General features: G+C 39.0%; 6 protein-coding genes across 8 annotated transcripts; 1 reads left to right on the top strand and 5 right to left on the bottom strand.

Annotated features, from left to right (window-relative positions):
- Positions 1 to 41,077: 41,077 nt before the first annotated feature.
- On the bottom strand, positions 41,078 to 42,040 carry LOC137282778 (uncharacterized). The gene has a single exon (XM_067814569.1). The coding sequence runs from the start codon at positions 42,035 to 42,037 to the stop codon at positions 41,078 to 41,080; it is 960 nt and encodes a 319-aa protein (XP_067670670.1). The 5' UTR covers positions 42,038 to 42,040.
- A 4,740-nt stretch (positions 42,041 to 46,780) lies between these two features.
- LOC137281353 (uncharacterized) lies at positions 46,781 to 55,715 on the top strand. 2 transcript variants are annotated; one of them, XM_067812530.1, is made up of 6 exons: positions 46,781 to 47,111; positions 49,761 to 49,885; positions 50,714 to 50,895; positions 51,913 to 52,033; positions 53,225 to 53,362; positions 54,011 to 55,715. In XM_067812530.1, the coding sequence occupies exons 2-6, from the start codon at positions 49,766 to 49,768 to the stop codon at positions 54,011 to 54,013; spliced, it is 564 nt and encodes a 187-aa protein (XP_067668631.1). In that variant the 5' UTR covers positions 46,781 to 47,111; positions 49,761 to 49,765; the 3' UTR covers positions 54,014 to 55,715. The 2 variants fall into 2 exon arrangements, with proteins under 2 accessions (XP_067668631.1, XP_067668632.1); XM_067812531.1 differs by having other exon boundaries at positions 46,948 to 47,169.
- Positions 55,716 to 62,634: 6,919 nt separating this feature from the next.
- LOC137281352 (tripartite motif-containing protein 55-like) lies at positions 62,635 to 84,546 on the bottom strand. 2 transcript variants are annotated; one of them, XM_067812527.1, is made up of 12 exons: positions 84,450 to 84,546; positions 82,170 to 82,386; positions 79,819 to 79,914; positions 75,119 to 75,185; positions 74,188 to 74,371; positions 71,884 to 72,023; positions 70,100 to 70,162; positions 69,025 to 69,325; positions 68,190 to 68,266; positions 66,944 to 67,048; positions 66,462 to 66,523; positions 62,635 to 65,798 (listed from the first exon to the last, which is right to left on the bottom strand). In XM_067812527.1, coding segments are annotated over exons 1-12 (1,476 nt in total). In that variant the 5' UTR covers positions 84,452 to 84,546; the 3' UTR covers positions 62,635 to 65,636. The 2 variants fall into 2 exon arrangements, with proteins under 2 accessions (XP_067668628.1, XP_067668629.1); XM_067812528.1 differs by having other exon boundaries at positions 68,190 to 68,263; positions 84,450 to 84,542.
- Positions 84,547 to 87,355: 2,809 nt separating this feature from the next.
- Positions 87,356 to 105,631, bottom strand: LOC137281354 (glutathione reductase, mitochondrial-like). The gene is made up of 12 exons (XM_067812532.1): positions 105,418 to 105,631; positions 104,037 to 104,152; positions 101,154 to 101,223; positions 99,850 to 99,982; positions 98,946 to 99,000; positions 97,790 to 97,889; positions 96,354 to 96,440; positions 95,726 to 95,860; positions 90,128 to 90,239; positions 89,558 to 89,689; positions 89,272 to 89,405; positions 87,356 to 88,436 (listed from the first exon to the last, which is right to left on the bottom strand). Exons 1-12 carry the CDS (start codon positions 105,622 to 105,624, stop codon positions 88,287 to 88,289), a joined length of 1,431 nt encoding a protein of 476 aa, XP_067668633.1. The 5' UTR covers positions 105,625 to 105,631; the 3' UTR covers positions 87,356 to 88,286.
- Positions 105,632 to 115,698: 10,067 nt separating this feature from the next.
- Positions 115,699 to 136,965, bottom strand: LOC137281351 (galactoside 2-alpha-L-fucosyltransferase Sec1-like). The gene is made up of 2 exons (XM_067812526.1): positions 136,849 to 136,965; positions 115,699 to 116,760 (listed from the first exon to the last, which is right to left on the bottom strand). The coding sequence occupies exons 1-2, from the start codon at positions 136,866 to 136,868 to the stop codon at positions 115,728 to 115,730; spliced, it is 1,053 nt and encodes a 350-aa protein (XP_067668627.1). The 5' UTR covers positions 136,869 to 136,965; the 3' UTR covers positions 115,699 to 115,727.
- On the bottom strand, positions 122,100 to 125,939 carry LOC137282316 (uncharacterized). Its single transcript, XM_067814059.1, has 4 exons — positions 125,580 to 125,939; positions 124,777 to 125,035; positions 124,074 to 124,186; positions 122,100 to 123,914 (listed from the first exon to the last, which is right to left on the bottom strand). The coding sequence occupies exons 1-4, from the start codon at positions 125,863 to 125,865 to the stop codon at positions 122,707 to 122,709; spliced, it is 1,866 nt and encodes a 621-aa protein (XP_067670160.1). The 5' UTR covers positions 125,866 to 125,939; the 3' UTR covers positions 122,100 to 122,706.
- Positions 136,966 to 144,179: the final 7,214 nt, after the last annotated feature.

Raw genomic sequence — 144,179 nt, 5'->3', positions numbered from 1 at the left:
CTATAAAAACCTGTCGACGAAGGACAGTAAAAGAACGAGAATATCACATTAAAACTAGCGTGGAAAGTTAAAATTAGTATCACTATCTGGACAAAAGAATATTAAAAAAGGCTATAGATCTCCAACAACCGAAGGTAGATCACCATACCAGGGATAGTCTGCATCGGACCATAATTGACACTTTTACATGATTATGATCATTGTTATAAATACTAAATCATTTCTTTGCACTTTTCACCAGTGACAGGATCATTTTTATCTTTTAATAACATCGTTTTTGTTGTTTTGTTTAATTTAAAACGCATTCATTGAAAAATCATTTTCAGTTCCTCACCGAAAATTCCCATTTGGCATAAAAACAAAATATCAGTGAACACTTAACGGATGGCTCATTGAATATTGGGGATATCAACATGTGTCTACACATTCCAGGCACACTGATGATTTTAGAACTTTGCAGAAAAAAGGGGAATCTTATCTATCACCAACTAAAAGAGAATTATGACAGTAATCATTAAGAAAGAAAGCATTAACACGCGTTCAGTAAGGGGTTACATTTTGTCAGTGCAGTGGCAGCTGTCAGAATCGACATTGTCCAATCCGGCACTTGTCATCACCGGCATAAATCTTCGTCCTGTCCGTGACCTGTACATTTATCATCAGCTCTGCAATCCGGCACATTGTCTAAACTGGGTTATTCAGTCCCGATGAGTGCCGGTTTAGACAGCTTCTACTCTATATAACAAACGGTCTTTAGCAACACATGTTTGTCCTAAGATGCATCAAGGGAATTATGAAACTAAAAGGGAATGACGAAACTACAAACTTTATTTTGAATACACAACTCCATTAAGAAAGTATGAAGCAACATACGTTAAATTGGGATTACGCTTTTGCAGTACATAACAGCTGGTCTTCACCAACACTTACTTGTAAGAGGCGACAAACGGGCTCGGGTGCTCAGACACGCTGACTTGACTGACAAGTGTCATCGTATCCCCATGATCAATACGCATGTTCTTGACTGTCTGGTCCAAACTGATTATTTACAGACCGTCGCCATATATTGCTGCCTGCGGCGTTAATCAACAAAACAACCAACATAAAAATGTATATTTTTTTTCTTCACGGAACTGGACCGTATTTACAACGGAATTTGCAGGCATCCACAAGGTAGAGAATACTTCATTAGACGTAAATGCTGATGTACATCTTCATCTTCATCTTCATCTTCATCTAAGCTCCATCATCACACTAAATTACTAAGGATCAGAGGTGACACCATTCCATATGGCAGGAACAATGATGGCACTACATCACACGGAAGAGCTTCGAAAATGCCCATGAGAGTAGTCTTTCATGTTGTGTCTATTTTAAAGCCTTTATGCACCTTAAACCAGAGCATATGCTTGTAGAGTGGTGCGAAATGTCGCAGTAATACATATAGATTGTCGCGCATTAATTACAGGCTTTGAACCACGCTAATGATTATTGCACGGATTTGCCAATATCATTTCAAAGTGTTGAACCTCAATGGAGCGCTAATTTCAAAGTGAACCAATTTCGCTTATCCACCCTCTAGATATAATCAAACAGACGTCATATCTTGACCGAGAAAGTCATACAGTACCTTCCTGTTTTTCATAGAACATGAGTGGTTTTCTCAACGATGAAAGCGTATGATAATTATTATAGCTGTAGTGCATTCGTAACTACTCGCCTCTTTCCGTAACCTGCAAGAAGGCTTTCCGGAATGACCCGAGTAGTTACGAATGAAATGTAGTGCAGTCATGGTCTCCTACTTACGTAAATCGATGCCAATGATATTAATCATTGGATTGTCTGATTCTGACCCAATCCTGTACCTGTAAATCCATTTTACTCCAATCAGTCACAGAAACATAGAGGGCAGAATCAAAACACGTGGGTTCGCTGTGTAGATTTGCATTCATAAGAGATGCCTAAAACTGTCCAGTTCAGGCTTGTCTGATTGTGTTTCTTGTCTTGTCAGCAACAAACAATAACGTTTGTTGGTGTTACCAACATGGTAAAAAGGCCAACCTGTACCGTGATTGATAACTCAAACACTAAACACACGTTAGTATTCATCACATAAGTGTCAACTCAAGATGCGGTTCGTTTTCTCAGTGCCTAATCTGTTTCCTCGTTAGGCCTGAGGCCTGCTGCATCAGGAGTCGTTCGCCACATCAGTTTGAATGATCTAGAAATGACAGATCTTGGGACAATGCTGTGTACTTTTAAGAACGCTTCACGAGCTTTAGTTGCTCGTTGTCAAAATCCAGGACCCTTGAAGACCAGGGTTAGGATTCGTCCTCAGTAATCACCGCAGCAACTGAAGGAATCGGGACAGATGGTGTGGATGATCTATGTCATCGTACCCCAATTGTGTAGCTACCTTCGAATTGGAATTGGGAAAATATGCTTGTCGTAAGAAGGATCGGGCTGTCAGACTCGCTGACTTGGTTGATTCGTGTGATCGGAGCAAATTGCGTAATTCGATGCTCATGCTGTTGATCACTGGACTGGTCTAGACCCAGTTATTTATAGACCGCCGAATGGCTGAAGTATTGCTAAACAACAAACTAAACCAATCCTATTTTGCTACTGTTCGCGAAACGGATTTCAAGGAGCTTTGCTCAGCCTCTGCTGACACTGGCCTCATAGCTGTTCATTCAAGGTTGCCAGATATGGCATAATGGCAGTCTTAGGCAGATTGTTTGTCATCCTTCCGTTGAGCTTTCTTTTTCTCGTTTGTTTACAACATATACTCGCTTGCAACTGAAGGTTCACCGGTTGCTGAAAAAGAAATAAGAAATATTTATTCGATAGTAATGCATTTAGTTCAAGTACCGCAGTCATGTTGTTGCAGTTAGTTTGACGTTTAAATAACATTTGCATTCTTCGAATTTTCAAAACTGTAAACCCTAATATCATCCCACGCCCAAGCCAAAGACTGCCCGTCGGTCAGTTGAAGGAACATATTTTGTTGGTTCTAAAATCAACATGCCGGTCAGTATGCACGATTAAACTCAGACTCTTCATCATTTATATTCTTTCATCCATCCATTACACATTCCTATAAAGACTTGGAACATGAGCCAGGAACTGTGTCACGAATTGTGCTACCATGGCAATTCTAATGGCATTTTTGTCTCGTAAAATCGTCTGGGTGAGTTCTTTGAACTCTGCCTGAAATGTTAATTGTTAGGTCGTTTAGGAGCCTTATTTCTCGCACGGCTGGCATGCTCCAACTAGTATAGGAGAGTCATGTACATGGGTGACACTTCTTCCGTGGCTACAACAGTTGCCGTCCAGTTTAGAGAGGTTAGTGCAATATCTTTCCAGCACCCTGCCGCTATGTTATTTTTCCGTCTCATGTGCAGGTGATGCTCGCATTGTACTCGGCTACATGTACGTTAATATCTGAAATAAATGTATGGTGGTCCCTAAGGGTCAAAATAATCGTAGAGACAAACAATTATGATATGCCCAGAAATGACAACATGGAGGTAAATAATCATTAATATTGGGATACTGTATACTGTATCAAATGTGCATATTTGTGAATTTTTAATAAAGTTTGTCTTTGTGAGATAAGCAATGTAACCAACGGTTTTCTCAAATTTGGCACTGTTAGCATATTGGGGTCAATCTTGGGTAGGATGTAAGCAATTGTTGGTTCTGTCTATGAGAAATTTATGATGTGAGCAATTGTGCTGTCAACCTATTGCACTGTTAGCATTTGTTTTGTCTGTTATTGTACAGTGTGAGTAGTTGTTTTCTGAATCTAGGTTTGTTCACTCTATGGTACGTCATCATTTGCGTTTTCAACTTAGGGCACTGTGAGCAGTCTGTGATAAGATGTATGCAATTGTTACTTCAGTCCGTGGTACAATGTCGGCAATTGTTAATTTAGTCTGTGGTACGATGTAACCAATTGTTAGTTTAGTCTGTTTTAGTGTATTCTGGTACCTTGCAAGCAATTGTTAGTTCAGTTAAAGTAGTCTTTTACGGTACGATGCTGGATCTTCTCAAGCTGTGGCATTGTAAGCAATCGCTGGTTCAATCTAGGAAATGATGTGAGGGATGCGCTTTTAGTATTTTATTTATTTATTTATTTATTTATTTATTTATTTATTTATTTATTTATTTATTTATTTATTTATTTATTTATTTTGGTGTGTTGTTGTTTTGTGATTTTTCTGTTTTGTTTTTTGTTTGGAGCCTCACGGGAATCTGAGTAACAAAAATCGCTGTAGTCTTACCGGATGCTGGGTAATTTGTAAGTTTCTGTTTTCTGGAAACTTGAAGGAAATGTAAAGAAACGGTCCGGAAACCTACCAAAACCTGAAGTTTCCATTTTCTTTGAATTAGGTTTCCGCTGTCAGGAAACCAACTTATTTCTTCTGTGTATATTTGCATTATTCTTATTTTAAGGGGCAAACCATAACAATATATTTAGCTCAGTGTAGTTCAATAGAAAGATTTTAGCACGGTTTATATTCTTGTAGAGTCAAAATTGACAGGAAATCTCTATTTTATTTTACAAAGTAGACTTACGTCAGCAGCTGGACCAGTCCACAATATCAGTCTCAGAGTATCACACAACTGACGAATGCACTTAATGAAAAGCACGTTTTTGTTTCAGTAATATTTCAACTGGCCCTTTGAAGTATTTCAAGGGAAAGTAACGTTTTACATAAATACAAGTAACGTCCTATTGACATTGATTTATAACGAACATTTGTGATGTGCGGTAAAAAAGCTTCTACTTTCATCTAGGTCCAGTAAATCCCTTATTGCGTTGTTAAACGTCTGACGTTTAGGGCGTGCATGTCTGTTTCAGCACTATGCATATGTCACCTAATGCAAAATTCCTTGGAGGAGGCTCTAACAGCTTATTCACATTTACTAAAAGTATTGTTGTTTCACCAATGTTTCTTCCACTCTATGACAAAAAGACATACAGTGATATATATCTACATCATAAGATGTTCACTGGTCACGAGGGGAACATGGGTTGATGTACCCTCCATGTCTGTTTTTTTTTTTCTCTAATCCCAAAAGGCCAGGGAATTCAGAACATATACAAACGACGAGAGTACATCAACCCATGGGCTCCGAGGGACCATTGAACAACGCAATTATCTTACCGAGCACATCAATGTTAATTTTGAACTGTTTGAAGCATGGGTATCGGATTGTACACTTGAGCGAAACTGCGTGAGTCAAACGATACGACTCTTGCATCTTGCATTTTTCCCCTCGGGCATTGTCTTAGTAAAATCGCCGTGATGTAATTCCCTTTCTTAATATTCACAGGGATTACGTTTGAACGTTTTGCCTAAATTTATTTATTGGAATGCGAGGCAAATGTTTTCGTAGCCATTTTCAGTTTTTGCAGACGACACAAAACGATTTGCCTGCGCAAGACATCAGTAATTTCCGTGCATCGTGCGTGATTCAATGTTATTCGAGATAAAGAAGTACTACCACAAAGTTACGGATGAGTTATCACTGTCAGCGGGGTACATTGCAATATACCACGCTTGTAAGCGGGTACACTGAAAATAGCAGATGAGCCCTTAGCCAATTTGAAAAAGACATTCATATGTGAGGTAAGGCAAAAATGTTGGTATACATTAAAAACGACTTAAACGTTAAAAGCGACGATTTTTTAATAAATAAATAAATAAATAAATAAATAAATAAATAAATAAATAAATAAATAAATAAATAAATAAATAAATATGTGCTCAGACCATTTTGTATATGTCTGCGCACGCGCTTCCCAAGGCATGTGTGGCTCTGTGCCCTGCATGATTATGTGTGTGTCCATATAGGTGATGTGTGTGTGTGTCCATATAGTGTTCATAGAGGTGATGTGTTTGTGTGTTCATAGAGGTGGTGAGTGTCTATTTGTCCTTCGAGTTGTTGCGTATAGCCTTTAAGATATTCTGTGTTTACCCTTCGAGGTTTCATATGTGTATACATGTATGTGTGTACCTTTGAGGTGTGCAGTTTAGATCTCTTAAAGTGATGCGTGTGTATGTACCCTTCAAGGCCATGTATGTGTCGTTTGAAGCGGTGTGTTTACCCTGAGTGGTAATCTATGTGTACCCTTTGAGATGCTTGTGTGAGTGAGTGAGTGAGTGAGTTAACATTTAACGTCACATCGGCAGTATCTCAGCCATATCGTGACGAGAACATTTAATTATGAAATGAAATATATAACTATTATAAAACCTGTCAACGAAGGACAGTAAAACAACAAGAATATCACAGATGAGAACATAAAACTATTAACTATACCTAAAACAATTTATCTATAGAGGACAATACAATGTAAAAATGGGCTATAGATTGCTAATCAACTGAAGATAGATCACCATACTAAGGACCATGGGGACTTGAAGTACCTTTGCTACCTACATGGATCCTAGCTGGATTTACATCATCCCCTCAGGCGTCAGCAATTCGGGAAATCTAGCCATTCAGTAAAAAGACACTTATTCTACGATTAAAAACATGGAAAGTTTGAATTTACTTTGAATGTTTGTGGACTTACGTACCCTCTCAGGAGGACAATAGTTTTACGGTACTTCAACCCCCCTTGAGGATACAGCCACTAACAAGCACAGTTACCAATTTAAACTTCCGATCATAAACAAATATCTATTTACAATACATTTAATAAATCTAATTCTTTTAAAAATCCAATAATTAAATGAGAACTGATATTAGTAAAAAGGTCCTTCACACTACGTGGTTTAAAATAGGTATCCCTTGTGATGGAATAATCCACGCAGTCAAGCAAGACATGCTTGACCGTGATTCTTTCATCACAAGGGATACAAAATGGAGGATCCTCACCTTTCAAAAGATATTTATGCGTATATCTGGTGTGACCAATACGACATCGTCGCATAATGACCTCTTTAAATCTGGACTGACAGCCCAAGTAAGTGTAACCAATATACGGTTGTATTTCATGTAATTTATTTATACCTACTTGCGTGTCCCACTTCTTTTGCATCAGATCACGTATATAAGTTCTAATGTTCCCTTTGTAATCTGAGTATGGAATAAGAAGTGGTGTCACAGATTTGGTGAGTGCTGCCTTGGCAGCAAGATCAGCCATTGTGTTCCCTGAAATGCCTACATGGCTGGGTAACCAACAGAAGACGATGTCGTATTGGCCAGTAGCAAGATTATTATACAATTCAATAATTTCTATTAAAAGTGGATGTTTACATGATAAATTTTTAATCGCCTGAAGACAAGAAAAAGAGTCTGAATAGATTGTATATTGTTTACGTTTAGGGTGTCTTTGAATATATTTAAGAGCTGTTAATATGGCGTTAGCTTCTGCTGTAAAAATAGAACTATTATCTGGTAATCTAGAAGATATTGTTCTGGATCCAATGACAGTGGCACAGTGGACCCATCTGTATATAAGGATTTATAATTGTTATATTTATGTTTCAATTGATTATATTCTTGTTTATACTGTAATTCATTCGTTTCTGATTTTTTAAATGTAGTTAATGTTAGGTCAACCAGTGGTCTAACCAACTGCCAAGGGGGAGAGGAAAGAAGACGGAAAGGAGCTATACTGTCCAGCTCAATACCAGCAGCAGTAATAAACGGCTTTATTCTGAGCCCAAGAGGTGGAACAAGAGAAGACTTTTTGCTAAATAAATCCTCATACAGAGGATTGAAGACACAATTAAATGCGGGATTAGACTCATTAGAAGCTAATTTTGTAATATATTGTAAAGATAGTTTGATACGACGTAATTTGAGAGAAGGCTCATCAACTTCGACGTATAGACTGTCGATAGGAGAGGTTCTAAAAGAACCGAGACAAAGTCTTAGGCCTTGGTGGTGCACAGGATCAAGTAGTTTTTGGTTGCTTTGACAAGCTCCACCATATACGATGGAGCCGTAATCAAGTTTAGATCGGATCAGTGATCTATATAAGTGAAGAAGGGTAGATTGATCCCCTCCCCATTTTGAATTTGAAACAACCTTAATATATTTAAGGCTTTAAGGGATTTAATATGCGGCAAAAAGGTCAAATGTGAGTCGAAAATAAGTCCCAAGAACTTGGCCTCCTTGACCACTTTGATAGGACTACCACTGAGATATAGTTCTGGGTCTTTATGGTGTTTGTATTTACCACAGAAGTGTATACAATTGGTTTTCGATTTAGAAAATTTGAAGCCGTTTTCAAGACACCATTTATCTAATTTGTTTAAACACAGCTGCAATTGCCGTTCAACAGTATGCATATTCTTACCACGACAAGAAATATTAAAATCATCCACAAATAAAGATCCATCTATTACATCGTTTAAAACTTTAGATAAACTGTTGATCTGGATGCTAAAAAGAGTGACAGACAAAATACTGCCTTGTGGAACACCCTGATCCTGAGTGTAATGATCAGACAGGGTAGAACCCACACGGACTTGAAATTACCTGTTATTTAAAAATTTGGCTATGAATTCAGGCAAACGACCTCGCAAACCAAAATCATGTAAATCTCTTAAAATGGCATATATGCCTTCTCAAGATCAAAAAAGATACACACAGCATGTTGTTTATTAATCAGTGCATTTTTCACAAATGATTCTAAACGCACTAAGTGATCGACAGTACTTCTGTTTTTCCGGAACCCACATTGTATATCTGTGATAAGGTTATTAGTTTCCAAGTACCAAACTAGTCGATTATTTATCATGCGTTCCATGGTCTTGCAAACACAACTAGTTAGTGATATAGGTCGATAACTGGACGGATCCGTATGATCACGTCCAGGTTTAGGTATTGGTACTACTATAGCGTCACTCCATGAGGGAGGAAAGTTACCCGATGTCCAAATATCATCAAAAATATTTAGAGGAGTTTCTAGGCAGGATTCTGGTAAATGCTTCAGGAGTTGATAATGTATGTTATCAGCTCCTGTAGCAGTATCATGAGCTTGATCAAGAGCAGTATGGAGTTCATGAATAGAAAATGTTTCATTATAATCTTCTCCATTATCTGAGTTGAAATTAATAGTTTTCTTTTCTTGTTGTTTTTGATACTGCTGGAAGTTAGGTAAATAATTTGAAGAGGAAGAGTGTTTAGCGAGGGTTTCATCCAGTTTATTTGCGATATCTGATTTATCTGTAAGTAACTGATCTCTATGTGTAAGATGATGGACAGTAAATTTAGTACCTTTACGTTTAATTTTCTGCACCATGTTCCATACCTTGGACATGGGTGTCCGAGAATTTATTTTAGATACATAAGTTTGCCAAGATTGGCGTTTGTTCTACTTAAAAGTACGCCGTGCTTTAGCATTTAAAATTTTAAATTTATTTAAATTATGCACCATAGGATGGCGACGGAAATAATGTTCTGCTTTTTTCCTTGCCTTCCTAGCTTGTTTGCACTCATCGTTGAACCATGGTTTTCGAATATGTGGAACTGCAGAGGACTTTGGTATACACTCATCAGCTATGGAGTTCAATGCATCAGAAAAGCATTTAATAGCATCAGGAACGTTAATAAAACGTTCGGGTTTAAGTTTTTCAGCACACAGTGTTTCATATAAAGCCCAGTTAGCCTTGATGATGGAGGAACATCAGATGGAGTTACAGCTTTTAATATAGTAGGAAAATGGTCACTTCCACAGAGGTCATCGTGGACTGACCATTCAAATTCATTAAGTAGTTCTGAATTTGTAAGTGACAAGTCGAGAGCAGAATAGGTCCCTGTACCAGGGTGTACATATGTGTTAGAACGGTCATTATATAAGCATAAATCGTTATCTGAACAGAACTCTTCTAATAGTTTACCTTTAGTATTCGTAGTTGTACCGCCCCAGAGTGGGTTATGGCCATTCAAATCTCCCATAATAATACACGGTTTGGGAAGTTGATCGTATAGTGTTTGAAGGTCAGTCTTCTGAAGAGTTGTAGACGGTGAGACATACAAGAACATAATTTAAGGGTAACATGTAAAGTGAGTCGGACGGCAACTGCTTGAAGATTAGAAGTGAGTGTAGTGGGGCTATGGATAACATTCTGTTTGACTAGGATTGAAGATCCTCCAGTGGCTCTGTCACCCGGAGGTGAGAAACAATTATAGGCATTGAAATGACGTAGCTCAAAAAGATCTGTCTGCTTTAAATAAGTCTCCTGCAGACAGACTGCTGACGGCGTACAATCCTGGACCAATAACTGCAACTCATTGTAATTATGCCTTAGTCCTCTGCAATTCCACTGTGCAATATTGTGGGAGTAAACTATCTTTTGGGGGGGTTGATTGGGGATCTACCCCGTACTTTCTTTGAAGGCGACAAGCTATGTGCCCTGGGATGGGTGTTATCACACACTTCCATTTCTTCCATTGAACCATATCTATTATATAATTTTATTTTATTTTCTGACCGCTTCGGAGCTCGATTTGGTTTAGTAGCCTCTGTTTTTGCTTTGGATTTGGATTTGACATTTTGTTTTTCACTTCCTTCAGACTGAGCTCTAGACTGACGAAAAGTAGTCGACTCGATCTGCTGGATAGTACGTGGTGCTATCTGAGTAGAGAGAGGTTCTGGATGCTCCGTATTCACCCATGTCAAGTCTGTCTGACAGGAGTGTGATGAAGTGATCACGGGTGTAGTAGTGCCTTTTGAAGCTGTTTCGGGTGTTTTGGTGATAGAGACATATGTTTCCGTGTGTTCGGAGGACTGTACAATCTTTTTTGCCTCAGCAAAACCGATGTTTTGAGAAAATTTGATCCTGTATATTTCCATATGCTTTTTCCAAACAGGACATTCTTTCGAAAAAACCGAATGACGTCCTTGACAGTTGGCACATTTTTTATAGTTACTATCACAATCTTCTGTTACATGTGTATTCTCAGCACAGTGAGCACATGTAACAGACAATGTGCAGTTAGAAACGCCATATCCGTATTTTTGGCACTTAAAGCAGCGGAGAGGATTTGGAATGTATACATCAACATTCAGATTGCAGTAACCTGCCTTGATTGACTTAGGAGGATTTGGAGCCGAAAATGAAAATAGGTAAGTGCTTGTTTGAACAGTCTCATTATTTCTTCGTGTTGTAAACCTTTTGACACATGTTACTCCTTGGTTCTTCAACTCAGAAACTATATCAAGCTCAGTCATATCTGAAAGGAGGTGGTCACGGTCTCGGACAATGCCCTTGCTAGTGTTCAATGTTCTGTGAGCTGAAATCAGAACAGGTACTCCAATAAACATATCAATTGATAACAAGTTTGTCGCTTGTTGTTTCCTGTTACACTCAATCAACAGTGAACCATTTCTCAAGCGCCTGATGTTATTTTACTTCTCCTGCTATCCCAGAGATTCCTTTAGAAATGGCAAAGGGATTGAGTTTGATAGGAGTCTTATCAAGAGTCTCAATAACTATAAACCGTGGCCAATAATCAACAGATACAGAGGGTCGTTCCTGATCATCATTTTCAAGTGGACGTTTTGTTTTTTTGGTAGGGGTTTGGTATTCCATGGTTGAGATTGAATGGTTCACCACCCGAGCTCCCCACCCACCACGGAGTGTCATAAAGACAGTGCTCATCACAAGTGGGTCTCCGACTTGTAGCACCAGGGATACCCGGATGGTATACTCCAGTAGAAAAAATAAATCATTCTACCAGATTGGCCCATGAGCCACCGCCTTCTGGGTATAGGACTCTAGGCAAAATACAAAAAGAGAAATAATGTCAAATTCAAATAAATATTTTTAAGCCAAGTCATCTCACAAAACTTTTTTCTGAAGTGTCCCAAATTGTGTATCAAAAATGCAAACACAGGGCTTGGCATGACCAGCCGATTGGTTGAACCGGACCCATTCAACCACCAGTCTTGATGAAATTAGGGCCGAAGTGATGTGTTGAGCATAAGGAACAATGGTCCTGCTCCCATGCCCTCAACCACCAGGATCCCCTCCTCCACCGACACAGGGCTGCAACCCGGCAAACGGGTTGGTGGACCAAATATGCCCCCGTGTCCACAACGGGGGTGGCGAGCTCTTGGCGTTACCCAGCACCCACCACGAGGAGGTGGCTCGCCACGGGTGCCAGATGATTGTGTGTGTCTTTTGAGATGCTTGTGTGTGCCTCTTGCAGTACTAGGTGCGTATGTGCGAGTGCCATTCAACGTGTTATGTGCGTCCTTCGAGGTGTTGTGTGTGCCCTTTGCGGTGTCTCATTGTGTTTTACCCTTAGTGGCACGCTGTGTGTACCCTATGCTTGTGTGGGTGGGTTCTTGTATGTGTCGTGTATGTCCTTACTGATAATGTGTTTATGTGCCCATCGAGGTGTTGTGTGTATGTGTCTGTGTATGTGTGTCCTTCAAGGTGATAATGTATGCTCTTCGTGGTGATGTGATAGTCTCCTACGAGGCGCTGCGTATACACATAGTGATGTTGTCTATGCGCTAGTGTGTGTGTGTGTATGCCTCTGTGTGTGTGTGTGTATGTGAGAGAGAGAGAGAAAGAGAGAGAGAGAGAGTTAAGTGATTTTATCTAGCCTCATGTAAGAATGTCGAGTTTTGTGTGTGTGTGTCTGTGTGTGTGTGTCTGTGTGTGTGTGAGAGAGAGAGAGAGAGAGAGAGAGAGAGAGAGAGAGTTAAAGTGAGTTTATCTAGCCTCATGTAAGAATGTCGAGTTTTGATTGGTCCACATGACTCTAATAAAATACCATGTACATCCATCACGATCCGCCAGCGGGAGTATAAAAGTCGTACACTTCCGACGCGAGAAGTGAGAAAAGCGTGCATCGACAAGCCTTTAGTAACGTGCGGTGCATTGAGGTCAAACGATCAGCTGTCAACATGGCAGCAAGTCGATTCGATGCGTGTTGTTTTGTTGTGATTTAGTGAAAACATTCAGCTAGATAAATGCCTTATCACATCGCGTCTCGGGAAATACGGGGTTTTATCAGTCCCTCGTAAGGTTGTATTCCCCGAGCCGGGGGCGCCATGCCACGCCATATAGCTAGTCGAGGGAAACACGAGGTTTTATCAGTCACTCTGGACTCGGGGAATACAACCTTACTCGGGACTGATAAAACCCCGTATTTCCCTCGACACGATGTTATAACTTATAATGTACCTGTTTTTTGTGTCAGTGTCCTGTACTGCTTTCACGGCACCTTGGATGTGACGGTTTTTTTCAAGTTAAATTGAAGGGATGCAAACATAAGTGCACTAACACAGAAACCAGGAAACGGACAAGTAACATCACACCGTTAACTTAAATACATTCTTTCTTCGCCATACTGCCTGTTCATAACATGTTTTTCAAAGTTCAACATCAGTGTAGATAATGATACGTCAACCCCATCCATTTATCTTTTGCAGCGACGTTTCGGCAAAAACGCCTTTGCGTAGTGTGATGGATGACTAATATCATCAGGTGTAGTTCAAGGTCACAGGCAGGTGCGTGTAGGCTTCTACGCTCACGCAAAAGACGCGCGACCTTGCCCTCTGGGACATACACGCGCTTGGCATTGTTTATATGACTTATAGGTGAACCAAATGTGTGTAAAAGGTTAATGACACTTTATCATGCGTATTTCAACATGATTCCACTCGTCATGACACCAACTTTGCACAGAGTGACAGGAGGCTGAGAAAACAGCTTTCTTGGCATATATCCAGGATTTGTTCGGCATTATTCGTACCAGTAACACAATTGTCTATTACATGGACCATATGATCAGGTGACTACTTGACGTGCCTTTACAGGTGCTTCACACGGAGGGAGTTGCACTACCGTAGGATGGACGAGACGGACGGGACAGACATTCAGACGGGAAAAGACGGGAATGACGGACAAAGGGGACGAGAGGGGACGATCGGACACGACGATCTTCAGGCGACGATCGGAAATGAGAGTGGGGACACATCTCTTTCTTGAACATATTATTTTTTCAATTTTAGAACGATTTTAATTCCAGCCACCATCCCTTCATCTCTCATGAAAGTCAAACGGATGATCCCTAATTGTGACAAATGGAAAGTGGAGGCAAGATAAAGCTAAAGCATACGAGTAATGCCAGAAGGGCATGGGTTGGTTGGTTGTTAAACGCCCTTAACAATAGTCCAGTTACATGTGGCGGTCTCTAAAGAATCAAGTCCCGACCAGACAATCCAGTGATTAGCGTCATGAGCATTGATCTACGCAATTGGGATACCATGACTTGTGTCAACCAAGTCAGCGAGTCTGACCATAAGTCCGTCTCTTACGACAAGCAGGATTTACTGAAGACCAATTGTAACCCGCATCTTCACGAGTGAAAAATGAAGGGAAATGTGCCTGTAAAATATACGGACACGGACGAAATTCAAGAACCCTGACGTGCTACATCTGACTGACTTGATTAAAGTGAAATATTCTTATGGGTTTCACATCATTAACAAGTTAGATTACGAAACTCACAATATGGTTATTTAGGTTTGGAAGGTGGAAGTTTCAGGAAAGGCAAATGCCTTTCACACATACACTGACTGGCAAAAGAAACTATACGAAATTTCAGATTCTAGTATTTTGAATATTTGAACTGAATTTTGTTTCCAGATCACATAAATATCAGAAAAATACCACAAACAACAATTTGAGCACGAGTTATGTGAAAATGCACTGGTTCCCGTGAAAATCAGTTTCAGTGATAAAAACTGTTAATGGACGAGCATTGCATGATCGAAATGGTAATGGGTATAACAATAACCCGCATTTAGTATTCCAAGAACATAAATATGATGGTTACTTAAACTGACATGCCGAGATTAACTGCAGAACAGCGTGAGAGGGCGATTGGTATGCTCATGTTGCAATAATCTTTGGCTGCACTCGAACAACAATAACAAGACTGCAGACAAGACTGAGACAAACAGGTAGCACTGCTGACAGGCCAAGGAGCGGCAGACCCCGAGTTACCACTGACAATGAAGACCGGTATCTTCATTTATTGCATCTTCGTAATCGCTTCATCACTGGGACGTCATCAGCAGCGACCTTGGGTACCTTCGGCTTGAAGGTATAACTGAATCATGTGGTCATTCGAAAAACAGTTACAAGACGACTGGACATTATGGTATTCGTGATTATCGATCATTACGTGGGATGACCTTGACCCCTCGTCGTGGACGTGACAGCCTGAGGTGGGCCCGCACTGTGCAGCATTGTCAGAATCGGAATTGGAAACGAATTCTGTTTACTAATGAAAGCCGTTTTCATTTATTCCGTGTAGATGGTCGGGTTCGAGTTTACCGTCGTAGAGGTGAGAGAACAGCAACCTGCTGCATTCAAGAGACGATTCCTTTTGGTGGAGGGTTTGCCATGGTCTGGGCGAGTGAGTTTAGTTTTACCCCGCACTCAGGAATATTTCAGCTATATGGCGGCGGTCTGTAAATACTCTGGATAATAATCGAGTCTGGACCAGACAATCCAGTGGGAAATGGGAACCGATGACATCTCTCAACCAAGTCAACGAGCCTGACCACCCGATCCCGTTAGTTAGTTAGCCTCTTACGACAAGCACAGTTGCCTTTTATGGCAAGCGTGGGTTGCTGAAGGCCTACTCTATCCCGGGATCTTCACGGGTCTGCCATGGTCTGGGACGGCATATGCACAGCTGGTAGTTTTCAATGCAAACGTAACAGCCCAGCGTTACATTGATCTAGTTTTGCGCCCTGTTGTGCTGCCATTCTTACAGCAACATCGGCGTGTCATGTTTCAGCAAGAAAACGCCAGGCGCCATACTGCTGGGATTGTACAAGACTCCAGCATAATAACGTGAATGTTCCGCCAAGGCCAGTTCGATCCCCAGACCTCTCGCCAATTGAACACTTGTGGGATCACCTAGACAAATTCGTTCACGTAATCCACAACCTGCAAATCGTCAAGACTTGGTAAATGCATTGATAGTGGAGTGGCAGGCCATTGGAAACAACGTTATTCGGCGACTGATTAACTCTGTTAGACATCGTGTTCAAGCATGCATCGATGCATATTAAGGACATACCCGTTACTGGCGTTGAATTGTGTCTGATAATGACTCCTCTGGTCTGATCTGATCATTTCAACAAGCTCCAATAAGTCTCTTAACAAACTGCAAATTAACAAATCACACCTTCATTTAAGCTTCTGTACATTTCTAATGTCAACCCCAAACGCTGTAAATTTTATAATGTCCATTGACAAATGATTCTTAGTCCAAGTCCAGTTCAGCATGTTCAGAGAATGTTCTGGAAGAGATTTATAGAATATGAATCAGTTTAGGTTCACGCTGCCTTTAGAAATATTCCAGCAATATCAAGGCTGGGGACACTGGAAATGGACTTCACACATTGTAATCATATGGGAAATTGAATCCGAGTCCTCAGAGAGGCACCATTAGGCTTGAACTACTCTGCTTCCTCGCCGCTCCTAATGTATATGCAGAGGTCACCCCCATGAAGAATCATTGCTAGATTTTGTATTCGTCAACCCATGCTTGTCAAAGAGGCAACTAACTAGATCGGGTGTTATCTTTTGACAATTAATATGAATGGTGCTCATGATATCAATCACTGGATTACATCGTCCAGACACGGTTGTAAGAAGATCGCCTTGATATAATTGGTAAATTAAACAACTTGCAAATGTGCAGATCGATTTCAATGATTTCAATCACTTATTATTGCTGATTGTGGCGATAAACAGCAAATAAACAGTTGTTAATATAATCATCTACATGTGTCCTGCATATTTGATTGACTGGGTTGTGAGGTGGCCTACAAGTAGTAGTTAAAGCTATCGCTCGTCCCGTCGAAGATCCGGATCGATTCCACATGGTACCCTCTCGTGATATTAATGGACTATTCATAAAATTGGCACAACACTAAACTCACTCACCAGTGGCGAAATCGCTTACTACTTAACATAACTCGAGTAAATGATATATGTTCATCTTTATGAGTGTATGCCTCTGTTAAAGGAACTGTTTCGTGGAATAACAGTATTAAGTATCAGTTCCTAAACGTCAGAATCGAATACCGTATTGATTTACTGGAACCATAGGAAAGACGAAAGCCTTTTATCGCACAACACTTTCAGCACATGTTCATTGTAAATTAATGCCAACTTACTTTACTCGCATTTATGTAAAAACGTTACCTTGCCTTGAAATACTTCAAAGATCTTATTGAAAAAAGACTTAAACACGTTTCTTAAAGAAAACCCGTCTTTTGCTGAAATTTACTGAGCCAAATATACATTAAGATTTACATACTTCTTGCCCGTTTCTCTGTTTCAAAAGAGTTTCAGCATCATAATAGAAACTCATCATAAGCTGATGCTTGATTTTGATGCACTGGACCTCATTGTTTGTGCAACACAACTGTTTTGTGACGTTGTTGTCATTTTTTCACAAATAAGATGTTCCCGCTCATTAAGACCACATTCACAGTTGTTCGTAAGAGATATAATTCTATGAAGGAACATAGGATTCGTGAATGTAACTTGCTCTAGAAAGGACATTGCTAGAAGGCAGTATTGCTACATCAAAAGCCCAACCCGATGGATTTAAAAATAAGGCTTACAAAAAGCCCCACCGACCCCGGAACCGAATTTACAAAGAAAAACATGAACAATAACTAATGGGCGTCGATGATGGGAACTAGAAATTGTGTTTTCCATGAGATGTTCGCCCTCAGCGGAAAATCAATAGGAATTCAAAAATCCTTTCATCATATCTGATTAAGACTTCTTCTTTCGTCTCTTTCAACAACGCCGACTGGACAAGACTGGGTTGAATGTCCACTGAGACTTAATTATGACACATATGTCAGTGGACCATCATCTTTCTGATATCCATCACCAGTGCCTTTCAACTCCACTTTGGTATTCTCTGCTAAACACAATAGCCGTGACATTATAAGATATCTGGGTGAATTCTGGTGGTTTCATGTCGTCTTTTTGTGACGCTGATAGGAATGGTACGTTAAAATGCCATTAAACCTCTTTTACTCACAAGAAGGTAATTGTCTTGTCTGAACGGCTATCTAGTTTGGACGCATGGAGCTGTCCAAGTCTTTCATTTCTCCCGTTTGGTATCTGTGATGGCCTTCGTCTGTGTATCGTGCAATGATTCCAAAGAACGAAGTGTTTCCCTTGAAATGTTCGAAATGATCAGGAGCATATTCCCAACAAGGGCCTAGTGACGTAAATACTACTTTGTTGGTATTGAACAACTGCTTTGAAACATTAATGAGGGGTCTTTTGCCATGTTCTTACTTTAATTCCTACATTACTTTTCCTCGTTAGTAAAGGCGTCATTGGGCGTCTATGACTGCGGAAGTAGTGGATCCTGCAAGTCGCACCTAAAGATCCGGATTACTGTTCCTCTTCTCAATTAGATCCTTGTCAAAAACAGTATCGGGTGGTTTGAATTGGTTGATGAAGTAAGTATCAATTGCAAGAGGAAGACGTCTTGCCAACCAGTGAGTGAGTGAGTGAGTTTAGTTTTACGCCGCACTCAGCCATTACCTTATCTTAACCACTGCTGTGTTTCGAACACTTGACCATGCGTTCATCTGCGTGAATCTCCATCCAGTCTCGGTTGAGTGAGTGAGTGAGTGAGTTTAGGTTTACGCCGCACTCAGCAATATTCCAGCCCTATGGCGGTGGTCTGTAAATAATCGAGTCTGGACCATACAATCCAGTGATCAACAACATGAGCATCGGTCTGCGCAATTGGGAACCACTGACATGTGTCAACCAAGTCAGCGAGCCTGACCACCGTTAGTCGCCTGAAAAACCCTAAACACTATCTAAATATTAAAATTTCCAACCTATTGGTCTTACACGAAAGAATTGGCCTGGGCGATGATCACAGTGTTGTCTCATATCTCGTTGGACTGTGAATTACCTGTTTCAGGTGCTGAAGGAAACAAGACATAGTGTCCTGATATTTCCTTGTGTCTCACAAGAATGCATGGCACTATTACCTATTTCAGACAATACCAGAGTCACCATGCCACGAAGAGTGTCTTGGCGGTGACTAGAAACAGTATTTGTAGTTTACTGATGCCGTTTTTCAGCTATGTCGTGAGTAAAACAAGGTATACGTGTTTCATAAACCCATCGACTACGAACAGCAAAGCAAGGAGAATATCACCGATATGTTTAAAACTAGCATGTAATTCTACAGCTATTTCATCATTGAAGACAATACCTTCTCAAAACAGGCTGCAGATCGCCAGCAACTGAAGGAAGATTCCATACCGGGGATTCTGGGACATACGGTACGTTTGTAACATGCACGGACCCTAGCCGGATTTACACAGTAACTTCGTTTGAGATTGTACACTCTATCCATGGCCAAACACCGGTGGATGAGCGAGTTAGGCGGCTGACTTTGTGTGCTGGGGATTAGGTGCCTGACTCTTAGGGTGCTGGTTCGAATCCCGAATGGGACTCAACCAAAAAGTACTACAATTTGTATATTATCGAGAAAGTGAAATCCCAAATATGACTCATGTTGTTGTTTATTGTTTTTAAAAAATCAATAATTGAATAGGAAAACTGACATTAGTGAAAGATTCTTACCTGTTTTGATGAAAACGAAGTTATACCATTCTATTCATATACTATTCTTTGTTCGTTCGTTCGTTCGTTCGCCGAAATTTCTGAGTTCGATTCCCGTCATTGTTATAATGTCTGAAGGCCACTTCCGGTTCCCCAAGCCAGGTTAGTGAGTGGGTGAGAATTTTAAATCCGCACCCCAGAGAAGGAAATGTCCTGAAAGCCGTGCACAGACTGCGTGAACTCATCAACAACACAACAACATAATTAATACAGAGAAAGACGAGTCGTGGTCGATGTTTATCGGACAATAAACCCTGTTGTTCTCTATCCGGTGTTATATTTCACAAATAAATGTACGTGTAGTGTAGCAAAGTGCATTTTTTTTAAAAACCCATTGGTGTCAAAGGACGGGGATACTTTGTGATCTTGAGTTCAGGTGTTTTCTGTCGTTTGAGTTGCCATCAATATTAGCAGACTGCAACATTGCGAGCCATGACATTAATTACACAGGTTGTCTTTACTAAAGTCTTACAGGATGCTAATCAAAACAACGTGCTGGTGACAGGCCATTATGACGTCATCAAAAAAGTGTACTTTATCACAGGATAAACTACAGTCTTTGCCTTTTATCATATAGAGAGGCATCTTTGAATGTGCAATAAACAACGACAGATCACGAGTAGTTTATATCTTACATGAGATATTGTCATTATCTGTAGCTTCTTTAAGTATGTTATAAAAAGCTTTCAAAGCTTTAAAACTATATCCCTAAAGTTTAGCATTTCCGGAGTATTTTCAAAATAATCGTCAGTCGTTACTTGTATTTTATAGACTGTGCGACTTTACGTCCTCCTTGTGGATTTGACCTTTATCTGGGCAGTCCATCGTCATCAGGTGAGCCGTGAAGAACTATCTTATCGCTGGAATTCAGCAACCTTGCTTGTCGTAAAAGGCGACTAACTGGAACAGTTGGTCATATTCGCTGACTTAATGTCATGTCATCGTGTTTATTCCACATACATTGATGCTCATGTCAATCTCGCGATTGTCTGGTCCAAATCAGATTATTTAGACATATACTGGGAATACTGCTAAGGGCGGAGATTCGTATTAACAAATGACGAAGAAACATTTCCGGAGTTCCAATTTCAAACGAATTTCATGAATTTTCTTGTGTAATCTCATCTTCAACACCAAGAAAGCGAGCGAGCTAGAAACAATACACATACGTGTATTTTTTGCATATGTATTTTCAAATTAAGGTTCCATCGCTTGTAAATTACAATATAGATAGAGTCGCTTTTATTCAGAAGATATGGACGATGTAGAGGGACAAAACATCTACCTGACCTCAGTTAAAAACAACATTCACGTTATGACTGTCGCAAAGTTGCTTTAATATATGGTAGTTACGTTCACCCTAGTCCCATGAGTCTTTGTACCCAGGGCCCCTGGGTCTAGATTTTCGAAGCACTGATAGATTTAGATGGTCGTTAGTGCCATATATTAACATTAGCTTACGGTTATTTCAGTGCTCAGTTAGCTTTTAAAACCAAAGCCCTGGTCTTTAATAAGCGTGCAAGAATTAGCTTATTTCCGGATCTCATCTGTACATACATTTTCATAGTTACAGGGTAAAATGATATATATATATATATATATACATGTTCACGCAACCTTTCAGTAGTCAACGTCGGAATGTAAAATGCTAAATTTAGAATGTGCTGGAGACAGAAACACATACCAAATGCCGACAGTCTTAATTTTTTGTTGGTATGACGGCGATATTGTTGTTAGACGCCACACTTCAATATTCCAGCTGTATCGCTGCGATCTTTAAATAATCGAGTCCCGTTAGTCGCCTTGGTGACACACTATGGTCACTGCAAACCAGTTTCAGCCGGCACCGTCGCGGTCCTTATTGTGTCTACTGAAGTGCTGTGATCGTGGGGTCAATGGCAGAGGCCGCGTTGTCGAAAGCTTAAAATTATGCTAGGGTTTCACAGTGCTGCCGGCGGCCACGGCAGCCCCGTTTCCTCGAAACGTATTGCACCGTGAGATTTGGGCCATTTCCCAGCTATGTCAAGTAGTGCTAGGTCCTGCTAATTAAGTTTTTTCACGGTCTATCCTGGAATCCGTGATGAGCAAATGTGGAAAACATCTGCTGATTCCGGAGCCGCAAAGACGGATGGGTCGACAGCGGATGCCATTACGTTTCCTCCAAGCCTGTCGAGTTCTGAAGGCTTCCCTCACGGTTGATCAAGGTTTAGACAGGTTTTGCGGGTTCTGTCAAGACTTTCCCCTGAGGCAGTCCAGCTTTGGAGCACTTTTTCCCACGGTATAAAGGTAAAGACTCACAAGCAATAGCAGCCATGTATCCTGAGACACGCGAGCAGCATAAGACCCGCAAGATGAAGATTTTGTGTTTGCATGTTTGTTGGGTGCATGCATCGAGCCCTTGCCTTATAGCCCTTGCTAGCTTTCCGTGAGAACCGGGACAAAACGAGTAGCAAGGATGACCGTGGCAAAATTAAAACCCCGAACAAACGTAGCCGATTATGACAAAAAGTGAAAGTGTGGTTGGATTGCAGGGAACACACATGCCTCTCGTTTCACTACATATGAAGGTCTCTCCCAGCGGTTGCTTCTGGGGCAGATTGAGATTATGAATTACTAAAAACACTCAAATGTTTATTAACGTTTCACCTGTGTAAATGAAAACGTATCCATTTAACATCATAAGAGTTAAAATAGGGATACACAGCCAATCGCCCAGCGATTATGAGAGGCGATTAAAGACAAGTATGATAGTTTATGATGTTATGTACTTGTATTAAGGTAGACGATATATACACATATTAAGCATGTAGAATATCTTTTCCGTTTGACTAAAATGGAGTAGAAGGTGCTCACAATATAAGAAACAATATCGGTGTACGTAAAATGCGGATAAACTTATCACGATCCGGTAAAACACTAAAATCATCCCACAGATCTTGACACATGGTTAAAAGGTTTTTAATCTTGTACAAGAAAAGACGGGGCAAATTAAACGTGCTCGTAGTTCATCTTCAAGCGTGTTTGTACAATTAAAACAGTTTCTATTTCCCAGGGGCATTTTTTCATAACGTCCAGTTTCGTCCAATCTCTGACGGGATCTGTTTCTCTCAGGAAGTTATATCTTGGTCCAAGTAGACGGATTTCCACGTGGTCAAAAGTTCCTGTATGTTCCGAACTGTTCTCCTGCAGAAACCAAGACATTATGTTGTTCCAGTGCTTCCTTCTTGAGGAATCGGCCCAATCAGAAACGTTTCTGTTTAGTCTCTGTCGTCTCATGTTTTTTAATCCTGCCCACAGTCTTGCAACACTTGAGTATTGTCTAACTACAAGGCCTGTCCATCCAGATTCACCATTAACAGTCAGGTTTGGAGTATACATCCCAACTCCAAGATGAAAATATATAGCCCGGTGGTGAATAGCGTTTATACATGAATATTAACTTGTTTCCCATATTTGCGATCCATATTCCATCACATGCCAGACCATGAAACCACAGAGATGGTGAACACACTAAAGGGGAGACCACCCAAACCTTTGGATTTTGTAATAAGTAGTCCAAGTACTCTGCTCGCAGACTTGGATGCGGCTTATGCCATGTAGCTGAGGTGCTCGGTTAAAAGCACTGTAAAGAACACGATTATTCCGCAGATTGTAATAATGAATTACCTAAGGGTGGATTTCCAGTATATATGCACTGCACTTGGCCCTACGAGAACCAAGATAAGGTCTTGTTGAGGGTACGGGTCATTGCGGTCTGCGTCACGTGTCTCTAATTAATGGAATCTTCGAGACCCTATGGCAAAGAAAGGTGTCTACAACTTTAGTAACTTTATTTTTTTACATTGTCGTTTCGCCGTTTAACCTATTAGTGCAAACCCGTTTTTCTTGATTCATTAACTTATCGATATCTCAACGGTTATTCAGACTACAGAATGAGGTGTTTCAATTATTTATATCTGTTTCCGTTGTTTCGGGGCTCAACGAGTTTGATTTGTTGAAACAGACTGAATGAGATATGCCACACTGTGTTAGGTTACACATGAACTGATATATTCTCTTTCACGCACACTCGCGCACGCACGAACACACACACACACACACACACGACGTTGAAAAAGATTTTTGTCAGCAGTTCAATAAATGCACTACATTGCTATATGTCTTCTCAGTAATTTGAAGCATGATCCTAGTTTAATTCACGTGCACAAGTTTTGTAGTTTGTTCCCCCCAATTAGTACAAAATTATACATGCTCATTTATTCACAACGCCCAAAACATGCATTTGGAGTAAAAGTAAATATTCTTGCACATGTGTCAAATGGGCGAGATTTTAAGAAAATGTTCTGAATTTGCGCAATTAAATGAGTTGAATTTTGTGTCGTGATATTATAAAAATACTTTCATTCATCTTCACCCTCCTTAAACAGGAAAAAAACATGAATTTGTGGTAAAAGTAAATATTCCCACCCATGAGCAAAATGTGCCTTGCCGAGATAATTTAAACCGCTCTAAATTAACTGAATTTGGTCAAAATGAGTTGAAATTGGTGCCAAAATGCTCATAAATGTACTTTCATTCATTTACTTCCTCCAAAACATGAAAAAATGTATTCGGAGTAAAAGTAAGTATTCTCCTCCATGGGCCAAAGTGTTTTTCACCCATGCGAAGTATTTTTAAGTTTCGCTCTCAATTAGCGGAATCAAGTCGATATGAGTTGAGATGTGTGTCATGATACCTATGGACATGCTTTCGTTCATTCACAACCTCCAAAACATTACTTCTGGGCGAAACTAAACATTCTTGCCCGTGGGCCTGCTCATGGGTAACTGTTCGCCGACTTTAATTTTTGAGTCTTTGAAAAAACGCATCAAGTACAATAAAAGAAGTTGTTATCCATAAAGAATCGTACTTTCTTGTGACTCGCCAGACATTCCAAATGCCCATCAATCAGATCTTCTTTCTGTACACAATGAACCTTCAGCGTATCAGCGCATGAACCAGCCAATCGGAGTGCACACCAACCCGCTATGACTGGGTCTCCCGAGGGCTTCGTTTCGAGTAAAGTAAGCTCAAGTACAAAATATTGCACTTTTGAATCGCGATTGTACGCTTATACCTTGTATGTTTGCAATGTATATTACATGTCACGAATAAGTGATAAATGTGTTTTAATTATGTTTGATTTTTGGCTGCATGTGACCTTTAAGTGATTCTATAATATTATACAATGTTACGGCTATAACTGCTACGCAGAACTGTCTAATAAATGAAACTGAAAAACTAATCAACTTTTGAAACTTACATGAAACAACGCGATTCTCTTAACGTGATAAGAACTGAACTATGAAATGAAACCCGCTAGATTCCACTAACTGTCAAACGCCTGACCACTAATGCAAGTTCAACTATGTAACAGCCAATTGAACCTATAAACGTAACAAGGAAATCGTTCAGTCTCAAGGAACGAATAGCAACGAACGAATGGGGCACGAATGACCAGGGCATCCTTGATCACCCCAAACTACTGGTAAACACATATAAGATGATCCACGACCTGACAAATGACCCCAATTTGCATACTTGGGAACGCCCCACAGAACGATCCATTTGAAACAAGAGGGAGACAGGGTGTCTGATAAATATCGAGAGGTTCATTTTCCCCGTGCGTTTCACGCATGAATTGTTATAGCATACTCGATTTGGAAACAGGTACAATCCCAAAGAATTGAATCAACACAATATACTGAGCAAATATCTTTAGGACCACTTATCCATTTCACGAAGCAAATGACATTTTCCTAGGTTTTTTAACAAGATTGTTGAATATCTAAAATGCTTGTCAATGCCCCAATCATCTATTTGTCTTCGTCTTAACTAAAGGTTAGCGTGGAATATCAGTATCTTATGCCTGAAATTGCAGTCTTATCATTCGAAGGAATATGCGGTGTTTAATGGGTAAAGTTGACTTTTTGTCTGCTAAATATTAAATAGATAATAACTACATATAGTTAATTGTGTTTCATTTAACTTTTTAATACGTTAAAAGTTATCTGTTATTGAATGGTGGTGGCTAAATCAGAGTAGCGAGGGGGAAATATTTTTTTTCCCATAATTTTGTTCCTATTTCTCTGTACGGGCTGATTTTCGTCCATAATTCCGCTGGTGATCGACAGGGAATACATGTCTTGGAAATTTATATAAACGGTTCCAGAGAAATTGTTAGTATTCAAACAATATTTCCAAATTTCTGCCATATTTTTATTATGGTCACCAAAATTGTGTACAGAAAACTGAAAATACCTTTTGACAAGTCAGTGGGAAACATCTTTGTACACAAATTTGTCAGTTTGGGGATTACTCAGTACGAGACTCAGTCGATTTATCAGTGGCTAAAAAAATATAAAATACAGACAACTCACCAAAGATTACTCTTTTTTATGACAAAGTATGGGAACAGTAAAAACCTGATATAGTATGTGTCAATCATTATACAAGACACAACAATGCTGGAAAATTAGGCGGACTTACTGATTTATGCTTTAATTATCACTCTCAGAATCAGCCTCGGTGTCTGAATCCTAAGTCATTCACTAGTCTGTCAATTTCCCTTTCTACTGCGATTTCCCGTTGCAAGTAACCATCTTCAATTGTTTTAACACGTTTACAACATTCCGACCATTCTTTTGCACCGATTGCAGTCATCCTTTCATTTATGGCAACTCTTAAGGAACTTTTTGTGAACTGCAAGTTTTGTGAAGCGACATAATTTTTCACATTTGCGCAAATTAACTCAATCGGGTTTAGTTCTGCGAGACGTAGTACATTATGACCATGTTGCTTCAACATCGTGTCTACTCTGTAGACAGGGCCCGATTTGTTGTATTTTGCAAGAAACAATAGTTCGGCTTTAAGCATTTTCTCATCAAATGAGATATTGTGCCTTTGTAGCCACGCTTTTATGTCATCTTTTCTGTTGGCGGTTGTCGGACATATGTCCACTTGCTTGCTATGATATAGTGCATTATCCATAACGATGACAGAGTGCAGTGGAAGGTTTGGGATCAACTTTTCCTGGAGTCATTTGGAAAAATTATCAAAGTTCATCTCGTCATGATAGTCTGCTGATTTGAGTTTGGAATCAGAAACAAGCAAAGCATTTGGAACAAAACCGTTTTCACCCCCTACATGAACCACAATAAGCCGAGGTCCGGTGCCAGACGGAGGCTGAACCCCATTTATTACGACTTCACCCTCAAGTTGCCAACACTTTGGGACAATGTGGTGTACATGCAACCATGTTTCATCGATAAAGATGACTGTTCGATTTTCTTCTCTGCATTTCTTTATTGCACGCAAGTATTGCAAACGCTTGGAAACAATGTCTTTACGTTCCATTAAAAGTTTACGGTTTGACTGCGTTTTTCGCCACCTAAACCTCATGTCTTTGAGATTTTTTCGAAATTTTTTCTTAGAACTCTTGTAGTTCAACTGGCACTTTGTCATATCATACATCGTATCCAGAGTGGGTAGTAGTTGTTTACGCCATATAAACTTTCTACAAATTGACGGACTGCACACCGGTCGAAATCATCAAGTTTGTAACTGCAAGTTTTGAGTTTGCGCAACTTGGTGGGACTGATAAATGTAGGTCCACTCGCACCCCTACCACCTTCCGCCTTCATGCGCTTTAAAGTTGCCGTTGAGAGTCCAGTAGCAAGGCTACTTTGTAAAAGAGAATCTGCTTTGGTTGCACAATTTTTGTCCATATACATGATAAAATTGTATGCTATCCCCCTTGCCTGAGAATGAACTATTTGCCCATGTTTTCCTAACTTGGACATTTTTTACTACAACTGAAATCTGTTTAACAGTACTGAGACAGGTGTAAAACAGTAGCGATTTTGATTTCATGTCACGGTTAGCATGTATTGCACGTGCATAATCGTCAAGCTACCTGTAGCAGCCACGTGTACTCGCCCAATTCGTTGTACCGCCTCTCTTGTCACAAATGCGTTTAGTGAGCAGGATCATCTAATATGTGCCTAGCAGTACTTTGCATTTCACGTGCATTCACCACCAGATTGCACGAGGTGCAGTTTTAAGTGAAAACCCCCAAAATGTCTTCAGAACAATGTTATTTTCATAACATGTAGATGATATTCGAATGTTCAAATTTGTACGTGCTGCGCACGAGTTTGACACGGTGTTTATAACTCGCTTTCGATGGATGGATGTATGAACACACAAGACGGCAAACAAAAGTCGGGCTATAATTGATGTTCAGTAACCCATGCTTGTTGATAGACGTGACAAACGGGATCGTGTGGTCCGACTGGCTGACCTGCTTAACACGTCATCATATCGTTGCTCATCTTGTTGATCACAGGATTGTCTTGCCTAGACTCGATAATTATGAGAGCCGCCATAGGTTGGGTTATTGTAGACAGCGGCGTTAAACAACACTTGATTAAAAGACAAAACGAATGTACAGTGAGGCCGCGTTAATCCGGACACTTGTGTTTTTCATCCAAAACGTTCGGATAGTAAAACGTACGGACTACTGAAACGAACTTTTATGAACACAACTACAGTAGAGTTACTTCCCTTTGACATGGCAATTCAAACACATATATACGAACGTATACAAGTTCCATGCATACCATTTTGCCAACAACGTTACCGTCGGCAACTCACAGAGGCGCACGTAAAATAATACCAATTTTGACTAGGCGATATTAAGCAACTGGCCTTTTGCTTCCTCCGCCTGTCAACGACCTGCCGATTTTAACGGACATTGTTGTAAGTTTGATCTGAGTTCATGCGAAATGATTTCATTCGATGTTCATATACATTCTTTGTGTACGATCTTTAAATAGACTGGTTAATCTTATGCATCCGTTCACACCTCTGGCGCACTGTATGTTGTTGCATGTTGTGTGAAGACATGTGTATAGCTCGTGCTTTCGCGTAATGCAAAAAACACGAGATGGCTCCAAGAGTTTTGTCCCTTGGATCGGTTGTTACTAGGTTTTGTTTGTTGTGTTACGTCCATCTCAGAAACCGTCTCCGGTCGTCATACGGTTACCGTGACTGTAACAACTGGTGTCCTGTTTTACCGATTGTGTTACAGTAGGTTCTCCCTTACCCCATGTGTTACACTAGGTCCTCTCCTACCCAATATATTACACTAGGTCCTCTCCTACCCAATATATTACACTAGGTCCTCTCCTACCCAATATATTACACTAGGTCCTCTCCTACCCAATATATTACACTAGGTCCTCTCCTACCCATGTGTTACGAAAGCGTCTCTCCTATCCATGTTTTTCAACACGCCGTTTTTTCTTCATGTGTTGCAATAGGCCCTTTCTGACCCAAGGTTTACAAAGGATCCCATTGTACACAATGTGTCTTCTCGTACCCATATGTTACAATTGGTCCTCGATTTGACCCAATGTGTGGTATCCTCTTTTACCTAATGTGTTACAACAGGTCCTCTTTTACCGAATGTGGTCTTTCTTACCCCATGTGTTACAATAGGTTCTTTCCTACCCCATGTGTTACTTTAGGTCCTCTTCTACCCCATGTGTTACAATAGGTCCTCTTCTACCACATGTGTTACAGGCACCCGTGGCGAGCCACCTCCTCGTGGCGGGTGCTGGGTAACGCCAAGACCGGTTCAACCAATCGGCTGGTCACGCCAAGCCCTGAGTGTTACATTTTGTAATGTAAACATTTGAAAATTTTATCCTTGTAAGACTTGGCAAATTTTTGGACCCTCATAATTTCAAATATACACTTTCATGTTTTTGCCTAGAGTCCTACGCCCAGAAGGCGGTGGCTCATGGGCCAATCTGGTGGAATGATTAAACTTTAATTTTTCTGCTGGAGTATATCATCCGGGTATCCTTGGTGCTGCAAGCTGGAGATCCGCTTGTTTTTAGCATTGTCCTTGTGATACTCCGTGGTGGGTGGGGAGCTCGGATGATGAACCAAGAAATACTAACCATGGAATACCAAACCCCTACCAAAAAGACAAAACGTCCACTTGACATTGATCTTGATGATACTGAACACAGATCCACTAAAGCATTTGACTACTGGCCACGCTTTATCGTAATTGATACCCTGGATAAGACACCATTGAAATTGAATCCTTTTGCCGTATCCAAGGGAATACAAGGAATTGCGGGTGAAGTCAAAAACATCAGACGCTTGCGTTCAGGTGCTTTACTTGTTGAATGTAGTAAGCGGCAGCAAGCCACGAACCTGATGGCGATTGAATCGCTTGTGAACATTCCTGTGTTGGTCTCAGCACACAGAACCTTTAACACCAGTAAAGGAATAGTGCGAGACCGTGATCACTTGTTTGCTGATATGACAGAATTTGATATCGTGTCAGAAATGAAGGATCAAGGAGTCACTTTTGTTAAGCGATTCAAAACTCGTAGAAATAATGAAACCCTTGAGACAAACACATACCTGTTTTCCTTTTCGTGTCCACTTGCTCCAAAATCAATAAAGGCTGGCTACTGTAACATCAATGTGGATACTTACATTCCTAATCCTTTAAGATGCTTTAAATGCCAAAGATACGGCCATGGTGTCAATACATGTAAATCATCTGTTGCATGTGCTCACTGTAGCGAAAAAACTCACACGACGGATGACTGCAACAGCGCTTTCAAAAAATGTACCAATTGTGAAGGAAATCACTCATCCTTCTCAAAGGAGTGTCCCATTTGGAAACAGCAAATGGAAATCAACAAAATAAAATTTACGCAAGACATTTGTTTTGCTGAAGCCAAAAAACAAGTGCAAAAATCTGAAACTTATGCTTCCGTATCTCCATCACCGTCTGATACAGTCAAAATAACCAAAATGTCTAGTAGTTGTCAAACCAACTGGACATGGATAAATACTGATTCCCCTCAGATTCTGTCACCTGAAATATCCACTCAGACTGCGGAAGTACTTCCAGGCTCATCCCGTATTCAAGATGCATCTATATCTAAGGCATCTAAATCCCACTCGCAATCTAAATCTGATTCTCAAACAAATGTGAAAGACATTGCAAAACACCCGGTGAAATCAAGAAATGTATCTTCATCACAAAAATGTCAAAGTGGCAGAGCCTCGAAAGGTTCAACAAACAAAATCCAGCTGTTTAACAAATTTGGATCGTTGGAGGACATGGATGTGTCCGAAAATATCCCCCACAGGGCACATAGCTTGTCGCCCTCTAGAAAGGCAAGGGGTAGAGCCACAAGTTGACATAACATTAACATCATTTAAAAAATCAGAAACAAATGACTTACAATATAAACAGGAATATCATCAATATAGCAATTACAAACCCTTATTTACAGATGGATCCAAGGACGGTGGCGCAGTGGCTTGTGCCACTGTCATTGGATCCAGAACAATATCTTCTAGATTACCAGATAATAGTTCTATTTTTACAGCAGAAGCTAACGCCATATTAACAGCTCTTAAATATATTCAAAGACACCCGAAACGTAAACAGTATATAATCTATTCAGACTCTCTTTCTTGCCTTCAGGCTATCAAAAATCTTTCTTGTAAACATCCACTTTTAATTGAAATTATTGGACTGTATAATAATCTTGCTACTGGCCAATACGACATCGTCTTCTGTTGGTTACCCAGCCATGTAGGCATGTATTTTAATAATTGGTAGTTTGGATTCGTAACTAGAATTGTTAGTGGCTGTACCCTCAAAGGGGGTTGAAGTATTGTAAAAGTATTGTCCTCCTGAGAGGGTACGTAAGTCCAAAAACATTCATAGTAAATTTAAGTCTACCAGGCTTTTAATCGTAGTATTCCTGTTGTTTTAATTTTGGCTAGCATATTGTACACTCGCCAGCGGCTGAAGGGATGGTGTAAATCCAACTAGGGTCTATGCAGATAGCAAAGGTACTGTAAGTCCCCATGGTCCCTAGTATGGTGATCTACCTTCTGTTGCTGGCGATCTATAGCCTGTTTTTATATTGCATTGTCTGAATATTGATATTAGTTTTAACTTTCCAAGCTAGTTTTAATTCAAATTGTGATACTGTAGTTGTTTTACTGTCCTTTGTCGACAGGTTTTATAACACACATATATTCCTTTTCAGTGGTTTGTTCCCGTCACGATATGGCTGAAATATTGCCGATGTGACGTTAAATATTAACTCACCCACTCACATGTGTTACAATTGGTCCTCTTCTACCACATGTATTACGATGGGCTCTATCCTACCAATGTGTTACGAAAGGTTCTCTTCTATCCGCGTTACAGCGGGTCCTTTCTTACCCCATGTGTGACAATAGGTCCTCGTCTACACCATGTGTAACACTAGGTCCTCGTCTACCCCATGCGTAACAATAGGCCCTCGTCTACCCCATGTGTAACAATAGGCCCTCGTCTACCCCATGTGTAACAATAGGTCCTGGTCTACCCCATGCGTAACAATAGGCCCTCGTCTACCCCATGTGTAACAATAGGTCCTCGTCTACCCCATGCGTAACAATAGGTCCTGGTCTACCCCATGTGTAACAATAGGTCCTCGTCTACCCCATGCGTAACAATAGGCCCTCGTCTACCCCATGTGTAACAATAGGTCCTCGTCTACCCCATGCGTAACAATAGGTCCTCGTCTACCCCATGTGTAACAATAGGTCCTGGTCTACCCCATGTGTAACAATAGGTCCTCGTCTACCCCATATGTAACAATAGGTCCTCGTCTACCCCATGTGTAACACTTGGTCCTCGTCTACCCCATGTGCGACAATAGGTCCTCGTCTGCCCCATGTGCTACAATAGTTTTTCTCTTACCCCATGCTTTACAAGACGTCTTCTTTCCTTCATGTGTTACAAGAGGCCCTTTCTGACCCACGTTTAACAAATGATCCCGTAGTACACAATGTATTACAAGAATAGTTCCCCATTCACACAATCCCGTGGCTATGTCCACGACAGTGTTTGTCTGTGTCTGTGCACAGACGCGATTCAAATAATACCACATATGAAAAACGAAATCATCTAAAACCTAACAAAATTCAAAAGTATATAAAACACCAACCCAGTTTTTAAAAGCCAAAGTACAAAGATCCAAGAAGACCAGTGTAAGCTACATGGGTCTCTCACTCCGGAAACAATATTTAAAGGGCGGCACTAATTGTTGTTCCTTATAACTCATGGGGACGAAAAACAAATGTCATTAGCCATCTATAACACCATTAGCTGCCAAGCCCCCCTTGAGTCATTTTCTATAAAACGAGACTGGTTAATTATTTTCTGGTGCTGACGTTTAATTGCTTATTATCATGTTGATATTTCTATTTTTTTTTATTATTTTGAATATTTATGTTCAGATAAAGTATTATCATACATGAACCTGCCTCCTTCCTCCATCACAAACACTGTAATTGTGGTAGTTATACTGCCTGACGCCAGGTGTCGGTTTGCTAGCGTGTTTTCGCGTGAATATTATGACGCTTGTGACCTATAGTTATGGAGATGCTGACGTTTCACGTGCCGCATTACGTAATTACAATTGTATATAATTAGGATCTGACTCGCTAGGAGTCGGGGCTGCATGTAACATGCATCTTTGTGATAAGAGGTCATCGAAGTAATTGTTTCCATCTTTCAGCCCAAGTCATTAGTCTCGCTGTTACTGATTTCTCTCATTAGGTGGTGATTTCATTTAAACAAGCAAAGCCGTAAAACCGTATGGTGTGTGAAAGTATGTATGGTTGGATGGTGTTATTTATGGCAGCACTCAGCAATATTCCAGGAATGTGTGGCGTATTGTAAATACTCGAGTCTGGACCAGATAATCCAGTGACCAACAGCATGAACATCGATTTCAGCCAAGTCAGCGACTATGACCACCCGATCCCGCTTTAACGCAAGCGTAGGTTGCTCAAGACCAACTTTAACCTGGATCTTTATAGGTAAAAGTATGTATGGTAAAACGATCTGGGTGTTATCTCTCAAGAACAAGACATTAGTATCTCTAAAGAACTGTTCTTTCTTTAATATTCTCTAAACAATCGCCAGCCATTACCTTATCTTAACCACTGCTGTGTTTCGAACACTTGACCATGCGTTCATCTGCGTGAATCTCCATCCAGTCTCGGTTGAGTGAGTGAGTGAGTGAGTTTAGGTTTACGCCGCACTCAGCAATATTCCAGCTATATGGCGGTGGTCTGTAAAATAATCGAGTCTGGACCAGACAATCCAGTGATCAACAACATGAGCATCGATCTGCGCAATTGGGAACCGATGACATTTGTCAACCAACTCAACGAGCCTGACCACTCGATCCCGTTAGTCGCCTCTTACGACAAGCTGAGTCGCCTTTTATGGCAAGCATGGGTTGCTGAAGGCCTACTCTATCCCGGGATCTTCACGGGTCAGTCTCGGTTGAACTCAGTAATCCATGAATGTCGTAAAGGGCAACTAACGGGGTCGGGTGGTCAGGCATACTTGACACGTGTCGTTCAGACTCGATTAGTTACAGATCTATATAGCTGTAATATCGTTATGTGCAGCATGAAATACAAAACAAAGGCACAAACATGACAGAGGGGTACACAAGCACGTGATCTACACTACCAGTTGTCTGTTTCGGTGGAAACCAAGGTGGCTGAAACGTTTCGTCCTTTTTGGCTCTCGTGACTAGGGGCCTCAGTCATAGAACATGGGTTGTAATCTCGGACGGGACTTATCACCAAAATACACAGGAATCTATATTTGCAGAAAGTATTATCCGACACATAACCTTAGGTAAATCTGTATTCGTGAGGAATGTAGGCCTACAACCCGTGGCCAGGCTGCATGTAATGTACATGACATATAATAATATGCGTTTCTTGGGCTGCGTGTAGAGGTGGCAAGGACCCTTAGCTGACGATGAACCTTACCAGCCTGACTCTACCAGGATCACCCGAAACCCTCTACAACGTTAACCTTTGTCCCATCCGGGATTCGAACTCACAACCTCGCAGCCAGGCACCTAATATCCAGCACACACCCGCTCAACTTAACAAACGTACTAGAACCTGTATATTAATATGTAAGTGTCATATGCACTATGAAGGAAAGTACAACTTCTAGTACGACTGCTGTAAAGACAGGCGTGGTGGACGAGTTGTCTAAGGTGCCAGGCTAGTGATTCAGCGAAATTGAGGTGCCTTGATCGAGACGCTTACCTGTTTGTGAGCTTCCAACTCAGATATCTGTGACAGCAGTGTTTTTGTTTCAATCTAGTGGAGTTTACAGCAGGTGCATCAAAACCCAACTGTTCCAGGCACTGGACCTAAGTCTGCAGGCTGCACGTCGGAAGGTGGTCAACACGCGACAAGCTCTCAGAAGACGTGTGAGTAGGCATCCTCTTCGGGTGCAAGTTCCTGTTCAAGGCGCTCGTTGGCTCAGAGGCACGTCTTCTCTCTCTATTGTACAGGTTTGTTAAGCTAGCAAAATGGTATTCTTAAATCCCGAGTTTGGCGAATTAGCTCGCTTGGCAAGAGTTATCACAAAACCAGCCCACACACAACACAAGACCTGAGTAAAATAAACAAGGTGTTTATTACATGACATTCACAGGATGGTTTTTACATTATCATTCGATAATAGTATGGGTTACAATTATAGTTACCAATCAGTTTTTAAAGTAAGTGAGAGAGTGAGTTTCGTTTTACGCCGCTTTTAGCTATATCCCACCAATATCACGGCGGGGAACACCAGGAAATATTTTCAAAGTAAATAAACATTGCATGTAAATTCGTTTCGCATTAATCACAACGTAATACTATAGGTCGGTATACTACATATCAACTCATTGGGCGTTCATGCAGCACCAACAGCGTTGTGTTCATAACCCAGTGTAATAGTCAGGGTACTCGATACCCATCATGCAATCTATACATTGTACTTTCTGCAATAGTCACTAAAAATTGTAGTATTTGCTCGTAACTCGTTGTTGTTGTGAAGTTCCGTTGCTGTATCTTAATCCTATGGCATAACTCGACTGACGACAAGGTGTCTACTGCGGATGCTGGTTTTCATGTGTGAAGTTCAGAATTCATACAGAATTCGATTAGCTTTTCTCTAGCTCCCGATACATGCAGGATAGTTCGTAATCAGTGTGACCCTTGGCCGAATGATGATTGTGAAACGTGGTCAGTTAGTCTGTAACACTTCCATATTTCAATGAAATATACTGTCATTAAATATTCCAAAGCGTTGTGCGTCTTCCCCAAGTCAATAGCATTTTAACTTCAGCGCAGTAGCATCTCAAACGCTGAATCTTGCAGCAGGTTTTCAATCATTTAAAGTTTGGGCACATTTATTAATTCCGCTGTTGGGGTTCAATAATATTATGAATTGTCTGAAGTCAGACAATGCATCTTCTTTGTTAGATATGAAACACGCCCGACATTCAAGGCTGATTCTACGCAGCTTGGGTGGCATTCTGCAGGCTGGACAGTCTCTGCTCTTCTTTTTCTAGCTGTCTCAAGTTTTGTGTTATTGAACATAATACCATGACCTGGGTGTTATTATTAGTTGGTCACCGGTCCATCGGGGCCATGGGTTGGGGTAACCTCGATCTTTGCTTATGCGTCCCCGACGGACAAGTGAACAACGTATTTATCTTACCGAACTCCTCAATGTTAATTTGAACTGTTTGAAGCATGGATCGTACACTTCAGTCAACCTGTGTGCATCATACCATTCGAATCTTGCATCTTGCTGTTTTCTCCGCAGGTATTGTCTTAGTAAAGTCGCTGAGATGTAATTCCCCTTCTTAATATTCACAGGGACTACATTTGAACGTTTTGTCAAAATGTATTTATTGGAAAGAGAGTCAAATGTTTTCGTAGCCATCGCTCGATTTTGCAGACGCCACATGGAAAAAAGAGTTATCTCACTTCCATAGATTTCCATTCGCAAAACATCGGTAATTTCCGTGCAAGTACCACGAAGTATCGAATGAATTGCTATTGGCAGCGAGGTGTAATGCGATGCATCTCGCTTGTGCACGGGGTACACTGAAAATAATAGAAGATCGCTCAGACAATCAGACATTTATGTGTGAGCTAAGATAATGGGCCTTGTTCATCATAAATGTTTCTTAAATGCGACCTTCATCATCAAGTCTGGCTTGATCCAGAGCAATCCAAATTTCGTTAATTGCGTGAAAGACAGGAGCGTCAGTCGCAACCGTACTACAGCCGACAGCGTGACTTGAGCTCTTCACTCATCTTCTTCTGTGGCTGTCATAGACAACACAGATCACAATGCCACGGCAACTACATCGACCACTTCTGGCCATGGAAGCAGCGACTCCGTTTTCCAGAAGACATAGGTGATGTGCGCGGACAGCTGAAGTTCGGGGAGGAAAAAGAGAAACCGATATCGCACTGTAGGTTAAACATAGACCATAGATCTACACGCACCTAGTATATATTAATAGAGTAAAGGAGCAGTTGCCATATTGGATTGTCGTGCAGACATTGACTCGTTCCGATTTCAGGCTGAAATATACGCGAGGAATCCGGTGACATTCGAAACTATGCACACGTACCTCTCAGTCATACATGTCCCTACACATCCTGCCTGATTTCCACGACATAACGCCCACAAACCCAAACACCTCTGGGGTGAACGTTATCCCGCACTTGCAGTTAAACATCGTTGTTTTTTTTTGTTTTGTTTTGTTTTTTGTTGTTGTTGTTGTTGTTGAAGCCTGATCGGGTGTCAAATTCATAGCTCATCCAAGACTTTTTCGCTTTCAAACTATGGCGTCTTGTTTACCGGTACTATAAATTCTTAGCGTACATCTCAGCCTAAAATCGGACATCCACTAGAGTAATCGATACACAGTCAAGACGCAATCTATAAGTTATTATCTATAATCATTAAATTCATATGTGTTGAGACGTATTGATGAGAAGGAACATATATTCATTACAAGGACTTTGAAATAAAGCTGTAACACCATGACAAACAACAAACACACATTAATAACTATCATGTTGACGTGTGATAGATGGTTTGGCAGGGGATTGTAACTGCGTCGCATTATCAAACAAACTGATCTTAAGCCCTGACAGTTTGTCAATAATCGCCATGGTAGATAAGAGTTTCAGTGTTTATAGTAAACCTTATAATAATCGAACAGCTATTTCAGACCGATTGTAAGTGTATTTCCTTTTAAACCTTTGGTATGTGGTATATCATATAACTTACGACGCCTTAACAACGTAAAACTCTCGTAATACTGTTTCAGCAAAATATTGATTTGTGTAGAAATATAACCGACGCAACATCTGATTGCAGGGAAGTGTGTGAACGTTTGAGCCGCCATATTGCCAAAGACCAAGTGCTACAGTAAAACACATCGTGTTGTTGCTGTCTGTTTTTATGAATGGTACGACAGTGCAGGGTTGCCTGGAGATGCACGATACCATCCAACAGTGGAAGGAGAAATCATTTCTTCTGTTTCCCACTGAAGTAAAGAGATTTAGACATTTCTTAACAAGATATGTAATTAAGATTTAAAGTTGGTGCTTAAATTACTTATAAAGACTGTGATGGAAAATGATCAAATCACCATGTTTTACTTTTGATAATTTGATATGTAAATAATAAAAGAGCAAAGGTAATAACCTTTTAAAACTTTCCTGGGGATTATAAGTTTTTCTTGTTGTGGTCTGTTCCATTTCACTGACAGGTAAACAGGTAACTAATGCTTGACTAACCAACCATGACTACTCTGATAATTACCCGTCTGACAGTCGAAGCGTCCGACATTTGGAAAGATACCGTTGTATGTATAGACCAATAGACCAGGACGTGTTTAACCTTCTCGCCAAGTCTGTATTAGTCACTCGAAGCCATTGATCCATTGTAACATACATGCACACACACACACACACACACACACACACACACACACACACACACACACACACACACACACACACACACACACACACACACACACACACACACACACACATTACAGGACGTAGGTCATAGTGATCACTTATTGGTTTTGACCTTATACAATAATGAGGCGCTACATCGTTCTGTCTCAGAACTTATCTGTAAACGGTACAAATATAACAGCCTGAAATATACACCTGGAAATTAATCAAGCAACACCCCAATTTTTTCTATTGGAGCAACTTTGAAGTGTTCTGACAATCAAAATATGCCGGGTTGATATAGTTTGACACTTTTTTATTCAACAGACGATCTCTGACAAACAACTTAAAGGGAAAAAGTATCAAGACTTTGCTTTATTGCAACGAAATCCAAATTCTTAAAACTGTCTTAAATTCATGAAAAAATGGACACAATTTACTATTCATCCACAGACGTTGTTGTCAGGTGTATTAACACAAATGTCACATGGAAAGAAAGAACAGTCATCTGAGAGTCTGCACACCGACTTTCATCAATATCTAGTGTGTCCTCCCTGCGCACGCACCACCGATTCCAGACGCCTCCTCATTCCTTGGATGAGTCTCCGGATCTGATTCTGGGGGATCCTGTTCCACTCCTCATGCAGGGCAGCCGTCAATTCGTTGAGATTATGGACTGGTGGGTCTCTCTGCCTCACACGACGGCCAATAAAGTCCCACAAATGTTCAATGGGGTTGAGGTCAGGGCTCATGGCAGGCCATGGAATTCTGTCAATTGCATTTTGCCGCAAAAAATCATTTACAGCATGCGCCCTGTGAGGTCTAGCATTGTCGTCCATAAATATGGGTCTCGTTGCCAGAGGATGGTTCTCAAAATGAGGTACCACAGCCCTGTCAAGAACCTCCTGTTGGTAACGAACACCGTTAAGGTTGCCACGGATGGTAATGATATCCAACTTGCAGTTCATGGAAATGCACCCCCATACCATAACGGAACCTCCCCCAAAGGCCACAGTCTCCTGGATGTTCCGTGGAGCCATTGCTGTGTTCCTCTGCCTCCAGACCCGAGTACGACCGTCCACCATGTGCAGCAAGAACCGGCTCTCATCTGAGAAATGGACCTTCCTCCAAGAGGCAATGTTCCAGTGCAAACGGTCATTACACCAGGCCAGTCGGGCTGCCTTATGGGCTGGAGACAGTCTGGGTCGCTTGATTGGCCTCCTTGCCCGGTATCCTGCAGCTTTCAGACGATTCCGAACAGTCCTGTTCGAGATGGGTCTCCCTGGAAGCCACTCCTGTCTCAACCGAGAGCTCGAGTCGAAGGACCTGCGCCGTACAAGTCTCAGTAAAGCTCTGTCCTCCCGGACTGTGGTCTTCCTGGGTCTTCCTGGTCTAGGCAGGTCTTTAACTTCATTAGTGGCCCGGTATTTTTTCAAAAGTTTTGAAATTATGGAATGATGTCGTCCGATTTGAGTCCCGATTTGTCTTAGAGACATACCAGCATTCCTCATGCCGATTATTTGCCAACGAGTGGCCTCTGATAATTTCCTACGTGCCATGACATTGAAATGAATGAAAAACCGAATGCAATCGACAACCTGCGCTTGTAAACACCCCAGGGAAAAAGTGCATTTTTCGAAAGTTGAGGTTAAAGCAATGCACGTGCGCTGTGCAAGCTTCACGCGCGTCATATCAACCCATGAAAAGCTCATGCTGTATGTCAATACATCAAAATTGAATAATCAATCATCAAAATTACTTCGTTAAACTTTGTTAAGTTTTTATGTGTCTTTGAATTTGGTGTTGCTTAATTAATTTCCATATGTATATATTAATTCAATAACAAAAGTGTCAGCTATTTGTTTTATGACCATGCAATATACTTCCGTGTTAACGTGTAACAGTCCCGTGTAACAGTCAAACCACGTGAAAATAGTACGCATGTAATTTTTCAAAGAGTAAGAATATACAACTCGATCATAGTGCGCGAAAAACAGAATACACTGAAATGTATATCCCATTCCAGGGAAGTTGCAGAGGTTCACATTTAAGTAAGTGCCACCAAAATACACATATAAGAGGAAATGTTGATCCATTTATATTTTAACACAAGATACATGTTGTTCGCGACAGGAAACTCTTTTAAAGCATTCATATAATGATGTCAGTCTTCCCAAAAAGTAATAAATGTAAAATATACTTCCCATCAAAAGTTTAGACTCCGTTAAAACACTCACCATGTTATATGTGCATGTGTGTGGCATTCATGGAACCCGTGATAATAGTATTATCAACGTTACGAATTTGTTTTACAATACATCAATTCATGTGCAAACAGTACCTTCAAACAGTATGGAATATTTTGCTACATACAGTTTAGAACAGCTGTCTGAAGTAAATAGCTATATCTACTCTAGTGAGTCTACACTTTTGATGGGAAATATACTTTAAAATATATTTGTAGTTTCAAATACACTTCGCTTGCCGTAGGCAGCATCCAGTACTTCAACAGATGTGTTCCTTGACTTCTTTCTTTCAACAAAAGGAAATTTGTCTTTTAACAGGTCACAGGGAAGTTTTACTACAAATCTAGATGGCACCTGCTTTTCCAATCTGTGATCGTATGAATTCGACACACAAAGATCGATATTGTAAGTCAGCTCCAAAACCTTACGGGTGTGTCTTGGCGCTGGCAGCATCGCCCCCATGAACGGACGCTTGATCAAAGGAAACACGTCAGTCTTATTGAATTTCTTATACGTTGCTCTACAATCTTGGATGAATGAAGGGTGTTCAGAATAGAAAAATATATCGACGAATGGCCACCTCCAAGCCATCGAGCCAGCCTTTTGAGACTTTTTGTTATACAATTTCCAGTTCATCTTCCAGGTGGTGTAGTGTTCATAATTTGGCCTGAGGGACTCCAGGAATGTGAGCAGTAAGGGCTTGTCTTTCTCCTTCACTATGATGTCAAGATCGTCGTCCCAAGGAATCATGCCGTGATGAGAGTAGGAACCAAGTAAAGATCCTGCATAGAGGAAATAAGTGATGTTTGTAGGCACGCCTTCACTGAATGTATTGATAATGTTTCTAAATTCCATTTTTTCTTTCTGTAGTAATCGGTCAAAAAATAGAGCTTTTTTAGCATTCGTCTCGGGTGATTCCTGATTATCGACAGCAAGGCGTTGTGCCAAGAGATTGATCCCAGAATCTTTTCTTGCCAGAAAGCAGTCAACTCTATCAGACTTTGTTGTGAAATTTCTAGCTATGAACTGGATGATTTTGTTCGTGATAGTTCCAACAATATCTGATGAGATTTCTTGTTTTACAGGATACAAAAAATAAATGCTGAAGCAGATGACGAAGGAGAGACACACTAATGTGATTTTTATGGATGACACATTCATTCTTGTATCCTCTATGACTTGACGCTGTAAATACAATTCGATACTTATATTTATAACACATATTTCAAAGAGAGAGAGGGGATTAGACAGGAAGACGTTTATGCTGATTGTCATGTGCCAGAGAGTGAGCGTCCCTATATTGTAGTCTTAATTAACCATTGAACTGCTGTCATTGCCTAAACATAAGACGTATTTACATAGTATCGTTGCCAAAGTTGTTTGTTGTCTCTTTATGCTTTTAACATGTGAAGGTCCGGATTAGAATATTGGCCTTCAGTAGCCTATGCTTGTGGTAAGAGGCGACTAACGGGATCGGATAATTAGGCTCGCTGACTTGTTGATACATGTCATCGGTTCCCAGCAGAGCAGATCGATGCTCAGGCTCTTAATCACTGGATTGTCTGGTTCAACTAGAATACTTCCAGACCGTCGCCAGGGAAGTGCATGTCTCTGGTTTGTACCCATGTAAATTAATAGTAATACAGGGATGCAATACGGATGACGTGGTGACATTCCGTATTGCATCCCAGATTCCGTATTGCATCCCAGATTCCGTATAGAACCTCTACCGGTCCTACTTTCTCCAAAGCTCATTAAAACAGATTGATACAAGAAAAGAAGGCATACATGTATGATAAACACTAGAGTGTCTGGATGTTTTATATTGAAGTCGAAGATGTCATAGAAGCAGAGAAACGACGAGTTAATTCGAAGAACTTCTCATTAACGAAATAATAATTTTCAAAATTTATCAAACAATTACTACAAATCATATCCCATAACCAAGTATTAAATAAACACTTACACCCGTACACCCGTAAGATGGTCCTTTAAACATGATGAATGTTAATATCCATTCTGAGAGAGGGGTGGTCTGGTAGGCGAGTGATTAAAGCGTTCGCTCGTTACGCCGAAGACGCAGGTTCGATTCTCTAATGGGAACAATCTGTGAAGCTGTGATATTGCTGGGATGGTGTTTAGAGTGGCGTGAAAGTAAATTCGCTCAATCTCTCACCTTGTGAGAGAGACGTCTACGCAAGATTCTCATTTTTTAAACAAAGACAACTTCATCATGTCTTGGTTGACATCCCATGTACATATAACCTAAAGTTTGCTTAATTTCACGAAGTTTATTTAAACCTACGTGGGCGTTCCATTTGGTTAGCATTAAATGTTTAACATAAGCTCTGATATAGGTTTAAAATCAAACGAAGTTATCCGTTGTGTACATTTATCAGAAGCTACCACAGAAGATGACAAATTTTGCATTCTGTAAGGTACAGTATTCAACACTGTCGTATTGTGGTTATTGGTTCGATGTAAACTAGTACGAGCACGTAAAATTTGCTCATAAAATCAAATGATAGGGAGGTGCATAAATTGTATTAAATAATAAGTATTCTGTATTAAATAGCGATTTATGTCATCACGTGTTCCATAGTAAATGTCACATGTGATTGCAACTTAAGCCATTAAGCCTTCTTGTGTCAAATTCATTTTGCTCGAATATGTTGAACGACAAAAGATAACAAAAGATAACAAAAGATAACATCGTGGATAACACATGTTACCCATGCCTTATCATTATCTGTACACCGTTCAGAAAAAGATTCCATACCTATCGTAATGATTCATCTGTATGGATATATTGCCATAATATTACTATTTTTATTTTCTCATATGCTCTGAAATCAGCTAGTGATATGCTCGCAAACTGAAATATCCATGCTTTTTTGAGTGGTACATCACTCCATGTCGCCATAAGTTGTTCAGCGGTTTATTGCCGCAATTACATTTAGGTTAATTGATTTTATTTCACGATAGACACGTACAACACTGCTTCACTGACATCTAACTTCCTTTCATAAGTTACTTATTGTTAAGTCAGCTGTGTATGGTATAACGTTTAACAATGTCATATTGTGGTTGTCGGTTCAGCATTATAAGGTACGTGCTTACCTGTTCTGTCCACGAAGCAAATGGTGAAAATCAGGCAACAAAGGTGTTTTAATCACTGCGCATGTGCACACTTGTTACCCGATACCGATACACGTTATCTTGCTCAGGACATAAGGACTTAGCAACGACTTCCCATGATAGTTTTGCTGGCCTTCAACAGTACATTTTTATGTTGAACTATGTTGAAGGAAGTAGATACATCAGGTCATTAAGAGTCCCCCTGGTAGCAGTGGTAGTACCATTCTCTTCCCACATAGGTTACTCCTGTCATATCTTCCTACGTAACCTCTGTTCTAATACGGCCCTTTCATGGTGCGAGTGTTCAAGACTTGCGATTAGAGGCATTCAGATTTAGTTGTGCAATCAGAGACGTTATTTCAAGAGTGATCATTCGAAAGATGCGGGAAGAGACTGTGGTAGTACCAATAGATAGCAATGCAACTGTATTTGCTTACATTTAATGAGACCTGAATATTTCGAGAGGCATTTACCATCAGAGTAAATTTTAAATGGGAGAAAGAAACCTGAGAGAAAGAAAACAATTGATACCCCGTTTGACATTTTCTGTACAGATGTTAGAGATATTTCAATATAAACGAGCAAGATATACCACATGATTTAATTCTCGACTCACAAAGTCCACAAACTCTCAAAATAATGGAAGCAATTAATTATTTTTTTCATCCTTAACATGCGTGTTTAATTTTGTGAAACCCCTTATCAGAAAGTGGCCACAGTGGCGAGAGTTTTTGAACTTTTGTAAGTCCGGAATTAAATTGTGACATCTAATATCCTTAATGTGCCTAACTGAACCTTTCTGTCTGAGAGGCTGCACTTGTGTTATGTTTAATTTTGTGAAAATAAAAATCACATTTGTGTTATGTTTATCCACGATAGTGTTTTAACAAGGTAATACCCAAATACGTATAGAACAGCATGCACTGGAGACAATTTCCTCCATAATGTCATTTTACTTCTGACGAAAACACCTGCATCTTGTTATTGCAATGTGATTCTAAAATGCGTATTCCTTTCGGCAGACCAAGGACTGTATCAGATATAGAAATACCATTGTCGGCAAACAATGATATAAACAGTTCAGTCATTTCTTGACGAAACCGGATGGAATAATTTCATGTGCTAATTCATTGGAAAAGATAGAGAAGAGATATGGACTAAAGACACAACCCTGCCGTACATCCAAATCACAGTCACATAAATCCGAATACGTATGAAAAGACTCAACACACGAGCCAACCCCAGGCTATTTTGCTAGTGGTCCGTTTTACAATTCTCTAGTTGAACAACCGTTAATTATTTCGATCAATAATCAGATTAATACCTTTGAAAAATCTATAAATACAGAGCATAAACCTCATCTTTTTCTTTGATAAATACCTTTGAATTACGTATATTATTGTCAGTAGTGTTTATAATCAGTGCTGGCATATACCAACAAACTCCGGCCTGTGATTACACCGTTTATCATTCTTGTTAGTTCCAAATGGGAGACGACGATTTCAAATAGATATATTATATTTTATTGAAAATGATTAAAATTGTAATTTTCTCTGAAATTTTAAGGAGAAAGAATATTCCCGTTTTCATGCAAGGGAACAATGATTTCCACCGATAATTGCTTCGAGGACGTCTGCAGAATCATACATGGCATTGAATACTCTTACAGAATAGGCGCATAGAATTGCAAGGAACTGTGGAGGAATGCCGCAGTTATCCTTTCAATACCTGTCGATTTGTTACAAATACAACGTATTTTAAATCTGACCTCTATGATAAAGGAGATTTTGTATTCACTTAAAGTTTAAGATTAGAAAGGCTTTCATCAGAAACGATTTACGCAACAATACACGTTAAATCTAAAATATTTTAACCAAATATTCTAGTTTTCACATAAAACTGAATATTGTCTCTGTGAAAGAGTAAAAGGGATCGCAAGAATTAAATATGAAGATTACTGGCACACCTAAATAAAGTTCTGACTACTATCCTACCATCTGAGGATCTTTAGAAGCAATATTACCTGATGCCATACAACATACGATTTGTTTTCACATAAATAAAACGATACCTTTTGTAAGGGAGGAGGGACAGCGTAATAGTTAAAGTGTCCGTTCATCTCGCGGGAAATTTGGGTTCAATTCCTCACGAGGGTGCAATATGTAAAGAACCTTTCTGTTGTCCCTCACTGTGATATTACTGGGATATTCCTTAACAAAAGTACTCACTCACTCACTCATTCAACCACGCAATCAATCAATCAGTCAATCAATCAATTAATTGTTGTATGTTAAAACATTCCTACTACAACAAAATTTATTCAAATGTTGCCTATTATATTAACTATTTCACAAACACAACGACATGTAATCTCGCAATAGTGCTGGTTGAGTCGGTGGAAAATCTGTCAACGCTTCATTAATAGCATTGCAACAATAACCGAGCGGAAGGAAATTAATTCGGTACGTGGAAACGTTTCTCACAGAATACGTATTGAAAAGTACATATGCCCCCACACACAGTTTCAAATTACACCAGCAGCCAAAATGGCGCCCCATATGACGTCATAGAAGAAATAAAACTTTCATATTCGCTCATGAACAAATAACATGAACAACAGTATGACCTAAATACGAAACACCAAAGACTCTTTGATCTGAATCTAGTGTCATTCTTTTATTAGGATTTCATTAAATATGGGAAGGAACTTTTTCACGCTGGAAATTCCATCAATGGACTGGCGCCTGGCCTATCTCAGACCAGGCGTTCCCCAGTAGAGTAACTGGGAGGGGAGGGAGGTGTAACCGAACACGCATTTCTCCCTGAAGTCCTTGATAAAGTAAGCGACCGCATTCTCCATACAGCCAGAACGATTCCAGATGTCGCTGTGATTACAAGCATCCCCCGCTCATTCTTGTGGCCGAAGCGTGGTCGCACTGTTTGTTGTCGAACAGACTGTTAATGATAGGATACACACTTCCAATATACATTGCCTATTGCCAGAACAGGCATCGTGTGACTAGCCGACCACTAACACGTGATTCCTGGGTGACGAGGAAATATTGAAAGAAGAGCTTGTTAACGCTGAAGAACTGAGGTTTGTTTACAATCCGACATAGGAAGTTTGGAGATTATTTTTCCAGGTTTTACTTCTTGTGAGTACTCCTCCAATAGCTCTTGTTCACTTTCTTGTTTAGCACTGCGTTTTCTTCGCTGCCAAACGCTTGGCACAGTTTCAAACACAGTTATGTGTTCACATCCTTGACCTGGGCTTGGATTTGTTGATATTGATAGTTTTAAGGCTCTGAGAATGAAATGCCATTTCCGCACTTGAATATTTGTGTGAAGCATATGGAAATGCGAAACAGCGAACGTTCCATAAGCCAAGCTTCAACGCTCCTAGTGAATGGAACCCTATTGTGATACTTTCATGTCATGTCCATAGTGAGATACGACTCATGGCACTAGTCGTTGAGAACGTAGGGAGTAGAGTTTAGGGTACGGCGGCGCATTGGGATCTCACAAACAGAAACTAATTTCTGTACGGAGCAGAAATTACGGTTTGGGATTAAAAACTAACAGAGTACATCGTGGGGAAGTGCGGTATCGAGACTGCTGATACGGAGTAGATAGGTACAGAGTAGAGAGGTACGGGATAGAATGATACGGAGTTGAAAGGTAGAAAGAAGTACGGAATAGAGAGGTACAAGATGGGGAGGTACAGAGGTACGGAGCAGAAAGGTACAGAGAAGAGAGGTACAGATTTCAGAAGTACGGAGCAGAGAGGTACGAGATCGAGAGGTACGAGGTACAGAGATACTGGAGAGAGTGAGAGAGAGGTACTGAGTAGAGAGGTACGGGAGAGAGAGGTGCAGACCAGAGGTAGAGTAGAAAGGTACTGGGTAGAGATATACAGAGTAGGGAGGTACGGAGTAGGAAGATACCGAGTAGAGAGGTGCGAGGTAGGGAGTAGAGAGGTTCGGGGAAAAGAGGTACAGAGTACAGAGATACGGAGAAGGAAGGTACACAGAACAGAGGTACAGAGTACAGAGGTAAGAATAGAAAGATACTGAGTAGAGAGGTACAGAGTACAGAGGTATGGAGTAGAAAAATACTGAGAAGGGGGATACAGAGTAGAAATATCCTGAGCAGACAGGTACAGATTACAGAGGTACGGAGTAGAAATATACTGAGTAGAGAGGTACGGAGTTGAAAAATACTGAGTAGAGAGGTATGGAGTAGAGAGGTACAGAAGTACAGAGGCATGAAGTAGAAAGGTACTGAGAAGGGGGATGCAGAGTAGAAAGATACAAAGCAGAGACGTAGAGATTAGAGAGGTACGGAGTAGAAAAATACTGAGTAGAGAGGTACAGAGTACAGAGGTATGGAGTAGAAAGGTACAGAGAAGGGGATACAGAGAGGAAATATACTCAGACGTACGTAGTAGAAAAATACTGAGTAGAGAGGTACGGAGTAGAAAGATTCTGAGTAGAGAGGTACAGAGTAGAGAGGTAGGGAGTACAGAGGTGCGAGGTAAGTAGATACACATTTGAAAGGTAAGGAGTAGAACGGTTCAGAGAAAAGGGGTACAGAGTACAGAGTTACGGAGTAGAAAGATACTGAGTAGAGAGGTACGGAGTAGAAAGATACTAAGCAGAGACGTACAGATTACAGAGGTACGGAGTAGAAAAATACTGAGTAGACAGGTACGGATTAGAAAGATACTGAGAAGAGAGTTACAGAGTAGAGAGGTAGGGAATAGACAGGTGCGAGGTAAGGAGGTACAGAGTTGAAAGTAAGGGAGTAGAATGGTTCAGAGAAAAGAGGTACAGAGTACAGAGGTACGGAGTAGAAAGATACTGAGTAGAGAGATATGGAGGTACAGAGTCGAGAGGTACAGAGTCGAGAGGTACGTAGTAGTGATGTACGGAATGGAGAGGTACAGAGTCGAGAGGTACGGAGTAGAGAGGTGCGAGGTAAGGAGGTACCGAATTGAAAGGTAGGGAGTAGAAAGGTTCAGGGAAAAGAGGTACATAATACAGAGGTACGGAGTAGAGAGATTCTGAGCAGAGAGGTACAGAGTACAGAGGTATGGGATAGGAAGGTACAGAGAAGAGATGTACAGAGTAGAGAAGTACAGAGTAGAGAAGTACGGAGTAGAGAGGTACGGAGTAGAGAGGTACGGAATGGAGAGGTACAGAGTAGAGAAGTACTGACTTTTGTAAATGTTTATGAGTAATACCACAGATGGGACAGGATAGTCTCGCCCTCTTGCGAACACCTGGTATTATTACAATACGAAAGTGATTCCTAAACACATGCTCTGAAACCATATCGCACGATCTAAATCACTGGATAATGTGAATTGTCAGGTCGGAATTTTACTGATTTACTGAGTTATTACTGATTTGAAAAAAGATATTTGTTTTATCGTAAAAAAAATGATATGAGCGCGTCTAGCGTTTAGCGTGGGCCAATAACCAGCTTGCAGCATCAATTGTGGTATTAAATCAGCGGGAGATTGAAACATAATTTGTATCTGACGTGGATGCTTCGCTGCGTAGTAAATGAACGTATTTAGCTCATTAGACAAATTGAGGTCACTTGACGCTTGTGAATGAGACGAGAGTTTTTGAAAAGCGTCTAGGACAAGCATAGTATTTTGTAGAAACATACCGGTTTTGGGGAGGGGGGTGTTGTTTTTTCATTTGGTCATCTCACTTGGTGCATATATTTTGCTTTCTAGGGTCTATGATGCTGATGTTAGTTGCAGCGTTGCTGCTGGCAACGCCGGCCTTGTGCGACTACCGCGTCCTGTACCAACAAAGGGAGCCAGAGGAAGTTGAATTCGAACGCAGCTTCAAAGTCGAGGTAAGTCTAAACATGACTGAGGTTGGTTCAGTCCACATTTTACGATGTACAGCACGTCGGTGAGGTTAGATTTGAATACATTTTACGTCAGAATAACGCATGGACCTAGATAATGCAACGAGACAAAATTTCGCAAATATCACTATTCAAGAATATTTCATTACTGTCTTGTAACAAAATGGTGAAGATAAGGAGGGCTGGAATAGTAATTAGGTGTCTGTATAAGGTAGTGTGTTTGATTACTCGATTTTGTTGGGCGTGGATTGGTAGGTAGTTTAAGTGTATTTTGTACTGTAAAACACAGCCGTAATTTAATATGTCTTCGATGTTCATGGTGCATCCATGATGTGCTGTGAACTGTATTCATTGAGGTCAACCCTCAAGAGAAAATATCAAATCAGGATATTTTCCAGTAATGCCTGTCCAGACGTGATTTTTCTTGTTAAAGGTTGCATGAGTATTATTCCAGCCATATTACAAGCTGTCTCATTATGCCAATTCACCGGTTGATATGACCATGGATCCAAAAAGTAAGAATTGGGCATTGCGCATCCGCTCAGGATCACGAGTTGGGTTCCAGGTCAGGGACTGCCCTATGCGGCCGCCTCTTGCAGCTAGAAACTCGGTTGTGGGGACATATTCTTCCCTTGGTGTCCATCGTAAATCTTTAGGTTCCCAGTAACATCTCCTTGCTGTGTAAAGAACGATTTGGTGGGAACTGCTGGGGTCGTTCCTCGGGCTGCCACTCACGTGCACGTATTAGGTGACTTGATACTTAGGATTAATGTTGTGTGCGCCGATAAACAACATTCACGTGTTTTCTTGTAGCGAGAACATCACGATGTAGAATGTCCGCCAAGGGCTATTTGTGGCGTCGCCTACGACTTCAACAGAACGGTGGAAGGCGTAGATTTGCCAGAACGCAGAGTCGTCATACACTGTACCTGTCCAGGAAACATTGAATGTCCGATCGTCCCCGAGCACAGAATCTTCGCCAGTTTAAAAAGGAGGTACGTCCTGACACATCAACCACGACTTACCATCACAAAATGAAATTTTGAAAGAGAATGTTACCAGGAATTTCAATTGTGTAATGAACTAACCGACTCTCAGTCCAAGAGACATACGAAAATTTTGCAAAGACGGTGGTAAAATATCTTTACCAAATTATATAAATCTCAAACCAACTTTCTTAAATTGAAATCCTCTCGTAATGCATGCTTTTATTGTGCTTTTTGTATTGTGTTTATTGTATTATTATAAGTTTTTATATATATAAGCTATTGTACAAAACAAGTTTACCTACTACAATCATAAGTCTGTTTAGGATGCTGGAGTTAACTCCCAAAGGCACCTTTGATGTCACGGGAAAATGAAGCTTTTTCATGCTCGAACAGACTCAAAAACGATCCCAACAAACCTGTTCTTTTGCCATGCTACCCAAGTTATCTCTGTTTTGGGATTTTCTGTCTCTTTGAAAGTAATGTGATTGGCAGGGTTCAGAAAAGGATGATCCAAGTGGAGACTTTCAGACATTCTGTTTACGTTTGCCAAAACGTGAAGACGTTAAAAGTGACAAATATGTGTTTAGGGATACATACTGAAAGGCAAAAGAACGTGGTAATACTAGAAATGACATTTAAATATCAGTGAAGTGTTTGAACAAAGGCCATCACGTTTGAGGAAAGAATCGTGTTTTAGCCATTTTTAAAATATTGTTTGAGATAGAGGTTACAAATGCTTTTGTTTGTGGAAAGGGAGGAGTTCGCACAGACACTTAATTGGAATTGAAAAATTGAATGTGTATCATGCATGCATTCAGGCATAAACTGCCTGGCCGGCATTTTATTGAACACAGTAGCTTTGGCAGGCTTTACGAGAAACCCCACCCACAACAAGACATTGGACGTTATAAAATCTCCATTGACGTTTCATTTGCCTTTCAATGTATAATGGACTATGTAAAATACGAAGATAATGATGATCATATGTTTGATGAATAGTATTAAATTCACTTTTGTGTTCAGGGAGTACTTGTGCCAGCCTAGAGCAACTTTCGTAAACTGTGGTCAGGGTAACTCGACCGGTCTGGCCGCCAAACAGCTACTGGAGCGACACATGGAAGACGTCCTTACCAGATACTTCAGGGTAATGCATGCAGAACTATGGAAGCTAGCGATCATTCTGCGAAATAACCGCGGGGTCGGTAGCCCGTGGCTAGTAAAATTCCAGTCGGGCCAGTAAATCTCCACGGTCACTGTCCCAACTCGCTAGTGAATTTTCCTAAGGGTTATTTGGAAAATATACAACTCTCTCCGATTTGTTAAGTTATAATACACGTTTGAAAAATGCAAAATTATGGCCTGATAAAAATGCTCACGAAATTATCAGCTTAATGGTAAAACCCGTGTCTACATTCAAATTTCTCAGCTAGTGAAATATTTTGTGGGCTACTAACTTTCGAGCATACCTAGCCTGAGTGGCTAGCAAAATTTGGTAACTATTTCGCTCAGAGCTTGCAATACAATTCGACGTTTGATAGGAATAGTATTGTATTTCTTCTTTACATTCCGTCTTGGTCGGAGCGCCTAAAGTTCGATTCGATTAACCAGTGATTGATTTGCTAGAGCCTTATTAACAAAACCGCGAAAAAACACCGAAACTGATTCCCAAAAATATGTCAGTGAACTTATTTACGTATCTAATATGTTTTAAATATCATGAACACATTTTCTATTCAAGATAGAAAGGAAGGAGACATATAGAGGGGTCAAGTTTAGGATGCATTTGTTTTCTAGAATATTTTGTCATTGGGATTACTCTTTCAAATCACCCCTTTTCCCCAGAGGCACTCTGCACAACTCTCAGGAACATGTTAATCCCTACTGTGTCTTTTTCATAAAGGATACTTGGAAGATAAGGATCTTAGTGGTACGATCACCCGATGACATTATTATCAGTGCCTTTTCCTTTGGTACCCGTGAAGGTCCCAGGGGTAGAATAGACTTTTAGCAATTCATGCTTGCCATAAAAGGCGACTATGCTTGTCGTAAGAGGCGACTAACGGGATCCGGTGGTCAGGCTCGCTGACTTGGTTGACACATGTCATCGGTTCCCAATTGCACAGATCGATGCTCATATTGTTGATCACTGGATTGTCTGGTCCAGACTCGATTATTTACAGACCGCTGCCATATAGCTGGAATATTGCTGAGTGAGGCGTAAAACTAAACTCATTCATTCACTCACTCACTCACTCACTCACGTATTTATTCACAATTCAGGTGCGCTGCTGCCTAGTTTTTCTAGAATTGTGACAATTGTCATTTGTGTCTCTAGATCAACTGCATCTGCCCGCGTCACGACAACCCGGTTATCCCACAAAATCCGGGGGATCTGGAGCTGGCCACGTCTATTAGACGAGTGTACTATACTCAAGGCCTGCACACTACTTTCCATGATCGTAGATGCATTCTGGTCAGTATAGGGGGAATTCCCGCATGCTTATCAACTATAAATAGGTATACTACTTTACATGCATTCGTAACTACTCGTCTCTTTCCGTGACCTACAAGGAGACGCCATCCGGCTTGCCGGAATGACACGAGTAGTTACGAATGCTTTACATGATCGTAGATGCTATAAGGCTATGGTCATGGCTATCGGCTATAAATAGGTTATCACTGGGTCAAAGGATCCAAATAGCGTTTATCTGATTTAATTTTCATCACATGCAAACATACGCAGTCGAATTAACTTGATGAAAGGTTGGTTCCAAAGGAAAGAGGTTTACAGATTAAGATCATTCCATCACACCTTGTGTGAATACGTTGCCACGGTATTCAAAGTGACAAGTGTTCCATTCCGCCAAACGGAATTGGATCCCTCATCACGCCAGGATCCGCTGATTAGTAGCTGTAGTCAGCTGTAGTCGATAGAGCTACAGTAATTCTGAGTGGACAGTACAGACGCCAATATTTTCAGGGAACAAATTGTTTTCTCTTTCTCTGTAATCAAGAAATTATGTAAATTAAGTAGACTTAAACTTAGAGACATGTACATGTTTACCTGCTCGATGGCGTAAAGATTTACTCACTGAATGTTGAAAATGCCTCTGTGTTTCAGTAATGGGTGCATCCATGGCAACAAGTTCCCGAAGATAATAACAAGGCTCTACATCATTATATAATACTGCTGCTATCAACCACGTACATGGTGTAGCGTCCAAAACAAACCTAAGCGTAAACATTTTAAACGTGTTAGCCTTGAGAGAAATATTGTCCACATTTAGGTCAAACGTGTATCCTGAATATACCGAAAAAATGGTTCGCACTTTTTTTTCACCGGGGTAAAAATGAAACTGCCAAAGTGTTGAGGATATCCGCCTATATTTGATGTTGGCTTAAAGGGAATTCTTGGTTGATTTATTCAGGAAACGTTTTATGTGTATGCTTCCAAATACCTGGTAGTGTATTGTTGTTTAATGTGGGTGAAGATTCCACTGGACATACGATTGGATTTGGGGATTATTAGAATGTAGACATTATGAGATTCGTGCCAGTAGTACTGACAACGATGTGACAATGACAGTACTGTTAAAGGTCGACCAGTCTACACTACTGTTCAAAAGTAAGGTTCCCTCGACTGGGACGTGACAATTTGAGAGAACGCTTACTTTGACAAGTGGAGTTTGTGCGTGAGTTGCTGTGCTCAGCTGACATATACTACTCAAAATAAATTAAAGAACATTTCTACGTGACATGGCATATTAACTATAGCCAAATGGAAAACCTGGATGTTTCTGTTTAGTGGTACATGGAACTAACATCAGGATAGCAATCCTTCAGTGTTTGTCTAAGAAGAGTCCACGGATTCCACCCTTAATTATCCTTGATGATACATAATTATCCTTGATTGTGCTCTATTGTAGTTCAATTCTATACTGGGGTGGTGGGGTAGCCTAGTGGTTAAAGCGTTCGCTCGTCACGCCGAAGAACCGGGTTCGATTCCCCACATGGGTACAATGTGTGAGGCCCATTTTCTGGTGTCCCCCGCCGTGATATTGCTGGAATATTGCTAAAAGCGGCGTAAAACCAAACTCACTCACTCACTCAATTCTATACTAAACAATGTCCAGGGTCATGAGTCATTGGGTAGCCTTGTGGACAAAGCGTCCGCTCGTCCCACTGAAGCTTCGACTTCGACTTCAAATAAGGTGTGATGTGTGACTTCGAGGTCCAGAACTCTTATGGCAATAGAATGGAAACGTAAGTCCTTACATAATCGAGGATGTCTTTGATAGACAGTGTAATCAGGATATAATGCACTAGATTGAATACCAAGATACAAGTGTTCTATGTGACGATTAAAAGTGTCAGTTGTCGCATCGGTGGGGTAGCCTAGTGGTTAAAGCGTCGTCACATCGCGTTCGATTCTTCGCATGGAAACAATGTGTGAAGCCCATTTCTGGTATTCCACCCTGTTATGTTGCTGGAATATTGCTAAGAGCAAATGTCAAAAACTATCTACAGTCAAAGATAGCCAAGTGGTTAAAGTGCCTGCTCGTCACGTTGAAGACCAGGGTTCAATTCCCTACATGGGTACAATCTGTGAAGCCCATTTCTATCGTCTCCCGCTGTGATATTACTGGAATATTGCTAAAAGCGTCGTAAAACCATATTCACTCACTACAGTCGCAATATTATGCTATGTCGTGGACCTGAATCTGCATGTTAAAAATAGTAGCATATTCTTTATAAACAGCAATAAACAAGAAATATGTATTACATTACAAAATGTCAAAGAAATTTATATTAAAGGGTATTCTTGGCATCTTGTTTGTGTCTTTTATGAATTGGGTGAATCATGTTGCATGCCGCTGCCAGCATGACTCCTCGCATACCAGCCTTGGAATATGGATTCACAAGGTGTTGTTAAACGCGGTTAATCGGATCTTGCACCAGTCATGAGTGAGTGAGTAAGTTTAGTTTAACGCCGCACTCAGCAATAGTCCAGCTTTTATGGCGGCGGTCTGTAAATAGTCGAGTATGGACCTGAAGTAAACATCAACATCATGAGCATCAATCTGCGTAACTGGGATGCGATGACGTGTCAACCAAGTCAGCGAGTCTAACCATCTAATCCCGTTGGTCGCGTAACTGATGATCAATTCCAACCCACAACTTCTTGAGTTCAACCATCATGAAGACTGCTGAAGATCAAAACTTACCAAGAACACGAATTGAGATCGTTTTGGCAGACTCAGTCGATGAAAGGACTTTGTTAGTGACCAGTCCTAACCCAGAAAAGCTACTTGTTTAGATTTCCTATCGTTGAACAAATTACGACATATTTGGGCGCATATTCGAAACAGACATGCAGCTCCCAATAGGGACAGGTGCTGACACACAAGAAACATACTTAAGATGAATCAGGATTCAAACCAATAAACGCAGTAGGGGAAACAACTCTGCCAAGTAAGTGAGTTTAGTTTTACGACGCACTCAGCGATATTCCAGCCACATGGCGGTTGTCTGTAAATAATCGAGTCTGGACCAGACAATCAAGTGATCAACAACATGAGCATCGATCTGCGCAATTGGAAACCGATGACATGTGGCAACCACGTCAGCCAGTCTGACCACCCAATCCCGTCAGTTGCGTGAGTTGCTGAGGGCCTTTTCTACCCTGGATCTTCACGGGTACTGCACATCAAATCGTTGTGTTAATCGACTTGGTGAATAAGTTCCTATGTGCAAGGCTCACAGTTAGGGTGAGCTATAGCTTCTAATTTTATGCCAAGTTTAGCAATATCCCAGCAATATCACGGTGGAGAAAGCAACAGTGGGTTTCACACATTGCACCCATCTGGGAAACCGAACCCGAATCTTCCGAGTAACGAGCTAACGCTTTAAACGCCAGGCTACCTCAGAGCCTCTGCACTACTGGAAGACGCCCGAATTAACAAAACTTTCCTCATTCATAGTTTGGTGTTTTATTGTATTTTCTTCGAAATGAAATCACAAACATATTAAGCTTTCATTGTTCAGCACCGCACGTACTAGAACTTAAATATCTTAACAAATCTAGTTATAAACCTTTGTTCAACACAATTATTTTTCGAATGAACACATGTATTTAGTACAAAAACACATAAATCTGTGAAACAACAAAAATGTTAAAAATCACAAACACCATTAATAATAATAAAATAACACAAATAAGACTGCTGTGAAGCATGACTACATATGTCCGGACACAGTATCCGGCTCCAGCTCCGAATGAAGTGCAAACTGAAACTATTCATGCAGAGGTGAAAAAAGCCATTCTCAGAGGCATGTCCTTTAGACACGATAACACTAGTTCAACCAAGAAATTTGACCTTAGATTGAACTGAGTCGGGAATTGTATGAGCGCCTCCAGCAACTGAGATTTAACATATGTCATATTTGGGATTTCAAATTCTTGGTAAACCACAAATTCTAGTACTTTCTTGGTTGAATCCCATCCGGGATTCGAGCCCGCACCCTCAGAGTCAGGCACCCAATCGCCAGCACACAAAGTCAGCCGCCTTCCGCTTGGAAAGTGATATCCAAAATATGACATGTTGCATTCGACCACTTCCTAATTGGCACTGTGCAATCATAATTGAGATTGTGCACTCGTTTTCGTCGTTCACTGAAAATGTACTACCCTTTGGAATTTGGGGAGCGATTCACACAGTGAAGATTAACCACTTTGGTGAATTATGAGCGCTTCAAGATATGCAGCTTTAACACGGGTGGGAATTTCATTTGCGCTTCGTTCATTTCAGATTTAACGAATGTGGGAGTTTTATGAGTGCGTCACATAATTAAAGTTTCCAGCTGTTTCAGCCAAAACAAACATGTCGCAGAATCAAAAGTAAAACATTAGGATACTTCAAACAACAGTTCTGTAACAAGTATTCTCGAATACTGAGGTAACTTTTTATCCTATTTGGATATACTGCAAGGACTGATTGCCAACAAGCTTTTCAGGAATATTTACCACACACTCGCGCCGCGTTGTACATAAGTAACGTGCGGCGAAATTAATATTTTGAACGCATGATTTCACTGTGATCACACAATTAGTTAATCCATTGACTCAGTAAGTTACAACTGTCTATTATTCCTCTCGTAAAAGCAACATTTATTGGCCGATGCTATTTGCAATCAACTCGCATTCGTGTGCAGATAAATAATAATAATCCCAGTGCTGGACAATTAAATTTACTCTGCTTACACGTAATGCATAGGTAATGCATATAGATTCGGTACATTTCTATCTGCGAGGTGTGGCATTGTGTGCACATAAAAAGTACCGCTTCGTGACGTCATAAGACTTCCACGAGAATTTACGAGATAGATAAAGACTACTAACCTATGTCCCGTGTATTACCATATTTATGAAACGAGTGAATGGTTTGGTATCTAACGAGCGAAAGCATCACGAGACGTTATAACACAATGTGTAATGACTTGTAAACTTATTAAACTGTTATATCTTCAAAGGGTGAGTAATAAAATTATAAATTCTGCGATTTACGGATCAAGGTTGGTAGATTTACACATGAATTTAGGTTATGGTTCAGAAATACAATGACAATTTAAATATACAAAAGCACAATGTAAACATATATGGCTACACGCAACTACCTGAAAATATAAATGTTAATTCTGTACATGGAATTTTCATAAGGTGACTGTTTTATGTTTGTGACTTGTGTGAATGTACATATATATGGCAATCTGTTAAATGGGAATATATATTTTTCAGACAAGCAAGGAAACATGATTATATTCATACTCTAAAACGTAAGGCTGCACAAGCACACACTGTTGAAGAGACATACATTATTTTTTATATTCATGATAATTTCACGAGTGCAAGAACTTATTTACATTGTGAAATTGGATTGGCAAGTAAGGCTCAATCTTTTCTTATGTGATCAATGTTATTGTGGCTATTGTGACAGTTTGACATAACTTGATATGTAATTATAAATAAAATAACCTTCATTGCTATGAGTTTTTCAACACAAAAAAGTAAGCACGAGATCACAGAAATCTTTCTCAATATAAACAAAACAAACAGTATATATGATATATGTAAAAATCTCTCTGATATACAGAGTGGGGCTCAGATATGGAAATCTTTATTGGGAAATATTCATGTCTTGGATCTTTAATCAATAGTATCCTCATTTATAAAACAAGCACCAAAACATGTTCTGGCCTCAAGATTGAATCACATTCATTGGTCAGATCCACACCTAGATGACATGATTGGTAAAAACAATCACATCCATTGGCCAGAGCTGAACCTAGATGATATGACTGGTAGAAATAATCACATTCATTGGACAGAACCAAACCTAGATGACATGATTGGTAAAAACAATCACATCCATTGGCCAGAGCTGAACCTAGATGATATGACTGGTAGAAATAATCACATTCATTGGACAGAACCAAACCTAGATGACATGATTGGTAGAAACAATCACATTTGTTGGACAGGTCCAAACCTAGATGATATGATCAGTTGAAACACTCATATTCATGGTCCACTGAACATTACGTTATCATGGTACACTTAACATCAGGTGTACCACAGTCCACTGAAAATTATGTTACCATGGTACACTTAACATTAGGTGTACCACACTGCACTGAACATTTTGTTACCATGGTACACTTAATATGAGGCGCACCACACTCCACTGAACATTATGTTATCATGGTACACTTAAGATTTGGTGTACCACAGTCCACTGAACCTTATGTTACCATGGTACACTTAAGATTTGGTGTACCACAGTCCATTGAATGATATGTTATCAAGATACAGTTAACATCATATGTACCAAGGTCCACTGAATATTAACTGTACCATGGGCCGATGTACATTAAGTGTACCATGCGTCACTGTACATGAAGTGTACAAAGGTACACTGAATATTAATCGTACCATGGGCTGCTGTACTAGAAGTGTACCGTGGGTCGCTGTACATGAAGTGTACCATGGCCTACTAAGCGTCAGCTGCAAAGTTGAGTCTTGGTGCATGACCTTGTAATTCAGTGTTCCTCTCAGAGGCCAGATTATCACAATGTACTAAACTTCAAAGAGTTGCAAACGATAAGATTAAATACTTTCAGAAAGTGGCATAGTTCTTTGGGGACTAGACTATGATTTTAATTATTTAGCATTTTGATTAATATACATGCAAGTGAGACATCACAGAAAACTGAAGATCAGTACAGGACAATAAACAAATGTATCACAACAAATCACAAAACAACACGCATACAACATTTCTACCACAGATGAACCTTCAGACTCATAAAACTAGTTCAGCTACATAGACATAACAATCTTGCAATAATCTTTTGTTGCAAACATACTTTAAGAAGCACACCACCTTTATGAAAATATACTGTTTCATGAAAAGGTAAAAGCAGGTTTATGATTTACTTCACATAACGCCATGGTAACCCATTTGGGCCAAACCATATTTGTTTCCTTAAATCTTCATTTAAGATTACATGTACTAATTATGATGTTCAAAAAGTTCAAAAGTTTCAAGATATCAGGTGTACTTAGAATAAAACGTTACGCACCAAACAGTATGTCTTGCCAACACAGGTTGTCTAATAGGAAAAAAAACAACAATCATAATTTGGTTTATTACTTTTCAGTTTAAGAAACAAAACCATTATTGACATCATCTTTTACTTTACACACTTTTGGAAAACAGCAATTTTATTTTCCTCAAACAAGTTACCTTCTCTTGGAAAGTGAAAATCAGAAATGACTGTTATATGGCAACATTTGTCATTTTTGACGAGTAAAACCTAAGTTTAGAAGTGTTATAAGCAGGATAGGAACAGTCATTTAGCTTCAAAAAGCAGTACCATCATATCTTTAACAATATTCCTTTAATAATTGTAAATAAAATGATTATGATATCCTGATATCAGTTAGACTAACCTTCTATAAATATTGACTGGTCTTCCCAATTATTTTAGTCCAAAATTTCCATAGTGTTACACCCTAGTTTAGAAATAGGCATTACCTTAGCTTTCTATTCTGGGTATATACAAGTCCAAAATTCAAAATGTTATTTCAAATGCAAGATATTAAAAATTCAAGATTAAAAAAATGTGTTGAAATTGCCAAATACTAGTTTGTGTATCCTAAGATGATGCTAAGATACTTGAAGCTGCATTACTGAAAATATATCCTACGATGGTAAAATTTACAAATACAACTTTAACAAACATCAAAGTTAATCCAATGAATTTTCAACGTAAAAAAATTTGAATTACAAGAAAAAAATTAAAAGCCCTTAATGCACTCCCATATAATACAAGTTCTAGCATTCCTTTTTAAACTGTTTATCAAACCCAAGAGTAAAAAAACTGAAATGTGAAAAACATCTTATTTCAAGTAAATATTGATAGTAACATAAAGATGAGTACATCATTTTTAGAATTTTACATAATTCTGGCATATTTTGGGAAATCCACTTTGGTTTCAAATAATGACTGACAGTGACTTTAGAAATATTCAGCAGGAAAAGTGTGAAATTTCTCAACAAGTACCTTTTTAAATGATATTTATCTATATATATATATACACACTGAAGTGATTTCATATGAATGAAATGATTATGTAAGTGTTTTGAATGTAATGATTATGTAAGTGTTTTGAATGTAATGATTATGTAAGTGTCTTGAATGTAATGATTATCACAAAAGATAAATGTATACAATGAAGGATTATGAATTGTCTATAAGAGCTCCAAAGCAGAAACAGTAAACATTTGCTGTGACATGTATTCTTTTTAACTAAAAAGTACTTGTTACAGTGTGAATTTATTGATGCTTATATAAAAACAGATGGAACAGGACTATGTTGCTGAATGTGTTAGGACAGTCCATCACTGTTTTATTCAGTCCAAGTAAACTTAGTCTCAGTATTATTTGCTACACTACCTTACCGAGTCTAACAAAAGCTTAGTAGGCGGTCAGGTCAGGTAACCTTTGGGACTGACCAATAAGAACACAGCTTACCAAATCACAAAAGTGGTAATTCGCACATATCTTTTGAACTTTTGCCTCAAAAAAGTTTGTATACCCAAACGATTCTGAATGCTGCTGTGCATATGATCACTTCTTGGTGATGCACATGGAATTGCTACAACATTGTGGACATAGAGTAAGCAGACGCTGAAAATAGCGTTTCTGTCAATATTCAAGGATGTCAGCTTGCAAAAATATTGGCGAATGGTAGCCATGTAATCAGAAAGTCCTAATGATATATACTGCTGGTCAAACATCTGTGTTTTATACCGATTTTCTTTTGGTGAGGGATTTGTGTCAGTGACTGGGGAATTTCGTAAGTGCCGCCAAACCCTAAACAGTTACTGTTGCCTCATTGGTTAAATCTGTTCATCCATCTTACATTTGACTGGACAATCACCAGTCGCTCAAAGGTTACCTGATGTGACCTCTTACCAGGATTTGTTAGACTGAGTCGGGGAGTGTACTCGTACATAATACTGAGGCTAAGTGTACTGCATTTTGTTCAAATGGCAGCAGTTATCCAGTATTCACAACCAAGCACAACTGTAACACATGGAATGAGTTAGGAGGGCAAAAGGAGCAAACATTTACGTGAAGGCAACTGTAAATGTTTAACTGTACACTGAAATGACTGCTTCATTTCTTTTCATTTCTTTGTTATTTAACACTGCACTCGGCAATATTCCAGCTGTATGATCAATCTGGTAAGACAATCCAGTGATTGATGACAAGAGCATCCATCTATGCCAAAGGGATGTGATGAAGTCAGTGAGCCTGTCCACCCAACCTCATTCTTGGGGTGAAGATCAAATCTAACATGGATCTTCACAGAGAGACAAGCATGGGTTAGAAGATCAATTTTAAACTGAATCTTCACGGAAAGACATGTACAGGCTGCTGAAGGTCAATTCAACCTGGACCTTCGCATGTCTACAGTTCCAAAGTAGCATGTGATGCTTGATAAAGTGATGCTAGTATATGTTCACCTCTCTGATAAAAACCTACATACTCCCGTATGGTGCCAACAGAGAATTATACTCTTAAAAAAAAGTAGGGGAAATTCATTTTTTTTATTTACCATTCAAAATATTTAGGAGACATTTCAAAGTCAATCGATGTTGATATGATAAAAAAAAAAAAAAAAAAAAAAGTAGACGGACCTTCATTTTTTTTAAATTTACGATTAAAAATATTTAAAAGATCTATCGGATTGCTGACATGACAATGCTGACATGACAATATTGAAAGTTTTGAGAGTGCATCGCCATTTGCACTTCCTTACATAGCTATTTTGAATGTAGTTGCTTTTGAAAGATGATAGGTGTATGGCATGTAGTTTGCATGTGTACGATTTTCATTTAAAGAAAACAACTAAAAACAAACACTAACAAATGTGTGATGGAAGATGAGTGTCAAAATTAATATTCTAAGTGATTTCTCAACCTTGAAAACTGTCAAAATCAAGAATGGGACCACATGTATGTGTATGGGGCTACTGCGTTGTGCACCTGCATACCATGTGTAATGTTTAGGGGTGGTAATAGAGGGAAATGGTGGTACGCTCATAAGATGTGTGTCCTTGAAACGTTTACACTTCCTATCCAAATTGAAAGTTCATGTTCCCGTTCTTTTTTTGAAGAGTATAGGATCTGGAAGTTAAACCACAATGTTAGGATTCAGGCACATCCAGTGGGACACCTTAAATCAACTGGTCACCAATTATCTGTGTATCATTTTAAAAGTTCACCAAGTCTTTGAGTTTTAAACTTTCATCATCATGTGCATATGATATTAAAAAGCACTGAGTGAGATTCTTCACGGCTTGAGCAGTATAAGTCAAGTGTTTGCTGCAAAAGTAGTTGATTATACCAACCTCAAACTCTAAACTTGAGTGTTCTAACATACACTCTTTGACCTGAACTTCCATTCTGTCATTAAAAAATTATTTGATAATCTCCACCCTAAACCATTCCACCTTGTTTTTGTTAAAAATTCTACCTTGGAATTAGATTATACTGGATGACCTTAAAGAAATGAACCAAACTGTTTGTGTCTCTTAATTACAATCAACAAAACATTTATGCCTTGAGTGAAACACACACACAATAAGATTTACTGAACACATGCTTGAAACAGTTATTGTTTAAATGCCCTCATATGACATATCATACAACTCGGATAAAAATTTCTCAATAAATTTGTTTCGTATGTATACATACTCAAATATCATTTTTATTCTTTAAGAATTTTAGTCTATTTTTCTGCATAAATATATTAATATGAACAACCATAGTAACAAAATTAAAAATGACTGAAAACAAATATTCTTCGCTTCAAACTAGAAAACACACATAAATTTGTATAAATCACAAAAACAATTGCAATCATTTATACCCTTCAAAATCATTGAGCCAAGAATAGTGATGAAGCAAATATCTGAAGAATCTCTTAGAATCTATACAAGAAAACTGGTTTCTGGATGGCTTAAAAAATTGGGAATGAATGGTACATCCCAAAATGGACAGATGAGTGAGAGTGAGTTTAGTTGTATGCCGCTTTTAGCAATATTCCAGCGATATCATGGCGGGGGACAATAGAAAATGGGCCTCACACATTGTACCCATGTGGGGAATCAAACCTGGGTCTTCAGCGTGACGAGCGAACAATGGAAAGATGAGTGAGTGAAGAACAGTATCTATACCAGTTTGAAAAAGTCCCAACACAAACAATAACAGCACTGCAAAAAATGCAGAGTCAAAAGGAATTCAGCTTATTGCTTGAGGAATGTAGTCATCATGACCTTCTTATTCAATTCTGATCCTGAAATCACTTTTTGGCAGAGTCTGGCTTACAGTCAAATTCTTGAAAGCACAAGAATTTCGTCGGACCTAATTCCAGCAATCCATTGCAGTGAGTGAGAATAGTTTTATGCTGCACTTAGCAGCGATCTGTATATAATCGAGTCTGGAACATGCAATCAAGTGATCAACAGCATGTTGATCTATGTAACTGTTACAAAAATCTGCAAATCAGGCTAACCTTGAAGTGAGACATAAGGAGATGCAAACAGCAGATGTTTGCTATTTTGGTTAATACCCTGGGTACGATGGACTCAATGCCCCAAATTCATGCAATATGTGAAGCCCATTTCTGCTGTGAAATTGCTGGAGTATAGCTAAATGTAAAACCAAACTCCCCCCCTGGAGCTTGGGTAGGATTGGTCATAATCAGATTGAATCTTTTTGATTTAACCCCCAAATCAGCAGTTCCTAACAAAACTAAGGGACAAAACTCTGCATTATCATAAAGAACAGCAATGGCAAAAAAGGGATCAGTATCATGACAAAGGTTGGAGTCAAACCTCAAGTCAGCAGATTCTTCCATGTCTAAGGGACATAACTCTGCTTTGTTTAAAGAACTTTCAGCGGTGGAAGCAAGGACTGTAATCAGCATAAATCTTCATAAAAACATATTCAGGAGATCCTGGGATAACAAAGAAGCACAACTTGAGAACTTTAAAAGGTTGACGTAAAGATCACAATCAGGGCAAATCTTTGTTCAGTAGATCCTTGCATGACTAAGGTACACAACTCTGCCTTAAGTCAATATGATGTCTGAGGATTACAGTGAGAGCTCTATAGCTATGATGCCTTGGCTGTGCGGACTCGCTTCGCCCAAGGAGATGACAAACATCCACTGATGTTGAACTCCTCTCCTGCTCGGACCAACTCTTTCTCCAAGGAATCTGTGATGGGTTTGAGAGGATCAAATGTGAAACTGCAGATTAAACCTTCGCTGTTCACCTGAAGCAGATGAAAAAACACTTCAAACTGTAATGCTAAACTTGGTTTGGCGACATAAGACTGTCAATGGCAGGTTACATTACCACTGTCTCCATTCTACTAGTTGTCTCAGACACCAAATAATCAATGGTAGGATGAGAAACCATTGATAGTATGTGTGACTATGGATAGTTTAGTAACTGACCTCTGTTGATTAATGTGCAGCTCAAAATACATGATGTTTAGGTGCAGACTTGCAGCTTCATTGAGTTTTTGTCAGAACAGCTGAGTGGAAGTGGGTTTCAACTTTCTGGTCAGTATTGGGAGACTGAAGTTACTTCAACTTACATTCATTTCACATAACTGTACATTCATTTAGGAAATGGCTTCAAATGGGACAATTCACAGTGAAAATAAACAAACTATTCCAACAGAACAGGAGACCTTTGCTATAGACCATCCCTATCCGAATAAGTGTTTCCCCATCAATAATCACTGCTAAATTCAATCATTACTGCTGAGTGCCATGCCACTACCTTTCATTGATATGTTTGGGTGTGACTCTGCAGGGAACTGAACAACTGACCTTTCACTGTCCAGGTGTACACTCTGACTACTCCACCAAGGCAGTAAGAACACTTATATATTAGTAGGTTTTAGTTTTTTTTACACAAAGATACTCACCAAATCACTTTTCTTGATCCATTTCTCAGATACTGTAAACTGCTTTGATTTTCCAACAGTGCCTGGAAATGGATAATCATCATCATCATCATCATCATCGTCATCATCATCATCATCGTCATCATCACCACAAAACAGATGAGTGGCGTCAAGGTAGCCTAGTGGTTATGACGTTCTCTCATCATGCTGAAAACCAGGGTTTGATTCTCCACATGTACAATGTGTTAAACCCATTTCTTGTGTCCCATGATATTGTGATATTGCTGGTATAATGCTAAAACGGCATAAAACTACAATCACTCACTCAGTCACTCAGTCACTCACTGACTAGCAAGGTTTGCCTACAACAGTGCCAATGATTTGTGCTTCATGAATTTGAGTAGTTTTTACAACAACAACCTTTGTATTTGTAGATGGAAAAATAATATTGGACCAAAGAGATATGAGAAAAACCCAAAAATGCTGATGGTGGGACACATTACCTTGGTACCACTGCACACTGACAAAATGGAGACTGTGAAGCTGGGTGACCTCAACAACCTTGCCGATCTGGAGCTCCATCCCACTGAGACCCATCACAAAGTTTCCTGCAACAATCAATCCATGATAAGAGCCAAGGGAAGATTTGGGTTAGAATTGGTCTGAGAGCCACCTGGGAAGATTGGTCTTCAGTAATCCATGCGTAGAAGAGGTGACTAACGATATCATAAAAGGTGACTATGTTTGTCATCAGAGGTGACTAACGATATCGGGTGGTCAGACTCGATAACTTGGTCGACACATGTTATAGTATCCCAGTTGCATGAATCAAATATTCAGTCTGTTTATCACTGGATTGTCTGGTCCAGATGTGATCATTTACAGACTGCTGCCATACAGATAGAATATTGTGAAGTGCGGCGTAGGTCTAAATTCACTCACTCACTTATGATAGCTGTATCATAAGGTATGATGCACTTGTATTAACTATCACAAGTAGGTGCTAAATTGGTTTACTTGTGCATAAAGTTGTATCCTTAAATTCATCTCACTGTTGCAAGGAAAGTTGTTTTCTTCTGTGTAGCTGTCACAAAATTTCCGAGTCTCGTGCTGGGATTCAAATGGCGGACCTTTCCATCCAAAGTCGGACGCCTTGTCCACATGACCAAAGAGATTAACCCCGTCAGCAAGCTGACAAGGTAAGGATGTCATCTGTGGGATGACTCCACGCCCTGCTACATACTCCCCCGTCAACAGAAGGCACGTCCCGGGCCACATGGTTGGGTGCTGAGGCTTATTTTTTTCAAATTTGAATTGAACATGCTCAGCCTCACGTTGGGCAATGTAGCGGCCACAAAGTTTCCGAGTCCTACGCTGGGATTTGATCAACGGACCTTCCGACCCGAAGTGGGACGCCTTGTCCACATGACCAAAGAGGATAACCCCGTCAGCAGGCTGACAAGGTAAGGATGTCATCTGTGGGATGACTCCACGCCCTGCTACATATGTTTTACATATTCACAAAGAAAAAATAAGGTAGTCCAAGGAGGATCTATGTGACTCAAAGTCATTTGATTGGCAGACCAAATGGCTTTGATAGATTGATTTAACAGAAATTTTTGCTGGTCTTTTAATTGATGTTGGGGTCAACATCATTTTCACATCATCATTGTTCTGCTGAACCCGAGATTGTCAATGACTTAGCTTTGGACCATTAAGCCTCAGACAGAAACTGAGAAGTATGCTCACCTTCTACAACTTCCACCAACTCCAGATTGATGAGTTTATATTCCTTGTTGGCTGCATGAGGTGTGCCTGTACTGCTGCTGCAACAAAGGACATCATCAGACTTACTTTAAAGTAATCACCATCATCATCAGACTTACTCAGGTTTTATCATCATCATCACCATCATCATCATCATCATCATCTAGATATAATCATCATTGTCGTCTTAATCATCATCATCATCCAGGGGTTCACAAATATGTTGAAAAGCCACTTGCCACAGGACCAGTAACTTCAAGGAAGTAACTTGTCCTGACCAATGTTCAACTTGCCCTGATTTTATGATACAGTGATAATTTCACTCTATACTAGCTCTGCTTTGTTATTATTGCGAACTTCAATAGCTTCATTATGTGTAGATATGAAATTAAATCCAAGATTATTTGCAGTTTCAAACTATAAGTGGGAATATCTAGTAGGCCACGGACAAGTAAGATACCATTATTTGATTGCCCGAAATGAAAACTGACTTGTCCCGGGGGTCGGACGATGGGATTTTTTAACCCCTGATCATCTAGATATAATCATCATTTTCATCTTCATCTTCATCATCTTAATCATCATCATCATCATCATCATCATCATCATCATCACCATCATCCTTACTTAGGTATCATCATCAGATTTACTTAGATATCACCATCGTCGTTGTCATCATCATTATCATCATCATAATCATCTTAAGAAGAAGAAGAAGAAGAAGAAGAAGAAGAAGAAGAAGAAGAAGAAGAAGAAGAAGAAGAAGAAGAAGAAGAAGAAGAAGAAGAAGAAGAAGAAGAAGAAGAGGACGACTTACTCAGGCAGCCGTGTGTTCTGCTCCACTGGGTCCCGTGCTTCATGTGGAACTGTCCTGGGACTAAGAGTGCCAGTTGGTGTTGTTGCTGATGAGGGCGTTGTTGCTGATGCTGTCGCTGGTGAGTTTGGTGGCTTTGTCAGTGATTTTGAGATGGGCATGTCTGGATGTGTTGCTGCCACTGCCCCGGGTGTCGGCTCTGGGAGAGACTTGGGATGCACGGCCGATTCCGTTGGTTTAGGAGAGGATGAGGATCTTACTCTTTTCATTGTTTTAAAGGCTGAACTTGACTTCCTCTTTAAACCTGAAAGTCAAATATATATTCAAGCTAAGCAGTGAGCTTCTTTTAATGGAACTCACAGCCTTTCACTGATGAAATCATACCATTCATCAGTTTTGTTAGTTTGTCGTTTGATGGCAAGTACAGCAATATTCCAGCTATGGCAGGTCAGCACATAATCGGCTCTGGACCAGACTCTCCAGGGATCAACAGCATGAGCACCAATCTATGCAACAATCTGACGCCCAGGTTAGCGAGTCTGGCCACCTGATCGCGTTAGTCATTTCTTACAACAAGCATGGATTACCGAAGATCAATTCTAACCCATAACCCATAGATGAAGAATTTACGTGAAATGTTACGTGATCTCATGACATCCAGTGATGTATAAAACAAACGCATAATGCTGAGCGTTTACTTTCTCTTGGTTGGTGCAGACAGTAATACTGCCTAGGTGAATGTTTCCCAAACTAATTACAATATTACAGTAAGTTAATATCTTAAGTTCTATATCTGTGGTACTGAGGAGTTCGAAACAATATGACACATCTGTACACCGCTTTACTATAGGAACATTAAAGGGAGCACATGAAAGTACACGTTCCTTAATTTACTTTTAGAATTTCACCCACAGTGCAATACAAACCTTGTGAAGAAACCGTGAAAAATATAAAGGAAACCTTGTACTTTCATGTGTTCCCTTTTTAGTTTACATGAGTATAAATTCAGACAACAGTGTAAAATAGCCTAATGATTTCACAAAAGTGTTTATATACATATAACAAACAAGGAACATACTACTGGGGAATGTACCGTTGTCCTTCCTCTCAGGGGTCACTTTACTCCACACCACCTTCGTCGCTGGAAAAAAACAACCAATAATGTACAACCTTATTTGACCACAGAATTATAAAGAATAGAGTTACTTAATATCACTGCATTATTGTGAAGATCCTAGATGTATGGCAGCAGTGTGCAAATAATTAAGACTGGATAAGACACAGTGATCAACAGCATATAGAACTTTATGTGACCATTGAATGATACAGAGTCAAGTTGTTTAACATTATCACATTCTTGTTACTTCTTTTGGTTTGTTAGTTGGCATGTATGTTTTACAGGCTGAACTAAAAGTTATTTGACTCAGTTCTTGTCACTACTCTTGCTTTCTTTGTTTGGCTACTTGTTTGTTTACTTGTAAGAGTCTGGACCCAACAATCCAATGATTGATGTTGTGACCACCATTTCACAATGCCAGAGTTAGATGACCACCAAATCAACATTGTCAATCAGGATTGCTTCATGCTATCATTTGTCAAGGCTAAAGGAGGGGAGACAACTCTTTGACAGAAATCAGGCTACTAGTTTCTTGTCTAGCCTCTAATACCTTACAAAGCTTACACGCATGACTGAACACATAATTCCATATTTCAATGTAAAAAGATGGATACCTATCACCTATTTGAGACCATAGCTTGGATTCAAGAGGTTTTTAATGTTGCACTTCAAAATATTTTGTCAGATGCACATGAGTAGCAACATGCAGAATGAGAGTTATCTCCCTTTCATGTATGGCCCATTGACAAATGCTCTTTTGCATGTTTTACCACAACTGCTGCCATGGCCAAGATAACATCACATAACTGGGCAAGTACTGGCATCGTTCTGTCCTGTACCGCATCAGTATTGCCATTATGTACGATAGTATAGAGCCAGTACTGGACCAATGATTGTTTTCAGTCAATGGCCGCTTACATGCCAAACTGTACTGGGCCATATACGGGCGGTTACTGTATATACTGCAACGCAATACTGTACCGGCCCAGTTCTGGCCGAGTGTAGACAGTGCACTTCCTGTCTCATGAATTGTGGGAGATCATCTCAGGACCATGTCGTCTGTTCAAGAGAGGTGCCAAAATGTACAGTGTGACATTTTCAGCATTTCTGAATGAAAATTGACTTAATGTGGCACTAATAAGCAACAGTATTTGTTTAGAAGACCTCTTAACTTTTTCACCTAAGGTTAAGTGTTGAGCTAACTTTTGAACAATGACATGCAGCATGAATTTTGCTTGCACAAGGCTGTTTGAAATATGTTTCATGTTGCTAGATCAGGGATATGCTTCATTCAAGAATATTAATTAAAAAAATACCCTAGGTTATAGTATTGTTTCATAACCACGTCACACGAGACAAACCATCAAAAGATTGAATACTAAATGAAAATTTGAAAATTCTTTAAAATAATACTATATCAGGTGAATTGAATTTTGAAACTTGTGTTGAACAAGTTCACCCAGAAAGAAAGACATGAATTAAACTCACATTCATAAACTTGTGTTTTCTCGGAGTTTTTTGGTGAGTCTTGTTTGGTATCAGCTTGTTTTAAACAGTAGAAACTGAATTAATCTTAACCAGGCCAGTGCCAGCCAAACTGTAAAGGGCCAATTTGCAACCATTACGGCTAGGTACTGGGCCAGTTTAACGCCAATGTGCAAAATATTACAGGCCCAGTTCCAGGTTATCTTAAATGAATCTGATTTTCTGACTTGACTTGGCCAGTAATGGCATTTGTTACTTACCTTCTGGATGAAGAGTCTGACAGATGTTGGCCACAGCTTCGAGGGAAGGCAGCACCTTAGAAAACTTGTTCTCCGCCATCAACAGGTCAACATTGTCAAGGCTACTCAGCAGCTGGGATTGCTTCAACATGTCTTTCAGTCTGTAATGATTGAGTGAGTTTAGTTTTACGCCACACTCAGCAATGTTCCACTTACAGCAACAGACAGTAAATATTTGAGTCAGACAACCCAGTGATCAACAGCGTGAGCATCAATATGTGCAACTGGTAACCAATAACTTACGTCAACCAAGTCATAGAGTCTGACGAACTGATCCCGTTAATCACCTGTTACGACAATCATGGGTAACAGAAGGCCCACATTCCAACACAGACATTCACGGGTTCCTTCAGTCTGTAACACAACCATACATGAAAATGCTAGCCTGCCAGTCTGTGCCTTGAAAAAGGACATTTGGAACTTTACTCCTTGGAATTAGGGGTGGTTATCAATGTAAATTGATATCAGAGATCAATAATTATCAATATATTAAGCTCTGATTACTAACGAAACACTGCCTTAAACATGATTTAGAAGCATCCCATAATTAGAGAAATTTTAACTTTATTTCATCACGATAATGTATGTAGAAAGATACTGATGACACAATATGCATACAACATATGTCATACTTGGGATTTCACTTTCTCAGTAAAGTACAAATTCTAGTACTTTTTTGGTGGAGTCCCACCCGAGATTTGAACCCGCACCCTCAGAGTCAGGCACCTAATCACCAGCACACAAAGTCAGCAGCCTAACCCGCTCAGCCACCGCGACTTCCACATTTAGAAAGTGGTCAATGGCATCATGTAATCACAACATGCATATCAATAAAAATAATGTAATTTTTCCCAGTGAGGATATTTCTGATTATTGGCCTTTTTCCCCAGCACTACTTAAAAGCCTGCATAAGCAGATGCATTCTGCTGTGTGGATCTGGCCACCCTGATCCATTCCTCCACTTACTGATGTAAACCAGAAATATTCTGGTTTATATTTTGCGAATTTTGCATTTCTCTTCAACATGCAAAAAACATATGGTGCTGTAATATCAACTCTTTCAACACCAGTCAACCAGATGCATTTGCTTATTGTAAAATGATTTCTGAAATGATATGTAGTCGTCTATTTTCTGATATCAGTGGCTTTACGCTTGTTAATGGGATACAACAGGGGAAAATACCTCCATTTTGGAAGCTTCGTATCAATAACATGCAAGACATCCTGAATGCTCTGAACATCAACAATACCACTCTACCTTTGCCAAGACTATTTTCGCAGTTGTCAGAAGTGATTTTATGGGACAGAGATTGGTTTTCTGCCTAAGTCTGCAATGAGTACCGTGATTGGTTAGAATCATGTCCTTTGACAACCAATCATATTACAGAAATGGGTACCATCCTCGCCAACAAAAAACTTTAGATTCAGACAAAAGTTGTAGGTAAAATCATGCTTTTCCTGAAAGTCTTGTGTAAAACATCACCACCTACAGTATATTATTAAAGTAAGTGGGTGTATCATGCAAGGTTATGACCTGTGACAAAAATGCTTCTAACATCGTGTCTGAGCGTGAAGTCTGAGGCATGGAAAGCCTAAATGGCACTTGAATTACAATCACACAAAAATGATGGAAATAGTAAGTTGTAATGTATGTTTGAAAACTTTCAAGACCACCATGATTGATTTTATTCTTCAGTTTATTCATTTCGTGTAAATATTATATTGGAACAATGATGTTGCATTGTGATGTAAAAAGCAATGTTGTTTTAGTTAACTATGTTGTTTTTTGCTAAACCTACTACTATCGCAAAAATAATACGCTGCAGAACAGGCTGGGGATATGCCGATACAATGTTTTCAAGGTGCAGAATATTTCCGGCAATTTCCACTAGATGCCACTAGTAATGTATACTAGAATTAGTCTTCATTAATCAATGCTTGTCGTAAGAGGCGACTAACAGAATCGGATTGTCAGTTTCAGTGACAGATGTCATTAAATCCCAAATGTGTAGAATGATGCTCATGCTGATGATCACTGGACTGAGTCTGGACTAGGCAATCCAGTGATCAACTGTATGAACATAAATCTCCACAATGGGATACGATGACAAGTCAACCAAGTCAGTGAAACTGACCATCCAATCCTGTTAGTTGCTTCTTATACAAGCACTGGCTACTGAAGACCAATTGAAACCTGTATCCTTTATTACCTTTGAGAAGCTGAAGTACAGCTGCTACATAATCACAAAGAGTGAAGAGACTCACTGTTGCGGCAGATCCAGCATCTCCTTGATGTTGCACTGTGGCTTAGTTGTACAAGCTATCACTTTCTGGATCATCCGAGTCGAGTTTGTGTACTTCTCTTCTAGAGTTTTTAGGTCCAATCTTAGACTGTCAAGGTTCTTCTCGTGAAACGTCGTCAAGTATTTCTTTATTTCTTCCTTTTTATCTGAAACATATACAGTGAGTGAGTGAATGAGTTCACATGGGTGGGTGAGCGAGTTGGTTTAGGTGAGTGAGTGATTGAGTGAGTTCAGGTGGGTGTGAGGGACAGTGAGCGACAGTGAGTAAGTGAACGCTGGGTAAGGTACAGAGTGAGTGAGAAAGAATGAAGACCAGTGACCAGTTCATATACATCATGGCTAACTAAGTTGTAACATTACCATTGAAATAAACACTTCAAATACTTTCACAAACAATGCATGACAATCCATGAAGATCAACATAAAAGGCTTATTGTAAGAGGCGACTAATGGGATCGTGTGGTCAGACTCGCTGACTTGGTTGACACATGTCATCTCTTCCCGGTTGTGGAGATCGATGCTCATGTTGTTGAAGACTGGATTGTCAGGACCAGACTCAATTATAACTACACCACTGTCATATAGCTAGAATATTGTTGAGTGTGGCTTAAAACTAACCTCACTCTCTTACTCATTCCCATAAACATCGAGGTTGGTCTTCAGCAAAACATGCTTGTCACAAGAGGCAACTTTCAGAAACATATGACTTGGTCGATACATGTCATCATATCCCAGCTGTACAGATCAATGATCATGATTTTAATCACTGGATTATCTGATTCTGAATCGATTATTTACAGCTGCCATATACCTGGAATATTATTGAGACTGGCGTTATACAAAAACAAAAGTAACACAAAAATTCTTCCCATCCTGTTTCAGAATCAGCTTACCATGCAGCACAGATTGAAGCTGCTCAAACGCGGCATCTATCTCAGCACACAGCTTCTTGTTGGATGACTGAAACAACACCAGAGTTATAATCAAGACATATTCACACAATACTGACCAGTACAAGTTATGTATCCACTAACCAGGAGATGTGACTTTGCTAGGGATGGCCAGTTCACACCCACTGGCAAACAAGGATAATTTGAGCACCAACCTGACGATAGATCAGGATTAGCATGTTTGAGTCCTGGCCATTGGCGCTTGCCATTGTGAGCTAAGGGGTCCTAGATTGTCTGTGATCAAGTCTGAATGTTACAGACTGTGAGCAAGACGTGAGCAGCTGTTCTCCCTTTCCAAAAGGTTTGCTTATTGCCATGCACCCTGCATCCTCATAAACGTGTTCTCTTATCCAACTTATCCTTGTTTGCCATTAAATGTATTGGGTTTTAAAGCTGTTTTCAAAAGCTATAGTCACTCTATGGAGGTCGGCCTTATAAGGCATGTATGATCCATATATGTACCATTTATTCTGAAATCCTGACTCTTTCAGACCCAACATGTGGCCCACCAAAACGTAATTTTCTGAATAAAATTGATATTTTATACTTATCTTGACTCATGCTTAATTACTTATCTCCTCTTCCTGGCGAAGGCAGTGGAACACCAGAAATCCCTTGAAATTCCATTCTAAAAGAAGCGGACTTTCTCCTATAATCGCCCGACATGAGAACACTAGAATTCAGTGTGTCTGTAAGGGACGGATGGGAGGGCTTTCGCCATGAGGCAGGATAAGTATAAAATATCAATTTTATTCAGAAAATTACATATTTTTCCTTATCCTGACTCATTGTTAATTGCTTACAGAATCCGACAGAAACAGTGGTGGGTCAGACAATGCTGGATTCTGCTATCAGTTCCAATTTATGTCCAATAATTTCCCCCCTAACGAAAACATGAAATGGTGATAATTTGGTCCTATTCTTCTCATATTCATTGTAGATTTTGGTGGGGAATCACATCCAGTCGAACTTGTCTTCCATAGAAGGCTTTGCTGACTGGCATGTGATGACATCAAAAGTAACTTGCGTCCTGCTAGTTTCTGATGCAACTAAATGTCAATCGAGACTAGTTGCGATCCCTCTTCGTGTACAAGTATCTTCATTACGAGTACAGGGTCATAATCACTCATGCTAGTCTGTTTAAGATGTGCATGGAATTCCCACCAAAATACTCTGCAGAGCGTCTGGCTTCCACAAGTCACGTGATACATCGGGTGAGTTAAGTCAGCATCGTCGGGGAACTATTAGTTGCTGAGCAACGACAAGTGGCCCAAACTGATGAATGCCAGAGACGTCCTCTGTGGCTATGTCTAATAGATAATGGTTGGTAAACACCATGTTTGACTTCCAAAAGCAGCCCTCCATTATAGTTGATAGCGAGCAATTCCCATGTAGCACTAATGTAGAGGCCAAGGCTCTGACTTCGTGTGGGTTGGAGGCTCACGGAGGATCCAATCCTGCTGCTTTACATGATCTTAGTATGACAGTTCTAATCCACACTGAGACAGTGTTGCAGTGGATACCTCCGTAGGTGTCTCAATGGATATAGAGATAAAACGCTTGAAACGTTGCCTTCTAGACTTGGTATGTATGATGTATATATAACTGGACATAATGATAAACCTTGAGTATCATGAGGTTTGAAGATGATGCCGGGTATGTGGAATTGTCTATCCGGTTGACCTGGCAGTTGATTTTCCACAATAAAATCCCATCATAGACCCGGATGAACTGCCTGCTGATGATTTGCATCAAAGCTTGTGCGGTTGAAGTCTAGAGCTTGGATTTGTGACATGCGTGCAGCTGTAGCTAAGGCAAGTTGAAAACAGCGTCTTCTGAATTAGCAGTTCAAATGAGGTCCGATCAAGCGGTTTGTACGCATCACTTGTGAGATGTTGAAGTACAATGTTTAGATCCTATGCTGTTGATCTTCCAACTTGAAGGAGTGTAGGAAGGCAAATAGCTCAGGTACTTTAGTCAGCTTGGTTTCCGTTTCCATGGTGATGACTGAACTGAGAGCTGCCAAATATGTAGATAATGTAGAGCCTCTCAGACCTCTGGAATGTCTTGAGTGGCATAAATATTCTGCTATCTGCAGATATGTTGCCTTCAGCTGTCTCAGTAGCCATGAGGTCCACGTTTTGAAGACAAGGCCAGTTTGTGGAACTGTCTGTCTGGTTGACCTGGCAGCTGTCTGATTTTCTCGATGACTCTAGGTAGCAGCACTGGAGGGGGAAACGCGAATGCGTTTAGTCCTTCCCACCAGATTCCGAGAGCATCTGATACCCAAGTTAACGGATCTGGTACTGGTGACACAAAGGTTGCTGTCTGTTAGTTGAACCTGGTTGCAAATAAGTCTATTTGCAGTGATCCGAACCTCCAGCTCTCGATGCAGCATATACTCTGTTGGTGATAGATGAAGAAGGAGAGATAAGGTGTCTGCTGTATGCATGATGTTCAGGCTCCTGGTATGTGAGATACTTTTATTTGAAGATTCAGACTGTCGACCACATGAAAGAGTAGAAACGTCAGGTGTAGTAAAGATTGACCCTTGTTTTCGTAGAAGGCTACTGTTGAGTTGTCCGTCTGGATCATCAGTAACTCAGTGTTGTCAACCAATGATAGATAACATGAATCACCACTTTCATCTCCAACTGGTTGACGTGAAGAGCTCGATCTTCCTTCTTCCAGAATCCTGCTGCAACCTTGTTGTTTAGATGGGCATTCCATACTAGGAGAGACGTGTCTACCTAAAGATGGTTGTAGAATGCAGGCTCTAATATGTAAATACCTGCACAAACATTGACTGGCGAGTCAAGCATAGCAGGTATGGTCTGAAGATGTCTAGTGTCGTAAATCGGTCAGAAAATGAAACCATGACTGAGAAACCGCTGTCATAGACGTGGTAGTAGGCGTCTTTGTATGGTCATATCCTGAGGTGACGTGAGCAGATTGAGTAGGCATTATCACTGACATAGTGATAATGGAGAGAGTAGAACTTGTTCTGATTATCTGCTTGAACTTCGAGCCACCGATCCTGGGACAGCGATGTATCTCAACGTAGTGACGAATCAAATCCCGAAGAGTCAGATTCTCAAGTCGTTCGAGCTGAGTTAGTAGGAATCCTTGGTTGTTGAGACTAAGTCCAGACCATTCATGATCCACAAAGTGACTTCCGAGTTCGAAAAAAGGACTTCCTCCGGCGATGACAATCAGTAGTATCTGTCTTAATCCTTCCATGAGTGCGACGCATTCGATGGATGCCGATGATCCCTCTTATGTGAGTCCAGGTCTGAAGGGGATGACGAGTGCTGACGGCACCTTCGACGAGCTGGGGAAACTGATGAAGATCTTCTCCATTGACGAGTAGACCCACGTGAGTGCACTTGTCCATGCTGGCTCACTCACTCGTCCGTACGGGTGCACTCACTTGACGTAGGTGGATCTCTCTCCGAAATGCGACGGGATGATAAGGATCATGGAGACGATCCTCCTGAGCAGGTGCGTGCATACGCCTCCCCTTCATCCTCTGGTGTGAGTGCAGATCTAGTTGAGTGCTCACTTGGCGTGGGTATATCCTTCTCTGTGCTGTGACCCGATGATCACAGTCGACAGCGTTGACGAATGCAGTCGTCTTTCCTCTTCCAATCATCGCTCCATAACTTCATCATCTGCGTTGTGAATTGTTGCATAAAATGCGGCGCGTGTATTGACGACTGTGTTGAAGAGTTGTCTACGAAGCAGTCGACATGCAACCGATGTCTACACTCCGTATCATCAACAGAGACTCGTAAAAAAATTGATGTTCTTCCAAAGGGACCATCTCCTCCCCGAATGATTTCTTCATCAACGAGGGATGATTCTGCGATGATTTTACAGATGAAGACTTCGACTTTGATGACTTAGTTTTCTTGGCCTGTGATGGCCCTGCGTCAACATATGGTTTCTTCTGAGTCTTGTGACCCTGGACACAACCTCGGAGATACGGCTGGCATCTCACTGGAATGAATCTCAGCATCAATAGTTACCCGATTTTATTTCACTAGAATAGACATGGCTAATGTGAACCAATGTTGCTTATCAGTAGCACGTCTGTGAACAGGCCATAAATGTATCAAGAATTCTGCTTTAGACAATTTAATGCAAAATCTAAAACAAGTATGAGCAGAGCAGAAAGGTTTACACGCCAGCCAAAGTGCGGGTCAACTGCCGACAGCCATAACCTGCACAAAAAACATGTTTTCATCAACTGAGACTTAGTCTCATATGTGTTAGAAAAAGGCACAATAATCACAAATTTACATAATAATAATATACATATACAAGCCAAAAACCACATACAACACAAATTTAGTTAGTAAAGCCAAAAGAATGAAAAACTGTATACGGGACCCCAGGTGCCTCCACCCGCCCTTGTCGGGCGATAGGGAGAGTGAAGTATCATGGCCGATCAGCTGACCATGTGCTGGGAAGGGAGGTAATACATGGGTGAGTGTGAATTTTAAGTCCGCTTCTTTTAGAAGGGAACTTCAAGGGATTTCAGGTGTTCCACTACCTTTGCCAGGAAGAGGAGATAAGAAATTAAGCATGAGTCAGGATAAGGAGAAATCATTGTCCTTGTTAAAAACAACTATCAGCCTCACCTCAATCTCTCTCTGGGTCAATGTCCTCTCCTCCATCTGTGTCTGGAGCCGCTTCTGGAGCACTTGGAGCTCATTCAGGTCATCAGCCACCTTCTCCTGCAACACAGTAACCATGGTAACAGAATTAACAGAATTGATAGTGTTTCTTTATCTGGCTGCCTCATGTATTGTAAAATACCATGTTATTCAGGTCATCAACCACCTTCTCCTGCAACACAGTAACCATGGTAACAAAATTGGTAGCATGTCCCAATATGGCTGCCTCATGTATTGTAGCTCACCATGATACTCAGGTCATGGGAACTTTATGTATCACGATACTCAGTGTGTGACATGTTTCTGAGATATTCACAGCAGGATTTAGTACTGAAATGAAATCACATTTAGACCTGTATTGTACCACCGGTATGGTAGTGTAACTGAGTGATTATTAGAACAAACAGAACAAAACTCTGTATGCGATAACCTTGAACAAATTGATGCTGAATTACATTGCTAATAATTTTAAGGGTATTACATAACACAGGTGCATGATACGCATGATAAATGTTGACTATTTAGTGAAACATCTGCTTCAAGTGTGGACCATTTAGTGAAACATCTGCTTCAAGTGTGGACCATTTAGTGAAACATCTGCTTCAAGTGTGGACCATTTAGTGAAACATCTGCTTCAAGTGTGGACCATTCAGTGAAACATCTGCTTCAAGTGTGGACCATTCAGTGAAACATCTGCTTCAAGTGTGGACTATTTGGTAAAATATCTGCTTCAAGTGTGGACCATTTAGTAAAACATCTGCTTCAAGTGTGGACCATTTAGTGAAATTTTCATTCCAATGATGACCATTCAGTGAAACATCTGCTTCAAGTGTGGACCATTTAGTGAAACATCTGCTTCAAGTGTGGACCATTCAGTGAAACATCTGCTTCAAGTGTGGACCATTTAGTGAAACATCTGCTTGAAGTGTGGACCATTTAGTGAAACATCTGCTTCAAGTGTGGACTATTTGGTAAAATATCTGCTTCAAGTGTGGACCATTTAGTGAAACATCTGCTTCAAGTGATGAACATTTAGTTAAATACACAAGGTGATACCCTTAGTAAACCAAATAACTAAAAATCTCAGTTAAACTGAGAGGATCATATTTTGTGGCTTTGTTCAAACTGGAAAAACATCACCAAGTCATAAATCATGGTCAAGTATTGCTGAGCTTGGCACTGAACAACAAGTAAAAAAAATGCTGAACAACAGTTACGAACAACCAACAACCTCCATGCAGTTCAACTCTTCTAACTTTAAGTCTCCCAACCTGGAACTTTTGCTCTGGACAAAGAATCTTCCGGTGTTTGATGACATCACTTAGTGCCATGCTGAATATTCGGCACTGTAAATGATGTCACCAGTTACCATGGTTACATAGTCAATTGACTGTTATAAGTGAGTTAACAAGTCATCAGATGATTACAAATCCCAAATCCATGGAAATCCAGCAAAAAAATGACAAAAGTCTGTACGTACCAAAAAGCACTACTTTAGATTCTGTTTAATATATTTACCAATTCTTGTTGCAAAATATGAAACAGTGTTTGAGTTATGTTCCAGAAACAATATGATTACAGACGGATGAGGCATCAACCATCTCAAAAGGCTTAACAATTAAACCACATGAAGTCAGTTCCTTTTGGAATTGTAATTTGGACAGACAAGACCATTTTACTGAATTATGAATGCAGAAACTTTAATCGTGCCATTTCATCTTTTTACATGTTAGTGATATAATTATTACACACTATAAAATCTAAGATCTACATAATGTGAAGCTAGTTTTGTCTTCTGAAGAAAAACAACTTACAGTTATCTCCCCTTATCTGATTTCTTTCTGACCCATGTAATAATGTTTTTGTCATTTTGTCATATGCCATTTTTGACATAACTGATTTCCTCACACATTTGTATGTGTTAATAATTACTTACCAGTTTAGGTTCAAACTGTGCTTAATCAGGAAAATTAATCTTCAGTTAACCTCACTACAACTTTGTTAAACATTATATTTGGGCATATCTCACATACATCATACCTCTTCATACTGCAACCATTCTTGGATTAAAATTTGGAAGCTGTAGTTAAAGCGCCATGTAGGTTTCCTGAATAACATGCAGAATCCATGATTCGGCTCAACTTGTGGGCTAAAGCCACATGTCTAATTTCTAAAACTGAATTCTTTTCACCCACTTGGTAATTTCATGTTGGAATACATGTTCAAACCTTTTGGCCCTCTAGACACACAAATCTCATCTTTGGGGAGCTCCTTTAGAATTCAGCACTTTCAGATTCATTAAGGAGTTAACGTACCCGTACTGTCATGCAGTCCCTAAGTTTATTGACACTAATGATGTCGTGACTGAGGTGTGAGTCACGCATGCACAGTGCACACACAAGCTGATTACACAACAGGCAGGCAATGTTCTTCTCTATCTTCTCAGCTGCATGGATGTCACATTGGGAGATTGGTTCTGAGGCTGCCTTCAGCATCTCCTCGCTCTCTGTACCAGCAACTTTGTCACCTGGCCTGAAACACAGTCACTGTAGTTTAAGTCTTGAAACATCTGAAAGAGTCTTGGTGTCAATAAGTGACTTTAGTTTCATGATGCTTTAAGCAACATTCAAGCAGCATCATGGCAGTGGACACCAGAAATGGGCTTCACTTATTGTACCCATGTGGGGAATTGAACCCGGGTCTTCTGTATTGTGTGCAAATGTTTTAACCACTAAGCTATCCCATCGACACCTTGGATTCAGACACCTTGTAATAATGGAAACACAACATGGAGTTCAGTGTATTCTCAATATGAGGATGGTTGGGCGGCCTTGCTGTTAAGCATTAGCTCATCCTGACAAACACGCAGGTTCAATTTCCTATTTGGGCAGATTGTGTGAAACCAATTTCTGGTATCTGATATTGCTATTACATTGTTCAAAGCAGCATAAAACTAAATTTGCTAGTGGTGGTCCGATTAACTGAAATAATAAAAAATTGCTTGATATGACTAAACAATCCCACCTGTTATCTCATGATCGAACATAAACAACTTTGGAACATTCAATTGCTTTAAGAATATTTTTCACAAGGTTGTTTTTGTCTGCTAAATTTCATAAGCAGAATCGTAAACCAAAAGTTACTGTGTTCTGTAATCTGACTGGTTGAAAAACATGATTAAATGGTATTAGATTCCCGGAAACTGAAAGACTATTCACCGCGTATTGACACGTAAACAATTGTTTTGTTGTGTCATCAACAGTGGTGACGTCATTCAAATCATATTGTGACGTAAAGTTAGAATGACGTCACAAATGAGCAACTCCAGATGCTACCATGAGAACCAGCTGAAACGGCCAGCTGATGACACTTCACTGCTGTGTCCGTATTCGATGTAAACGAGTGCAGACACTAAAACCCCTTTGGTTTACTTTTGTGTTTACAATGTCAGCAGCCGGAGGTTTCAAATGAAATATTCCCGTGCTTCAAATACTCAATAACACCCGGAAATTGGCCAACACATGATGTTTATCTCCTAACAAGCTCATTCCAAGTCTGGACTCTTCTCTACTTAATGATTCCAGGAACTTTAGGTTCCTATAATACTAGTCATCCTTCAGTGATGTAACATTTGCAAATGTATTTTGTGCAACTTTGCAAAAACCTTGAAAGAACTATGTTATGTTTTCCTTTTCGTTTTTTGGTGCATGGACAAACATAACCAGGACAATTGGATAAATGATGCTAGCCAATTATTTTGAGGGACTGATTGGTTGTAATGAACCAATCTTCAATTATAAATAAATGAAATAAATAATGTAGTTTTGTATAGCACTAGATGCTCAAAGCGCAACAAGAAATGAACTAGAACACAGGATATTTGACGGAAAGTGTGAACACTAGTGAGTCTGTATGCAGATTGGGATTTAAGCATAGTAGATGTGAATATCTAGATGAGTTACGAGATTATAACCAATTCCCAGCAATGAAATTCACTCCCTTCAATACATGGACAAGACACTATAGTCTCCATTCTATCAGCTTTTGTTATATAAGAAACGATCATACACAACGAATAATTCAGGAATGTTTGGGGATGCAAAGGGGCACGTTCCAACTGGACGGTTGATGTTTGGAGTTGTGAATAGGGTCACTCACCATGAAGTTTAGGTAAGAGTTCCTCCCATTCCCTTTCACAAATAATATCAATAAACTGACATATTAACGAAGCCTAACGCAACAATTACTAGAGGACTCACAACAATAACTGAAATATAATAACTACAACCACTTGGTGTTATTTCTGTTAAAAGAAAGAATGAAGGGGACGGAAGGAACTCTTTCTCCTGTTTACGGTACAGATACGTTTCTGTGTTTTGACTTTGTTTAGGGTATACAGAAATACCTATGCGGGCAACTACCCCTTCTGCTTCTCTGGTCTCAGCAAAAAGATGATTTTTCTTGAGAAGTTCATTTCTTGTTTCTTGATCTGTTCATTGTTACATGTCTAAAATCTACTAATTAGTATCATGCTCCGGATAGAAATTGCATATCGTTTATGATTCAGATAGGAGACAATGCTTGTCAATACATACATGTTTCTTTAACATGAGTTGTTCTGCTCTAGATTGATGGGCGACGGGACTTCCCCATTCTGATTGCAGACATTATTTCCGGTTAAGGCGATTGTCTCCCCTGGCGAAAGCACAACTTGTTTGGTCGGTAGCGTGCTTTACTCTGGCTGAAGAGCTGTGACGAAGTGCAAAGGGATATAATATTACACATCATGAATATTCAGCAGTTGCCTGATTATGTAATTTGGTGTAAAATTTGACAATAATTTTCTCACATGACGTGTGTTGAACTTGTACAGTGTCCCCTGGATCCGCCAGTTAACAGTTAACAGTTACTAGCGCTGAATGTAAGCCAGCAATTAGCAGTAAATTGGTGCTGATAGATGATGACAATGGGCAGATGGATTTATATGATGGTGATCAGTTTTCTTTTATCACGTCCAGTGACGTGAAGTACTATTTTTAGCCGCCCAAACTTGCAAGCTCTCATTGGAAAAGCGTCAGCAAATTTTACATCATAATGCATAACTGTTATCATTTTTATCATGTATTTATATAATGAGCATACTTATTGTTTTAAGAGAGGTGCATAACTTTTAAAATAGTGAACATGTGTGTAATAATTTGCTTTGTTGTTTTTTTGTACAGAGTCTGTAAAGCAGATCGTTACTGTATTTCAATGTACAATATATACGTTCTTACGTAAGAGGTGAGCCTTTAATAAAATTTCTGTCTGTCTGGAAGCGGGGATTTAAATTACAGGCGGTGGACAAGGGCGAACGAAATAGCCTGCACTGATAGAGTAAGCCTATATGCTCCCAAAGGAAAAATGGGTGAATGAGTGAGTTTACTTTTACGTCGCACTCACCAATATTCCAGCTATGTGGCGGCGGTCTGTAAATAATCGAGTCTGGACCAGACAGTCCAGTGACCAACAACATGAGCATCTATCTGCTCAACTGGGAACAGATATGACATGTGTCAACCAAGTCAGCGAGCCTGACCACCCGATCCCGTTAGTCGCTTCTTACGACAAGCATTGGCGCCTTTTATGGTAAGCATGGTTTGCTAAAGGCCTATTCTACCCCGGGACCTTCACGGGTACCAAAGGAAAAGACATTGATAATAATGTCATCGGGTGATCGTACCACTAAGATCCTTATCTTCCAAGTAGCCTTCATGAAAAAGACACATTAGGGATTAACATGTTCCTAAGAGTTGTAGAGAGTGTCTCGAGGGTAGAGGGGTGATTCGTTTCTACACCTGCAAGCCAATCTCCGCCACATAAGGGAGTCACGTTTCACATCCACGTAGGTCGGTGATATTGGCTCTTGTTAAAAGCCGATGTAAAACCCGATAATAATCGTAATGCACGTAGGACAAAGTGAAATCAGATATTTATCCCTGCAAATTAGAGTTCCTTGGACATAATGAAAAATCGGAAATACAAATTTGTTACCCAAACAAACGCACGCACGCACACGCACGCGCGCGCACACACAAGTAGCTCTAAGTGATCCTTGTTGTGCAGGCCGGATGGCTCCAATGTTCCACTCTTCAACTGGCGAGTTTCCGAGCTCCTGCAGTGTAGACTTGTGTGGTCGATTCGGTTGGTTCTTAGCTGCGCGCAAGGTTCAGTTGTTGAAATATTTCAGAGCAAATGATCTGGTGTACCCTATTACTAGGAAACATGAGTCTCGCTAACCTATTCAGACAATGACCTACTTTTCTCGGCTCTCTGCAATCAACACATCCTGAGATGGTGAACTACTTTGTGGCTGGAAAATGCCGTTCGTCAGAAGTAAGAAGCGGAGCATACAATCTGAATCTGCACCGGTTTCTGTCCCATCAAGAAATACGAGAAAAATGGATCCAGCTTGTTTGCAACCCATAGACATAACAACATGTCATGTGTACAAGTTTCACACCTGCCTGTGTAATTACACAATGTGACTGAGACAGAACCCAGGTGCACGAGCTATAAATCAATGTATTTCGTTTATCTGTAGCCTGAGAGGTGTTAAGCTCAAATTGCATGTGGTTAATGATTGAAGTGGTGTATTGCATATTATCATCAGCAGACAGGCAGACACATAGGTGTCAATAAAACTGACATTGACTTTTGTCTGTGACACAGGCTTCTTATTACAATCATGTTTTTTTTAAATGTTTCCATAGACATGAATTGAGCTGAGCAATTTTTTTTGCTCTGTTTTTACAAGTCGCCTTTCCCGGTTCAAGCCGCGCGAACCTAATCACTGTGCATGCGCTATGGGCGCAGCGCAACACAGCTGTTGAAACTAATTCAGGAAAATCCAGTGATCAACAGCAAGAACATTGATCACCGAAGTTGGGATACGATGACATAAATCAACCAAGTCAGCGAGCCGAACACAGATCCTGTTAGTCCCTTCAAGCGTGGGTTGCTGAAGACCAGTTCTAACCAGCATCTTCAAGGGTCTGGCCCCTTTCAACCAAAAGTGTTTTCTGGGGGCCAGTTCAAACCTGAAACCTCCTGAGCTAGAGAAATGTCTGTTTGCTGCCTAGAAAGCAATGTCAATACAAATAAGGTTCATTTGGAGACAGCATTACCTGATCCACAGCTCCAGTAACCAGAAAGTTCAGAACTGTAGTTTAATTTGAAAAGTCTTGGTTTAGTTACAAATTCCCAAGAAATGTTTTCATGCAATTTAAATTAATGGGTTTTTCTCTTTTAAATTATATTCCTGTAGACACTTTCAATTTTCTTCTTGCATAATCATATGTTCTACAGGACATGAAAACTTAGAAATAAAATTTATATAAGAAAAATGACAAACAACAAATATAATAAGTAAATAACTAGGAAAATAATGCAAATTAATTTTTATTTGACCAAGGTTTGTCTGCAAAAGGTATTAAAGTGATTAAAAACAGAATTCAAGAACTGATTACACCGTTGGTTTATTGAATCAAAGTCATAACAATGCACATATGGTGCTGTGGTTAAAAGAGGATATGCATAAGAAATACAAATGTTCTACAGGCCCCAGTATCGTGAGCATAGCAGTTGTTACTTTGAGATATCCAGACATTCGACATACAGAGCAAATGACAGTATTAGAGTAAGTGAGTGAGTATGGTTTTACGCTGCTTTTAACAATAACAGTATTCCAGCAATATCATGGCAGGGGGACATCAGAAATGGGCTTCACACATTGTACCCATGTGGGGAAATGAACCCGTATTTTTTTCATGATGAGCAAATGCTATAACCAGTAACTACTCTTAACAGTAATATATAACAATAGGTTGTTACTGGATGTATGATTGAGAAGTGCTTATTTCAACATAACATGCTTACTTGTGCTTCTAAAACTGTTCATGGCACAAATGCCAACTTCAAGGTAAGTGTATGCTATTCCATGGTAATGTCAAAGCTGGGTGAGTCCAAGGTTAATGATTGTACTGTGTATTATTATCGTTAAAACGAACAACCAGAGAAATTCATGTCCGCTTAGAGAATGAGGAGGTCATCAGAGAATAGGTTTGCGATATCGAATTTTGACATATTGGGGTTAACTAAATGCAAATGAATATAATTAATAATACATGTACAAGGTAAAAATATACTTGAAATTTTCATTTCTAATTGCTCAACATGGCAAGCACATGCAATATATTACATATATTATAAAGACATAACTAAATAATTACAAAATCTGTTTTCAAAATTATAATGTGGGTTTGTAGTTTGAGTAATAGTCTTTACCAGTATATATATGTTTCTTGGTACTGAGGTACATATTATGAAAGCATTTGGATTTTGCTGTGCCTGAAAAAAGGCAAATTGTTTTCTATCTATATTTGATTATATTGCTATCTCATGGTGACCAGTTCTTCTGATGACGTGGGATGAATGGCGACCGTGTTATCAAACTGGGCCTTGGTGGCGCCCATCTTGATGGCAACGGAAAACCCCTGAAGCATCTCGTCACAGCCTTGTCCGACCATATGGAGACCGACCACCTGAAAAAGAACAAACACCTGAAACACCTGAAGCCTTGAACTACAGCAAGCACCTGCAGCATATCATGACTGCCCTGAAATACAGCAAGCACCTGTAGCATATCTTGTCACCCTTGAAGTACAGCCAGCACCTATAACATATCATCACTGCCCTGAAATACAGCAAGCAACTGAAGCATATCATCAGTCCCCTGAAATACAGTAAGCACTTGTAGCATATCTTCAAATATGAAGTACAGCCAGCACCTGTAGCATATAATCCCTGCCCTGAACTGTAGCAAGCACCTGTAGCATATCTTCAAATATGAAGTACAGACAGCACCTGTAGCATGCCATCAGTGCCCTGAAATATAGCAAGCACCTGTAGCATATCATCACTGCCCTGAAATGCAGCAAGCACCTGTAGCATATCATCACTACCCTGAAATGCAGCAAGCACCTGCAGCATATTATCACTGCCCTGAAACGCAGCAAGAACCTGTAGCATATCATCACTACCCTGAAATGCAGCAAGCACCTGTAGCATATTATCACTGCCCTGAAATGCAGCAAGCACCTGTAGCATATTATCACTGCCCTGAAACGCAGCAAGCACCTGTAGCATATCATCACTGCCCTTCAACAATGACCTGAAACATGACAAGCACCTGTACTGTCATAACCCTGTCACTGTCACAATGACCTGAAAACAACATGTAGCAACACAGACATTTCCTGACCTCAAAAGCAAAGGCAAGTGACAAAGAACTAGGACAGGAATTTTTTTTGAGATTGGACTCTTGCAGCATTAAGAGTCCTGCTCTTGTCCACTATGAAGTAGCCAATGTCCACTCACCTTCTCCTCTGGCCCAGCACACACAAGTTTCATGCTACACTTGCCCTTGTGTTGTAGTACAGCGTAATACATGGGGGTGAAGGTGGACGTGTATACCTTCAGATTGTCTTTCCCATACTCCCTCACTGCCTCCTCTGAAAGATACCAAGTTGTCCACTATTGTCAATCATTCCAAGGTTTTGTGCTTAAAACCAGCTAAACCATTTTTGTAATCAGAAACAGATACAGGATTCAATCAAAAGCATGTCTGTGAATTATAAGTTGCAGTACGCTCTACAACACTTACCTTCAGTCAGTCCTATTGTGCCCACTGGCGGATGAGAGAAGACGACGGTTGGAATGTTGGAATAATCTAGCTTCAGATCCTTCTTGTTGTCAAACACCCGATGAGCTAGACGTCTCCCTGCTGCTATGGCAACTGAAACAATGAGTACATGCTGTGTAATAAGTCTGTTAAGAATCGCTTGCATATTTCATGAATAAAACCTTGTCACATTTAAATTCTTTTCATTGTTTGCAATCATTAGAAGGCAAGTGAGTGTGTTTTAAGTTACACTATGCAATATTCCCACATTCCCACTATATTGCTTCTGCCTGTAAATAATCAAGCCTGGACCTTGCAATCCAGTGATCAACAGCATGAGCACTGATCTACACATCTGGGCTGCGATGACATGTGTCAACCACTGCGAGCCTGACCACCCAATCGAACCTTTGTTGCCTTTTATGACAAGCCTGGATTAGATCTCTGCTAACCCAGATTCATCCCATAGTGACAGTCATATGAAAATATAACAAATGAGAAATACAGCAAGGTAGCTTCAAAATCAGATTTGCAATAAAACTAGAGTTTTACCTGGTGTCAACAGAGCCTTTCCGCAGACGTCGCCCAAAGCATAAATGTCCTTGACATTGGTGTTCTGGTACTCATCCACCACAATGTTTTTGTGTGCATCAAGCTCCACCCCCTGTAACCATAGTAACGCACATCTAACAGAAAGAGGCAGAGTTATGTAGAGAGTGAGTTCAGTGAGAGAGTGTCTTGAAAGACAGTGTTTCCCTAAATTTTAGAACCCATGAACATCTGGGTAAAATCAGTTTTCAGCAACTCATGCTTTTTGTAAGAGGTAACTAACAGGATTAAGAGGACAGACTTGCTGGTTGGAAAATATCATCCTGTTCAAAATGCATGCTCATGCTGCTGATCACTAGACGGTCTGGTCCAGACTTGATGATTTAAAGACTGCCGCCATGTAGCTGGAATATTGCTGAGTGTGATGTTAAACAACACATCAAACAAAAAACCAAATGTATTTAACTCATTAAGGCCGAGAGACGTGCGGCAAATTAATTAGCTTCTCACAGCGAGAGCCACATATTGTGGGTAATAAAAAGCACCTCTCATTCAGCGAGAGACTCGCATATGCGTTTTACATTATAAATCCATACTGTTCCTATTATTTCAATCAATTTAGCACCAACGATCAAAGATTAGCTTTTCTTACAACAGAGGTTTCTTTCTGTGTTACTCAGAAGAACTATTAATGTGTTTTGATAACAATTTGCTTGCAATTTCGAGGGCTTATACAAGCAAATGAACACATGTCTGCGAGAAAGGGGATTATGAGGTGTTGTGACAGGAGGTAAGTGTTTGTTACTCGTCATTGGGAGTGAATACTAAGATACTATGTTTGCACATAGATTGAATTAACGGTGACAAAAGGTTACAAAACCTTCTTCCAAATGTAATCATTCATTCATTCATTGTAATAGTTCATATAATGAATCATAGACATAAATAGCAATACTGTATTACACCCATGTTCATGTAGATTTGAAATAAACCACGTTACTAATTTAGACCTAACTCATTTGCAACTATTGGTATATAAAGTTGACAATAATACATAATCGAATATGAAGTGATAACTCTTGCATCTACTCATATATAGTACACATAAACCATACAAAGGTAACTGGGATATTTTGTTCAAGCTGCTTCATGCTGATCTGAAATGTGATTTTTCAATGCAATTTACATAAGCATTGTGTAAGAAACGTTTATATTTGATCTCTGTAATTATCTTATCCAGTGTAATGATTACGTGTATCAGATCCATTGTCAATAATATATCAGTTACGGAATTGATGCGTATAATCATTCAGTGAAACAACACTAAATGAGATATAGTCTGGTTCATAATTATTGAGAATTTTTCTTCTTACTTTGAGCTATCCTAACACCTCAACTGATTCACTGATACTTAAAACTAAGTAATGGTATAAGGGAGGTAACTCATCTTGGCCTACTGAGTATAGTACAATTAGAGTTACCTCCCCTGAATTTGTAGCAGCCGTCATTTTCCTCAGCACTGTCAACAATGTCTGCTGAAGATAAAAGAAGGTTGATTTTTGAGTTGTGTAATCAAGGAATTGATGATGTAAATACATTGGCAGAGAGAACAGGAACTCCTCTTTCTACTGTGTATAGGATTAGGAAGAAGATTAAAGAGGGAAAGGATTTGGGGCACCAGAAAGGAGCAGGGAGACCCAGAAAATTGGACTTCTCAGATCGCGTCCGACTGGGAATTTTAGCGTCTGAAAAGCAAAGGGCAAGCATCTCCAACATCAGGTATGAAATGATAGAAAGGGGATCAATAGTTGTATCAAAATCTACAGTTAGAAGAAATTTGATTGATCTTGGATGGGAGAAAAAGACTGGAATTCCTTCTCCTCTCATGAAACAAGAACATAAAGACAGGCGTGTTGAGTGGTGTTTGGCACATGAAAACTTTGACTGGGAAAATGTGATTTTTACTGATGAAAGCTCAATATGGGTATATCCCAATAATGTGAAAATATGGACAAAGTCTGCGTCAGCACCGTTGTATCGACGACCTAAATACAGCCCAAAGTTTCATGTATGGGGAGGGATATCCTTATTAGGAACGACCCCGCTGTGTGTGTTTGAGGGAAATCTGACAAGTCAACGCTACACTAACATATTAGATAATTTTCTCCTTCCAAGTGCACATGTGTTTTATGGAAATGACTGGATTTTGCAGCAAGATAATGATCCTAAACACACCGCAAAACATGCCAAGCAGTGGTTTCAGGAGAAAAATGTGACTACATTACCATTTCCTGCATATAGTCCTGACTTAAATCCCATTGAGAACATTTGGGGGATGATGAAGGAATGTGTGAATCAAAAGGGGTTGACAAAAATTGAAGACGTGAAGAGAGAAGTGGTCCGATACTGGGACAGCATAACTCACGAGACACTAACCTCTCTGATAGGAAGTATGCCTAGCCGTCTTAGACTGTGCCGTGAAGCTCAAGGAGACTTGATAAAATATTAAATTGTTACCTACACAACATGAAAAGGTCAGTTCACTTTTACAATAAATTCAATTTTATCTGATTTGTTCTCGTTTAATAATATGAAATGCTTTAGCTATTCTCAATAATTTTGAACCATACTGTATATGAACACCTCTTTCAACCTCAAAATAACCTCTGGCCGAATGCAGGTCCAGGTAAAGTTTTGTCCTGTGACAAATGTAAAACAAACTAATGCACTGTTACATCATTGGACAACCTGATTTGTCTAGACACGCCCATTGTCAATCTTCTGAACCTCGTTTGCTTTCAAACAAATATAATGCCCATCTTCATAAATATTTGGGGAGATTCCACTACGAGTGTATACATTACAATAAATCAGTATCATGTATCAACTTTTTCGAATTCTATAATACACGTACTTCAATAACGATATTTATTCGAAACTATGTGCAGATTATATTGAAATGTTCAGCAAGCCATTATGTTTGATGTACAAGTAGTGTACGCAAAATGTATATGCAAATAAATACCATCTCTACTCAATAGTTGGACTGGGTTATCCGGAGTAAAAATAAACGGATTGTAGCGCTTTGAGCACTTCAAAGAAAAATAAACACGTCAAAGTGCTTGTTAGTCCTACATGTACATTTCAGGCATCCTTACGATTATGTATGTTCATGATACACAAACTTTTTCATGATAGCTAGAGTTGATAACGATGAAATCTAGCATATCAATTGGTCAGTGATCTAACCAACAGTCAATCTGTATCAAAGCTGTCTAGTGACCGAACGTGCTCTTCAGAAATTTAGCTCACGCCCCATCACCTGTCATTTCCTATGTGACAGGTATCTCATGATACGATTGGTCATAGATAACAAATCAGAGACTATTGAACAGTTGAGATACAAAACGTCCTATTCGGGAACTTTGATGACGCCCATCCCATGACCCTTTGTCTTATGTATGTGCAAAGAATAGCATTATACAATATGTATACATGTATGTTCGTATGATATTTTCTGCATTAAATCTAGATGAACCAAAGTGACAAACTGTGAATCTGTTCCATGTACGTCACACACTAGCTTGTTAGTACTTACCTTAAAACATTCAGTATATACTAGCAACGCATCAGCGAAAACACTTCTTTATAGAAGATTATTATTAATGTGCGTAAATTCTTCTTTACTGCCACTGACATAGATGTTTTGAACAATTTAACCTCACACAATGATATGAGAGGGACAATTTGTTTAAGTATGTCTTACATACAAAGAATACAAACATTTGTGAAGAAAATACACACACAAACACGACACCAACAGTCTAGGTTTTCTTTCAACATATACCTTTACAACCCAATTAAACAATTAAACAAATCAGGACTTGCTCGTATGATGAGACAGTTTCCTGTAAACCTGCCAGGGATATCAGGCGTGAATAGCCCTAATTAGTCTCGCGACAACCGGCCAGGCAATCAGCATGGGGCTCCAGGTGTTGAGCAGTGAAGTGGCTCTCCGGCTTAATGAGTTAACCAAAGTGGTTTTGAAATGTGTAACACTTGATGAGAGAATGTCAGCTTTAGTGATAGAGAAAAGCTTGCACAACTAGACAACTAGACTTGGCTATCAAAATAAGGTCAGAGAGATCAATAATAGTTAACTAAAAATCAATCACTTACTGATAATATCAGTGAAGTAGGAAAAGGGACTGCATGTAATTTGTTAGGCTGTTGTTGTGTATAGATGTTTTTTATGTTTATTTTAATGTGACTTAGACCTGGAACTGTCCATTTATCTTATCTTATCTTATCTTATCTTAAGTAACTTTGAGCAAAATTGAAAAAAAAAGTCTGAGACGTGAATATACACCACTGGTAAGCGATGACAAGTGTATGCATGGGTTACTATCAAAACAGGTTTATCTTATCTCACCTTAGCTCACCTCACCTCACCTTATCTTGAACACTATCAAGTAGCAGACCATGAATAAACCCTAATTTTAAGCATTGTGTGATTGAAGTCAATCTTTATTCCATCACAAAAGTTTATGCACAGTATTATCAATGCCACTCAGGGATTTACATTGAGTTGTGTATTTAAGGGTCCCTGGGACTCTTACTCCTAATTTCAAGGGGTCCTTGACTACAAAATGGGGGTCCCAGACACTTAAATAGTATCATTAATACTATGTTGTGATATTGTTGTAATTCAGTTACTGTTATTGTATTGTGTATCAAGATCATCACATTGTTACAAAAGATACCATAACCCAGCTAGCAGCAGACTCAGTGGTGACTTGTTGTTACTTGATTAATTTTATTAATTTTAAAAAAAAAGAATTTGGACTTTTTCTATGTCCTTGTGGATGCACTAATAGATATTGTTGCACCCATTGTTCCCCATAAATGCCTGACACTATTTTCATATCAATATTTCTGCTCATGAGTCATTTCTGCCAGCCCACTTCAAGATTGGATCCAATGTTTACCAGAGTCCAAAAACATTTAAGGATTAATGTACATCTCCTCAAATACGTATTTGATTTTTTGCCACTTAGGAATCCAGACGTGAAATGTAAATCCAACAGTTCACATTGACATAAGTTTCCAATAGCTCAGTGTTCACGAATAGTGTCTGACCCTCTGACAAATCTGGCAGATTTGCCAATGGTCAGACAGAAGTTCCCAACCTGTTGGCCTGAGTGTCTGACTGAATATATTACAATGACTTTGCCTGAAGTTGTTATTTGTGGCATGTGACACTTGTTCACTGTTTATATATTTAAGTTTATTATGTTTGTCATTATATAATGTTAATACTTTCAATGCCAATTATGAGAAATGTTAAATCTGAAATGTGTGTTTAATTATATTCTGTGGGTCCCGTGAATTTACAGTGGGTCAGACAGACATCTGAAACTTACAGGACCCCATGTCCTGTTACTTTGAAACACCATTCGTATACACTGATAGCTTCAGGTACTGACATAGAGACCAGCAAATGATACACAGTGATTAGATCAGGGTACAATGAATCGTCCTCCCCAGCATCATCATCTATGTCATCTGGTGAAATCTATGACATTATGTCCTACAACTGACCACTTTGTCCAACCCCACTTTGTCCGTGTTGGGGACTCGACCAATAGCCCACAGTAGACATGTGACACCAGCAATCTGACCGGTCGTCGTTTCCACAGTGAGGGTGCCATCGCTTTCCTTGGTTACGGATGTAACCTGCAACAAACATCAGCACTCAAACGCACATTCAGGCAACACATTTTACTGTCTTTTACAGCCCTTCTAATTGAAAAGAAAATTTTATAAACAAATTGTCGTGTATCCACCGTGATTGGCCTAGTCAATGACAGAACAACAATTCATGTCATAACAGCAGCCATGTTTATTCCACCACACTACATTCAAGGGACATCACTCTAGTTGAATCTAGCATTAGAACTGGCATTAAGTCTTACGGAATTGTCTCCCTTAGACTGTTAATGTTATATACTCTTAAGTGCCATACACTACACAAATCATTCTCATCTCTCTTCCTGAATGACCCCAAAGTGTGCCTCCATCTGTCTTTCTAACAACCATAGAAAGCTGCAGTTTAATAAGAGGAATTTCAAGTCTGGGAAAACAATGCTGTTGAATTTTCACACACTACTGATGCTCTAAATTATTTATGATTGTTGATTGTGTTATATGGTTTCTTAGCAACACCTACCTTTGTCTTCTTTCTAACCTTGACTCCTTCACTTTCAAGGCTATTTGTCACAAACGTGCTGACCATGGAGTCAAATGTTCTGAGTACCTTTCAAAAAAGAGAAAATAGTACCATATCACTGTCTCCCCAGGATATACTGTCAACAATTTGAAATGTCAAGAATGAAAGCAGTGTTAATGTTTTTGTCTGCATTGTTGTTGAAACATAGTTTGATTTGAAGAAAATCCAATCTTACTGCTCCAGATATATATGTATGGGCACATCCCACTTCTGGTCCAATTAGAAAGGCTTTTTGTGAACTTTTACTTGGCAATGACAGGAAGTCAATATTATTCTTCCACAAAGCAACTTTCTTTACCTTCATGAAACTCCAAACTATGGCTTCAAAACAATTATGATGTAGTTCATGATTCAAAATATGAACAAAAGAAACTCCTGGAAAGTGAGAATTTGTAAAGTACTAATTATATTATATATTTAACATTCTGACAATGTAACCATAAGACTGTTTGCTTGAGGGAATTGTCAGGTTGTATGCAAACATTACTTGCTAACAGTCACTTTGGTCCACAAACAAAGTTGCTCCCCTATTAAAGCTATTATTGTGTATTCTAATGACAGTTTGAGGGATGTGCCCAGGTCTCTAAGCACAATTCTCTTTCCACAGAGGTTACTCCTGTCATACCTGCCTATGTAACCTCTGTTCTAATACCGCCTTTTCATGGTGCAAGCGTTCAAGACTCGCGACTGGAGGTATTCAGATTTACTTGTACAATCAGAGACGTTGTTTCAAGAGTGATCACTCGCAAGATCTCCGTAATTTCCCAATACATCAGGAAAACTTGCCACTACCAGTTTTGGTTTCTACAAACACATCCTGGTGATTGATCCCTGCACTCTCTTTTGCCAGTTTCTGATTTTCAGTTAAACATGAAATACCGAATCTTTCCTTCGCATGTTGATGAACCAACTCCATGGTGGCCGCCACATTGGAGCTAAGTCTATTTAACGCATGTTCTGATTGGATAGTAACAAGAGAGATAATTCCTGTTGCGATTTTTTGTCGCAAGGGGATTTCTCGATGACTGGGAAGTATGGCTGTATTAGAACAGAGGTTATGTAGGAAGATGTGACAGGAGTAATCTCTGTGGGAAGAGAATGTCTAAGCACTTGACTCATTGTTTTACTTGTTGTTTGTTGTCAAATGCCACATTCAGCAGTTTTCCAGCTATGTGGAAACAGTCTGAAAAAATCAAATCTGGACCAGAAAATTCAGTGGTCAACATTATGTGCCTCAATTTCCTCAATTAGCTTACGATCACATGTGTCAATCAAATCAGCATCTCCTGTTTCCAAGCCCATAAGATTGTATCAAATGAGCATGCTTTTATCTGCAGTACTGTTCATTCAAATGAATGAACATGAAATGCACTCACTTGTTCGTAGCGAATCAAGATTGATGTGTCAGCTCCAAGGGCTCCAAATATCCCGGCCAGCTCCACAGCTATGTAACCAGCACCAACCACCACCACTTTCCTGTGGAGCCAAACAGATTCATGTCACATGTGGTGGTTTGTGGTTGTTTCACAACACACTCAGAAATACACATAGTTAAAACAGCAACCAATACCAATATACAACAAACTCTGGACCAAATAATCCAGAGACTGGTATTGTGAGCAACGACCCACACAATGTAATGGGCGATCCTTTTGAATTTATCTTCCCTTCACTAATCCGCTAGGTGCTCTGAACTGGACGCTCCAACCTTAAACTGACAGCACAAGTCCTACGTGCGATGTGAGCCTTCACTGAAAATGTTGACGCCGGTGCATGGACAGTACATCTTTTACCTTTTACTATGATATATCAAGTGTTATGTCCTGAAATATTTATTCCATTACTCTGTAATTTATATGACCCAGCTGTTTAATATGAAGATCAGGATATCTTATATGACAGAATCTGATGGTCACCTTTTCTTTCTGCTTACTAAACATAAAAGGTGTCTTTAAAAATAATTTCAGTCCAATAAATTCAGTAAGTTAACTTTGAGGTAGAGTTTGTTTGTTAGTTGTTTCAGAGCATTTGTTTAATTTATTGTTTAATGCTTTCAGAATATTCAAGCTAAAAGTGTGAGTGAGTGAGTTTGGTTTTGAGCTACTTTTTACAATCAATCTCAGGTCTTCCGTATTATGAGTGAACGCCCACTGGGCGACCCCACTGTCCATCAAGCTATAAAAAGGTATAATTTAGTCTGAACCTAACTATCCAGTGACTGATCAGGGCATTGGCGATGCCCTGTGGTAAAAGTAGTTGCGTCATCATGCTGAGGACGTGGTTTCGACTACCCATATGAGAACAATGTGTGATGCCCATATCTTGAATCCCCCACTTGATTTGTGGATGGGTAGATGTGAATTTGTTATCGGTTCTGTATTGTCAACTGACAACCATGAGACCATTCAAAGAGGTACGAAATGTTTGTATCTGGTACTAAGTACCAAAGTTTCACAAAGTACTGTGATGTATTAGAAGGCTCTATAGAATTAATAGCAACTGCTCCCTAAACAAATAATTCCTGTTTCTTACTTTGGTAAATCTTCCAGTTCGAAGAAGCCATCACTTGAAATGCCATGTTCAGCACCTGCATTTGAAACCATTGAGGCTGTTACCATGGTTTCTAAGACAAACTATTTCAAAGGTTAACAATGAAAAGTTTCAAAGAAACATACGTTTGACATGCATTAATTTCTCATCACAATGTTGTGTTAGATTGATGAAAAGAATACACAGAACAGCAGGATGATGTCTTTGTTGCAAATGACATCGGTTGTCAAGGTTACAAGTTAGTGAGTCACAATATGGCAGAAATAGGAAATACTGCTGATATGACAAAAAAACAAACTCACTTATATCACAATGAATTCAACATAAATGAAAAAATTAAATTCTTTAATTCTACGACAGGAATCAACAACCATGAGATATTACAAAAGATATTTTATTATTTCTCTGTAATATTGGTAACTACTGATAGTTTAATCACTTGAAGGGATGTCACCATCCATAAGTTTCATGAATTGATGTATCACAATACCCATGTCATGATTTGATACAAATGATGGTATCTATTTTCACAGCAGTATAGTGAATATAGCTACATTTTGAACATTAATATTATATTTTATAACTGTGCATAAACAGATCAACATTTTTTCTCTGAGACTAAAACGTTCTAATTTCTGACCTTTGTGCATGAAAAATAATCACTTGTAACTATAATAACATCAAAAAACATGATACAATCACAAAATGTAAAAGACAAATAAACATGTAAACTAATACTTTGAACACTATACATTGATACAGTTTTGAATGTATCGATAATTGTATGGTCTTAAAAAAAGCATCGACGCATCAGTGTATTTATGTATCATGTCACCCCTTATTAGTTAATTATCAAAACACATATTGGGTTCATGTCTGTCTATACCTGGTATGTCAGGGAAGACTGGACGTCCCCCAGTCGCTATCAGGATGTGAGGGGCAGAATACTTCTGACCATTGACCTCCACACAGCGGTCATCTGTAAAAGTGGCATGTCCAACTATCCTCTCTACTTTGGACTGAAAATAGTACAAATGACCCATTTCAGTGAAAGAGGATTTATCAAATCCACAGTTTCTGATGGCTAGAGGTCATGGGTCAGAGACAAATATAATTTCATTTGACACATGACTCACATTTATTAAGTGAGGAGTTCTAGGAAAGATGTCATGTTTCATAATTTCATGATTTTAAAATATATCGTAAATTTCTCCTTTGTACATTCACCAAGATTAACAACCCACTGTCACCAAAACTCTGAGCACCATGTTTTTGTTTCATGCTTTCTGTATCATTGGGAAAGGCTGTCAGGAGCTATACTGTTTAAGTTTGGTAAAGTCTATGGTCAAGTGTTTCACCAAAAAAGAAAAATTACTAAGATCCCCATCATACTGGGTTTCCACCACGCCGACTGTTGTCACAATATTCACATGCCCAAGAAAAATATCAAGATATCCGAACTTCAAGACATCTAGCTAGGGCATATCATAGCATACTACTATGAAAGAAAACAAAACAAAATGCAGATGTCATTGTTTGTACATACTTTTGTATTCACAGGGATCACAATCATACATGATACAACTCATGTTGCAGTGACCATCTTGAATAATCTTGTGAACCCACCAAGGGCCTCAGTAGCTTTGGGAAGGGCAATTTAGAAACAACATGCTGGTCATGTGATTACACAAAATTTTCATTGGATTCTCAATATGTTTTGTTTCAAAATTATAATCCGCTATCAGTGGTGTTTAGTCATAACACTGAATACTTCCTAGTTAATTCCTTCTTAATTAATCCTTATTTTAAATAAAAGCAAGTGACAACATCGACTCAATTAGGCCTAATTAGTTTACACATCCCAATTGATTCATGGTGCACTACTTGTAAACGTGTGGAAATAACCTCAGTTTAGAGGGATACTTGCCCATTAAAGTTAGGTGAATATTGAGCATCTCGAGTTAAAAAGTTAATTCTGCTTGTTGGGACCAAGAAATTATATCAAGATATCTGAAATATCGAGACATTTGTATCAAGTTAAAAGAGCTCGAATAATGATAAACTATGAATGATTTTGCCAGGATCAAGATGTCATATCAAGACAGCTGAGATATTGAGTTCAACATAATGGTGCTCGACTGCAACTGGAATATCTTCCAAAGCCACACAACAATGCTGACATTGTCTCACCCTATCTAGGTTGCTTTCATAGATCCCATTAAGTCTTTTGATGTATGCATCTCGGGATTTCTTCACCACACTGAAAACAGAAGACATTGAACATGAAAATTTTGATGTATGCATCTTAGGACTTCTTACAACACTGAAACCAGGATAAAGCACGACTCTGAGGCTATGGCAGGGAAAGTATGCCCTCAGTTGTAGAGAGGAGAGAAGTAAGACTCTGAGGCTATGGCAGGGAAAGTATGCCCTCAGTTGTAGAGAGGAAAGAAGTAAGACTCTGAGGCTATGGCAGGGAAAGTATGCCCTCAGTTGTAGAGAGGAAAGAAGTAAGACTCTGAGGCTATGGCAGGGAAAGTATGCCCTCAGTTGTAGAGAGGAAAGAAGTAAGACTCTGAGGCTATGGCAGGGAAAGTATGCCCTCAGTTGTAGAGAGGAAAGAAGTAAGACTCTGAGGCTATGGCAGGGAAAGTATGCCCTCAGTTGTAGAGAGGAGAGAAGTAAGAATCTGAGGCTATGGCAGGGAAAGTATGCCCTCAGTTGTAGAGAGGAAAGAAGTAAGACTCTGAGGCTATGGCAGGGAAAGTATGCCCTCAGTTGTAGAGAGGAAAGAAGTAAGACTCTGAGGCTATGGCAGGGAAAGTATGCCCTAAGTTGTAGAGAGGAGAGAAGTAAGACTCTGAGGCTATGGCAGGGAAAGTATGCCCTCAGTTGTAGAGAGGAGAGAAGTAAGACTCTGAGGCTATGGCAGGGAAAGTATGCCCTCAGTTGTAGAGAGGAGAGAAGTAAGACTCTGAGGCTATGGCAGGGAAAGTATGCCCTCAGTTGTAGAGAGGAGAGAAGTAAGACTCTGAGGCTATGGCAGGGAAAGTATGCCCTCAGTTGTAGAGAGGAGAGAAGTAAGACTCTGAGGCTATGGCAGGGAAAGTATGCCCTCAGTTGTAGAGTGGAGAGAAGTAAGACTTTGAGTGTATATTATCCTACACATATCATATCCTATACTACTCATCAAAAGTATGGACTCACTTAAAGTTCTCACTGTACGTTATGTATAGATATATATATATAATTTGTAGCAATAGAGTACCAGCAAACCTACAGTTATTATTAAATGGCAGTGCAGATCTTCTGTACCGTGATAATATCCAGATTTTTAAAGAAGTTCAAAAATATATATTAAAATCTAAAAGGTTCAGTGATTGGATATAATGTTACTCATGTAAGGAAATCATGTATTACCTGTAATTATTTGTTTTATATGGCTTATTCTCCTTTTGTATATATCTTTCTATTCCTGTACATAGTTTGTTTCACTTCATGCATGTAAGCATTGAATATAGGAGAGGGTTTCACTAAGTTGGCATAACTTGTACCCAATCCATTCTCTGGAATAAATATGTTTAAAAGAAAAAGATATATGGTTATACAGAAGATCAATTTCTCCACTTACTTGGGGGAACCAAATGCAAACCTTATGCAGGTGAATTTCATGGAGATCATGCAACAAATTGCTGAAAACATTGATATGAACAGCTGCATTTTGGTGTAAAGCTTTCTTTAGACTTCGCCAATTTTCACTGAATTCATCACTTACTGAACTCATGATAATAATCTTGTCTATGTTATGTATTTGCTTTACAATGCATCAGTTCATGTGTGAACAATACCTTCAAACAGTATGGAATATTTTTCAAAATCTAGTTCGGAACAGTTGATTGAAGTAAATGCAGAGCTCCAGATAAGGTGCGTATTTGCGCATTTTTCTCAATAAAAATCACATTTACTCAATTAATTACAAATCTGGGAACACAAAAAACATAAGAATCACTTTAAACCCAATAGGTCTATCATACCTTGCATACATCACTCAATTAACTAAACTGGCGTATGATTCATCGTGGGGCACAAACTCTACAACAGCATTAGCTAATGGTACGCGATGCCTACATATACAATCATAGCTGTAGCCACTGTCTGGAGTTTACTCTAATAATCACATGACTTCCATGTTAAGTATTTAGAAATGGCTGTCAAATGTGTGGCAGTTTGACAATTTGACGATTTGACAATTACTAAATACGTTTTCTGTTGAGATGCATGTATATTTATATATTTAGAAGAGTTAAGTACTCAATAAGGAAAAGAAACTCTGTACAAGAACTCAAGTCTTGTAACTAGTGGGAGCATACAAAATAAACATACTCCTCAAAAAATGCAATTACTCGTACATAAACAGACATGGGAGTAAATACCCAACTGCTTGAAAAATTATCTGGAGCTCTGTAAGTGGCTACATTAACTTGTTCTAGTAAGTCCATACTTTGCTGGGTAGTCTACATTGGGGATTACACATTCTCAGTAAAGTATAGACTATAGAACCTTTGGAGGTTTTGTCTCATCTGGGATTTGCATCCTCACTTTCAGAGATGGGCATCTGCTCACCTACACAACCATCAAACTCACTAAGACACATAACTTTCCACAAAAATTGGAATTCTTACAGTTAGTAGTCTGTATCTCTTACTTTGTGTACCCCTATGATAAGTGTAAATTGTCACCCCTCCCTCATTCAAATGTTATGAATAAACAATACCATTTAGAGAGTGATAAAATGTTATGCATGTTATATTTGGGAGTACACTTCCTAAGTAACGTGAAGATTCTAGGATTATATATTCTTTAGGCTTCCATTTTGTTGAAGCTGTGGTGGTTGGGTGGGTTAGATGGCTGACTTCTGTGATGGCGATTGGTGTAAACAGAAACATTTAGAGGTGTCTTATGTGTGCTTACTCTGCCCTCTGACAAGGGAGATAACTGTAATAAACACTGGTGGCAAAAACATGTGGGGCAAGGAAGACTGGTTCCACCAGATTTCACCAGTGATAATACTACCTCCAATCAAACTTTTTCAGCTCCACGGAAAAGCCATACTCCTCGTGTTCACGGATGAACTCAGCGTGCATGGCTGTGTTGTACATAATCTTCTTGGGAACACAGCCAACATTCACCTGAAAAACACAACATTTGCTCACTACTCGCGGGAGATAAAAAGTACACTTTTTGCATTACATCACACTGTATATTGACGTCATTCTCTTCTGCCTCCTTGTAACCAAACATGCCCTTGGTAACTAACGTCATGATGCATTGTCAGTTGCCATTGCCTCATTGTCATTGTTTAACAGAATTTTGACTTTCTACTTCATTTCAGTTCTCAGATACATTACACGTGGCATAAAAGGCAATACATGTATATCACATCCTTGAGGTTTTGTAAGGTTTAAACAAGTATATAGATACATTGAATTTCATGACAGTTTCTGTAGAGGGTATATAAGATTGAACAAAAAAGGTTGACTAGTGTGACTGAGAGTATAATGGAAACATCAGTTGATATTATAAGAGTGCTTCAGTGCTCAGTCAAAGAACAGCTGATAAATGATTCCACATCCTTGAATAGGGATCTAAGTTATTGTTTTTAGTAGCTATATACTTTTTGGTTGTACATATATCTTTTAATAAGCAAAAAAGTCTGTCAGTAGAGAGTGCATGTTGTTTAATATTTGTGAGAAAAATGAATCTTTACGCAAGAAGTATAAAATTACTTATCATATTATTGTTTGTGCACACTCCAAACATTTTGCCAAAAGTTTTTAACGAAATCACAGTAAAAGAACATATGTGATATGTCTATAGAAATATTTCTACAAAGATTACATGTGTCAGTATCTTTCTTGGCATAAATTATTCTCTAAAGAAATCTGCACGGAAAATCAAACAGCTGACAATCGTTTGTACTTTTCCTGTAGTATTTCATGGTGAAAGACAGTATTCCAATACTCTAGTTGCCTCAGGGTCGGGTCAGTTTTACTGGATTTCTGTATCCATGGGCTAGTTTAAATTTCAGTACAGTCTTGGAGCAAGTCTAGAATGGAGCCGCAAGTGGTTCTTTCAGAAAATTGCCAACATGAAAATGGGAATTCAAACTGTCTACAGCAGAAAAAAATCACAACACATAATTTACACCTAAATTAACTTAATTAATGCATTATTAATAATCTGGGATCTACCAGTTCACTTAAAACGATTCACCGATTTAGGAAAGCATACAGTCAAGATAAAGATAGATCCTTTTCATATTCAGGGCTGTTTATGAATCCGTCACGCATGAATGCAAAAGGCAAATGTCATTGCTTTCGACATGACGTTGCAGTTTGGCCAAACAAGTTCAAGGCACATTTTGAAACGATCAGAAATCGATATCCAAACTTACACACGTTCCACCCCATCTGCTCTCCTCGATGATAGCAGCCTTGACACCAAACTCTGCAGCACGTCTGGCGCTCGCCAACCCCCCAGAACCCCCACCGATCACTAGGTAATCGAACGTCTTCACCACCGGAGGCATACTTGCAAATAAACGCCGAATCATTGACTCTCGACTCACGTCGTTTGGGTTCCTGTTCGGGAATACCCACATAAACCTCGTTCTGGATTCCGCAAAGTCATGTTTCTAAAATTAGATCTCAAGGGATTCTCCTTCTTGTGTCTGTGAGAGAGGTTCATCTCGAAGCTTTTGTACCTTAATTGTGTGAAAATAAGCTGTGTCATTGTTACATGTTAATATCATGTTACCTAATTGGGAGATAAGCCTAGCGGTTGCTTATTTATTTATTTATTTATTTATTTATTTATTTATTTATTTATTTATTTATTTATTTATTTATTTATTTATTTTCAAATTTATTTATTTATTTATTTATTTATTTATTTATTTTCAAATTCATTTATTTATTTTCAAATTTACTTATTTTCAAATTACTGGTTTGAATCACAATTACAGTATGGATAATAGAACATGATACTCTGCTGACATTGCCCGTGAGTCTCCATGTGAAATCCGAGCAATTAATCCATTAATGTCCATTAATGTCCAAATAGGATTTTGGAGTGAATTTGTTTCGATAAAGACACAAGTTTTTTATGGATGACAACTTCTTTATTGTGAAGAGTCAGGTGAATGAAACAATGGATTACGATCTGTTTACGTACATATAGGAACAACAACAGTATGACAAAGGAAGCCAGTAGTTAATTGGTGGATGGACAGGAGTTGAAGCCAGGAGGGTTGTGTACCCAGGCACGATTGGTAAGACAAACACTAGGAAGCAAGTTGGGGTGGGGTATAATGGACAAGGGAAGCCAGGGAGTGTTAATCCAGGCGTTTCATTCACCAGATGAAGAAGTAAGAATATACTTCGAAACGTCGTGACTCTTCACAATAAAGACGTTGTCATCTATAAAAAAAACCTGTGTCTTTATGTGCATCACTTCTAAATGCCATTCAAAGACTCAATTTGTTTCGATATTTTCAGTAATGTTTTCAAATGAAAGTCTCATATTTCAAATCTTACTGTTTCTAAGGGGATAGGTCAAAAGGGCCAAAATTGAAAGTCAAAAGGTCCAAAGGTAAGTCAAATCGGCCACAGACTTAGTCAAAAGGGCCAAACTTTTAGAAAACAGTAAGATTAAAAGAAATTTATTGGACGTTTTTTGCATTAGTTCTTATCCTAAACATCCTAAACTCATCAGAGTGTCTCAGTATTGTTTATTGAAAACGTCTTGAAAGTTGATTTACTTTATGTTATACAACTGTTTGCGTAATGATTACTAGTAGTCAGCAATCTAAACAAGATTAAAAGTAGTGGTTAAGTGTTTATGTTATGAGCATAGTCAACCATGCTGTTTCTGTAATGACTACACAACGTTTATAGAGAGTCATGGAAGTCAGACTCTAGCCAGTAATCTAAACAAGATTAATGTTTTATTTTGTTGTGAGGTTTAAATGTGTCATGTTTGTCAACTACACTAGTCAGTGATTTAATTAGTTGTGATTGGTCACATGAGTAAGAATGCTATGTAAGACTAACATTTCAAATTCAGTGACCACATCATTACATATCATAATATCAAATATGGTATACTTCAGTTTCAGGTCCATTTCAACTATTGAGTACATGTATATGATGATCACACAATAAATTGTTACTTTTGTTACTATTTACACATTAATACAAATCTAAACAATAAAAATAATAATTATTAATATAATCAAAGATAAAATGTAATTATTAGTTTGTATGACATAATGTTCCTTCTTTTCTACTTATGACCCTTTTGACGAGATACAGAGTGAGAGTGACTATTGAAAAGAGATGTGTGTGTGGTTGAGGTTGGAAAGAGAGAGAGAGGGAGAGGGAGAGAGTGACTATTGAAAAGAGAGATGTGTGGGTTTGTGGTGGGGTTGTGGTTGGAAAGAGACACAGAGGGAGATAGAGAGAGTGTGAGAGAGAGATGACAGTGTTTATAATATTTAGATAATATGATAATATAATAATAAAATATGATCAAGATTAATATATCAGTAAACCTGGTGAGAACTGTACATGATCCTGAATGTGTACATTAAGGGGAGCTAACTCTGTATGGACTCTGATAATCATTTATCTAGCCTCATGTAAGAATGTCGAGTTTTGATTGGTCCACGTGCCTCTGACAAAATACCACATCATTATCACACTGTTAAAATTATGGAAGTCAATTAACGTAGCAACTAGGAATATAATATGTCAAATGTTAACAACAAAATCCCTTTGTGTCTCCGTGACCTGCTGTCTTGCATCATTTTTTCCTGACAATGACCACATTTTAGGTTCGTTCGTTTCAAAGCCCGACTCTCCGGAAAACACAACTTTGCGCAAAAGTACAAAACAGACCAACTGTACTAGAAGAATAGAGCCTCACTCAAGTACAACAGGATATAAAATACTACTCTCATTTCTCCTCTATGAAGATTTTATTGTTGAACAGCAATATTTAACCGATACTGATTCCATCAGTGAAAAGTCAATTTGGACCAGATTTGCTCAGAATTAAAAGCATCTATAGCGGGATCCAGTGGTCAAGCTTGTTGACTTGCTTGAAACATGTTCATACTTTTGACCACTGGATTGTCTGGTTCAGATTCGATCATGGATACACTGCCACCATTTAGTGGGAATATTACGGAGTGTGGCATAAAACTGAACTCACTCACTCTTTACCAAAAAAATCTAGTGATCAAAAGCATGAGCACTGATCTACGCAACTGGGATACAACAACATCTGTCAACCAAGTAAACAATTTGTCACCCATTAAATCAGATGATGGGAAATAGCTCCAGTAATATAGTTTTCAGAAAGAGTCCTAATGCTTTCTTCTTGAATTAGCAACCTTCAACAAGACAGGTGAGGGATGATCAATGACTGACATCCCCGATAACAAGTGGAACATCAAAATGAGGTGGTTACTGTTTTTGAATCATTTTATGTCTGGACACACCAAGCAGTATCGTCTTCTGATATTCCCTTGTATCTTTGTATCTCCTAGCATGCCAGGCAAGGCCATTATTTTAAATGTCATCACAAATACAATCAAATGTATAGTTATCTACAGTGGGTAATGATATTTGTTGGCTACAGTGCAAATATGCACAGTTTGTTGGCTGCAGATACTTATCAGTAAATCAATACTTTGCTGGAAACATATGGTGGATATATATTGTTCAGAGCACAGAAAATGATAAAATAACAGAATCAATGCTTTTGCCAATACAAAAGGATTATAAAATTCAACTGTAACAACAGAAATAATCTCAAAATATCTGCCATTAATCAAAAGCTGACACAAAACATTCCCTTGACTGTTTCTGTGTGATTAAACCAGAGACAGCATAGAAACCTAAATCTCTTGGGGCGAATTCATCTCTGCACAGAGATATGAAGACAGTTCCTCTCACAGTTCCTCTAACAGAGACATGAAACAAGTGTATATTCAAAAAACATTTATTAGGACAAACACAAGTATGACATGACAGCGATTGAGTGTTCCTGTCCAGGACACAGATACATTTAATGAGTTCCAGCACTGACAAGGATGTTACCGGAAATATGTATCACCTCAGTTAGCATGGAGTGAGTGAGTTTAGTTTTACTCTGCTTTTAGCAATGCAATATTCCAGTACTATCATGTTTGGGGACACCAGAAATGGGCTTCACAAATTGTACCATGTAGTCACTGTCAGCAGAAGACAACCCAGAAATGACTGGAGTCCTACACATTGAAGGTCTGAGTTCTTGAAGGCGTATTGTCATTCTTGAGACCAGAGATGGGCTTCACACATTGTGCCCATTCAGGGATATCTGACCCTTTTCATCACAGGACTTTTATTGCTGAAGATAATACATCCTGGGTCCAACAAGCATACACTGATATTCATATACATAGGTGTACACTGATATGGTTTTACGTCACTTTCCAAAAATTCCATCTGTATCAGGATGAGGGAATCGAACCCAGGTCTTTGGAGTAACGAGTAAACACTTTAACCACTAGGCTACCCCACCGTGTTCCATGTGTCTGAGGCTCCAGTTAAGTTCTGGAACTGAAGTTACAGTAACATAACATGCAATCACTGTTTCCAGGAACATCCTTCTACAGAATTGGGTCAGTGTGGACAAACTACATAAGGTTCTACATATATTTGGGTATTCTGGATGCACATATTTGCTTTGACCAATGTGTCTGCTTAACACTGCCCTCAGCAATATCCCAGCTACATTACGATGGTCTATAAATAATTGAGTCGATTTATCACATGATAATTAAGCATTGAATTGAAATATGGTGAACTATTTAATCGATAATGTTTTTTAACAGAACACTTTGAATTCATTTCTTGTGTACAACAAGCATGCTCAACACTTTTCTAAGGAGTGAGTGAGTGTAGTTTTATGCCACACTCAGCAATATTTCAGCTATATGGTTGGGCACTGTAAATAATCGAGTCTGGTCCAGACAGTCCAGTGATCAACAGCATGAACATCAATATGCACAATTGGGAACTGATGACATGTGTCAACCAAGTCAGTGAGCCTGACCACCCAAACCCACTAGTCTTCTCTTATGAAAAACACTGTTGCCTTTCATGGCAAGCATGGGTTGCTGAAGGCCTGTTCTACATCTGACGGTCATGGGTCCTTTTCGAAAGAGTACAAATGAGTAACAAACAACGTGTCATTGTGTCTTTACTGGGTGAGTTAGTTTTACGCCGCATTCAGCAATATTCTAGCTATAAAACAGCGGTATGAAATGACCGAGTCTGGAACAGACAATCCTGTGATCAACATCATGAGCATCCAGAGCAATTAAGATATGAGGACATGAGTTAGCAAAGCCAGCAAGCCTGACCACCAAATCCTATTATTTGCCTCTTATGACAAGCATGGGCTACAGAAGATCAATTCTAAAACAGATCTTCTGATTGTGGTCAGGTGTATAAGAATACTAACCTTTACCAGCTTTGTCAAAACAAGCTATTGTTTTTTTAACATTTTATATCTTGTTTTTATTTAATATTTCTTATCTGACGATCACTTACCATAAGAGTCATGTACAAAAAAGAACGACCATAAAATGAACCCCATTTCCAAATCTTGGGCAAAGAAAATTAAAAATACAGAAAAGTATTATGTTGCTAGAGCTAAAAGTAAATATTTCTAAATAATTCACCTGGTTAAGAAATATAAAAACAGTTTAAATACTCTTGTATCTTTGCACCGTGATAGAAATAGAAATAGAAAAATAAAAGCAGCTAAATTCAACATCTTTTGTTCCACAAAAATATGTCATTACAAAAAATACAATTTAGCATTCTAGAAACTTGTCATTTCTCTAAACTTCTATGAAAGAATTGCTGACTTGTCCTGAGAAATGAAAGCTGGAACCAGTTGTATGCTGTGAAGTCTTGCCTATCAAGTCACTCACATACACAGCAGTTAAACAGAACTACCTTAATAATATGAAAATATATTTAGGGAAAATAACAAATTGTTCAGTATATTGATTGTATATTGATTGTATATTGATTATCCCTGACATTTTTTACCTGTCAAGTTCCTTTGTATGAATTCAAAATATTTTCAACAGAATGATGAACGACAGAACATGGAGGGAACAGACATGATCACAACTGTCTAAAATTTTTAACGAGAGAATGAGTTTGGTTTTACGGTGCTTTTAGCGATATTCCAAAGGTACCACAGCTGGGGACCCTAGAAATGGGCTTCAAACATTGTATCAGCATGATGGACGAACGCTATAACCACTAGGCTACCCAACTGCCACCTGAGTCAAAATTAAAGTAAATAACATAACTACATAGGTATAAAAAGACAAAAGTTTTCAGATCAACTAAGGGAAACTCATCAGGTTTGGTGCAGAAAATCTGAGGAGGTATATCATAGACAATTCTGGATTGAAACTCATGAAGTGAATCCTTACAGCTAAAGGGCATCAACTCCGTAAAGCGGTATCTAAAATACACATGGACTCAATACCTAAAGGTTGGGTATGTATCTTCACATATGAATCAGAAAAAATGTTTCTTCAGCTGGATCATTTCAATCAGTGAATGTATTAAATTTTGATTCTGCCATTCTTGCAAAAAGCATATCGAAAGATTACAAAGACATTCAAAACAGGCTTCAAAACCTGCAAGGAAATCAGTGTATCTAATCGTAAGTCACTCTCTAATCCAATACATAATGGCTGGATTTGGATTTAAATGATGAATTTTTCACATAAAAATTGAAAAAAAAGGGAAAAATTCACAAAATTCACTGTGTATTCACAATGTTTCTGCATGTTTAGCTATGAGTGAATGACCAAGTTCAGTTTTAAGCCAGTATTAGCAAAATTCCAGCAATATAATGGCAGGGTACACCAGAAATGGGTTTCACACATGTGGGGAATGGTACCTGTGCATTAGTTAAAGGGACTGTTTTAACCATTGGGCTTCCCCACTGTTCCTGTTTAAGGATGAATGCTTACATTTCATAACAGTTTAAATTGACTTTAAGTAATACAATATATACATATTGATGTGCTTCATGTCTTTAAGCATCAGTATATTATATTTTGTTGTTGTTTGCATGTTTTAATTGGGAACTAATGCCATGTATGAACCAAGTCAGCAAGTCTGACCACCCGGTCCCATTAGTCGCCTCTCACGACAAGCATAGTCACCTTTTATGGCAAACATAGGCAATGAGAATAATAGCCCTGGACATGCAAAACTGTCACCTGCTGTACTCTCGATGTTTGCCAAGCTGGCCTCAATCAAAGTTGTGTAATAGGACATTCATAAACTGCATTTCAAGGGACATAAGTATGGAAAATTTTTGAAATAATGTTCTGTGCTGGAGGGTGCACGAGTTGCAATAACTCATTCAAACTTGTTGATCTACTATTGCAACATAAATACATACTTTTGGGGGAATAAATAATATGGTAGCTTCCCTGAGGACAGACAGGTAGTACTATTGATAGACTAACATTTACCTTTTCACAGAAATGCAGTGTGACATTGTGTAACGCCTGCACTCTGCAATATTCCAGCTCAGGGGTGGAAACAACCCATTGCCTGACGTCTCAGTCTAGTGTTTTTTTATGTCGGGCAAGCCAATTTGTATATCATGCAGTACTGGTGTCCAGTGGATTTTACATTGTTAAGTATGTTATTTGTTTAAATAATCAACAAGAAAAACAGGTAGTATAGTGGAAAAATTATCAGGGCAAGTGATTTTACAAGTGCCATTGTACCGGGGTACATTAGCAATTCAAGAATTATTTCCATCCCTGCAGCTCTATATCAATGGTCTGTAAATAATTGACTGTAGGCACCAGCACTTGCCAAATCAGGAAATACTTTAATTTTCATTCCTTTTACATGTTTAGTCTTTTTTGACACTTTTTTTCAGCTGTCATTTTTTACATTTTCATCTGCACTGGAATATAAAATCTTTTTACAGCATATAACAGATGTCGAAAGTTTACATGTCAACAGTGCTGATTTTTTTGCAATGTGATGGGAAATTGAAACACCTACCACATCTGAAATCTTTTAACTACACAATGCCATTTAAAAAGTGGTAAAATACAATTTATGCTTACCACTAAGGTATTGTAACTGAAAACCCCCGCCATGGGCATGCAGAATGTAAAGTTTCTTGCAGTAGTCTACTATTTTCGATTATCCTGGAGTGTCACAGACCCAATTTCTAGACCTGAATTCCCTGAAGTGAAAGCTGCTAGCTAGTGAGAAACCATGAAAGCCTTTGCTCTCATCTTACTCTTCTTGTAACATGTTTGGGATCACAAATTCTGAGCTAAGTACAGATTTTAAAAGATTTTAAGATTAAGCCGCATCAGGGATTCAAACCCACACTCTCTGTATTGGGCACATATTCGTCAACACAAACAGTCAGTGATCTTTATTTCCACAAAATGGAAGTTGGACAACTCGTAATCTAGATCATTTTGTGTACCCCTCTGATAATTGTAAACTGGAAGTTCATACAACTGAAACCTTTCACAAGATATTGCCATTTAGAAATTTGTCAAATGCAACATGTTTTATTTGAGACTGTACTTTTTCAAGTACAAATTCTAGAACTATTTTCAGGTTCTGCCACATCCAAAGTGTGGGTTGCTGAAGATCAATTCTAACCGAGACCTTCAAAGGCAGCAGTGTTTCCCCATTCAACCTGACAAAGAAAGAGCATACAATGCTAAAGCAGAAAATAAAGATACAATTTCAAACAATATACTGTTTACAAATACTAAACTCTTCTGTAAACTGTTACCATTATTATCAAGGGTTCAGATTTTAGCACTTTAGTAAGTACACAGGTAGAAATGTAACTTTGAAACTATCTCACTCAGTGTTATTTTGATTGGCATAATATATATTTGATGGCAATGCATACATACTACAATGCAAATTTTCTTATGAAATAAAACCATACTGATTGATTCAATTCAACATGTGTATGACATGACAAAGTAAAAAACATGCAACAGTTAACAGAAACATTTTACTAAATAACAACAATGTAATAATATATGTCACAATTACCGATATATCTATCCACTGAAACTCTTTTATTTATGACTAAATATAAAAATATATTTCAAAAACAGGAGAGAACTACAGAAAAAAAATTTCTTACTTCCTAAAAGTAAAAACACATGACAGCACAGATCTTATGACAATATTTACAAACAGAATACATTTAGAAACATAATGCATGATGCATTTAGAAACATAATGCACATTACATGCAATCATTCTGACCAGACAATTTCTATCATGTCTATTTTAGACAGAATCTGAGTATGCATGGCCTTTTACACATTTAACAATATATTACGTGTCGTCATGTGTCTTAACTAGACAAAGCAAGAAAATTCCAAAGATATGCACAAAATGCAACCTTGCATGGGGATGATGAAAGACCTACAAAGTAATACAAGGGAGCATCTAAGATTTGAACCCATAATCATTGTCTTCTGGGACAACTAAGGGAGGCAACCCTGTAGACGATTATCAGGGTTCTGAAGCAAAGATCTAAAATATATTGGACAAAAATAGTTAAGAGATATATGATAAACTTTGAAATTATGAATAATGATGTATTTATTCATTGACATACTGATAAAATATCAGTCCTAAAAATACCACAACCCGTAACTTATTTTGTCCAGTATATACCAACCTATAAATTTTCAACCCCATTACAGAGAGGCATCAGTAAGTGTTCACAGCACTTTGATTGTCACGAGTGAATGTTGAAACATGAATGTTAGAACTGTCTCAGTGCTATGATCACTTTCGGGAACTGCTCCCTGCTCTCCTTTTCAGTCTAAGTCACAGACTCAATATTATTCGTTACACTGGTATACTGAATCTAGCAAACCCAAGTAGAAGGTTGCTTTAGCTATCCTTTTACATTGACCCATCATAACACAGTTTACCAAATCGCTAAAGATAAATATCTGCACATACCCTTTGAACTCTTACCTCAAAAACATTTGTACTTAAATAATTCTGAATGCTATTTTCCACATGATTACTTCTGAGTGATACATATGGAGGACGTCATTATTCACAACAGAGAGTTAACGACTGCGAAAAATAGTGGTCTTGTTAATATTTCATGATGTCATCAGAAAAAAAACAAACTATGTGTATATGCTGCTGGTCAAATATTTGTTTTATGCAGATTTTTGTTTGTTGACAGATCAGTGGCAACAACCTGGGAAGAGAAAATTTTGTAAATCCCATCGAACCCTAAATAGTAGCTATTGTTTGATTGGTTATGTCACATTTGACTGGACAGTCATCGGTCGCTCAAATGTTAGCTGAGGTGACCGTCAGCTTGGGTTTGTTAGGACTCAGCAGAGCAGTTAACGAACAATGATGAACCTAAGTTTAGACTGACTTTTTTAACAAACCTGGGCTTTCGATGTGACAAGTGAATGCCTTAAGTACCCACTAGGATACCCCACTGCACTTATCATAGCCTCAGAGCTACTATGTCGCAGCTCAGTGTTAAAGTGAAAGAGCTACGATCATCTTAGCTTTAAGATCTTTTTGTGGAACTGGGGTAAGCCTGTTAGAACGATATTTCTACAAAAATTGATCACATGGGAATCCAGTGAGGAGGGTAGTAATCCTCTCGGACTGTCATATTGCCGATCTTTGTGTTTGGTTGTGGAAATCCTTTGAAGTAGACGACATCTCCTGGCACCATATACCCTGCCCACCACGAGTACGATCCTGCTGTGATGATCATGTGACTGCAACTGGTTAAAACTGCCAGGTCGACATTTCCATCAGGATTGTGAGAGTAATACACATCAGGTCCAATATCCAAATTATCCTCAGCCCAAAAGATATCATTGCTACACACGATGAACAACACATTACCATACTTCTTCCGGAAATAATTCATAGCTTGATAAAAATATGACAATGGAGCTGCTGTGTACCCTTTCAAAGTCTGACGAACAAAATCTCCCCTTCGTACATGAACTCCTACCAAAGCTGCACCATGTTTATTTTTTAATGTCAACACTTTTTCTAAAAATTTTTTCGCCTTCTTTTTGATCTCATCCTTATAAACAAAATGTTTTGATATCAGTTCATCTTTGACATTTTCAAAGTATTTCCATGACTGGTAGTACCCAGCTAGCAGGGCATTGTACGGTTTAAGATGCTCTGTCTTGTTAAAATATGCTGCCGCCTTCTCTTCATTGTATATATAATGCATATCTAACAAATCTAGATCGCCTTGCTGAGTCGGAAGATTAAACACGTCAAGCAGATCTATCTGTTTCGGAATGATGGGAATCATGCCATTTCGTTTCGCAACTCCAAGTAGGGTTCCATACTCGAACATATGATTACCCAAACGGCCCCAGTAGGTGATCATGATGATAGGACGATCCGGTTGCTTCACCAGCGATATTTCAAAGTTGGCGGATGGAACGATGGACCCTGGAATGACCCTTGGCTTGGTGAGGATGCTGATCATGACATAGACCACCAACAGGATCAGCGCCAAGAGCAGTACATAGAACCATTTCTGGCAGCGTCGGAACCACAACATGAGGATGGGGCACAGTCTGTTGCGGAACAGGACATATGCACAGTAGGAGCATACAGCTTGAATCCTGTAAAAGACATGGAACAGGTGTCACAAGAATGTCTGAATATTGCTGAAATATTGCTGCCAAAGTCAGTGAAGCCTAGTAACATTAAAAAGTATTAGTGTGTCATTAAATCCATTGTAACTTTGCATTTTGGGATGGAATTTGAAGCTGAACATGAAATATAAACAAAGTCGTAAAAATAAATTGCCCTTCTCTTTTGTGAAAAAGATGTTATGTGTACTTTGGTATAATATTTAGTACCGATATAAGCAAGTATGTATTAACATGGTCCCAGATTGCTAGTGCACTGCCTAACTGTGGAACTTGTTCACTGAGTGATGGTGTTCTGTCCAACTATGGAACACTGTCCTAGGCTGCCAGTGTTCTGCCAAACTACACGAGATGGTCCAAGATTGATCGTGCTCTGCCTAAGTTCGGAGTATGATCTCAGAATGCCAGTGCTTTGCCTAACTGTGGAACTTGTTCCCTGAGTGTCCTGCCTATCTTTGGAGCATGGTCTCCGAATGCTGGTGTTTTGCCTAACTGTGAAACTTGTTTCCTGAGTGTTGGTGTTCTGTCTAACCATGCAACTGGTCAAAGGCCAGTGGTAGCAGAATGATAGTGCTCCGCCTAACTATTGAACATGGTCCTACATTTCTGGTGCTCTGCCTAACTGAGGAATTTATTCCCTGAGTGTTGGTGTTCTGCCTCATGATAGATCATCATCCCAGGATGCTTGTGTTCTGCCTAACTATGGAACAGTTTGGTCTCAGAGTGCTGGTGTTCTCTTGGCTGCTGCACCAACTTCCATCCTCCATACATCAACAGCTTCAGTAGTGTCTGTCAGTTTGTCTACGTCAAATCATGCACAACTCTGCATGTCTGACTTTGGAAAAACTTGTTGGTATACATGCTTCATGGCAGGACCGTTGGACTGCCATGATCCTGCACACGTCAACACATGCTGCATCAGGATGGAGATGTCAGCTGGCGTCACCAGCAGCTCAAACCTTTTACCTCTCATCACAGACCAAGCACTTGTAGCCATGGCAGTATTAAATCACTGTCTCATATTTTGGACAAGAAAGCACCAGTCTTCTACATTCCTATCATCATGTTACTTTGCCATGTTTTCAATACTGAGAAGTAAATTGAGTTTACACTGTGTTCGAGATTATTGCACTTCTTTAACAATGGGTTTGCTAAGCTCATGGGGGCGGTCTGTAAATAATGGAGTGTGGACAAGCCATTCTAGTGATCAACAGCATGAGCACCTATCTACGTAATTGGGATATGATGACGTGTCAAGCAAGTCAGTGAGTTTGACCACCCGATTCCTGAAGGTCAATTCTAAACACATCTTCAGGGGTAATCGATGTATTGTATAATGGTAAATAGTTGTGTTATATTACAGATATATTTCACATTTAACATGGCAACAAATCTCTTGAGCAGGCTGGAGTGAGGAAACCGATGTTAATCATCTACCCTTCTCAAAAGTAGTATATTTCAGGAATGGCAACAGGAACATCAGTTTTCAGCTCAAAACTTAACACTGTCATCGGATGGGGTTTCAGAGTGAGTGAGTGAGTGAGTGAGTGAGTGAGTGAGTGAGTGAGTGAGTGAGTGAGTGAGTGAATATTTAACGTCACATCGGCAATATTTCAGCCATATCGTGACGAGAACAATTTAACATGAAATGGAATATATTTATATCATAAAAAAACTGTCAACAAAGGACAGTAAAACAACTAGAATATCACAGAGAATGTAAAACTAGTAACTAGATCTAGAACAGTTCAACTATAAGAGGACAATACAATATAAAACTGGGCTATGGATTGCCAACAACTGAAGGTAGATCACCATACTAGGGACCATGGGGACTTACATTACTTTTGCTACCTGCATGGACCCTAGCTGGATTCACATCATCCCTTCAGTCATTGGATTTTATGTGGAGAATTAGCCATACATTAAAATAACAAAAATACTGCGATTAAAAACCTGGAAACCTTAAATTTAGATCAAATGTTTCAGGACTTACGTACCCTCTCAAGAGGACAATAATTTTTCAGTACTTTAACCCCCTTTGAGGGTACAGCCACTAACAATTTGAGTTACTAATTTAAACTTCCAATTATAAAATATATATCTATTTACAAATCAGCTAACAGATCTAATGCTTTTAAAAATCCTATGATTAAATGAGAACTGGTATTGTTAAAAAGATCCTTCATTGTTCTTGAATTGAAATAAATGTCCCTTGTGATGGAATACTCAACACAGTCAAGCAAGATATGCTTGACTGTGATTCTTTCATCACAAGGGATACAAAAAGGAGGATCCTCACCTTTTAATATATATTCATGTGTGTATCTTGTGTGGCCAATGCGATATTGTCGCATAATGACCTCTTCAAATCTGGACTGACAACCCAAGTAGGTATAACCAACAGTGGGTTTTATCGCATGTAATGTGTTTATACCCACTTGGGTGTCCCACTTCTTCTGCATCAGATCACGGGTATTGAAGATCTAATGGTGGCTTTATAATCACTGTAAGGAATAAGAAGTGGTGTCACAGATTTGTTGAGTGCTGCTTTAGCAGCAAGGTCAGCCAATGTGTTACCTGAGATTCCTACATGGCTGGGTAACCAACAGAAGACGATGTCGTATTGGCCAGTTGCAAGATCATTACACAGTTCAATAATTTCTATTAAAAGTGGATGTTTGCAAGAAATATTTTTAATAGCCTGAAGGCAAGAAAGAGAGTCTGAATAGATTATGTATTGTTTCTGTTTAGGATGTCTTTGAATATATTTACGAGCCGTTAATATGGCGTTAGCTTCAGCAGTGAAAATAGAGCTGTTATCCGGTAATCTAGAAGATATTGTTCTGGATCCAATGACAGTGGCACAAGCCACTGTGCTGCCGTCCTTGGACCCATCTGTGTATATAGATTTATAGTTGCTGTATTTACTTTTTAATTGATGATATTCTTGTCTATACTGTAATTCATTGGTTTCTGATTTTTTAAATGATGTTAATGTTAGGTCAACTTGTGGCCTAACCAATTGCCAAGGAGGAGAAGAAAGAAGACGGGAAGGAGCTATACTTTCCAGCTCAATGCCGGAAACAGCAATAAATGGCTTAATTCTCAGTCCAAGAGGCGGAACAAGAGAAGATTTTTTGTTGTATAAGTCCTCATAAAGGGGATTGAAAACACAGTTATGGGCAGGGTTAGATTCATTAGAGTATAATTTAGTAATGTATTGTAAAGACAATTTTATACGACGTTGTGTAAGAGATGGTTCATCGGCTTCAACGTAGAGACTGTCAATAGGTGAAGTTCTGAAAGATCCAAGACAGAGTCTTAAACCTTGGTGGTGGACAGGATCAAGAAGTTTAAGGTTGCTTTTACAGGCTCCACCATATACGATGGAGCCATAATCAAGCTTTGAACGGACCAATGATCTGTAGAGGTGAAGGACGGTAGCTTGGTCCCCTCCCCATTTTGAGTTGGAAACAACTTTTATTAAATCCAGCGCCTTCAAGCATTTATATTTTATATATTTAATATGCGGAAGAAAAGTTAAACGAGAGTCGAAAATTATACCCAAGAACTTGGCCTCCTTGACCACATTGATGGGAGTGCCATCTAGAAACAGTTCTGGGTCCTTATGTGGCTTATATTTTCTACAGAAGTGTAGACAATTAGTTTTTGACTGAGAAAATTTGAATCCATTTTCGAGACACCATTTATTTATTTTGTTTAAACATAACTGTAGTTGTCGTTCAATAGTGTGTATATTTTTACCACGACAAGAAATATTAAAATCATCCATGAAAAGTGATCCATCTATTGAATCATTTAAAACCTTGGACAAACTGTTAATCTTAATACTAAACAGTGTGACAGACAAAATACTGCCTTGTGGGACACCCTGATCCTGATTATAATGGTCAGATAAGGTTGAACCCACTCGGACTTGAAATTGTCTACCGTTTAAGAAATTTGATATAAATTGAGGCAAATCAGTGATTAGATTATTTGTTTCCAAGTACCAAACTAATCGGTTATTGATCATGCGTTCCATGGTTTTGCAAACACAGCTAGTGAGTGAAATTGGTCGATAATTGGAAGGATCCGTATGATCACGTCCAGGTTTAGGAATTGGAACAATTATAGCATCACGCCATGAAGAAGGAATTTCACCAGATGTCCAAATACTATCAAAAATATTTAAAAGGGTCTCTAAACACGATTCCGGTAAGTGCTTCAGAAGTTGGTAATGTACGTTATCAGCTCCTGTTGCAGTATCGTGAGCCTGGTCAAGAGCAGTATGAAGCTCATGCATCGAAGAAGTTTCGTTGTAATCTTCCCCATTATCTGAACTGAAATTAATAACCTTCTTTTCTTGCTGATTTTGGTATTTTTGAAATTGGGGTACATAATTTGATGAGGAAGAATGTTTTGCCAATGTCTCACCAAGTTTGTTCGCAATGTCTGATCCACTAGTCAATAAATGGTTCCCATCTTGGAGATGGTGAATGCTAGATTTAGAACCCTTACCCTTGATTTTCTGGATCATATTCCACACCTTTGATATCGGTGTGCGTGAATTTATTTTTGATATATACCCTTACACACTTGGGGCGCCTAAAAGGGCACTGAAAATGATGCTCCAATTGGGGTGGGGCGCCTAAAATGGAACTCCAAAGGGCACTACAGATTCATGGCATAAAAAGGTGGGGCGCTTCAAATGGCACTCACAAGAATTATATAAGTGGCATGGGGGCTTCCTGGGGCGCTTCCCAAACTTTAGTTAAAAGCTGAGGGCGCTTCAAACGGTACCCACTAAAAATTTAAGAAATAGCATTGGGGCCTCCAGGGGCGCTTTTTAAACTTTGGCTAAAATACAGGGGTGCTCCAAATGGTACTAATTAGAAACAAACAAATACCATGGGGACTTCCATGGGTACTTCCAAAACTTTGATTTAAACATGAAAAAATAGGGGCACTCCAAATGGTACGTTTTAGCCACAAGCACTGTCTTGGGTACTTAGATGGGTGCTGCAAAAACATTTTTTTTCTGTAACAAATAAGAGGGTGCTATATTGGTACTGTCTAGACTTTAAAGAGATTGGAGTCTAACTTAACAGTTCATACAAAAACAAGATCTGTTCTGTTTTAAGGTTGCGCTCATTATCAATAATCATTTTAATAGCTTATTGTAATAATTTTTATAACTAATAAAGGTTAAACAAACCCACTTATTTCAAATAATTAAGTACACAATTGAGAAACAAGACTAACTTGTACAGGAAAACAACCTAAAATGATGAATGACTCAAAAGTTTTTGTCCATGCATTTTATATTCTGAACATAATGAGGGAAGAAATAGAGAAACATCTATATTCATGTACTTACAAAATAAATCTCAGAAATCTGGAAGGAATGTGAGGTATAATGTTTACAGTAATGTAATGGATTCAATTACATTTTCACATAAAATTACAGAAGAACAAAAGGCATCAAAGAGTGTAACAGAATGCATAAACATGTCTTACAATATTATAATGAACAAAGTAATGTTGTTTCTTAAAAATGTATATGCATGTGTAAAACAGCACCATAACTTCTATCACAGTATAGAAACAAAATCTAATCTTTCTTTCTTACATTTGGCATTAGTGCTACAAATTTCACACTACCCTGATCCATGTACACACACATATTCTTTATATTCTCAACAGGTATGAGATCAAACAAGGTTCCAGTTTCCACTTCAACAAAATGAGCTGGTACATGCAAATGACACTTATGTTCCTTGATAAATCTTTTGACTAAGGCACAATACACTGAACTCTTCTCAGTGAATAACACAAGGTAATACTGAATCTGACCAAGGTAATGTTTCTGATCCATTCCTATGTACTGAATTGAGTAGCTGTTCCTCCTCGTTACATTTTTGTACATTTTGGAATGAAACATGATACCATTGCACAGTAGCGGTAAAACTGTGCCGACCTTGTTATTGGTGCATTAATAAATTCATCAACCAAATTTTGTATTTCAACAGACAAGTTACACGGTTTAATTGGGTTTACAGCAAACATGTTATCCTTTATCCAAATGATGTTTTTTCTGTGATGTTTTCCCTTTAAGGAGAGATAGATATATTCAGCTTCAGAGAATTTTGGGATAAGGGCACATAATTGAGGTAGCTTTTGATGTATTACTACTGCCACTGAAATTTGAAGTTCTACTTTCTGTGTACCATGAAACAATGATCGCAAGTCCCCATTTAAATCTTCATAGAAAAAGCAAGAGTGACACCATAAGGGTCCAAGATCTTCAACTTTCTGAGCTAGGTGGAGGAGTGCATGCATATTGGATGTCATATTTCTTTCTGAATATAAGAAATCAACAGATGCACAAAACTTGGCAATAAGCACCTTAGCTCTTGAAAGCTGTTTGTGTGAAACTGACCTTTGTAAAAGAATAAATATACCTTCAACCAAAAGGAGATAGTGTGTGAGATATTCATCTGGTAAAATCTGATACAGGCAGCAAACAGAATAAAACAAAAGAAAGCATCTGAACTCTGAAGCCTTCCAATTCTTCAAATCTTCAATGCACCTAGGCATTCTTGTGATAAGATTTGGTGGAGAAAGTCTTTGTAATCTTTCATTAAGTATTGATGTGAAGTTTCCAATGTAAAATTTTTCATGTTTGTTTGCACTGTCTGTCCAAAGATGTAAAAATTTCTTCTGCACCCCAAGTAGAACACAATGCATATAATCTACAGTAACACATCTTATCATATCAAAAAAGGGCAACTTGTACAAAGGGGAGAAGCCTTTGACACCATTTTGACATGATCTGTGTTGTTCTGCTCTCCTTGCATCAGTCAGACTCTGGGTATGCGTGCGAGGCGTAGAGACACCAGTGAGGTTACCAGCTTCTGATATGTCAAATGGATAAGACATCATCGATCCACGTTCTCCAGTTTTCACAGATTTTCCCTTGGACAAACAGCTTCCAAATCCATAATATCCATTAAACTGTACAAAGTTTTGGACCAGACATCTTGCAGGAGCATCACACACAACACTATGAAGAACTGCTCGTAACAGCAATGATCTGCCCTCTAGCACAACATCAGTACCTAAGTGAAAAAAGAAAGAACTGTAAATAATGCTGCTAAACTGTGTAATAACTGCTAGATATTTCAAACATAATTACATGCTATTGTTCATGAAATTCTGTCCAGAATGAGAAATTGAATCTATCAAGCCATTTAAAAGCACATGCATAACAAACAAACCTTTTTCATACAAGGACTTCAGTTCTTCAACAAGAGGCTGCAGAAAGATTGACATTGTTGGCTTGTTGATGCCATACCAGAGGCCAGCAAACAGTCTGCATTCAGCGGAGTACCTGAAAACATTGTCAGATATTTACCAAAGAAGGTCTACTTTAACTTTTCAATGTTTTAATCAGCAAGTTTGAATTTGGATGTATATGAATATATAAACATTTAAACGAATCAAATTGAACTTAATCTATCCATGATAGAATTATCACAAAAATTATCCAAATTCCATTGGAGTAGCCAATTCTTAAACAAACCACACATGATCAATATCCTCTTCAACTTATATTTACTGGAGTTATTACACAAAATCAGTCATCCTGAACATCATGACATGTTCCATTTTTTTCCTTCCATGTTTAATGAGAATCTGATCAAAAGCAAGGGAAATGTTCCATAATGAACTCAAAACAGAATTTTTACAAAGTTTTGTGATTTTCTTAAAAAAACAACAAAAAAAACAAGCAACAAAACCCCTGAAAATTCAATGATTGCATACCATAATTTCTTTTGCATGACCCATCGTATTATACTCCTTTGTCTTCCTACCAAATCATATGAAAATCTGACTAAAAATAAGGCCTTACATTAATACATACTTGCACCAGTTCCATCTGTTGAACTTTAGAGTAACAATGAAATTAAGAAAGCTTACCTTAACTTTGGGTTCAGTTCATTAACTGTTAGATACAGAGGCCAAACACTGTAAGTCGATGATCTGAACAGAGCCACTCCATCTGTGTTGAGTTGTAGAGAAATATGAATTTCTTTCTCTTTTCTTCCTTCTTTTGTTCCCTTGAAGAAGTTATCCACAAAGATGGTTTTGTAAATTTTCCCATCAAAGATATCTTCAATTGCTGATGGATTATCCTTGACCCTTCCTCCTTCATGAAGTAAGTCTGACTTCTTTAAACCTATTGTAAGAAAGATTAAATGCTTTACACAATGAAACACTGTCACACTATGAAAATACCCTGAATACTAGAACGCTTTTTAAAATGACAAAGGACCCAAAAGGAACCCATGCACAATAAATAAAATCATAAAAAATGCATTCATACAGCCTACAACACTTAAAAATTAAAGTCTTTTCAAGGAAAATTACGATAAATTTCTATCACAAAACAGTTATCCAACACTTCCCAATATTAAAGAGGCCATACAATTGTTTGTTTCCTTACAATTATATTGACAGCTAAAAAAGCTTTGCTTTGGTAATTGATTCATCTATTATATCCAAGAATTTGAGAAATGGCAATTGAAGTCTTTCCAATGTTAATAAAGCAAGAGTGGTATTGAAGTTGCATCTGAAATAAACTGATTACTATTTATCAAGGCTTTTCAAGACATTTCACATATTTCTTCTATTAGATATTAAAATCTTTTCAAGGTGGCGCCATACTTTCATGTCTGTCAAAACCTTGAATAAATTTGATTACTATCTATCTTGACTCTTACCTGAAAATAGTGACTGTAATTGACCTATCATCGGTATGTATATGAAGGATGACTGTTCACTTTTCTGGCATTTCTGGCAGGTTGGCTCACTTGCTTTTCCATGGTAAGTGTTGCAAAAATTACAGAAGTAGTGCAGCTGTACAGGTGATGACATACCTTTGAAAAAGTTGTTAAATGTTTTCAAAGTAGTTCTGCAGAAATTTGGAGTTATGCAATGAAGTTCGATTAAGACCAATAAATCTTTCAGTGCCTCCCCACTCAGTTGATGTCTTATAATGAAACTCATTATCAAAACTACACTGACTAGTTCTGTAATTCTTGCTCCAATGTACAAAGGCTGTGATTTATCTTGAAAGTTCTGGAAATCTGAAAATGTGAACAAACACTTAATTCTAATGATCATGATTATTCCAAAAATTTATTCAGACCTTCCAAGACCAACCATCTTAAACTGACTTGTTGATTTTTATGTGACTCTATTAATGTGAATCTAAAATTTTAAAATGTATCTGTGAAAATGTGCTTTTGGTTTTGCACTTACTGTCCTCCGTGTCATCAGCATCATCAATCTTCATTTCTTCATCACTGTCTTCAATCTCTGATGAGCTTTCTTCGTCATCAGCAAACTTTCCCTCTGCTTGAATTGCATCTTCATTTTCATTATCATCTACTTGAACAATGTCTTCAGATACAGGGCTGCTTTGGTCCTTTACTTCATCTAAACATAAATAAAATAACATGAAATATGTAAACTAAATTTAGATACTGTGATGACTTAGACAATTTTGTTACCAAAGTTAATAACTAACTTAATTCAACTTAATTTAGACTACTATTCAGTTAATTTTACTTTAAGTTTATGGTAGTAAAAGTTAAATTTATACGAAAATGATTTATTCTTTGCAGTCCTTCAACTATTGTTTGGAATAAAACATTCCGTCTACTTAACTCAAATAACATTAGAAACGAGGCGCAGTTAACAAATTCCTAATTTTACGAACCATTATCGCCGTGTTCATACTCTTCGTTGAAATCGGGTTGTTGAGTGTGAATAGGTTCATCATTGGCGTTCGATTGCTCCGGAGATTGCTTGCTTTCTTCTTGGGCACTTTCTCTCGTTTTTCTCCACAAAGTTGTTCTAGGAGTCAGAGTTTCGTCGAACTCATGTTTCTTGTACGGGCCTCGTTTTCTTTTTTTACATTTTGTCACTTCTGCCCTCTCAGTCATTTTGGCCTGTTTATCTCCTTTATTGTCCAAAATTCACGGTAAGTAAATGAAAAATGCAATGCCGGGTTGCCTATGCAAATGTTCGAACTGTACCAAATCGTTAGCCACGTGTCGATGAAATTGCTGTCGACGACCAACAATGCTGCCGGAAGTGAGAAAAGTTCCTTGCTTTGTCGGAGGCACCGCTCCCATATCATTTTCAATGGTACCAAAGCGAAGCGATGTAAGGAACTTTATGCAAACTTTATACCATGAGATAAAAATTATCCCCATTTTCGAAAAACTTGTGAGTTTTGAGTGATTTCTTAAACGTGATTCCTACTTTGCCTTTTGAAAATGTCTAACTATTAAAAAAAAAACTGTTTAAATTATTTTCTAAAATACAACCACCATTCCTTCCGACTTCCGGTTACAACTTTGGCGCTTCGTTTGACTGGTTTTTACCGTTTCTAAACTAGAACTCCGCGATATCTTACTACAAGTATTTCGACATGTCTTCATGCAAGTTTGTTGCCTTGTTCTGGGTGGAAGAATCGGCCTTCAGTGTCCAATCGACTCACACAATTTGTGTACCAAGGAAAGAAGCCTGGGAATACAAGCCTGGTGATCGGGTGCAGGCTAAGTTTTCTGGGAAACTCTACACCGCTGACGTCATCAGTATCTCAGGTGGGCATATATACATACATATATATTTATGCTAAGTGATCTTGCACTAAATTTGTAGATTTTTGGTACGTTTTAAGTATTTTTCTGGTGGTTGGCATGTGCGTAGAGCTCAGATCACAAATCAGCGTCCAGTGAGCAAGACAGCTGGGTACTAGAACTAGACGCTTTACAAGTTATTTATATATATACCAGCTGAAACCGTTCTTTTAAATTACAACAAAACTTCTAACATTACACATACTGATCTAGGTCACATACACAAATTAAAATGATATTGGGAATGGAAATAAGTAATTATTCATAGATTGTAGAATTAATGGATTGTATTTGACATAAAATTTTATCTATTTCAGATGACAAAAAGGCACTCAATGTGAAGGGGAACAGTTATGTTGAAAAATACAAAGCTCGGAAAGAAAGGAATCTGAACTCTCTAACAGGTAAGCAGTAATTATAATGTATAGTTTGGTTCTTTCTGATGGAACGATGATTGCAAGGATCAAATAATTGAGTTGAAATAATAGGTATTATTTTTGAATTGAAATGAAAAGAATAATTTTCAAAATTGTTATGCATTTGTTTTTGTGAACAGAAACTGCAAGACAAAAGAAAGGGAAAACTGCCGCAATACCTTCCAACCCAGGTAAGGTCGAATGAAGAAATTGACATTGTTGTCATGACATTGTTTGACATTGACTGAAAAACACAAACACAAACACACACACACACACACACAAATACACACACACAAATACACACACACACACACAAATACACACACACACACACACACACACACACACACACACACACACACACACACACACACACACACACACACACACACACACCACCACCACCACCACCACACACACACACACACACACACACACTCTCTTTCTCTCTCTCTCACTGCTAGGATTTGTTACCAATGTTTATCTGATTAATGGAAACAACATAGCTGCACAATAGTAAATATCCACACAGACTTCAGTTGTTTAGGTATACTGTAAATATTGTTCACATTTTTTCAAAGTTTTTTTTTATATTAGAAAGGATATCTTACAAAGTACTATTGTTATCTATTTTCTAGAAAAGTCCACTATTTACATAATTGTGAATACATCAATAAATTTTTTTCAGTTCAAGACAGTGTGCGAGATGCACTCAAGAAGGATGCCCTCCTGAAAGCTCGTCAGGAGAAGGCACAGAAGGCTGAGGCCTTGAAAAGGTCCAAAGAGAGGGTCCTGGAGGAGATGGACGTTCTCCTCGAGTTCCCATTCAGCCCAGAAACGCAGACCAGCGAAGACGAAGAAACAAATTTTGAGGGTAATTGAGAATCATGAATTAGATGTTTATTTGTTACTGTTACAGGAAACACCAGGGAGAAAAGTTCGGAAACAAGTTTATGCCTTAACTGTTTACTCTGTGGTGTTTATGAGTTGTAGCTGATAGATCCTTCATGTTTAGATGTACAAGTACACTTCACATGTTGGAGGTTGAACAGAGTGTATGGATTCCTCATATTTTTCAACACTCAATGGTCATATCACATAACTACATGTCTTTCATGTTCATGCTTTGTTAATTTTTGTCTTTTTTAAAACAGATGTCCCCACAAACAGCAAGGGGCATCCCACAATGGCTGTAAAACAGCCAAGAAAGAGAAGGGTAGATGAGGAGGAGGATAGCCATCCATGTTCTAAGTGTTGTCTCCTTGAAGATGAACAAGTACATAAAGAAACTGGAGGAACAGTTAGGTTGGTAAAAACAAATATATTGAATGATATATGTAATGAATTAATTGTGAATTTAAAGGATATATTTTACTGTATAAAATGTTTTATAAGGCTATTTCATTTCATATTTCAAATGATTCCAAGAGGTTTGTGTGACATAAAATGAACAATGAAACCTAACCTAAACTAATTTTAATTTAAGAATCTCTGCAATCAACTAGGAGCATATCTCCCTCAACAAGTGCACCTCCTCCTGCATCCTGCTTTGAAAGGCCAAAGCCTGGTTATTATCCAAAGGGATGCAGCAGTGTAAGTACCCTAGAGTTGTTTTAGTGTATCTGAACTGAACTGCTTAAACAGAAAAATGGAGAGAGAGTAAAAGGGTTAATGTCCTTTTGATATTTTGTTAGATGTACCTCAGATTCTTCACTTAGTCATGAAGCACTTGGCATCAGTGAATGAAATAGCATTTGTCCATGATGTCCTGGAATTGTTCATTACCATGCTATCACAAGTATTCTTTGTCATTCTTTTTTACAGATGAAAGAATTGCTTCCCCAGTCCCACATTTACCTGTATGAGGACCAATTGAGAAGGGCCACCAACAAAATCTCTCTGAGTCCAGATGGGAGGAGGGATGGCTCCAGCTGTGCCAGGTACTTGTTGGGCATATTCTTCTCTAAAGAAGATATGTCAAACAAGTCCCTGACATCAGATGGACAATATCCCTGCCTCAACCCATACCTTGTGAACGGGATAATTGGTGTGTTAAATTTTGATTTGTTAGAACCTGAATAACTTTAGTAGATTTAAAACTTCATTTTCAGGTGTAAATTTGTGTGGTTTATTGTTTACACTTCCTTAAGTTGTTTTGAATTGTGTGGTGATCGAAGTATTTTATAGAAAAACATTTGGAATCAATGCTCTATGACCAGTGTAAAACTTTGGAAACATCTCATATAGCCAACTTTAAATTTGTTAAATTGAAAATGTATATCAGGGATTTGTATGTATGCATCTCAATGACAGCGACTGATTTCTTCTCTCTTTTTATTTTGTAGAATACACTATGAGCATATCAGACTCGCTCAGGTCAAGAGTAACAAAGGTCCTCAGGAACAAGCTTTCGGCCTTCAGATGCCGGGAAAAAAAGCAGCTGAGCAAAGTTGAAGCTGTACTGTAGACCCTGCCCTTCTGTGACTATTTCTTCCCACAGTGTATCACCAAAACTATACGTGCATACGTGCTAGGTTCACCAAACTTAATACACAAGTGAATCATGACCCACAGATATGCCATGTGCAATTAATTTGCAAAATGTGATTATTCAAATGATGTTAACTTTTCATGGTCTTTCTTCACGCCAAGTGTACCAATATGTGGTAGATTCTCTGTATCTAGATTACTTGTTTCCTTCATCTTATCAACGTGTGATATATTTTCTGCATTTGCATGGGTTGTTCTGTTCATGTAATAAGTACAAATATAGTTCTGATTGATTCTAGATAGTTAATTTATTCGTTTCATACATGCATAAAGGGGTACATGGCAAAACTATCTAACATGTATTTAAAATTTAATAAAGTCAACAAGAAAATTTTGTGAGCTGCTGATCACATCATACATCAATATCTGTCATATCCATGTCCCAAAGTGGGAAGTGAGGTTATGTGAGCTGTGCTCACTTCTACATTTGTAATGATGTTGTACACTGATGATTTTTCAACAAACAAAAGTCAGGGATTGTTCATGGAATCAAAACATTTGACGAGGTGGATTTATAGAATTATATAGCTGTACAAAATAGAAAAATATATGTATATAATTCTTTCATTTCATGAGATTTGTTGTTCTTTGATTATATATAATCGATTTGAAAATTTGCTCATACGGTTAATGGTTTTTTCTTCCCATGCAGTATGTTGCAGTTTCATTTATGGTTGATCATTTTATGGTCTTTCATGGGGCGCCTTTCATGGTACTCCATTGGGCACCTCCAGTGGTACATTGATAGGCACCAGTAAGGGTACTCAAATGGGTGCTCCAGGTGGGACCTTGAATCTAATGCAAGGAACTGCATGGTATAGCCTGGGGCGCCCCAAGTGGTACTACATATGCTGTGCTCAAAGGGCGCCTTGAATGGGACTGCTTGGTGAGGGCTAAGAGGGTGCCTTTTATGGCGCTCCAAGTAGTACCACAATGGGTACTCCATAGGGGCGCTTCTTATGGAGCGTAATTTACATATTTGGAACAATGAAAGTTTCAATTGCGGAAGGGCGCTTCCATCGAGACCCCATTCAGAACTAGGGTACCTCAAATGAGACTCCATGCAGATAGCAGGGCGCTTCCACTGAGACCTTAATGGCGCTTAACAAGGGGGCTTAAAATAAGACCTTGAATGGCACTCCAAATGGTACTTGCAAGCGGTAGGGTTCGCCAAGAGTGGCGTTTACTTTGCTTGAAAGTATGCCTTGCTTTAGCATTTAAAATTTTGAATTTGTCTAAACTGTGGACCATAGGATGGCGACGGAAATAATGTTCCGCTCTCTTCCGTGCCTTCCTAGCCTGTTTGCATTCATCATTAAACCATGGTTTTCGCACATGTGGAACTGCAGAGGACTTTGGTATACACTCGTCAGCAATATTATTCAATTCATCTGACAAACATTGTATGGCATCAGGAATATCATTAAAAAGTGCAGGTTTTAGTTTGTCTGCACAGAGTGTTTCATATAGAGGCCAGTTAGCTTTTTTAAAATTCCATCTTAATGATGGTGTAACGTCAGATGGCATCACAGGGTTTAATATTGTTGGGAAATGGTCACTTCCACAGAGATCGTCGTGGACTGACCATTCAAATTCACCTTATTGGTTGGAATCAGTAATAGACAAATCAAGAGCTGAATAAGTACCTGTGCCAGGATGTAAATACGTATTTGAGCCGTCATTATATATGCATAAATCATTATTTGAAAGAAATTCCTCTAGTAATTTACCTTTGGTGGTTGTATTAATGCCACCCCATAGTGGACTGTGGCCATTTAAATCACCCATGATTATGCAGGGTTTAGGTAGTTGATCATAAAGATCTGGCAGATCAGTTAGTTGGACAGCCGATGAAGGTGGAATATATAAAGAGCATAAAGTAAAAGCAACTTGTAATGTAAGTCGGACTGCAACAACTTGAAGATTTGTTTTTAGTGGACCTGAGCTATGGATAATATTGTTCCTCACCAGGATTGATGAACCACCAGAAGCTCTATCACCAGGAGGAGAAAAAGAGTGGTATGCATTGAAGGGACGGAGCTCAAAATTATCTGTCTGTTTCAGATACGTTTCTTGGATGCAGAACACCGACGGTTTAAAATCTTGGTTTAACAAGTGTAGATCATTTAAATTAGTCCGGAGTCCTCTACAATTCCAATGAATTATAGCAGAAGACATTATTTCCTTGGTGGATGTACAGGAGATCTACCCCTCACTTTCCTTGTGGGTGACAAGCTATGAGTCCGACCTTGGATGTGGTCGGACACATCCATGGCCTCAAGTGATCCAAACTTATTATATAGTTGGACCTGATCATTAGACCCCTTAGGAGGCCTGTTACGTTGATTTTTCTTCGTGATTTCATTGCTCGATCTGGATGTAGTGTTCACTTTTGACTTCACATTAGGGTCTGATTTAGATGCCTGTTTCTGAGAAGCAGATGAATCCTTCCCAGAAGATACCTTAGACTGAACAATAGTTTGTACGCTGGAAGTTTCGCCGTATTTCAGCAGACAGCAATGTTGGAGCTGATGTACTAGCCCACGTGCAATCCGTTTGACCACTGACTGAACTGCATGAAACGTGTTTGGGTTTAGAGGCCTGAACAGAAGCAACAGCAGCATAACTCGGGCCCGACTGTTCTTGTGCCAGAACGATCTGTTTTGCTTCAAAGAACGAAACGTTTTGCTCATGCTTCACCCGTGAAATCTTTGATTGCAACTTCCAGGAAGGACATTCCTTGGATGAAGAGGGATGGCAACCAAAACAGTTTACACATACAGGTGTGTTATCACAAAGGGTACTATCTTTGCACGCTCCAGCGCATCGTTGGCATGCAGCTGGATTGTGGCATGACTTGGATCCGTGCCCATACTTTTGGCAATTATAGCACCTCAAGGGGTTGGGGATAAAAGTATCAACCCTTAAGTTGCAGTATCCTGCTTTCAGAGATTTTGGAGGCATCGAGAGACAAAATGTAAACAAGTAAGTATTTGTCTTGAAGACATCATTATTCTTTTTGACTGTAAAGCGTTTAACATGAGTAACACCATGTGATTGTAGTTCAGTAACTATGTCAAGTTCACTCATGTCTGTAAGGCAACGTCCAGTATCACGGACGATGCCTTTGCTGGTATTTAATGTCCTGTGAGGGGACACCTCTACAGGAACATTTGCTAAAGACTTTGTTTTGAGCAGAATTTTGGACTGTATTTCTTTCCTGCATTCGATTAGCAGGGAACCAGATCTCAACTTTTTAATGTCTTTCACCTCTCCAACCAAACCTTCAATGCCTTTTGACACAGCAAAGGGATTTAACTTGAGAGGGCCCCCTTCAAGGGCACACATCACAATGAAACGAGGCCAATTGTCAGGGTTACTGGACGTTGTATGCTACTCATCATCTGAAGACAACGAATCATCAGATTCGTGTGATCGTTTTTTAAGTGGGGGTGCCATGGTAGAAAAATATATGATTCACCCTCCTAGCTCCCCACCCACCATGGAGTGTCAACAAGGACGATGCCTCATGCCTGTGGATCTCCTGCAGACGGCACCAAGGATACTAGGAGGGTATACTCAAGCAGAAAATATCTTGAAAAGATATATCCCACCAGATTGGCCCATGAGCCACCGCCTTCTGGGCATAAGACTCTAGGCAAAGTTCACAACATCAGATTTCAAAATCAATAAACATTTTAGATGAGCAATTAAGCCAAGACCGACAGTAAAACAAGTTCAAATCAAATTTGTGCAATGACATATATAGAAAAGTCATGCAGAGGGCTTGGCATGACCAGCCGACTGGTCGAACCGGGCCCATTCGACCACCCGTCCAGGCGAAGTCAGGTCCAAAGTGGTGCACTGAGCAACAGGAACACGGCTGCAAGCCCCCACCGCCCTCAACCACCAGGACCCCCTCCTCCGCCGACACAGGGCCGCAACCCACGGCAAACGGGTTGGTGGACCAAATACCCACCCCCCCCGGGTCCACTACGGGGGTGTCGGCGAACTCTTAGCATTACCAAGCACCCACCACGAGGAGGCGGCTCGCCACGGGTGCCTGGGGTTTCAGACAATTCACACAACTGATCAGATTGAAATGAAATAAAATTGGTGGAAATCTGTGGATACGCAAAAATTACCATCCCTAATATTTGTTCAAATTATCAGTGAAATAAAGGTTATCTCTTCAAAGCAGAGAAACAAGAAATTCATAATTCCAATTTTCAAAGTTTTTGGTGGCTTTCTGAAGCCTTTGTAGACAATTTTCTCCTCTGAGCAGATCTACATAATACTTGCCCATTTGGTGCTAAGCTTACCCGTCTACCTCCCACGTCCACCAATCTCCTTTCTGACCCATTTTATCTACTACCAATGAAAACATTAGTTTGTTTAATACAACACCTCGCAGATAAATTGGAAACATATTGATCTCGGATAGTTACGTTTATCCTAATAGGCAGGGTTTCAAGTGACACATGCTTCCATTATGTAGAATTAAGCAAAAACATAACGCAACCAGGCAAAATGAGAATTTGCATTCTAAATTTCACTTTATTTGAATTACTTTTTTGTTTAATGTGAAATTCATTGGTACGTTTTCACTGCAAACAGACACACTATGGAAGAAGATCCCTGATTGCTAGTTCTCTGCTTAATTATGCACCATGGTCTGAGAAAGTCAGTGTTCTGCTAAACTACATGACATAGTCCCAGATTGCTAGTGGTCTGCCTCACAAAAGAACATCGTCCCAGGATGCTTGTGTTCTGCCTCAGTAACTATGGAACAGTTTGGTCTCAGAGTGCTGGTGTTCTCTTGGCTGCTGCACCAACTTCCATCCTCCATACATCAACAGCTTCAGTAGTGTCTGTCAGTTTGTCTACGTCAAATCATACACAACTCTGCATGTCTGACTTTGGAAAAACTTGTTGGTATACATGCTTCAAGGCAAGACCGTTGGACTGCCATGATCCTACACACGTCAGCATATGCTGCATCAGGATGGAGATGTCAGCTGGCGTCACCAGCAGCTCAAACCTTTTACCTCTCATCACAGACCAAACACTTGAAACCATCAAGAGGGTAAACTATTTTGCTGTTGTTAGCAATATTGAAACAATATTCATATCATGGCATACACAAAAAAGAGCATACCATGGGTGGAAACTGGTATCAATCCTGGCTCCAGTGCATGACAGGTGAATACCTTAACCACAAGGCTAACAACACTGTACCCACAACTAAGGAAATAATTGTCAAATATTTTATTTACGTGTGAATCCATGTTCTGTTTCAGTTCTCTAGAATTAAAATTGCTCACCATGTGTCTAATGGCCTGTTCAACTTGAGTGTCCTGACCTACTCCGCCAAGTGTTTTATAATGCGTGGGGAATGGGGCCTTGCATTGCTTTCAATATTAGTACATTAATAAAGCGTCGGATATGTGCATTAGTGGTGTGTCGAATAAACAGACATGCACTGACCCAAGGGCCGCCCACAGAGGGAATCGATAGAGTGAGTGAGTCTAGTTTCACGCTGCACTCAGCAATATTTCACCTATATGGCGGCGGTCTGTAAATAATCGAGTCTAGACCAGACAATCCTGTGATCAGCAACATGAGCATCGATCTGTGCAACTGGGAACCAATGACATGTGTCAACCAAGTCAGCGAGCCTGACCACCCGACCCCGTTAGTCGCCGCCTACGACAAGCAGTCACCTGTTATGGCAAGCATGGGTTGCTGAAGGCCTATTCTACCCCGGGACCTTCACAGGTAGGGAATCGATAGAAAATGGGGAGCCACCATAGGATACAATCGCCACCCTCACTTAATCCTAACCCTAACATTAGAGGCAAAGGAAAGACTCCTTCCACGCCATTTCATTCTAGTCATATGGCATCGCCAGACTATATATATAGTATATATTCATCACCTGGTAATAGGTTTGAACGGGTTTGAACATGTTCTCTAACTCTATCTGACCAATACTGAAACACATAATCAACTCCTAAAAATGCCAACCGTTAAAATCTAGTGGGGATATGGGCTGATGGCTTACCTCGTCAATGTCACATCTCATACACTCATCATCCTCATAAGGTGTCTCCGTATATACGTTATTATAAGGACAGTGCATATGATTCGTAAAATTATGGAAATGCAACAACAGCTATCAATACCAAAAGCACACTAGTGCCAATATTCCAGTCAGAAAGAGACTTATTTTGTGCAAAACAGCACCACATATGACGTAACTAAGGTAGACACAACACAGCAACAACAGGTAAGAACTACATATACCAAACGCACTTTTCCTAGTGCATTCTACAAAATAGAGCGTTTAATCGTTAATGACTATTCCATACCTTGGTAGAAGCACCGACATGGGAATGAGTTAAACAATCTGCATATTCACGTTTCCACTCAATCTTTACCCAAACACGCTTTCCATGACTTTTTCTTGAAAGTTGCAACTTCCGTATGGTTATATCTAAAAGTTGATTCGAGATGATACGAAACGAAATCACACCTCGAAATTAGCGACCGAGTGTGAGAGTAGTACATTAGTTACGGTTAAACCCTTCCTCCATTTCATTTACCAGCGGGTTATTTACACACCGCTACTTCAATCATAGTGGATTCCAAATCCAAACAGATAATTACTAGAAATTATCGAAAACGGCACTCTAAATCTTCCGGAACTGGCACCAATCCAAAATAACAACACACATATAATATGTACACATACACATTCATTGAAAAAGGAAAGCCAGCTTATGGAGATGTAGAACATACCAAAACACATTGAACATACAAAAACAGCTCTGCTGTACGGTCTGTGAGTGAAGAGTTTAGTAATGGGACTCCATTAGCTAAACGTTCCGAATAATAGCATTTATTTTACGTGCGCTTCTAGAAATGCCAGTTCTATCAGATCCAGCTGTGTATAATCGAGTGAAGACCACATAGACCAGAGGTTAATATTATGAGCAACATATCGAGTCGAGGGGTAAGAAGCTAATTGGGTGTACGTTGTCATGCGTACAATGTATGAAGCCCTTGTGTCCCATCCGGTGATATTGCTGGCATATTGGCAAAATCGGGGTTCACTCACTATACTCACTCGCGAAGATCTGGGTTAGAAATCAGTAACCCATGCTTGTCGTAAGAGGCGACTAATGGGATTGGGTGGTCAGACCCGCTGACTTGGTTGACACACACCATCGTATCCCAGTTAAACAACAACCCAACCAACCTATAAATACGTCTCTGTACTCATTTTAGGAGCTGCATAGATTGATGCTCACCATATATAGTTAGTCTTCATTGCAGGTTGGAACGTTAAACAACTAACATAACAAAAACGTACTGGCCAGAATCACGTTTATGTGATTATGTGATTATGTGATTATGTTATCATGTTTCTGTTTCTGTTTCTAAATACAATTCCAGCTTTGGGCGACGAGAAAGCCTCGTGATTTGATCGTTTGCTTGCAACGCCAAAGACCCGGGTTCGATTCCCCCTGTGGGTACTCTACGTGAAGCCCTGTCTTCTCCGCCGTGATGTTGCTGGTACATTTCTAAGAGAATATTAAAACCATACTCACTTGGAATTCAGGACGACTGTCTGCAAAACTACGTAGTCCAATGAAAGGAAAAACAAACTACTGAAAAGAGATTTTTCCTCGACGGAATTGATATATTTTACGTGCGCTTCTAAACATTCCCGTTTAATGTTCCTGAAAAGGCCCTTGGTTAATTATCATTTGAAATGTGCATGTATAGAAGCCTATGTTCTTGTCATCAATGAAGATGTATAAATAGTGGGATCTATGAGTGTAAAAATGTCAAAACATAAAATATAGTCAAATACGACCCTACTTCTTTATGTTTGAAGTGATGCGATTTTAAACTTTGCACTTTTTTGGTTAGAGAGTGAATATTTTACCCAAGGTATAAAGGCATTTGGGTAGCCTTGTGGTTAAAGCGTCCGCTCGTCATATCACAGAACGGGGTCGATTTTCAATATGGTCAAATTATATGGAGCCCTTTCCTGTGCCCTTGTCGTGCTATTTTGGGAATACTGCTATATCTGCAACGAAATCAGATCGAAAATCAGTAATATCCAACCAAATCATCAAATGTCCCAATCACAACATAATTTGGGACAATATAGAAATATTATCGAAAAACCACTAGGACTTCACCCACATAAAACTGACAGAAGCAGTTCAAATCCGGACACAAGCCCTCAATCAATAGAGATCAGGGATATCTCATCCCATCTGCATACAATGAAATGATAAAAACAACAGATTAGTGCACACCAGCCATCATTACCAATTACCCTATCAGCCATGTATACTTTGTTTTGGTTACAGTTACCATTGACTTCCTCCCATTGTAACATCATTAGCACCTTCCATTGTTGGTGTTAATCCCTTTGATTCATGCCTACACATTGTTATTGCTTAATCCCTGTTCATGTATATAAGTCTGTCCTGTGCCGTATTACTTCAGTCTTGCTTGACAACGGTGTAAGGATCCATACCGAAACGTCGCATCATATTTAATAAAGAAGTTGTTATCCATAATGAATTTTACTCTCTCATGCTAAATGCGGCGTAAAACTTCACCCTGTCACTCTTCACTATATCCAGTCACAGGCAAGAGTCAAGGCTGAACCTGACCACGGGAATTTCACATAGAACAAAATTGTGAAAACAATAAACCTCGGCGAACATCTTAACCAATATATTACATCTGCACCACTTTTACTTGATGGTCTAATATGTTGCTCAAGTTGTCCCAGAAACACATCATGCTAAATTATGTTGTTTTCATACCCACTCGTTTTCATGTTCGCTTGATCGTTTGTCATGAAAATAATCCCCCGTGAACATCTGGGTCCTAATTAATTTCCAGTAACCCACATTTGTCCCTCTTGAAGAACCGTCATCTAAATGTCTTTTAGAAAGTCTTACCTGTCCTTGGCAAATGCATAGGTTTTGTGGCTTTCAGCAACTCAGACATTCGGTATGCGAAAAAGACAGTGGCCGGTTAGTCCCTGGCTAGTTAAAATCCAGCCGGGCCAGTGAAACTTCACAGTCGCTGGCCCGACGTACTAATGAATTTCCTTGGAGTAAATCTTTCCATGGAATCTTACCTTTCGCAATCTATTGCAATCTCTTTGTTAGTGAATTATTTTGTGGACAGATAACATTCAGGCATAACTGGCCTGGTTGTCTAGTGTGGAAACTATTTCGCACACTGCACACTTGCCCCTTTCTGATGATCCGGGTAAGTTTTTTTCCAGCAAATCTTGCCTATCGTAAGAACTGGATTGTGTATCAGTGGGTAGATTGATGCTTGCTCATGATGTCAATCGCGAATATAACCGTCACATGGCTGGAATGGGACTTCTTTCGTTTTCTTCTATCGTATTGTATTGATGCACAATCTCATTTTGTTATTTTGACATTGCAATGATTTTTTTAAATATCTCGCTGATTGTTCTTGGGCCTTTTTCTAATTACAAACATATACCATCATTGAAAACGAAAACGGTAAGAGATGCCCAGACAAAAAAGGAAAACAAACGCATAATAGTTAAAGGGAAAGAGCTTGTCCTATTGGCAAACGGAGAAGTTCAACTGTAATATGTTTGCAGTGAAAACGTACCTACGTATTTCCGATTAAACAAAAACGCAATTCAAGTGAAAAGAGATGGCCAATTATTACATTTTTACCCTGTGAAATGGAAATTTAAATCTCCGCATCTTATTCAACTTAGAATTAAAGGTGTTTTCATTTAACTTTACCTCAATTCCAGTATTCCATTTCAAGAATTTTAATGGCGACAATGTATTTTTTTCTTTTTAATAAAACATTTATTACAAATAATTCTAACATTTGCAGACAGTGCAATTGGTCACCATCCCTTCTAATAAATAAGGCTTATCACAGTGATAAGGGATGGCGACCCTAACAAAACACATGCTAAAGAAGAAAAGATCTAAATTGTATAACTGAAACCAAAACGTCATTAACGCAGCCTTATTAAGTATAATGTACAATAATTTTCTTGTTACTATTAATCCATTACCTACATTAATAATCAATTGGGATCATGCAGACATTAACCTTTTATAATATAACCCAACTGTAAAGAATAGGGAGTGAAATAACAGGATATACATTCACAAACAGCATAAACATATTCATGAGGACAAAATCATGTTTAATATTTGGGGTAAAAAAAGAAAAGCACACTCACATCATACACTTGCACACCTTCAGTTGAAAACATACACAATTACAGATGAATCCATATAAAAATATACATATATATAATACTGGTATAAATACAATTGCTTGATGTAATTACAATTATTGTTTACAACAAAAGCATTACATCAATGTATATACACACATTATTCATCAATAAATAGATACAATAAATTATTGGATAATAGCTCAATTAAAACATTAAATGAAGTTGATTATTTGGTTTAATTTTACAGAAGAATGGAGAGGAAAGCCAATGCTTGGCAAAAGAAGACACTGATAGTCTAAAGAAATCAACCCGAATGCGTGTTTTAAGGAGTCACAAAAAAAGCAATACAATATCGTTCCCACCGAGCTGTTTGTGTTCGAACTTATTTAAATTCCTGATAACCCAAATGGAATATTTTGCCAAAGCTACCAAATATACACAAACAGCAAACTTCTGACAGTTTGGAATATGTGATAAAACACCAAATTTAATGACTTCATGACACCTTTTAATTAAACCAGATGATAAAACCTTTAGCCATGGGAAAACGATATCTCACAAGACAACACTGCAAGGACAGGATATAAAAAAGATGATCTGAAGTCTCAACTCCAGATCGACCTAAGACACAGTCCGGAGAGACAGACTTACCACGGGTATGTAAGATATACCCTAAAGGAAGAGAATTATAGATGAGAAGGAAATTTACAGATTTTTGAATGATATCTACAAATTAATGATGTAAATTTTGCCAAAGGAGTCGAAAATTAATTTGTGGGTATAACCTTTCAATAGTATTTTCAGTAACCTATTGAAGGAAGCACACATAAAATTGTTTAGTATTAAACCTGGACATGTCCTCAACTGGATCAGAAATAATAGATTCAACTAACTTTACAGACTGACTACATTGTTGATAAAATAAAGGCATTGTCTCAGAGTGAGGAATAAGTAAAGACTGCAGAGAAGACGAAAACTGACGTAAAGATAAACTAACCCAATATTTTGCGAAATATGTCCATTTTGCTGAACTTTCTGTTTACAGGTTTTTTATGTGCTTAATTTGAAATGATTGTAATTTTGACTTGACGTGTGTAACACAAAGACCCCCTTCAAAAATGGATTTGTACAAAACGGAGCGCCGAATAGGTTCCCCAGCTAACACGCGACGTCCCCACAACGTTATGTTTACGTCGGGAAATGACGTAGCTAGGACGTTATTAGAACGTCCTAGGATAACGTCATATCACAACCTTGCCACAACGTTACACATTACGTTCTCGCTACGTCCTTGCAACGTATTTTTCATACTTTGGTGTAACGTACTTGTAACGTTGTGAGGACGTTCGTTTTATACATTTTGTTTATTTGACCTATTAGAAGATGTTTGTATTTGCAGTTGACCATCTAATTAGTTAAGACGAGTTTGAATCTAGAGCAACTTTTGAATAAATTTGTTTTGTTTGCTTTGTTAAATGCTTTCATCTGAAGAAAATATATAACTTCACGTTTGAAGGTTATGAGAATGTCATTTAGAGATGTTGTCACAACGTTACACTTTACGTAACCAGGATGTCCTAACAGCGTGTGTTTCAGACCAAGATGCAACGTTCGTATAACGTTGTGAGGACGTTCTGTTTACGGCTTGCCAGCACTGACCCACTGGAAAATCGTTACATCTTATTTTCCTCATCCCGGAGCTTACTTGGTGGAAAATAATATTTATCACGGTGGAAGCATGTGATATTTTTAAAAAAAAAAATACCATATAGATCTATCTCTTCAGTATATAATGAAGTTTATTCATACAATTTACCTTATTTTTGTTTCATACAATTTATTATTATATCATACACTTATTGTTGTGCTCTTGACTTCACTCATTTCAGGGAAGTTATGAAACATGTTTCTTTCTATCTTTTAACCCACATGATCCAAATTGAGGCACATTGCACATGACTTCTTCTTGTGGCGTCATTGCCTGTGCGAGTACTTTCCCGCTAGCTGACATCACAGTTCTGGCGCGGCTGCCAGTCCACAGGGTTCTGTGTCTGTTCCTCACTTTTAAAAGGGACTCATTGCCGTAACAGTGAGTATTTTGTGTATTGTTTTGTTTAGATTCGTAAATTATATGTATTAATTCAAAACGGACTCATTCAGAATAATGAAATTGACTCTTTATTAGATCTATTTACTTGTCCTACTTTTTACACAAATCCGAAATTCACAGCGTCATTTATATGTTTTGAACTGTAAAAATCGGATAATTACTCGGAGTTCTAAATTTCTAAATAGCATATTAATGATCACTGACATCATTTTTTCATGAAATCACCAATGATAATTCTGAATTATGCCGATGAACCTAGAATCTGCTGGGATGTTTCGAAAATGCATGCTAACACTAATTTTAAGTGCGTTTAAAATTTCCGCCATTTTGGATACTGAGTAGTGTTTACATACCATATCGTACGTGGATTCAAGGGTAAGCGATTTTATTCTTTGAGTGTTTCTGTTTGTATGAATAATATTTGCATAAATATTGTCATATTGAGTGTAGTATACCACATTTGAAACCGTTACTATAAGTGTTATTAAACGTAGACATAACTGTCGCATGTTCCAAGACTGTACGGAGGGCTAGGCCAATGGATGTAATTCTATCCTTCAAAGAAGCAAGTCTAGATAAGAGGACATTTCTGCCCTGTGAACTACTATTCCCTTCCCCCTCCCCACCCACGTGGTTATCTTTTCTCATACGTTTCTCTTGCCATAGTTGTCCGAAAATTTACTATGGTTATATGATATGATGAAGGTTGATAGAGGAATATATTATCACCAACACAGAAATATCGATATATATTACGGAAATAATCTATCTATCAAGCCACAATAAAGAAATTTCACTGCTCACACTATTATAACAAAACAGGCAAAACATGTATAGATCTATAGTGTGCACATCCATTATAGCATGAACCCCCTGGATGCCACAGGGACACTATATATGTCATTCTTCATTCAGTTTGAAGCCCAATAAAATTCTAAATATATCACGCAAACAAATGTACTTGACAGTTGTGAATTCTGTGGGGAATTTCCTGTTTCTTGATACCACGCACTATTGTCTCAGACAAAGCTGAAGTGCTTAACCCCTCAAAATTGGCTTCATCGTGAATGTAGCTTTTCGCGATTCGTTATTTGCTGCATGTTTTGAAATGCGAAAATCGGATAATTACTGGGAGTATTGAATTTCAATAATATCATATCATTAATATCAAGTTTCCATGAAACCAGTAATGATAATTCTGAAATGTCGCCGCTGAACCCAGAATCAGTTAGGATTTTTTTCGAAAACACACTTACACGAACGCCAAAGTCCGCTTTCCGCCATATTGGATGGTGTTTACAAAATCACGT

This window comes from Haliotis asinina, chromosome 4 (genome assembly GCF_037392515.1).
Source record: "Haliotis asinina isolate JCU_RB_2024 chromosome 4, JCU_Hal_asi_v2, whole genome shotgun sequence".
NCBI classification, from domain to species: Eukaryota; Metazoa; Mollusca; class Gastropoda; order Lepetellida; family Haliotidae; genus Haliotis; species Haliotis asinina.
Note: the sequence above shows the minus strand (reverse complement) of the source record. Positions and strands in the feature narration are given on the sequence as shown.

Excerpts from the sequence above, each read along its gene's own strand:
- LOC137281353 (XM_067812530.1), top strand. The coding sequence starts at position 49,766 with ATGATGCTGATGTTAGTTGCAGCGTTGCTGCTGGCAACGCCGGCCTTG. Across the intron at positions 50,896-51,912 it reads TTCGCCAGTTTAAAAAGGAG|GGAGTACTTGTGCCAGCCTA; the intron begins GTACGTCCTGAC and ends TTTTGTGTTCAG. Across the intron at positions 52,034-53,224 it reads TCCTTACCAGATACTTCAGG|ATCAACTGCATCTGCCCGCG; the intron begins GTAATGCATGCA and ends TTGTGTCTCTAG.
- LOC137281352 (XM_067812527.1), bottom strand. Across the intron at positions 72,024-74,187 it reads ATGCTGGATCTGCCGCAACA|ACTGAAAGACATGTTGAAGC; the intron begins GTGAGTCTCTTC and ends CAATCATTACAG. Across the intron at positions 69,326-70,099 it reads CAACGGTACATTCCCCAGTA|GTTTAAAGAGGAAGTCAAGT; the intron begins GTATGTTCCTTG and ends TTTGACTTTCAG.
- LOC137281351 (XM_067812526.1), bottom strand. The coding sequence starts at position 136,868 with ATGTCGGTGCTTCTACCAAG. Across the intron at positions 116,761-136,848 it reads ATGTCGGTGCTTCTACCAAG|GATTCAAGCTGTATGCTCCT; the intron begins GTATGGAATAGT and ends TGTCTTTTACAG.
- LOC137282778 (XM_067814569.1), bottom strand. The coding sequence starts at position 42,037 with ATGAATGTGTCATCCATAAAAATCACATTAGTGTGTCTCTCCTTCGTC.
- LOC137281354 (XM_067812532.1), bottom strand. The coding sequence starts at position 105,624 with ATGTGGGTATTCCCGAACAGGAACCCAAACGACGTGAGTCGAGAGTCA. Across the intron at positions 99,983-101,153 it reads ATGAAAGCAACCTAGATAGG|TCCAAAGTAGAGAGGATAGT; the intron begins GTGAGACAATGT and ends TACTATTTTCAG. Across the intron at positions 89,690-90,127 it reads AAAGGCTCTGTTGACACCAG|TTGCCATAGCAGCAGGGAGA; the intron begins GTAAAACTCTAG and ends TCATTGTTTCAG.
- LOC137282316 (XM_067814059.1), bottom strand. The coding sequence starts at position 125,865 with ATGAGTTTCATTATAAGACATCAACTGAGTGGGGAGGCACTGAAAGAT. Across the intron at positions 125,036-125,579 it reads ATTACAGTCACTATTTTCAG|GTTTAAAGAAGTCAGACTTA; the intron begins GTAAGAGTCAAG and ends TTCTTACAATAG. Across the intron at positions 123,915-124,073 it reads GAAGTCCTTGTATGAAAAAG|GTACTGATGTTGTGCTAGAG; the intron begins GTTTGTTTGTTA and ends TTTTTCACTTAG.